This window comes from Loxodonta africana, chromosome 7, assembly GCF_030014295.1.
Source record: "Loxodonta africana isolate mLoxAfr1 chromosome 7, mLoxAfr1.hap2, whole genome shotgun sequence".
Taxonomy (NCBI): Eukaryota; Metazoa; Chordata; class Mammalia; order Proboscidea; family Elephantidae; genus Loxodonta; species Loxodonta africana.
The window spans coordinates 60,074,451-60,218,629 of record NC_087348.1 but is presented as its reverse complement, the minus strand read 5'-3'; positions in this window follow the sequence as shown (position 1 = coordinate 60,218,629).

Genomic DNA, 144,179 nt, shown 5'->3' with positions numbered 1-144,179 from the left:
TCCTATAGTGTCGCTATGAGTTGGAATCAACTCGACAGCACTGGGTTTTTCTGGGATGTGACCCACTAGGAAACCCTGTTGGCATAGCGGTGAAGTGCTATGGTTGTTAACCAAAAGGTCAGCAGTTCAGTTCCACCAGGTGTTCCTTGGAAACTCTATGGGGCAGTTCTACTCTGTCCTATTGGGTCGCTATGAGTCAGCATCTTCTGTAAATGAAATGTACTGTCTCCTCTTTTGTGTGCATGTGTGTGCACGTATGATTCTAACTTCACTAATTTCAATTCAAATCTGACTAAAACATAGGTCAGTGCTCCACTATGTGACTGTAACATGTGGCCTTGAGCAGGTCACTTTCCTTCTCCGGGTCTTTGTTCCTCTAAAAGCACAACAGGGTACTAGAGAAGTTGATGACCTAGGCCATTTTCTTCTGGTTGTGACACTCCTGTGAGTGTGCAGGCAGCAGGCCCTGTATGTGTAAACCCTGCTGCAGCTCCACCTGCCAAGCCCCTGGTATTCCTTGGTCTCTTTGGTCATTGATGCTGGTGTGGTCTTTATTTTCATCACATCTTTCATTTACTCTTGGGAAGTGTGTGTTTTGCTCTCACTCCTACTTCTACCACCTGCTTTGCTCAAGGGTTTAAATAAGAGGTTAACTTCATTTTTTTTTCTTTTTCTATATCTTATGTCAATAATTCCATTTGTTATCATTTTTACAATGTTGTTGTTATTATTGTGTGCCATCAAGTCAATTCTGACACACAGCGGCCACATAGGACAGAGTAGAACTGCCCCAAAGGGTTTCCTAGGCTGAAATCTTTATGGGAGCAGATTGCCAAGTCTTTTCTCCCATGGTGCGGCTGGTGGGTTCAAACCACTGACCTTTCTGTTAGCAGCCAAACACTTAATCATTGCTACTAGATTTTTACAACAACCTTCTTTAAAGACCTGTGCATGTCTCCATCCTTCTGTGAGCCTCCTTCCATCACTCCCCTTTGCTTTCATTCTCCAGCACTTCTTTTGAGTCCCTTACCTTCTCTCTGTAATGGATTCAGCCTTCCTCACTTCTTCCTGCTCACTGTCTGCCTTCTCCTCTTTTCATCCTCCAAGTTCTCTCACAAAGTGAAATGCCCAATTTATGTTTATGGACTTATGGGATCAAAGTCCATAAGGTATTAAGAAACAGTAGTCATATCTGACTGCTGAATGCCTCTTTCCAAAAACTAATGTTTTGGGCCTTCCCAAGCAAGTAGATGCTCTCTTTAAAAACAGACAGAAAGCAAAATCAGAACAAACAAATTCATCTATAAGTTGTTTGTTGTTGTTGTTTAGTAGCCTAAGAGAGGAAGGACTTTTATCATAGGACTGAAGATAAAAATGATTTTCTAGGTATGCTGCTCACAAGTTTATTCATGATAAAAGGAATAGTTAATTTTAGAAACAGGGAGTCCTTGGTTCAAGTCTCAGCTTTACTACTTGCCATCTGATCCTTGCGCAAGTTATTGGATCTTTCCAAGCCTTTTATATTCTTTCCTCTCACATGTTCATATCTAACCCACAGATTTTAAAAGAGATCAAGAAATGTAGATCCAGGACTTCCAACCTCTACCAAGTGTCTGAGAAAGGGAACATAGTATTTATTGGTGGATTTTTAAGCATTTTCCCTTCTTCCTACAAATCCCAGCTCTCTGGTAGTGTTGTTTTTAACAGAATCCATAAGCCCACTCTAAATATATGCCTTCTCTGAGACATTCATCCTAGTCTTAAACTAAGTTTCACTTCACAGTTACATTCCATTGAAGTGAGAATAGGTTGGAACTCTTTCACCTATCTGTCTAAGACTTCTTCCATTTATTGGGCCACAAATCATTTAGCAACCCATTATTTTAGAAGAATTTAATGGCATGGTGATGAATGAATGGAAATCAGATAGCCAGGCACCTGTTTAATTAAAATCAGGGTAAAAAAAAAAAAAAAAAAATTTTTTTTTTTTTTTTTTTAGATGCAGTTTTTTACTTCATTTACTCTCTGGAATGCTTGCTGTATGCCGGGCAGTAACAGGTTCTGGGGATGCAGTGGGGAATAATGCAAATTTCCAGCTCCCAGGCACCCTATATTCAAGCTCCATACTTGTTTAAGAATCAAACCAGGCAGGTATAGGTCATAGTGCTGACAGCACAGTGCTTATATACAGAGGTGGAATTACCACGAAGGAAATGAAGCATCAACTTCAGGGACCCACAGTTGCACAGTCTTTTCCAAGGTCATTAAAAGAATTTACAACAGATTACAAATTATAAAAATTATAACACAAAAGTCACAAGAAAACAGAAAGAAACAACATAACACTTTTATCAATTAAGTGCCTGGCACACTGTTATATATATATATACATATTTTGTTGGTTGCATACTTTTTGATTGCCACCAATACAATTTGATTTTGTATTCATAATTTTCTATTCTCTTTCTAAAAGTAGCTCCCAAATGATATGAACTTCAGGCCCCACAAAACCTTATTCATCCCTACTTATACTATCTTCTTTGTTAGCGATCAACAAATATCAAGATTTGACAACACAACCAAATTAAATAGACACACTAATTGTTCTACGTTCACTTAGAGACCTTGATATCCTAACACTTTTCCCAGAGAGTAAACACACCCATTCTACAAAATCTAGAATTGGATTTTCTAAAGAGAGTTGTTAAATTTACAGTAAGCACTATTATTACTAGCATCGCTATTATAAAATACTTCTGATAGTGTTTATATTATTTTTAACTTAAAAGATTTCCTCATATGTTTGATTTTATTTACTCATTCAAAAAACTCTTTAAGGTTGTGGTAACAGGAATGATTATAATGAAATTTTCATTTTACACACAGGGAAAGGAAGATTCAGGATAATTGAATGACTTACTTTTGGTTATGGAATTAATGTGGAATAGAAAGAATGATATAAAGTCTGTTGGCACCAAAGCCCATGCTTCATCCATTATTTCTTATTGAGCCCGAATAGGAGAAGAAAAGTTCACTGCCAATATCATGACAGATAACAAATTATAAGGTGAATATCTTTGATTAAAAAATGTTAAAATGATCTTCCAGAATGAATGTCAAAGTTGAACCTATTACAAGACTGGATTTGTTCTTAACGATATCATGTTAAATGAAGCTAATAAAATATGGTGTTAATTACAGCCTAAAGTGGTGCAAAAAAAATACACTGGAGATGACTCATTCATGGGGTTTCATTAAGATGTCAGACAACTTTAAGTTGAAGTAATAAGATAAAGGAAACTCACAGGGGCCATAAAATCTGTTTTCCATACTTGTTTTTCCATTTTCATATACACAATTCTGAATTGTGACCAATCTCTCCCATCTTTATTTTCTATTTGCATTATTTGCACGATTATACTATTTATCATTGTTGTTAGGTGCCGTCGAGTCACTTCTGACTCATAGAGACCCTAGGCACAACAGAACAAAACACTGCCTGGTCCTGCGCCATCCTCACAATTGCTGCTATGCTTGAGCCCATAGTTGCAGCCACTGTGTCAATTCATCTTGATGAGGGTCTTTCTCTTTTTCGCTGATCCTCTATCAAGCATGATGTCTTTCTCCAGAGGCTGGTTCCCCATGACAGCACGTCCAAAGTATATGAGAGGTAATCTCGCCATCCTTGCTTCTAAGGACCATTCTGGTTGTACTTCTTCCAAGACAGATTTGTTCATTCTTTTGACAGTCCATGGTATATTCAATATTATTCACCAACATCACAATTCAAAGACATCAATTCTACTTTGATCTTCCTTATTCATCGTCCAGCTTTTACAAGCATATGAGGTGACTGAAAACACCATGGTTTGGGTCAGACCTACTGTCTTAGTCACCTAGTGCTGCTATAACAGAAATACCACAAGTGTATGGCTTTAACAAAGAGCAGTTTGTTCTTTCACAGTCCAGTAGGCTAAATGCCTGAATTCTGGGCGCTGGCTCCAGAGGAAGGCTTTCTCTTTCTGTTGGCTCTGAAGGAAGGTCCTTGTGATACGTCAATCTTTCCTTGGTATGGGAGCATCTCAGCGCAGGAACCTCAGGTCCTAAGGATGTGTTCCGCTCCTGCACTGCTTTCTTGGTGGTATGAGGTCCCCAATTCTCTGCTTGTTTCCCTTTCCTTTTATCTCTTGTAAGATAAAAGGTGGTGCAGTCCACACCCCAGGGAAACTCCCTTTACATTGGATCAGGGACATAACCTGAGTAAGGGTGGTGTTACAATCCCACCCCAATCCTTGTTAACATAAAAGTACAATCACAAAATGGAGGACAACCACACAATACTGGGAATCATGGCCTAACCAAGTTGACACATATTTTTGGGGGGACAGAATTCAATCCATGACATTCACCTTAGTCTTCAAGGTGACATCTTAGATTTTTTTTTTTTCCTAACACTTTAAAGAGGTTTTTTGCAGCAGGTTTGCCCCAATGCAATGTGTCATTTGATTTCTTGACTGCTGCTTCCATAGGTATTGATTGTGGATCTAAGTAAAATGAAATCCTTTACAACTTCCGCCTTTTCTCCATTTATCACGTTGTCTACTGGTCCAGCTGTGAGGATTTTTGCTTTCTTTATGTTGAGGTGTAATCCGTACTGAAGGCTGTGGTTTTTGATCTTTATCAGTAAGTGCTTCAAGTCCTCTTCACTTTCAGCAAGCAAGCTTGTGCTATTTGCATAACACAAGTTGTTCTTGAGCCTTTTTCCAATCCTGATGCCTGTTCTTCTTCATATAGTCCAGCTTCTTGGATTATTTGCTCAGCAAACAGATTGAATAGGTATGGTGAAAAGATACAACCCTGACACACACCTTTCCTGACTTTAGACCACACAGTATCCCCTTGTTCTGTTGGAACAACTGCCTTTTGATCTATGTGCAGGTTCCTCATGACCACATGGAATTCCCATTCTTCACAATGTTATCCATAATTTTATGATCCACACAGTCAAACACCCTTGCATAGTCAATAAAACACAGGGTAAACATATTTCTGGTATTCTCTACTTTCAGCCAGGATCCACCTGACATCAGCAATGATACATCCCTTGCTCCAGGTGCTCTTCTGAATCTGGTTTGAATTTCTGGCAGTTCTCTGTCGATACACTGCTTTTTTTTTTTTTTTTTCTATATCCTAGTCTATTTTTATAAATGAGCCCTGATAACTCAAATGATTAAGTGCTGGGCTGCTAACCAAAAGTTTGGTGGTTCATGCCCACCCAGCTTCTCCATTGGAGAAAGATCTGGCAATTTACTCTCAAAAAGATCACCGTGAAGAAAACCAAATGAGGTAGTTCTACTGTGTCACATGGGATCACTATGAGTAGAAATCATTACAACAATCCATGTTATAATACTGTGCATCTATTCTTTGGTTCAGCAAAGATTTATTTAGAATCTACTACATCCCAGACACTGTTTTATGTGCTGTGATAGAATTGTGAACTAAGCAAATTAAAAAATTGGTGTTTGTTTATCTTTCTTCATTGTGTAAACAAGAGACCCTTGAGGTCTGGGGCCGTACCATCCTCCACTTTGTATCAAATATCTCCTAATGCTGTCTGGTCCCTAATCTGTGCTGAATTGAATCTCTCAGTAAGAAAATCTGTCTTGGATAGCCCAAGAAAATTAAAAAAAAAATTGCTGAGTTGAAACTTGTAAGTTGAAAACAAGGTTAAACAAAAATGGAGAAAGATTTTAAGGGAGAAAAAACTATCATGCCAATCACTATTTTGAGGTTATTTCATACATTGGCATAATACCCACAACAACACTCTGCAGAAAATAGTATTATTATCTCTATTTTTTAGGTGAAGAAGAAAAGGTATATAGAAGTTAAGTGACTTGATCATGGTGACACAAGAAGTAGTGGATTGTTGCACAGATAGTAGTTGGGCCTATAAGTCCATGTTTTTAGCCATATGTTATCAAACCCATAGATGACAGAGTGAGGACAAAGCTTTTAAATTGTTGGTGATGAAAGGTTGGGCATCAGTTGACATGTATGATTTAATTTACCAGTCAAGATTTTCAGAAGCTGAATTTGGCAGTAAGTGCAGGCTGGAGAGCCTCAGGGTAGCCTCTAAAAGTAAAAGATAATCATAAAGTGTTGACACCTGCATGTAATCCATTAAATGTACTAGACATTCCTTTGATTACTCAATTTGTAAACCAAACCTGCTTACTATATTTCCTTTTCCCCTTATATTCCAAGAGCTTTTATAAGAATTTATTGTGGAACTCTCAAATACATATCTAGAAATACGTTACTTTTGACAAATGGCGGAGGTTAGTTTGGCTGGGGCCTACATGTTTTAAGCTGTAGAAAAAATCTGTAGAACGTTGTCCAAGCAGAGACTTCAAGGTGGTTCCTGCTGCCAATTTGCCAGGAACAGTAGGTTGTCCAAAGTTCAATTTTAATTCTAAATCTTTGTCAAAACTTGTGAGATTTATCCCTTGTACATTTGGTCTCTCCCTTTTCTAGAGCCTCATAGTGTTATTATTGCTGTGGCAACTCTGTGTAGTTGTGAAAGTGTATAAACACAACATTTGCTGCTTTAACATTTTTCACATACACAATTTAGTGACATCAATGACATTAATCATGTTGTGCAACTATTACAATATCTGTACTATGACAAATCTTCTGAGGGTATTTTCAATCATGCATGTTTATACAAGTGATGCCCTTCATTGTATAGAAAATTCTTGAAGCCAAGAAACATTGTTCTATTACTCTCCATATTCTTAGCTCTCAGAACGGAAGGGGTGCTCAATAAGTATTTGCTCAACTGAATTGCTGAAACAGTCATCAAACTTAGCAATCATATCATCAGTAACAAAGAAAGGATGGAGTGGTGATCAATAAAAGCACAAGTTTGGTGCTGTAATTTTGAAGAGAGAGTTTTCCCCATGACTGCTGTTAAAGGAATTGGGATTAACGTTGTATATTGCTCGCATTATAATTGAAAATTACTGCTTTTTGTTTACTCCCCCATTGCTGTTATAAAAAGCCTCTGCTACTTCATAGTTTAGAGCAATTAGGCACAATCAAAGGTTTCACCCTTTTGGTATAATGAGCTATTTTCAATCTTTCTATACTTTAAACTTTCTACCAATAGAGTTAGGTGGCAAGGTAATCCCCTGAGTCTGAGCTTTACATTAAAGCTGGAACATTTTGTGAACTATAAATTCTTACCAAGCCTCTGTCGCTCAATGTCTTTTGATCCTTGTTTTATATTATTTGGGGTCCGGAATGACTGTACTTGTCTGAGTCTGTACAATCATTGAACTCTGTTTTCCCTCAGTTCTCTTTAATTTCTGCTTGTAAATTTACCAGTTCTTACAGAGTTCTTTTCTTGCTAAAGTTGATCGAGATAACCAGCATATACACAACTCTGACTTTTTCTAAAATTTACCTAGAACTATGACTCTGAGGGCCCATTCCAAGTAAGCAAAAGTGTCTGTTTGACCAGCTATCTCCCAAGGCGTAATCAAGTTCTATGTTGCTAAAACTGTTTCCTCACCACATGCAAAACATAACATTAAAAAAAACAAAATTCACACATTTTGTTATGTTGGAATCCCACTTCACAGTACCAAATTTTGTACTTCATGGGGTAACGCTAGCTCACATAACAGGCAAACTTCAAAACAACAGATAACCCAGTACATGTTTATTTCTTGTTCTTGTAAAGTCCAAAATGGATGCTCCTGACTAGCAGTTAGTTCTCCTCCTAATGGTTCATGGAACCAGGTTCTTATTCTCTGTGTCTCTGCCATTTTTAACACATGGATTTCAAGGTTAGAGTTTTTACCTTTATCAAGACAGAAGTGAGCAGTATGTGGAGGTTCGAACAGTGGGAAGTCCATATGGCCAGGCTTGGGAATAGCTCTATCATTTTCCATTCATATGCCATTGTCCTGAGGAGGGGGTCGCTATCGACTACTCCAAACGATTTGTGTCTTTCCACAATGTCTTTATTAAGTGCACAGGTTCTTGGCTACCCAGGATGCCAGAGGTCTCAGTCACCAAAAGGGTAAGAGAGAGAAAGAGAGCAAGCAAGTTTACGGCAAACAAACTCCAAAGTCCAAAGTCTAAGGTCCAAAGTCCAAAGTCCAGACACCTCTGTCACTCTTGACCACGTTGTCTCCTTGGGCTCAGGAGCACTGTATCAGGCCTTTCCCTCGGCAGGACTTTTGTCAAGCTAGGGTCACGGAGAGATCGACTTCCCTTCAGACTGAGTGGAGACCTGGGTGGGTCAAAGGCCGATTGCCCTTTCTTCCAAACTCAGCTGCCTTTGGGACCTCGGTCGATCAACCTCTCGCACAGGGAGTCCTCTGGCAGGTGAGGGGTCTCACACTGGCTCTCCACTGCCCGAAAGAGGGTGGCTCTGATATGCTCCAAGCAAAGTTGAGTCTTAGTGTCTCTTCTTTTACACACATTGGGGCTTTCTGAGCCCTTTTGGTTGGTGTTGATAAGTGCTTGTTTACGACTGAGCTGGAGCTCTTTGAGCCCGTTTGGTTGGTATTGATAAGCCCTTGTTTGTGACTTAGCTGGTTCTTCTGTTGATAAAGTTGTTTTTCTCCTCTAGGTTACATCATCTGCTTTATCTCCTTTCTTCATATGTTGTTTACTTCTTCATTTGCTGTCAGCTAGCCTGCTCTCCACAGCCATTGGCCAGAACTAACTCAGTTACATAGCTCCGCTTAACCATAATAATAGAGGCTGGTAAATTTCATTTGATTATGTGCCCAGGAAGAAGAGAAAATGGTATTTGGGGCATGCACAGCCGTCTATGTGGGATGATACACAACTGAAATACTTTTGTGCTATGAAATAAAGACAGCGTTGCTTATAGTATTAGAAACGTGATTAATAGCTGAATTAATCACAGCAGATATTCATTGGAGGACCTGGTATTTGAGCTAAAACTGGAAGACTAGCTATGGTGTGGAATGGAGGTAATGGGGAAGGTACAGCTATATCAAAGGTATGTGATAGGTTTGAGGTAAGCTAATTTTTCCTACTGAGAGTAATATTAACTACTTCACGAAGTTATAAATGTGAGATCTGTGATGTATTGCCTTGATAACACATCATTACAGAGGAGGATGATATTATTCGGGGTATGATGGTTGAGCCTGTGTTTTCAGAGAGAAAAGAGCAGTATCTCAGCTCTTGTTAGTGACCCACTCTTCAGTTAGACCACAGTGTAAGGCACAAAAAGCCATTCTAACATTTGAGCTAGAAGGTTGGGACTGTTATGTCTTTCAATGGACTGAGTTAAAGAGCCTCAAGGAGAGAATTGTAAAGAATTATTGAATCAAAGTGGGCAATCTTTAATATTGACCCTTTGCTTGTGTATTAAAAGGAAGGTTTTGCCAACACATTTATTTTTTTGAAAGACAGATGATATAATTTGAACAGTGGTTCTTTCAAATAGAAATCACCCAGTAACTTTCACTGCAAAACAAGACTTCTGGATCTTCCTTAATTTCTGTAATGGGCCAATGACAAGGATCTTTTTATTAGAACCATCTACTTCTGATAGCTTCACTTTGACATTAGGAGCCTGTCCTTGTCATTTTTTATTTACCATTCTGAAATTGGTCAGAATTTTTTAGTCTCTAAGAGCGTCGAGCGTCGGAGAATGTCTATTCCAATCCCTTTACCTTGCACAAGGATAATTAAGACCAAAGGCATTCAGTGATTTACCTAAGGACATCCAGATAATTATTGGAACAGTTTGCAATTTTAGAGTTCTTTCCAATAAGTGCTACTAAAGAAAAATAAAAACACATCTTTGGCCTTTTTTTTTTTTTCTTATGCCTAATTTTCTGCCCATTTCCAAACGTTTCTGGTTAAAAAGTGAACTACTTTTGTTAGTGTTGGAACATCTTTTTTCCTGAAGTTGCAAAGAGAACATTTTTAGTACCAAGTACTTGCACAACTTGAAAAACTAATTACTACTGACTTTCTCCCAAATTTTCATGTGGGAAAAGCTGCCATTATTAGACATTTTATGGAAAAAGTCACTTTTGAGTTTAATTTTGATGGCATACGGGTATTCAACATTCTTTTGCTGATAAATTTGCAAACTATTTGTGTAACACCAAAACCCAAAATCTCAGTTACTTAAAAATCTGTAATATATTCTCACTCATGTATCTGCAGGCCACTTGGGATTCTGTCGATTTAGGCTTGACTTAGTTCACGCACAAAGTTATATGTCAGGTCTGTGGCTGCTCTGAATGTCTTCTCTTAAAATAAAAGTACCTTTGTAATGGCCCAGTGTAGGAGCTTGACATTCTATAAATGCCAATGTTCTCCTTACCACATACTCACAATAGTTCACATACTAGGAAGACTATAGATACATACACATGCATGCATGTACAGACACATGCACACAAATACATATACTTATGCATATATTTTAGAAGTTTATTTCCTTGTTATTGTTGTTATGGTTAATAGCTTTCCAAAGCATTCTCAGGTATCTTGAATTCCAAAGAATAAAACAGAGAAGATGGTGAGTTCACTGGAAATATATTCAGTTGAACCATATTAAACTGCCACTTTTTTAAAATAATTTTTATTGTACTTTAAGTTTTAAGTAAAAGTTTACAAATCAAGTCAGTCTTTCACATATAAACTTACATACACCTTACTACATACGCCTCGCCCGTTTACTCTCCCCCTAATGAGTCAGCCCACTCCCTCCTTCCAGTCTCTCCTTTCGTGACCATTTTGCCAGTTTCTAACCCCCTCTACCATCCCATCTCCCCACCAGACAGGAGATGCCAACAGTCTCAAGTGTCCACCTGATGCAAGTAGCTCACTCCTCATGAGCAACCCATTGTTCAGTCCAGCCCATGTCTGATGAGTTGGCTTCAGGAATTGTTCCTGTCCTGGGCCAACAGAAGGTTTGGGGACCATGACTGCTGGGGTCCTTCTAGTCTCAGTCAGACCGTTAAGTCTGGTCTTTTCATGAGAATTTGGGGTCTGCATCCCACTGTTCTCCTGCTCCCTCAGGGGTTCTCTGTTGTGCTCCCTGTCAGGGCACTCATCGATTGTGGCTGGGCATGATCGAGTTCTTCTGGTTTCAGGATGATGTAGTCTCTAGTTCATGCAGCCCTTTCTGTCTCTTGGGCTCATAATTACCTTGTGAGCTTGGTGTTCTTCATTGTCCTTTGATCCAGATGCATTGAGACTCACTGATGCATCTTAGATGGCCGTTTGCTAGCATTTAAAACCTGAGACACCACACTTCAAAGTGGGATGAAGAATGTTTTCTTAATAGATTTTATTTTGCCAATTGACTTAGATGTCCCCTGAAGCCATAGTCCCCAAACCCCCGCCCTTGTGCCACTGATCTTCGAAGTATTCAGTTTGTTCAGGAAACTTCTTTGTTTTTGGTCCAGTTGTGCTGATCTCCCCTGTGTTGAGTGTTGTCCTTCCCTTCACCTAAAGTAGTTCTTATCTACTATCTAATCAGTAAATAACCCTTTCCCACCCTCCCTCTCTCCCCCCTCTCATAACCACAAAAGAATGTGCTCTTCTCAGTTTAAACTATTGCTCAAGATCTTATAATAGTGGTTTTATACAATATTTGTCCTTTTGCAACTAATTACACTGAACATAATGCCTTCCAGATTCCTCCATGTTATGAAATGTTTCACAGATTCATCGCTGTTCTTTATGGATACATAGTATTCCATTGTGTGAATATACCATAATTTATTTATCCATTCATTTGTTGATGGACACCTTGGTTGCTTCCAGCTTTTTGCTATTGTAAACAGTGCTGCAATAAACACTGATGTGCATATATCTGTTTGTGTAAAGGGTCTTATTTTTCTAGGATATATTCCGAGGAGTGGAATTGCTGGGTTGTATGGTAGTTCTATTTCTAGCTTTTTAAGGAAATGCCAAATTGATTTCCAAAGTGGTTGTGCCATTTTACATTCCCACCAGCAATGTATAAGCATTCCAATCTCTCCACAGCCTCTCCAACATTTATTATTTTGTGTTTTTTGGATTAATGCCAGCCTTTTTGTTGGAGTGAGATGGAATCTCATTGTAGTTTTAATTTGCCTTTCTGTAATGGCTAATGATCGAGAGCATTTTCTCATGTATCTGTTAGCCACCTGAATGTCTTCTTTAGTGAAGTGCGTGTTCATATCCTTTGCCCACTTCTTGATTGGGTTGTTTGTCTTTTTGTGGTTGAGTTTTAGAAGAATCATGTAGATTTTAGACAGCAGGCATTGGTCGGAGGTTTCGTACCTGAAAATTTATTCCTGGTCTGTAGGTGGTCTTTTTAGTCTTTTGGTGAAGTCTTTAAATGAGCATAGGTGTTTGATTTTTAGGAGCTCCCAGTTATCGATTTCTTTTCGTCATTTTTGGTAATGTTTGTATTCTGTTTATGCCTTGTATTAGGGCTCCTAACGTTGTCCCTGTTTTTTCTTCCATGATCTTTATTGTTTTGGACTTTATGTTTAGGTCTTTGATCCATTTGGAGTTAGCTTTTGTGCATGGTGTGAGGTATGGGTCCTGTTTCATTTTTTTGCAGATGGATATCCAGTTGTGCCAGCACCATTTGTTAAAAAGACTATTTTTTCCCCAATTAACTGACACTGGGCCTTTGTCAAATATCAGCTGCTCATATGTGGATGGATTTATATCTGGATTCTCAATTCTGTTCCATTGGTCTATGTGTCTGTTGTCGTACCTGTCCCAGGCTGTTTTGACTACTGTGGCTGTATAATATATTCTAAAATCAGGTGGAGTGAGGCTTCCCACTTTGTTCTACTTTTTCAGTAATGCTTTACATATCTGGGGCTTCTTTCCCTTCCATTTGAAGTTGGTGATTTGTTTCTCCATCACATTAAAAAATGTCATTGGAATTTGGATTGGAAGTGTGTTGTATATATAGACGGCTTTTGGTAGAATAGACATTTTTACAACGTTAAGTCTTCCTATCCATTAGCAAGGTATGCTTTTCCACTTATATAGGTCCCTTTTAGTTTCTTGCATTAGTACCTTGTCGTTTTCTTTGTATAGGTCTTTTACGTCTTTGGTAAGATTTATTCCTAAGTATTTTATCTTCTTGGGAGCTACTGCGAACGGTATTGATTTGGTGATTTCCTCTTTGTTGGTGATGTTCTTCCTGTTGGTGTAGAGGAATCCAACTGATTTTTGTATGTTTATCTTGTAACCTGAAGCTCTGCTGAACTCTTCTATTAGTTTCAGTAGTTTTCTTGAGGATTCATTAGGGTTTTCTGTGTATAAGATCATGCCATCTGCAAATAGAGGTACTTTTACTTCTTCCTTGCCAGTCCTGATGTCCTTTGTTTCTTTGTCTAGCCTAATTGCTCTGGCTAGGACTTCCTGCACAATGTTGAATAAGAGCGGTGATAAAGGGCACCCTTGTCTGGTTCCCGTTCTTAAGGGAAATGCTTTCAGGCTCTCTCCATTCAGGACGAAGTTGGCTGTGGCTTTGTATAAATGCCCTTTATTATGTTGAGGAATTTTCCTTCTATTCCTATTTTACTGAGAGTTTTCATCATGAATGGGGTTTGGACTTTGTCAAATGCCTTTTCTGCATCAATTGATAAGATCATGTGGTTTTTGTCTTTTGTTTTATTTATATGGTGGATTACATTAATTATTTTTCTAATATTGAACAAGCCTTGCATACCTGGTATAAATCCCACTTGGTCGTGGTGGATTATTTTTTTGATATGTTGTTGAATTCTATTGGCTAGAATTTTGTTGAGGATTTTTGCATCTATGTTCATGAGGGATACAGGTCTGTAATTTTCTTTTTCTGTGGTGTCTGTACCTGGCTTTGGTATCAGGGATATGCTGGCTTCATAGAATGAGTTAGGTAGCGTTCCATCCTTTTCTATGCTTTGAAATGCCTTTAGTAGTAGTGGTGTTAACTCTTTTCTGAAAGTTTGGTAGAACTCTGCAGTGAAGCCGTCCAGGCCAGGGCCTTTTTTTAGGAGGAGTTTTTTGGTTACCTTTTCAATCTCTTTTTTTGTTATGGGTCTATTTAGTTGTTCTACTTCTGTTTGTGTTAGTTTAGGTAGGTAGTGTGTTTCTAGGAATTCATCCATTTCTTCTAGGTTTTCAAATTTGTTAGAGTACAATTTTTCATAGTAATCTGATATGATTCTTTTAATTTCAGTTGGGTCTATTGTGATATGGCCCATCTCACTTCTTATTTGGGTTGTTTGTTTCCTTTCCTGTATGTCTTTAGTCAGTCTGGGCAATGGTTTATCAATTTTGTTAATTTTTTCAAAGAACCAGCTTTTGGCTTTGTTAATTTTTTTAATTGTTTTTCTGTGCTCTAATTCATTTAATTCTGCTCTAATTTGTATTATTTGTTTTCTTCTGGTGCCTGACGGATTCTTTTGTTGCTCGGTTTCTATTTGTTCAAGTAGTAGGGACAGTTCTCTGCTTTTGGCTCTTCTTTATGTATGTGTGCATTTATCTATATAAATTGACCTCTGAGGACTGATTTTGCTGTGTCCCAGAGGTTTTGATAGGAAGTGTTTTCATTCTCGTTGCATTCTATGAATTTCTTTAGCCCTTCCTTAATGTCTTCTATAACCCAGTCTTTTTTGAGCAGGGTATTGTTCAGTTTCCAAGTATTTGATTTCTTTTCCCTGATTTTTCTGTTATGGATTTCTACTTTTATGGCCTTATGGTCTGAGAAGATGCTTTGTAATATTTCAATGTTTTGGGTTCTGCAAAGGTTTGTTTATGACCTAATATATGATCTGTTCTTGAGAATGTTCCATGTGCACTAGAAAAAAACGTATACTTTGCAGCAGTTGGATGGAGTGTTCTGTATAAGTCTATGAGGTCAGGTAGGTTGATTTTAGCAATTAGATCTTCCGTGTCTCCGTTGAGCTTCTTACTGGAACTCCTATCCTTCTCCAAATGTGGTGCATTGAAATCTCCTACTATAATTTTGGAGGTGTCTATCTCACTTTTCAATTCTGTTAAAGTTTGTTTTCTGTATCTTGCAGCCCTGTCACTGGGTGCGTAAATATTTAATATGGTTATATCTTCCTGGTCAATTGTCCCTTTAATCATCATGTAGTGTCCTTCTTTATCCTTTGTGGTAGATTTAACTTTAAAGACTATTTTGTCAGAAATTAACATTGCCGCTCCTGCCCTTTTTTGATTGTTGTTTGCTGGATATATTTTTTTCCATCCTTTGAGTTTTAGTTTGTTTGTGTCTCTAAGTCTAAGGTGTGTCTCTTGTAGGCAGCATATAGACGGATCGTGTTTCTTTATCCGGTCTGAGACTCTTTGTCTCTTTATTGGTGCATTTAGTCCATTTACGTTCAGTGCAAATATAGATAAGTATGAGTTTAGTGCTGTCATTTTGATACATTTTTGTGTGTGTTGTTGACAATTTCATTTTTCCACTTCCTTTTTTGTGCTGAGAAGTTTTTCTTTGTAAATAGTGTGTTCCTCATTTTCATAGTAGAGTTTATTTTTGAAGAGTCGTTATGTTTATCTTGGTTTTTATTTTGAAGTATGGAATTGTTAGACCTCTTTGTACTTACCTTAATATTGACCCCTATTTTTCTAAGTAAAAACCTAACTTGTATCATCTTATATCACTTTGTTTTCCTTTCCATATGGAAGATCTATGCCTCCTGTATTTAGTCCCTCTTTTTGATTATTGTAATCTTTTACATAATGACTTCAATGATTCCCTGTTTTGAGCTTTTTTTTTTTTTCTTTTTAAATTAATCTTATTTTGTTTTTGTGATTTTTCTATTTGAGCCTGTTAAAGGGGCCTGAGGATAGTTACACCTACTAATCTTTAGAGGTACAAGCATTGGGTGCCTAAGGTACAGCTGCAGAGCCCACCCACCAAAGTGCTCTAGGAATAGAGACAATCCTACCTCACTGGCACGTGGGAGAAGGCTGTCAGCATCCTGCCTTCCTTGGAGTGTGACCCCCTGCCACTATTAGAATCTGGTGCATACAACGATCACCACTACTCCTCTCAGCTAATGGGTGACAGCCTACCCCAAACACTAGGTGACCATGAATCAGGACAACAAAGCTGATTCTATTCAAGAATAATGAATGGACTCAGGCTCATATATCTGGTAACACCTCAAACCAGCTGGTAATAGGACATAAGTGATTCAAAGGCTACAGCAATCAAGACAGTGCAATCTAGTAGCCCATCTGGGTATACTGAAACAAAGCAAAACAAGAAGATAAGAGTCAGTGAGCAAATATAAAATAAATCATTAAAATATCTTATAGATGGCTCAGAGACAGAAGTCGATATCAAACCACATAACGAAGCAGACCATGATTGCTTCTACAAATCACCAAATTAAAGAATCAAAATCTTTCCCAAATGAAGATACAATCCTGGAATTTCCAGATGCAGAATATAAAAAACTAAAATACAGAATGGTTCAAGACATCAGGGATGACCTCAGAAATGAAATAAGGCAATCTACAGGATAAGCCAAGGAATACACTGATAAAGCAGTTGAAGAAATCAAAAAGATTATTCAAGAACATAGTGAAAAAATTGATAAGCTTCAAGAATCCATACATAGACAGCATTCAAAAATCTAAAAGATAAAGAATAAAATTACAGAATTAGACAACTCAAAAGGAAGTCAATTTCATATAATTCAACATTGTGTTTCAGGAGAGCAATGAAGTGAAGAAGGAATGTGTGCACTGGTTCTTAAATAATGGACAATATCTGGAGAAACTGCTGGTGGAAAAGCCCTTGTAGGGACCAAAACAATGTCCTGGTTACAGAAAGACTATTCACAGCAGAATAAGTCAATTGCACTTGTCGAGTGTTCCCAGTGAAAGAAGCAAAAATCACCCATCTTTAATAAGCAAATGTTTCCAGGTTCTGAGTGTGAAAATAACTTGATACTTATCGGTTGACTTTAACTGCTTTTATTCATTCTGGTCCACTTGTGATAAGGTCTATGGGTACTTGGTAGAACAGTATAAAATCACTGAGCTCCTGTTCTTCACAAACAATATTTCTGTTCTCTTGACAGTTTATAAAGGGAGATTCATTATACTCTAGTGTTTCATTTCAATCAAGTTATCTACCTCAATTCCAAGGTATAAGTGTGCTCAAGCATCAATATAGTGCTATTCACCAAGCCATCTATATTAACTACAGAATCACAGAGAATTATTTAGCATATTGCATTAACTCCATGGCATATTGTGTATAAATGATGACAAACCTTAGATATCAAGCCTGCCATTTATAGGTAACAAGGAAATCTGTCAAAAGTGGGGAAAATACTGTTGTTACATGTTGCCATATAGAATGGAAATAACACTTGCTTTGAGGTCAATTCCCTAGTATCTATATGACTTTGGACAATATCTGTATTTCATATATTAATTCCATCATGTAAAAAATAGAGATAATAACTGTTCTTCATAGGGAATAAGTTTATTGTAACAAGTGGGGTTTTGTGTGTGTGTGTGTGCGCATGTTTGTGGCTATAAATGGTAAGGTGAAGTCAACACATTAGGATAGTACATCAGTCACATAGTAAGTTGTTACTATGTAACAGACACATACACAAACATGGAGATACAAGTTTCTTGCTGCCCAAATGCTTACAATCTACCGTGGAAGACAATACAAGATAATTTCATTTCATTAAAATATCACAAAACAAAGACAACAACAAAAAAGCAAATTTGTTGCTGTTGAGTCAGTTCCAACTCATAGTGACCCTGTGTGTTGGACTGAGCTCCATAGGTTTTCTTGACTATAATCTTCACAGAGGCAGATCATCAGGTCTCTGTTCCCTGGTGCTGCTGAGTAGGTTTGAACTGCCAACTTTTTGATTAGTAGGCAAGTGCAAACAATTTGTGCCATCCAGGGACCTTAAACCAGATCCTGTTGAGTCAGTTCTGACTCATAGTGACCGCATACATGTCAGAGTAGAACTGCGCTCTATACAGTTTTCAATAGCTGAGTTTTTCTGAAACAGATTGCCAGGTCTTTCTTACAAGATATCTTTGGGTGGACTCGAACCTCCCACTTTTTGGTTAGAAGCCAAGCAGGTCAACTGTTTGTACCACCCAGAAAAAAACTCCTTAAAACATTATTATTGATATACAATAAACTATACATATTAAAATGTATAATTTTGAAAAATGGATATGTCCAAAAAATTATCACCATAATTAAAATAATGAATATATTCATCAACCCCCAAAAGTTCCTTTTGCCTCTTTTTATTTCATTCCTCCACACCCTGCCCCTAAGGCAACATTGATTTTCTTTTTTTCACTAAACATTAGTTTTCATTTGTATACACTCTTTTTGTGTTTGGGTTTTTTCATTCATCATAATTATTTTGAGATATTTTTATATTAATTTGTGTTGTTGCATATATCAAGGCTTCATTTCTTGGTATTTCTGAATATTTCAAATGTTTGTTTATCCTTTCACCTATTGATGAACATTTGGGTTATTTTCCATTTGGGGCTATTACAAATAAAATGGACTAAAACGTTGACTTAAAAGTTTTGGTATGGATATATACTTTAATCTCATTTGGGATAAAAGCTAGGAGAGGCATGGCTATCACACGAAAGGTACGTTTAACTTTTTAAGAAATTACCATGTTTTCCAAAGTGAGTACCATTTTGCCTTCCTACAAGCAATGCATGAAACTTCCAAGTCTCCCATATCTTTGTCAAAATTTGGTATTATGGGTCTTTTTAATTTTATCCATTATAATAGCTGTTTTTAATTTTATCCATTATAGTAGTTTATCCATTATAATTGTTTCTTACAGAAGGTGATCAGGGGGAAAATTCTGGATATAGAATAACACACGTGGAAACAAATCTCCTGTAATTCCTCTGAAGACCATATTTTACGCCAAAGGAAAAATCTTGGAGACTGTGTGTCTGTGTGATACGTGTGATTAAGCTTGTATGTGATGAGTCTGCATGCTTAGTGCATAGACACATGTGCACAGATGCCTGCCTGTGGTTGGAAGTAAATTAGTCTGTGCACATTATAAAAGTGTTAGGTCATTGTGTTTCAGTGTTTGCATTTCCCAAATGACTAATGATGTTGGGCACTTTCTATCTTCATACTTGCCACCTACATATCTTGCATTCATGCCTGGTAAATTAAACTGTATTTACCACATTTCTTCCTCTTTCTACTGTGCCATGTAATTTTCTGGATTCACTCAAAATAAGTGCTACCTGATTCATTTGAAAAAGAAAATTATTGTTCTTGGTTTATTTGCTTGACTCATTGTCATATATGATATTTGTAATTTTTATGTTCACGTTTTGAATGATTTCAGAAAAGCAATTTTTGAAAATGACAGTTGGCCATAAATTTTTCAAAGCATAGTCTCTTCACCAAACTATTCTGAAAACTCTCAATCTGAAGCATACTTACTTCTTACTATTGCTCATCTAGTCACCCATTACATAAAATCGAAATATATCACTCTAATCTTTATAGTGCAAAACAAAAGCTTCCGATTACAGAAAAAGTAGTACTGAGTGAAAACTTCATAGATCTGTAATATACGGAAGAATTTTAAAGAGATTAGGGGCTGTTTTCATGCTTTTTTAGCTAGCTAAATGAGATGTAGAAATTGAAGCTTTATGTTAAATAGAGGTTCATTTCTTTCATTCATTGATTCACTTAAAATAATTTGTGAATGCCAACTGTGTATATCTCATTGTGACAAAATGATGCTTGAGTCTATGACTTACTTGGGTGCAGGGTCTCTGCCCAACACATCTTTGATGTATCCAGTCCCTAGATTAATTTAAGGAAAAAGAAAAATGAAACAGGGGAATAGAGGTAGAAAGTGAATAAAAGAGGAGGGAGGCAGCTAGGAAAAGGATAAAGAAGGAAAGGAGGGAGGGGAAAAATGCCCCAGGTGATTAGAATCATGGCTCATGGCAGAAGACACACCTAACCTCCAAGACCCCTTTCATACTACCTTTGTAGTCTGCAGCCTCTTTTGCCTCATCTGAATAATAAAAATAATAATATCCACTATGGCTCTCATGAGGATTAAATGAGATTATCACTACGAAGGGTCTGGCACGAGGCCAACATTTAATACATGAGTTGTTAATATCTAGAAGAATGTATCATAGGAGTCATCTCAGTTAAGATACTTTCTATAAAAAATCCTTGATGATAACATGGATGGAGAATCTAAACCCATGAGAAGCAAATCTGAGGAAGTGAGGAAATTAACCAAACTCACTACTACAAAATAAAAATAAAATTTTATTTTATAATACAAAAAAATTACACCTTACAGAGATAAAATAATAAACTCCAAAAGAATAAACGATGTAAATACAGAATAAGGAAGATTGGACTAAAAGAATTCAAGAGAAAAAAAAATAGGGCCATAGCTGATAAACTAAATGGGGTGAGAAAGGGCTAGAATATACAAAAATTTGGAAGTTGACTTTTCTTTGTATTCTGTTTTGGCCCAACCCTCACTGAACCTTGGTGCCCACATTGGCCACCTTTGTTTAAAATGATGGAGTGAAACTGGAAAAGCTTATGGGATGAACAACAGTGATGGTAATTATAAGGAAATAATAGAACTAATTCATTTGACTTAACAAATTGCACTCTATGAAGTGACATAATTAGTACCCAAGATCATTTAGCTATCTCTTTTCTGCTATTTATTTCTATGACCATAGATAACAGAAATTTTAAACAATGAAGGAACTAAAAGAAAGAAAAGGTATCTCAAATTAAGACAAAGGATATTTAAGTTAGAAATTAAAAAGAAAACTTTGAATAATAAAACATGAGAGGAAGTGGCCTGACGATGTTATTTGGAATTTATCCCTTTTGAATCCTTCATCCTTCAGCATTTTTATAATGAAACAATTTGTCTTAGATTGTTTACACATAATACAGTTGAGAGGTGGGGAGCTGGAATAATGAATCTCTCTTTTGTGCTAAATAATTCAATAAAATACCCAGTCGTCTTTAAGTCACTAATCCTAAAGTGACAAAGTAATTGTGTGCTGGGTGCAAAGAGTAATGGTGTATAACAGCTAAAAGACTAGAGGAGAAATTGAATTCCTAATTAATATGCTAATATGCAACTGCCAGGTAACGATAATACATGCCTGTTTTTAATTTACTCCCCACAGAAACTTTGAATCAGCCTCTATTAATATTGCCCTTTTACAAATTTTATAATAGAGCTTTAAAGGACACACAGATAGTAAATTCCAGAGCTAAAATGTAGTCACAAGCTAAGCGTTTAAGCTTCAGCCATGTTGCCTTTTGGGATAAATTAGACACTGTTTCATCCATTTAATCCCTGGTGCTGCAGTGGTTAAGTGCTCAGCTACTGACCAAAAGGCAGCTGTTCTGTGGGAGAAAGATGTGGCAGTCTGCGTCTGTGAGGATTCCAGCCTATTGTACTCTGTTCTATAAAAAAAAAAAAAATAGGATTGCCATAAATCAGAATCCACCCAATAGCAATGGGTAAGAAGAGTGTAAGGGAAAAATGGTCATTTTCAGTATGTGCCAGAGACTCAAATACTTTTTTCGTTGTTGTAACAGCAGTGATTTTTCTTTCGGGAATGTTCTGCTCTGAAATGGCACACTTGGGATAACTGGAGATCTTATTTATTTATTTCAGTTTTGCCCACCTGTCTTGGCATGGTACTATTTCCTATTTACAAATTAATTGGAATACAACCCAAAATATAACAGTTTCTTTGGCCTAAAGAAAAAAAAAAAAAAGCCTGTTGCCAGAGAATTAATTCCACCTAAGTACTCATCAAAAAAAAAAAGTTTGCTATCTAGGGTTGAACAATCTCAAATTCAGTAGTCTTCATGTGATTAAAATGGTATTTTTTAAGAAAAAAAAAGAAAGAACTTTCTCTTACACTTAGAGACAGAGAGAGAGAAAGAAAAATCCTTTTATACATTACCAAGTTTGAGAAAGACTGCGTGTTTGTTTTGTTTTAATAAAGGAAATTAGTTTTTTAACTGAATCTTTGGATCTCTCTCAGAGCCACTAAATCTTAAATATGAACTGACAGATACCCAGGATATTCTCATCTGAGATGCCTGGCCTGGGCCAGATACCCAGATTCCTCATAGTTTCATGCTGCTTGCTTTAATCTCATTTTCAGCTTTCCCATGGCAACATCTTCACATTCAGAGCAAGCTTTCATATGTGACGATGAACAGTGAAGAGAACATAGGCTTTTCTTAGTTTGTACATTGTCAAGTTTAGGATCAGAATTTTCCCTTCCCATGCTACACTAAGCAGTTCCATGTTTGCTTTAAAATAAAGAATTTCACAGTCAGAAAAGACAAAGCAAGGCTACCACAAATCTCCCAAATTAGATCCAATACGTTTTCACAAAAGAAAAAAATACACTGAATTATATCTGATTAGCATTCTATTGCTATATATTTGATAATATATTAAAAGAGGCAAGCAGATGGTAAGGTTTGAATTTATGAATGCAACCAATAGTGTGTTTTAAAATATATTTAAAAAATAAGGCTGTTATAATAATGATCTGAAACATTGCTTCAATTTATTACATTCTAATTTCTTTTGGGGAGTAAAAATTGCCAGATGCTCTATCAATCAGGGAGATGAAAATGAACCAATGTTGTCAGGACATTGCTTATTGCTTTTCTCTCTTGCTCCTTCAGGGTTAGTAGTCGTTCTCACATGTTTCATCCCACGGCCACTTTATGTCCCTTAGATATATATATTTCTTCTGTCCAAACAGTGCAAATTCACACATACTGTCCCATTTACTACTCCAATCTTTTCCCCCAAAATAAATGCCGTGGATTAAATCGAGACAGTCTTCCTGGGAAATGGCCTCTTAAAGGTAATTTAGAAGAAAACAGACATACATCATTCTTGCAAGGACCCTGGAGTTTCTACAAACCAAACCAAACCCATTGCCGTCGAGTCGATTCTGACTTATAGCGACTCTATAGGACAGAGTAGAACTGCCCAAAAGAGTTTTCAAGGAGCGCTTGGTGGATCTGAACTGCCAACCTCTTGGTTAGCAGTGGTAGCACTTAACCACTACGCCACCAGGGTTTCCGGAGTTTCTATAGATAATTGAATTCAGTCTTCAGGACCTATCAAAATCTGTAGAAGCCACAAAGAGGTTCAACCATTGCTGTGTTATCATGAGGGTTTTTTAATTTTAATTTTTATAAGAAAGAATGTAATGTAGATAAACACTGAATGTTTGACTATAAGAACCATCATGATAGAAACGTAACAGCTAGAAATCTCTCTCCATGTATCAAAGTCTTTTGAAGTCTCTGAAAATTTTAACAATTAGCACTACAGGGTCAGAGCACATGCTTTATTGTTATCCCATGCCATTAACTGAACTCAGACACTGTCTGTATTTCCTATTCTATAGTTCAGTAATTAAAATGCAGGGGTGGGTTGTTGCTTAAATTAGTTTTCCCATTCTAATGCCCTACACTTCTAGATGTAGTAATACTGAGTCATTTGCACGCAAAGCCTTCATGGTCTGACCAGTGTTGAGTAATGCAATAGATAGAGGACAGATGTCTTAGGTTGGATTCTCCAGAGGGCCAGAACCAGTGAAGTATAATGTAAATACATAGAAATTTGTTTCAAGAGAATGGCCCAGTTGTGGAGGCTGGCAAATCCCAAATCTATGGGTCCGGTGTCAGGCTGGGGGCTTCTCCTGACTCATGAGGTTGCAGGGGCTGACGACCCCCAAAATGGCAGGTCAGGCAGAAAGTAGCTGGCTCACATCCCAAGAACCAGGGGTCAGAGAATGATGAGTTGGATGGAAGATCCAGATAGGGAGTTTTGCCAAAATATCCACACATATTGGATACAGGCCATACACCAAAAAAACTAATTGGCTTTCAACTGATTGGGTGCTCACATCAGCTCACAAAACAGAGAACGCTCACATATCTGCCAAATCACTGAGAATCATGGTTTGCCAAGTTGACACATAACATTAACCGTCAAAATAGACATCAATCTATTGAAATGACAATATTAATGTTAGTGCATTTTAGGAATTTGTGAGTGTGTACATGGTGGGAGATCATTTTGAAACTCTGAGGGAAAATGACCTAAATACCTTATTTGAGAGTGGAATAATACTCTTCTCATGATTTTTGCTGTCAGCAAACATGAAATTAAGCTACTAATATGTTATTATACTTAAAATATACTTATTTTGATATCATATGCTTATATATATATATTTTTAAATACTTGCTGCCAAGTGGATTCCTACTCATAGCGACCCTATAGGATAGAGTAGAAATATCCCATAGAGTTTCCAAGGAGCACCTGGTGAATTCGAACTGCCTATCTTTTAATTAGCAACTGAGCTCTTGGTTAGCAGCTGAGCTCTTAACCACTGCACCACCAGGGCTTCAATGCATATAAATTTTGCTAATATTTTCAAGAGGAATGCAGGTAATCAAAGGTTTTGATTAAGCTCAACATGTTTTTTAGCATAAATGTTCAATTTTTATGATGTGGGAAGGAATGTAAAATTAAAATAAAATGAATATATTAATAATAATATTTATTATTATCATCAAACATTCCAGAATATACATGTTTTCTGCTTCATCTAAATTTAACTTGGATGCTCTATCAATTCACTTCCTAATTCAATTATCATATTGCTATTTAAAATTTATTTTTATTGGGATATAGGGAAGTGAATTATGTGAATAAAGGTAACACTTTCTATTAAAATACTGGTAAACCTATTGTAGGATACCTAGTGTTAGTACCTACCACTAAGAGATTGCAGTTCTATGTTTCTATTTCTATTATGTACAAGGTCTCACTGAGTTAAAAAACTCAACGACTATCAGCTCAAGAAAGTTTGAGAGAATGGCACACATAAACACATGTGATGCTATAAATATTGCTAAATGACAGATTGACCCCTAACAAAGTTAGCAAAAGAGCCAAACTCCTGCACCTAACAAAATTATCAAAAGAACCAAACTATACATAACTGGGAAGGTACTACACAGAAGCACCTTCCCAGTTATGTGTAGTTTAATGAACAGTTATTTAAATAAATAATTTGGCAATTTTATGTATGCAATTAATCAAAAGATTCATTCATGACAGAGATGCCTAAGCATTTGTCTTAGTTATCTAGTGTTGCTATATTAGAAATACCACAAGCGGATGGCTTTAACAAACAGAAGTTTATTCTCTCACGGTCTAGGAGGCTAGAAGTCCACATTCAGGGTGCCACATCCAGGGGAAGGCTTTCTCTCTCTGCTGGCTTTGGAGGAAGGTCCTTGTCATCAATTTTACCTTAGTCTAGAAGCTACTCTGAGCAGGTACCCTGGGTCCAAAGGATGCATTCTACTCCTGGCACTAATTTCTTTGTGGTATGAGGTCCCCATGTCTCTCTGCTTGCTTCTGTCTTTTACGTCTCAAAAGAGATTGGCTTAAAACACAACCTGATCTTGCAGATTGAGTCCTGCCTCATCAACATAACTCCCTCTAATCCTGCCTCAGTAACATCATAGAAGTAGAATTTATAACACATACGAAAATCACATCAGATGACAAAGTGGTGGACAATCACACAATACTGGAAATCATGGCCTTGCCAAGTTGACAGATATTTTGGTGGGAGGGGACACAATTCAACCCATGACAGCATTTATACCATAGATAATAGTAACAGATCCTAAGATATTACAGTCAGTCAACAAATTTGTTGGAGTCCTATTATGTGTAGGGTGCTTTTTATAGCTGAGGACACAGCGGTAATTGAGACTGATATCTCTGTCCCCAAATTTAATACATAAAATAAATCCAGTGCTAATGAATGCTACAAAAAAAGATCAAATAGAATAATGTGGAAAGAGAGACTGGTTGGTTTTCTCTGAGTTAGGCAGCTTGTTTTGAGAACTGAACAATGAGAGGGAGAAAGCCATGCAATGATCTGGAAGAGGAGCACTCTTTAGTGCAAGGAACATCAAGTGCAGAGGTTTTTATTGGAAATGAACTTGGTGTGTTCAAGGGAGTGAGGCATGGCTGGTATGGCTGAGCAGAGTGAAACAAAAGACGAGTGGAGGGAGAAGCAATTAGAGAGAAGAAGGAGCCAGGTAATGTGGGAATGAGGAGACTAGTAGCTCTTTCATGGCCCAATTATTTCCTGCTTTGAAATTTTTGTTGATACCTTGTGCTTTCTTTAATAGAAGGCACGTGAATCAAGGAGCATTTCTAAAATTTTGTTATGAAATATGGACAAGTTCCCGTAAGTTCCTCTGGACTCTGGGGTAGTATTATGCAGGACACACTTGTCACTCTGGACTCTGGGAGTTTAGGGTTAGGTGGGAGACATATATTCCTCTGGACTCCCCATCACCTTCTCGATCGCATGACAGGTGAATACAACGTATGGTGCCTGAAAGCTCAGTATTTGCACGATCATGGAATCATCACAAGAAACACAACTTCCGTGTAATACAAAGGAAACCAAAAATATACTTACAAGGCTTATTTCACTGAACAAAAGCCAAAAGAAACAAAGTTTTGCACAGCCACACCTCCAGGATGCAACACCTCATACCATAAACTGTAAAAACAGTAGTTTGCGGAACGCACCTGTTTCTTCAGTTTCATGAAGTTAAACAGGTCCTAGCCTTGCAGCACCACACATTATAAGTGGAAAAGCAGCTTCCCAGGAAACCTCACAGGTTGAAAATGTAGGTGGGCCATATATGCCCCACAGGTCACAGAAGAGCTAGCAGGAAGTTGTATTTGTTCCTGTGGTAATGAAAAGCCATAGGAGGGCTTGAGCAAAGTAGTGCATATTTTCATTTACATTCATTTCTGGGTGGATGACAGATTGTAGAGGCACAAGAGAGGATGTAGGGAAACTACTCAGGAGATCATTTCCAAAGTAGAGACGAAAGATAATAGTGGGCTGGTCTAGAGTTTTAGCAGTGGAGATGGAGATAAATGTTCAAACTCAGGAAATATATTTTGGAATTAAAGCTGATGAGACTTATAGATGGATTGAAGAGGAGATGAAAAGAGTAAAAGCCAGGATGAGTTCTAAGTTTTAGTTAGAATAACTAGGTAAATTGTGATTTGAATAAGATAAATGGTTCTGTGGTGGCTGTGATAATAAGATAACAGATTACACACATTTAGTTGGAGATATCAAGGAGGCATATGTCTGAGGCTCAAGGGAGAGACCAGGGCTAGAATTATACATTAGAGAGTCATTATTAGAGAGTCATTAGTACATATAGCATTTAGCGTATCTATACATACATACATACAAGGGAGCCCTGGTGGCACAGTTGTTAAAGCATTTGGTTGCCAACCAAAAGGTCGGTGGTCTTAAACCATCAGCCACTTCATGGAAGAAAGATGTGTCAGTTTGCTTCTGTAAAGATCACAGGAAAGTGTGGCAGTTTTACTCCATCCTATAGAGTCCCTATGAGTAGGAATTGACTCGACAGCAGTGGGTTTGGTTTTGGTTTTTCTACATACATACATATATATATATATACACACATACATATATATACAACTAAACTCCATTGCTGTCGAGCCAATTTCAACTCATAGTGACCCTATAGGACAGGGTAGAACTGCCCCATAGGCTTTCCAAAGGGCAGCTGGTGGATTCGAACTGCCAACACTTTAGTTAGCAGCCGAGCTCTTAACCACTGCACCACCAGGGCTCCTATATATACTCTAAAATATATATACATATATGTATATAAATGCTATATAATACATCATGTATACTAAAAAATACATAGTATGGAGTGGTAGTATATACTATATAGTGCATAGATGTTGTGTCTGCTGTCCTAGAAGTCAGCATACGCAGAGAGAGTTCTCTTTGGCCAGTCGTCTGTGTCAGGGACAGAGGATGAGTGTATTTGACTTTCTCCGTGCTTCAGCTGCCCACCACATTGATAACCATACCAGTTGTATGGTAGGGGATGGATTTAGCTGATACAGAACCAGCCTAAGTCTTCCCACCACATGCTTTCAAAGGATATTGAAATAGTTTTAAAAGTAAGTACAGTAACGGTCTTTTCTATTTCCCCATGACTGCCTCGGTGTTAACACTTGAATCTCCAAACTCAATGACATAGTAGGATTTTTGCCAAGTTTCCTGAAGAAAGGAATATGTTTCTTTTTGGATCACTGAACCTATGTTCTCTAGAATATAAACATTTGCAGTTCTACAAGAAACTAGTAGAAATACTCATTCATAATAATCAAAAAAAAAAAAAGAACTTTCATCACTCATTTTTAGAGAATATTATTAGCTAAAAAAAAAAAAAGAGACTAATTTAAAAAAAAAAAAATGTGAGGAATTTTCTTTCTGCAGGGTACAAATGAAACCACGGGGAGTCCCTGGACTAACAACGTCCAGTTTACGGACAGCTTGTACTTGCCCTTTTATGTTTTGTAAATTTGCCCTCACTTTGAAACTATTGAACCAACCCCTACTTGCAACAAATTCTTCATCACAATCACCTCTCTTGCTACACATGCAGCTTTTAAGCCACTGGAAAGGCTTCGAGCCTTTTCTTGTACCATAATGAAGCTGAACAAGAACCATAGCGCCTGTTCCGACTTACCTAAAAATTCGACTTAACGACTTAAAGACACAGTTAGGAATGGATCTAGTTGGTAACCCTGGGAACTGCCTTACCGATCTACTTTTTATCAAAAAGCAAAATCCTGATTGAGATGCTGAACCTGCTGCAGCTTCCATGAAAATGAGACTCAACCAGTCGCGGATAATCGCTCCCTGTGTGCTCAGTCTTCTGGCTCCGAGCCTCCACAGGAGCTGCTCTTTATGAAGGCTTCCTGTTGGAGAAGTCAGATTAGGAAGGTAAATTAACTTTCTCTGTCAAGATTATTTCACATTCCTTTATACTTCAATAGAATGCTATTGTTTTTTGTGGTAGTCACTTAGTATTTTTTTTTTTTTTTAATTAAGACCTAACTTCAGTGGCAGCGCAAACAAAGGCTTCCTTGTGGAGTGATGCTAACATCTTAAACTTAGCTAACATCTTTAAACAGTGTGCCTGGTTGTCAGATGCCACTGGTTTTTCTTTGAGGGGAGAATGTGGAAAACTTTCAAAAAGTGGACATTTGCTCATAAAAGCCTGAATTCTGTACTGGAGGAGTTTACCTCTGGCGCCCCCAGCATGTTTTTATTTTAATGAACATATGTGAGACAGAAAGTTATATGATAAAACAATGTCATGACACACATGTTTAAATCTTGAAGCAAAGCCTAAAGAGAAGGAGATCATTAAATTCAAAGGTGAAGTAACTGATTGTTTTTCCAGATCCTATAATTAATTAGCTCTGTGAGCTTGAGTCTTCTCTAGGTTTTCTTCATCTTCTTTTTTGGTTTATTTTTAGTAAACAAAATTAGGGATGATTTTAGTATCCCATATTGTACTTGGCTTCCAAAATGCTTCTAATTTTAACATAGTTACAGATATGAATACAGATACGTTGTTGTGTGCCCTCAAGTAGATGTGACTCATGGAGACCCTATAAGACAGAGTAGAACTACTTCACAGGGCTTCCCAGACTGAAATCTTTATAGGAAGAGATTTTCAGGTCTTTTCTGTCATGGAGCTGCTGGTGGATTTGAACTGTCGATCTTTTGATTAGCAACTGAGTGCTTAATCATTATGCCACCAGGGATCCTTATGGATATAAATATATAGACATGTGTATGTTCATGAGTAATAGAAATGCATAATAAATATTTAATACAATAAAAGTATAAAACAAAGTCTATCTAGCTTTAAAATTTTCCTAGTCTCTATTGTGTATACCAGATGGATTATAGACAGTTGTTGCCCTTAGGTGCCACTGAGTTGGTTCCAACTCATAAAGACCCTATGTACAACAGAACAAAACATTGGCCAGTTCTGTACCATCCTCACAATCATTGTTATGCTTGAGCCCATTGTTGCAGCCACTGTATCAATCCATTTCATCAAGGGTCTCCTTTTTCACTGATCCTCCACTTTACCAAGCATGATATCCTTCTCTACAGACTGGTCCCTCCTGATAACATGTCCAAAGTATGTGAGATGAAGTCTCCTCATCCTTGCTTCTAAGGAGCATTCTGGTTGCACTTCTTCCAAAGCAGATTTGTTCATTTTTTTTTGACAGTCCATGGCATATTCAACGTTCTTCACCAACACCACAACTCAAAGGCGTCAATTCTTCTTCAGTCTTCCGTATTCATCGTCCAGCCCTCACATGCACATGAGGTGACTGAAAACACCATGGCTTGTGTCAGGGGCTACCTTAGTCCTCAAAGTGACATCTTTGCTTTTTAACAGTTTAAAGAGGTCTTTTGCACCAGATTTGCCCAAATGCAATGTGTCTTTTCTTTTCTTGACTGCTGCTTCCATGGGTGTTGATTGTGGATCCAAGTAGAATGAAAATCCTTGACTACTTCAATCTTTTCTCCATTTATCATGATGTTGTTTATTAGTCCAGTTGTCAGGATTTTTGCTTTCATTATTTTGAGGTATAATCCATGCTGAAGGCTAGAGTCTTTGATCTTCATCAGTAAGCGCTTCAAGTTTTCACTTTCAGCAAGCAAGGTTGTGTCTTCTGCCTAACACAAGTTGTTAATGGGTCTTCCCCAGTCCTGATGCTGTGTTCTTCTTCATATAGTTGAGCTCCTCAGATTATTGCTCAGCATACAGATTGAATAAATATGGTGAAAGGCTACAACCCTGATGCACACCTTTCCTGATTTTAAACCACTCAGTATCCCCTTGTTCTGTTTGAAGGATTGCCTCCTGATCTATGTACAGATTCCTCACAGCAGAATTTAGTGTTCTACAATGTTATCCATAATTTGTTATGATACACACAGTTGAATGCCTTTGAATAATCGATAAAACACAGGTAAACATCTTTCTGATATTTTCTGCTTTCAGGCAGGATCCATCTGACATCAGCAATGATATCCCTTGTTTCATGTCCTCTTCGGAATCTGGTTTTAATTTTTGGCAGTTCCCTGTTGATGTACTGTTGCAATCATTTGTGAATGATCTTCAGCAAATTTTACTTGCATGTGACATTAATGATATTGTTCAATAATTTCCGTATGCTGCTGGATCCCTTTCTTTGGATGGGCGCATATATGGGTCTCTTCCAGTTGGTTGGCAAGGTAGCTCTCTTCCAAATTTCTTGTCATAGACTAGTGAGCTCTTCAGGTGCTGCATCCATTTGTTGAAACATCCCAATTGATATTCCATCAATTCCTGGAGTCTTGTTTTATTTCAATGCTTTCAGTGCAGCTTGTACCTCTTCCTTCAATATCATAGGTTCTTGGTTATATGCTACCTCCTGAAATAGTTGAATGCAAACCAATTCTTTTTGGTACTGGACTCTGTGAAATTCTTCCTTCTTCTTTTGACATTTCCTGTGCCTTTTAATATTTCCCCCCAAGAATCCAGTAATATTGCAACTTGAGGCTTGAATTTTTTCTTCAGTTCTTGCTGCTTGAGAAATGCTGAGTGTGTTCTTCCCTGACTAGACATACCTGACTACACATAAGCTGACTAGACATGTCTAAACTAGGTATACACAGTGAAGTCCTACCCTTGAACCAACAATTAGAGTGTGGCAAATTTCTTTGGAACCACATTATCCAACAGATAATAGCTTCTTTCAGCAACTATAAATGAGTTGCCTATCAGGCCTCAATCTTGCCAAAGAGTGTTCTTTGAGGATTATTTCTGAGGATTACTAATATTATGAAGATAAAATAGTGATTTATGTAAGCAGTCAACTAAAAATCCTGTCAGTAGTATGTATTCCAATATTGTAAATTTTGGTAATGAAAACAAATTTCCAAGTCTTCCAAATACTGCACGCAATTTATTTAAACACAGTTTTACAAACTATTTATATTAAAAAGTGATTAATTGCCTAATTTTCTATAGTAGGCTAATTTCACTAAAAATGCTTTGTTTAATAGGAACTAATATTACCCAGTAAGAAATAATAGTAAATTATCAGCCGATAAACATTGGAATTTATATATAATTCAGTATAATTTTGTTAGCCTTTTGCCTATTCATTCCTGATACTTAACAAGCTAATATTAACCTTGGTTTGAAATGGGAATGCTGATTCCTGAAAATATTCTGTGTCTATAAGTTGGGTGTATATTTATGCTAACATATTGCTGTTCTCAGAATAAAAGTGCTTGGTAAACCATTACTTGCACACTTATTCAGGGGTCAGAACAATAATATATCCTTTCAAAAGGACTGTTATTGGCAGTCATTGAATAGTTTTATGCTTTTCTTTTTTCAGACACTAATACATGAGTTTCATGCTAAATATTCGACTTCAGCAACACAATCTCATGGACTTTGATCATCTAGGTGAAGACAATCCATTCTTTCATGCACTCACTCAACAACTATTTCCTAAATTGCTACCTGTGCTAGTTACTGTGCTAGGCCCTGTGTATAAAGAGATGCTAAAAGCAGACATGGTGCCTGCTTTCATGGAGCTTAACGTTCATGGGGAAGTGGCAGTCAATTAAATCAACAGTCAGGGATTAGACCACCAGGTTTCAGTGCCGAACATTGCTTAGCCTTGTGTTTGAGGGAGAACAAAGAGATAGGGGAATTATTTGATCACTTGGCTTCCGTCTATTGGGATCTGAAACCTCCATCTTCATGTAATTAAAAAAGATTGAAGCAAATCCCAATGACACATAAAATAAAAATGAAGATAATTATAAGCTTCTAAACATCAATGTGGCTAGCTATTATGGTCAATAGCTAGCCACATTGAGAGAATCTGACTGAAAATGCATTAAGCATGAACTGTTTATCAAGTGGGCCATAGATGAAAGAGGAAAAGGTAGCTCTGTGGTCACAGTTCAGGAATATCAGAATGATCAGGGGAAGGATGTAGCTGATATTTCTTTAATTGGCTTTTAGTTTTACAAGTTTACTTTAAAAACAATATCCAATACACAAAGGCAATAATCCTCCCTCTGTTTTATTCATAGGTAATGTTTTTTTTCTAGATTAAGAGCCTGATTTATGTAAATATGACCATTGTATTCAGTCAATCACTTTATTCAGGTTTCAGTTAAGAATGCTTTGTCAGTATCAGAGGGCATCCCGAGTTATATGACTGATTAACTGTGCTAATTGGTTTATTAGCTTTGGAGCCCTGCAGGAAATAGAGCCCTTCAGAGCTGAATAATTGCTTTAGGAGGCGTGAGGAGAAACAGATGAACATATGAACAGTGACAAGTGTTTCACTTAGAAAAATGTTCATCCTCTGATTAAAAAGAATTGTTTGAAGTGAAAAATATTGGACTGCAACCTTAGCATTTTGAAATATCCATGTTACTTTGGTTATGGTGCTTCATTAAAAAAGGTGCAGAAAAAGGGGCAGGCATTTATAGATTATCACAAAAGCAAACCTATGAAGTAAAATAAGGCTGACCCTGAGTGTTAGATCCTACATAACTCACATTTTTACTTCATGGATACTCAACTAAGTTATGTCACAAAAGCAAATACAGAATTTTCAAAAGGTCAGAAGGATAATCCTGAGGGGAAAAAGGATTGAGATATTGGAAGCAGAAAATTTCTAAAGGAGAGAAAAGTCGGAAAACCAAAACTAAAACATAAACAGCACATCCTATCACTCGCTTATGTATTACCTCTCCCCGGCTTACACTAGCATTAAGCTAATTCAGATTTCCCTGCACTCTGACCTCAGTGGATGTCAGACTTACGACTGTGGCTCTTGATGCTAAAATCAAAATGACTCCATTCTTTTGTACAAAACTCTCTCTGGACTTCAGCCCTAATAAAATCCCTGTATATATAGGGTCGCTATGAGTCGGAATCGACTCAACAGCACTGGGTTTGGTTTTTGGTATGTACGTGAAGATTAAAGATCCTGGGTTGTACAGTGGTTAAGCGCTTGGCTGCTAACAGAAAGGTCAGCAGTTCGAACCTATCAGCTAGTCAGAGGAAGAAAGATGTGGCAGTCTGCTTTGGTAAAGACTGCAGCCTTGGAAACCTGATGGGGCAGTGTCCTATGGGGTCACTATGACTGGTAAGGGACTCAATGGCAACAGATTTGATTTTATGTGAAGACCATAGCAGCCTAATTTTTATATAAAGAAGTATAAAATAATCACACCTTATACCCTCACTGAAGAGAACAAGGTAATTGTTTCTTCTCTGGAGAAAGAACGTAATATTTTGTCCTAAACTGTCCAAATATCTTCCCCATTTTGCCTTATAGGCATTATTTAAAGAAAAAAAAGGTGGAAAAATACTTGACAAAGATGAGTGCTGGGGAAGGAGGGGAAGAAGTGTGGGGGGAAAAAATTCTACCTAACAAATTCTTGAATAGCATGATTCTAGAAGTCCACATCTGTGTGGTCATAGTTTGTCCTTCTCTTGAGGCATCTGTCATTATTGGGCTGTTTTGGTTTCTGAAATGGATCCAGGTTGTACCCAGTGCTGATCAGATCATTTAAACTGGTAATTTTGTTTGATGAATAATATTAATAGTTGTGTAAAATCTAATATAAAAATGGAATAAAAAAGAATCTTTTATCAGTCTCTTCGAATCTCCACCTCAACTTTTAAAGCTATTTGTTTAATATCTAATATGAGTGCATAAATGTCTAAAATTTTAGATTTTATGTACCATAATGAGAATACTTTCTTTGTCTTGTGCACATATAGCCTTCTTTATAAGGTGCAAAGTTTAGAGAAATGCTTCTCTAACATAAAATATTCTACTTCAATAGGCTGTGTATGAATAGAAAAAAAAGGATTTGTTTTTAAAACAAAACTGCAATCACAAAATGGAGGACAAACACACAATACTGGGAATCATGGCCTAACCAAGTTGATACACATATTTTTGGGGGGGACATAATTCAATCCATGACATTCCATCCTTTAGCCCCCCAAAACTCACATCCTTGCAACATGCAAAACGTATTCACCCCATCATGTCATAGCAAAACTCTTAACTGCAAGTCCAAAGTCCAAAAACTCTTCTTCATCTGTGAAATCTACAATACAAGTTATCTGCTTCCAAGGGAACAATGGCAGAACAGGCACAAGCTAGGCATTTCCATTACAAATGGGAGAAACTGAAGGGAAAGAAGGCATAACAGGCACCAAACAAGTCAGCAGAACACATTACATTAGCCCTCAAAGCTTTGAAAATAATCCTCTGTTCTCTGAGACAATTTACACAATGGCCATGCCCTCTAGACTCTAGGTATTGGCCACATTTTCCAGATTCTGAGTGGAGGCTCCTCAGTCCTGGGCTTCAGCTCCACCTTCCAGGCCCCCTGGGGATAGCAACTCTGCTCCCTTGGCTTTAGATGCACCATTCTCCTCATCCATCCGAGTAGCAACTCCACCCTTAGAAACACCAGGGGCCATGCCTCTTACCCTTTGAAACCCCTGAAGTCATGGCCATACCTTTTGAGACTGAGGCAGCTAAGCTTGTTGTGTTCTTTGTCTCTTCAGCTTCTGCTCCCTGGTTTCTTGGCGTCTCTGCTCCTCAGGCTTCACACCCGCATCTATCCTGCTGGGGCAAGTGTTTCAAAGCTCTGTAGCTCCACCAGTAAGTGCCTGGAGGCACCCCACTCCGCCAGGAAGCCTCCTGCTCACAGGCACTCAGCTCTCTGGGTCCGTGGGTCAGCAAGCCTAGCTCCACCAATAAGTGCCCTGAGGAACCCCACTCTACCAGGAAGCACCCTGCACGCAGGCACTCAGCTCTCTTGCTCTGTGGGTTGGCAGGCTTAGCTCCACCTGTAAATGCCCTGAGGCACCCTACTCTGCCAGGAAACCTCCAGCTCATAGGTACTCAGTTCTCTTGCTCTGTGGGTCAGCTCCAGGGACATGTTGTGCTGGTCTCCTAGTTCTGCTGCTGCTGCTTCTCTGCTGCTGCTGCTTCTCTGCTGCTGCAGGTTCTCTGTTGCACTGGTCCTCTGCCGCTGTCATAACTCTATCCTTTCACAGTTTCAAAACCGGTTCCACATTTTAAGTATCTGTTCGAGCAGCACCCTACTTTCTCAGCACCAAATTCTATCTTAGTCAACATATGAATGAGTTGAATGAAAATACCACAGTTTGAGTCAGGCACACCTTAGTTCTCAAAATATCTTTGCCTTTGAACAATTTAAAGAGTTCTTTTCAGCTGATTTGCCCAATGAAGTACTATGTTTGATTTCTTGACTGCTGCTTCCATGAGCATTGATTGTGGATCCAAGTAAAATGAAATCCTTGACCATTTCAATCTTTTCTCCATTTATCGTAATGTTGCTTCTTAATCTGGTTGTCAGGATTTTTGTTTTCTTTTTGTTGAGGTGTAATCCAGACTGAAGGCTATAACCTTTGATCTTCATCAGTAAGTGCTTCAAGTCCTCTTCATTGTCAGCAAGCAAGGCTGTGTCAACCGCATATCACCAGTAGTTAATTAGTTTCCTCAAATCCTGATGCTCAATTTTCTTCATATAGTCCAGCTTCTTGGATTATTTGCTCAGCATAAAGATTGAATAAGTATGGTGAAAGTGTACAACCCTGATGCACACCTTTCCTGATTTTAAACCACACAGTATTCTCTTGTTATGTTCGAATGACTGCCTCTTGGTCTATGTACAGGTTATGCATGAACATAATTAAGTGTTTTGAAATTCCCATTCTTTGCAGTATCATTCATAATTTGCTTTTATCCGTACAGTCAAATGGCTTTACATAGTATATAAAACACAGGTAAACATCTTCCTGGTGTTCTCTGCTTTCAGCCAAGATGCATCTGACATCAGCAATGATATCCCTTGTTCCACATCATTTTCTGAGTCCAGCTTGAATTTCTGGCAGTTGTCTGTTGATGTACTGCTGCAATGGTTTTTGAATTATCTTGAGCAAAATTTTTCTTGTGTGTGATATTGATATTGTTCAATAACTTCTACATTCTGTTGGATCACCTTCTTTGGAATGGGCACAAATATGGATTTCTTCCAGTTGGTTGGCCAGGTAGCTGTCTTCCAAATTTCTTGGCTTAGATGAGAGAGCACCTCTAGCATTGCATCCTTTTGTCGAATCATCTCGTTTGGCATTCTGTCAGTTTCTGGAGTCTTGTCCTTCACCAATGCCTTCAGCGCAGCCTGGACTTCTTCCTTCAATACCATTGGTTCTTGATCATATGGTGCCTTCTGATATGGTTGAATATCAACATATTCTTTTTGATGTAGTGACTCAGTATTCCATCTATCTTCTTTCCTTGCTTCCCTTGTCATCCAATATTTTGCCCACAGAATCTTTCAATATTGCAGCTCCAGGCTTGAATTTTTCTTCATTTCTTTCAGTTTGAGAAATCCCAAGTGTATTCTTCCTTTTGATTTTCTAAATCCAGGTCTTTGCACATTTCATTATAATACTTTACTTTGTCTTCTCGAGCCACCCTTTGAAATCTTCTGTTCAGTGACTTTACTTGATCATTGTCTCCTCTCACTTTAGCTATTCAGTGTTCAAGGGCAACTTTCTGTCTCTTTTGACAACCATTTTGGTCTTTTCTTTCTTTCTGGTCTTTTTAATGACATTTTGCTTCCTTCATGTATGATGTCCTGCATGTCATCCCACAAATCCTCTGGTCCTTGGTCATAATGTTCAATGTGTCAAATCTATTCTTGAGATGGTCTGTAAATTCAGGTGGAGTATGCTCAAGGTTGTACTTTGGCTCTTGTGGACTTGTTCTAATGTTCTTCAGTTTCAACTTGAACTTGCATATGAGCAATTGGTGGTCTGTTTCACAGTCAGCCCCTGGTCTTGGTCTGACTGAGATATTGAGCTTCTCCATCATCCCTTTACACAGATGTAGTCAGTTTGATTCCTGCGTATTCGATCTGGTGAGGTCCATGTGTGTATTTGGTCTTTTATGTTTTTGAAAAAATGTATTTCCAGTTAATAGGTTGTTGGTCTTGCAAAATTTTATCATGTGATCTCCTGTGTCACTTCTATCAGCAAGGCTATATTTTCCAACTACTGATCCTTCTTCTTTGTTTCCACCTTTTCGTTCCAACCACCAGTAATTATCAGTGCATCTTGATTGCATAGTTGATCAATTTTAGACCACAGAAGTTGGTAAAAATCCTCAGTTTCTTTATCTTTGATTAGAGTTTGGTGGCTAAATTTCAATAACAGATTTATTAACTCACCTTTCTTGTAGGTATATGAATATTATCCTATCACTGACAGCATTTTATTTCAGGATAGATCTCGAAATGTTCTTTTTGACAATGAACACGATACCGTTCCTCTTCAATTTGTTATTCCTGGAATAGTAGACCATATGATTTCCAATTAAAAATAGCCAATACTAGTCCATTTAAGCTCATTAATACCTAGGTTTTCGATCTTCAATTGTTCCATTTCATTTTTGGCACATTCCAATTTTCCTAGATCTTCTCACATTCCATGTTCTGATTACTAACGGATATTGCAGCTGTTTCTTCTCATTTTGAGTTTTGCCACATCAGCAAGTGAAGATCCGGAAAGCTTTACTCCATTCATGTCACCAAGGTTCACTCTAATTTGAGGAAGCAGCTCTTTCCCAGTCATATTTTCAGTGACTTCCAACACGAAGGGCTCATTTCCTGGCAAGACATCAGACAATGTTCTGCTGCTATCCATAAAGTTTTCATTCGCCAATTTTTCAGAAGTAGATTGCCAGGTCCCTCTTCAAAATCTGTCTTATTCTGGAAGCTCCACTGAATCCTGTCCACCAGGGGTGACCCTTCTGGTATTTGAAATACTGGTAGCATAGCTTTCAGCATCAGAGCTACACGCAAACCACCACAGTATGCAAACTGACAAACAAATTGATTGCCCTATGATAGCTCCTAAGATTCTTTGAATCATTATCACTCTTAAATTATTCTAGCACAGTCCTCTTGGAGACATGGTGACAAGAAAATTTAAATGGTGAATAATTTCCAGCAATATTGAAAGTTAGCACTATGAGGGCAATGGTTTTAGCTTATTGTTCACCGCTGATTGTCCAGTGCCTAGAAGAGCCTGGTGCATATCAGGCACTCAAGAAATATTTATTAAATAAAAGAATGGTCATTGTAGGGACTTGTGTATGTAACCTACAACTCACTGCTCTAAGACTTACCAAAATTCAGTTAAGAACTGGGAGTTTCATGTCCTAGTTTTGCGATTTTTCTGTAAGTATGAAATTATAGCAAAACAAAAAGATACCAAAAAATTAAGTTAATAAAATATTTACAGAAAAATGTCTAAAGGCTATGCTTTTCATTCTTTCTTATTATTGATTGTATTAATTTATATTGCTGAATAACAAATACCACAGATTTAGCAGCTTAAAGCAGCACCCATTTATCACCTCACAATTTTGCCGGTCAGAAGTATTCATGGCCTCAACTGGGTTCTATGCTCGGGGACTTATAAGGCTGAAATGAAAGTGTTGGCTCATCTGTGTTTCTTTCTGGAGGCTCTGGAGAAGAATCTGCTTTCAGGATGTTAACCTAATTAAGTTTCTCATTCAGGATGTTAACCTAATTAAGTTTCTTGCTGTTGTATGAATGAGATCTTTGCTTCCTTGCTGGGTATTAACTGGGAATCACTTCCAGCTCCTAGAGATTCCTATATTCTTCACCACATGGCTCCTTCCATTTTTTAAACCAGCAGTGGTGTGCACCTCTTCTGCTGCTACACAGAGAAAACTTTCTTCTTGTAAAGAACTCACTTGATTAGATTAGACCTAACTGAATAATCCCCATTGTGGTATAGCAATACAATGCAATATTGTTGTTACGTGCCACTGAGTCGACTCCTATTCATAGAGACCCTATGTACAACAGAATGAAACACTGCCCGGTCCTGCACCATCCTCACAATTTTTGTTATGCTTGAGCCCATTGTTGCACCCACTGTGTCAATCCTTCTCATTGAGGGTCTTCCTCTTTTTTGCTGACCATCTACTTTACCAAGCATGATGTCCTTCTCCAGGGACTGGTACCTCCTGATAACAGGTCCAAAGTACTTGGGATGAAGTCTTGCCATCCTCCCTTCTCAGGAGCATTTTGGCTATACTTCTTCCAAGACAGATTTCTTCTTTCTTCTGGAATTTCATGGTATCTTCAATAGTCTTTGCCAACAGCATAATTCAAAGGCATCAGTTCTTCTTTGGTCTTCCTTATTCACTGCCCAGCATTCACATGCAAATGTGTGAATTGAACATACCCTGGCTTGGGTCAGGCACACCTTAGTCCTGATAGTGACATCTTTGCTTTTTAACATTTTAAAGTGGTCTTTCACAGCAGATTTGCCCAATGCAATATGTCATTTGATTTCTTGACTGCTGCTTCCATGGGCATTGATTATTAACACAAGTAAAATGAAATCCTTGACAACTTCAATCTTTTCTCCATTTGTCATGATGTTGCTTATCAATCCAGTTGTGAAGATTTTTGTTTTCTTTATGTTGAAGTTCAATCCATACTGTAGGCTGTAGTCTTTGACCTAAATTAGTAAGTGCTTCAAGTCCTCTTCAGTTTTGGCAAGTAAGGTTGTTTCATCCACATATCACAGATTGTTAATGAGTCTTCCTTCAGTCCTGATGCTGTATTCTTCTTCATGTAGCCCAGCTTCTCAAATTATTTGCTTAGCATACAGATTGAATAAGTATGGTGAAAAGACACAACCGTAACACACACTTTTCCTGACTTTAAACCACACAGCATGCCCTTGTTCTGCTTTGTACCAGTTCCTCATGAGCACAAATAAGTGCTCTGGAATTCCCATTTGTAATGTTATCCCTAATTTGTTATGATCCACACAGTTGAATGTCTCTGCATAGTCAATAAAACGCAGGTAAACATCTTTCTTGTATTTTCTCCTTTCAGCCATGATCCATCTGACATCAGCAATGATGTCCCTCCTACTACCTCGTCTTCTGAATCTGGTTTGAATTGCTGTCAGTTCCCTCTTCACGTATTGCTGCAACAAATATTGAATGATCTTCAGCAAAATTTTACTTGTGTGTGATATTAGTGGTGTTGTTTGATACTTTCTGCTTTCTGTTGAATCACCTTTTTTTGGAATGAGCACAAATATGGAGCTCTTCCAGTTGGTTGGCCAGGTAGCTGTCTTCCAAGTTTCTTGGCATATACGGATGTGCATCTCCAGGGCTGCATCCATTTGTTGAAACATCTTAATTGATATTTTGTCAATTCCTGTTTTTCGCCAATCCCTTCAGTGCAGTTTGGACTTCTTCCTTCAATACCATTGGTTCTTGACCATATGCTACCTCCTGAAATGGTTGAATGTTGACCTATTATTTTTGGTACAGTGCATCTGTGTAATTCCTTCCATCTTCTTTTGATGCTTCCTGCGTTGTTGAATATTTTCCCCATAGAATTCATCAATATTGCAACTTGAGGCTTGATTTTTTTTTTTTTTTTCATTTCTTTCAGCTTCAGAAATTGCCAATGTGTTCTTCTCTTTGGGTTTTCTAACTCTAGGTCTTTGCATATTTCATTTATAATACTTTGTCTTCTCAAGCTACTCTTTGAAATCTTCTGTTTAGCTCTTTTACTTCATTTCTTCAGTTTGCTTTAGCTACTATACATTCAAGGGTAAATTTCAGAGTCTCTTCTAACCTCTGTTTTGGTCTTTTCTTTCTTTCCTATCTTTTTAATGACCTTTTGCTTTCTTCATATATAATGTCCTTGATGTCATTCCACAAGTCCTCTGGTCTTTGATCATTAGTGTTCAATGCATCAAATCTATTCTTGAGATGGTCTATAAATTCAGGCAGCTTATACTCAAGGTCTTACTTTGGCTCTCAGGAACTTGCTCAAATTTTCTTCAACTTCAACTTGAACTTGCATATGAGCAATAGAAGGCCTGTTCTGCAGTTGGCCCCTGGCCTTATCCTGATTGGTGATGTTGAGCTTCTCCATTGTTTCTTTCCACAGATGTAGTTGATTGGGTTACTATGTATGCATCTGGCAATGTCCATGTGTATAGCCACTATCTATGTTGTTGAAAAAAGGTATTTGCAATGTATAGGTTGTTGTTCCTACAAAATTCTATCATGGGATCTCTAGCGTTGTTTCTATCACCAACACCATATTTTCCAACTACTCATCCTTCTTGTTTCCAACTTTCATATTCTAATCGCTGGTAATTATCAATGCATCTTGATTACATGTTTGGTCAATTGATCAATTGCAGGCTGTAGAAATTGGCAAAAATCTTTGATTTCTTCATCTTTGGCATAAGCAGTTGGTGTGTAAATTTGAATAGTAGTTGTGTTAATTGGTCTTCCTTGTAGGCGTATGGATATTATCCCATCGCTGACAATGTTGTACTTCAGGATAGATCTTGAAATGTTATTTTTGAGGATGAAATGCGATGCCATTCCTCTTCAATTTGTTGTTCCCAGTGTAGTAGACCGTATGATTGTCCAATTCAAAATGGCTAGTGTCAGTCCATTTCAGTTTACTGATGCCTAGGATATTGATCGTTATAAGATCCATTTAGTTTTTGATGACTTCCAATATTCCTAGATTCTTTTTGACATTTCATGTTCTGATTATGAATGTATATTTCCAGCTGTTTCTTCTCATTTTGAGTCCTGCCACCTCAACAAATGACAGTCCCGAAAGCTTTACTCCATCCATGTCATTAAGGCCCACTCTACTTTGAGGAGGTAGCTTCTTTCCCTGTCGTATTTTGAGTCCCTTCCAACCTGAGGGTCTCATCTTCTGGCAGTATAAGATTTTCAGTGGCCAAATTTTCAGAAGTAGACAGTTAGATCATTCTTCCTAGTCTGTCTTAGTCTGGAAGCTCCACTGAAACCTGTCCACCTATGGGTGACCCTGCTGGTATTTGAAATACTGGTGGAATAGCTTCCAGTAACACAGCAACATGCAAGCCACCATAGTAGGACAAACTGACAGACAAGCAGTGGAATGTACTATTACTCCATGATAAAAAGAAATGATTTACGAAGTAACATGGTTAGATCTAAAAACACAGTGTTAAGGAAATATGCCATATATATAAGTCTACATTTTGTATGATTCAATTTACATGAAATTGTAGGCAGGCAAAATGAATGTATGTTGATGGAGAATAGAAGTTTTTTGTTTTGTTTTATGTTTTGGATTTTGTTTGTTTTTGGAGAGGAAGCCTTTAACTGAAGAGGAGAACTGTGGAACTTTTTGGAAGACATGTAAATTTTCTCAGTTGATGTTTACACCAATGTATTCACTTGTTAAAGCTCAACTGACAGTACACTTAAAATTGAGCATTATTTTTTTAAATAGATAGCATAGTCCTCAAAAGCATTCTATCTATATCCAGTTAGAAAAATAAATGTTTTAACTGTTTTTGCTTCTGGGCAACCGCGAGAACACTCTTAAAGTGTTCATACTTTAAATTGTCATGTGTGCTATTTAATTACCCCAGCTCAGAAGACACTCAAACCTAAATGCATACTTTTTCTCACCAAAAGGAGACCTTAAAACAGCCATTACAGGTTCCAAGGACTTTTTATGTAGATTCGCCATCCTCAGATCAGTCAGCTTTATCTGGTTTTATGTATCCTAAAATTGGGCACTCATAGAGTATCCAGTCGCTATGAGTTGGAATGACTCCAAGGCAATACTGTATGGGTAGGGTAGGAGTTACTGTGACAATGAGGCTTCTTTATTGTGAGGACAATTCCCCCCTTGTTTTTCTGTTTGTTTTTCTTTATTTTGGTCTCTCTGTTATCTTGTCATTCTGATAGGGCTGGAGGGCAACACTAATTTGAAAGGGAAAGTGCTTTACCTCTCCTTGGAAGCCGTACCGACATTTTGTACAAAAGGCTGAGACAGACAAAAGTTGTTATTCCTTAATTTGGGGCCCGAGATGCAAGCAGATGAACTGCTTGTTCTTGGCCCCCACTGGTGACCTGCCATAGGACCAACCTCACGTGGCAGTGCCCCTTGCTCATGTCACTTACACTCCTGGATTGTCGTTTCTCGGTGCCCCGGTCTGTCCCCTGCGTTCAGTTAGCCTTCTCCAGCCGCGGACAGATGAAGACCCATAAAAGGAAGGACAGACGCCTCGCAAAAGCAGGCACTGGGAGCAAGGAGTGAGCTCCAAAGGGATGGCCCAGGCGAGGCGAGCCCTGCCCGTGATGTTTGCCGCCGCAGCTCTCCAGCATGAGAGCGCCTTGTCACTTGAGCTGGAGGCCGCAGCGAGAGAGAGACTGGGTGCCTGACGGCTGCCCCGCATGCTCTGGTCACCTGGCTACACACCAGCCCGGGCTGGTCATTTATTCCCGCTTCTCCTGAGGATGGCAAGCGGCAGGGCGGGGGTGAGGGGAAACCTAATCTGCCAGTAATTGAACAGGCGGACACAGCAAGAGATGAGACCCAATTCACTGGGAAAGACTATCAGACGCTCAGAGTCCCAGGCAGGTGTCCCTCGCCTGACTAAACAGTGTTTGGAAGAAAGGCGCTCTGGAGAGGGAGTTTAAAATACTATTCTAATTAGAAACGCACAATGATAGGCCTGATGCCAGTGGAAAGATAGCAGAAGTGAGCAGCGTCCAGAAATGTACCCTGAGCCCATAATGCCATTGCAAGCTTCTTAACCCGCAAATGTGAACTATAAGGAAGTCGGTTAAGAGTCTGCCACTTCTGAGTTTTGAAGATTTCTCATTTTCCTCCGGCTTTAACCTCTCTGCTACCACCAGCCCCTGACAGAACTTTGGAGCTGGAGACCAGGGTTCACTCACCTTCAGGAGCCCTTTTCTTCAGGTAATATTAATCAGGGAAACATGGTTGGAGAAATTATTCAAAATTACAACACTAACTAGGAGTGGGAGAATTGGAAGGTGGTGTTATTTGCCCTTTTCCAAATTTTCCAAATTTTTTATAATGAGAATGGAGACCTCAATGACACATACTTTGAAAAAAAGTTTATGAAATAGAATGACAAATCTCTTCTACACAATAATGTTTTGTATAAGCAATCCTCCAAAACAGGACCAGTTTCGCCTACCAGAATGTATAACCCTAGAACCGTTGTAATATGGTGTATTTTTGAGATACTGGCAGAATATCTTGTTTAAATTAATGTTTATAAAACACTCTTTGCACTTTGCTTGGTTTGCTCCTAATAACAACCAGCCTAGTGAATTAGGAATTAATATTATTACCTGTTGTTGAGATGAGGAATCTGAATCTCACCAATATTTAAGGTTGATGGAAAAAAAACAACAAGTTTCTGGGTCCCCTGAATCAAAAACAAGCTCCACTGCTACAAACCTTCATCTAGCCCAGTGCTTGGCACAAAGTGGTGGTTCAGCAAAACCTGAGGTGAATAGAAGAATCCAAAGGTCAAAGGTAGTCCAGTCCCCGGATATTTCTGTGCAAAGTTCAGCGCATATTCTTTATGGTAGAGGCAAGACATTTACAAAGCAATTTTAAATGTCCCTTTAAGCCTAATTTTTAAAAAGATAATATTTGTAGGAAAAATACATATTTTGTAAGCTTTATTAACAAAAGCATACAAGTTCAAATACTAATTCTTTAAATTCCTGTTTTTAATTGAATTAAAGCGTTCACACCAAAAGCAAAACAAAACCCGTTGCTGTGGAGTCAATTCTGATTCACAGTGACCCTTTAGGACAGAGTAGAACTGCCCCATAGGGTTTCCAAGGAGCGACTGGTGGATTCTAACTGCCAGCCTTTTGGTTAGCAGCCTGAGCTCTTAACCACTGCTTTACCAGGACTCCATAACAACATACAGGACTAACATACTGCATTAAAGCTCCATGCTACTTAACTAGATAAGTAGAAACTTGTGAAAACTGGGTACCAGCCCCTTGGGCAATTGTAAAGTTCAAATAGATATAATAGGCATATACAAATCAATTCACTTGGGAAGTGCACGTCCCTTGGGAAGAAAAATGACACCAGGCTTTGCTAAAACAACTCTCACTCTAAGAGGGGTGGGATGTATTTCAACGTGCTCTTGCCAGAGCTTTCTAACAATAGCTTTCCTGCTCAGTTTAGAAAGTGATGAATGAAGTTGCATATCCAACAAGGACATATGGCTACTCGTTTATAAGAAAAAGAGTATACTAGAGAATTACACTCACATTTGTAGAACACATTTTTATTTACATAGCAAGTTTGCATACATTATCTCATATCCCCATTAAGAGGCCATGTGTGCTGTTGTGTTATTGTAAGGTGTCATTGAGTCAATTCCAACTCATAGTGAACCTACATGACAGAGTGCAACTGCCCATAGGGTTTCCTAGGCTGTAATCTTTATGCGTAGCATGATGATTAAGTGCTACGGCTGCTAGCCAAAATGTCGGCAGTTCAGATCCACCAGGAGCTCCTTGGAAACTCTGTGGGGCAGTTCTATTTTGTGCTATAGGGTCGCTATGAGTTGGAATCAACTCAACAGGAACAGGTTTGGGTTTTTTTTTTTTTTTTTTTCGGTTTTAATCTTTAGGGGAGCAAATCACCAGGTCTTTTGTCCTGCAGAGCTACTAATGGGTTCAAACTGTGGACGTTTTGTGAGCAGATGAGCACTCAACCATAGTGTCATGTGTGCTAGTCACTTCTATTACTCTCCTCTTTAAAAGTTGAGGAGACATTCCAGAGAGGTCTGTAACTTGCTCAGTAACCAATATAGTGGTGATAACATTCAAATTCAGCCTGCATCACTCTCAAACATGTGCTTTCTTGAAAACACACTTTTTGATACCTGTGTAAGGAAAGATCTTTCCCAACTCAAATTTTATTACTTCTACTAGAAATTCCAGTATAAAACAACATACAGACTACTATAGTTTTTCAACCAAAGAAAGAACTTATCAGAACTTTCTCTAGGTTGTGTCTAGCAATTCTGTTTTGCAAGAGTATTGAGTTCCCATAAATAACCCCACAGCTCATTAGCCTTTTGCTTTTCCAGCAGACAGAAAAAGAAGGGCATGAGTGCGTCAAAGGAGCACATCTTGGAAGGAGAGCCTAAGTGAAGGTTTGGAAACTCCTGGAGATTTAGAAGATTGAAGTATTATATCCTGAATTATAATACAGATCTACCTCTCACCAGAGATTTTTTCTGTTGAGAAATTACATGAATGCAAGTCTTCATTGCCCATGGCATTCTGTGTTCATGGCCACAAAGAAACTCTAATGCTGAATTAATTTTATACCTTCAAAGAGTTGTTACATAAATTGTAAAGACCTAGCAGAGAGGCAGAGCCAAGATGGCGGAGTAGTCAGATGTTTCAGGCAATCCCTCTTACAAAAAAGACCCCCTCAAAAGACAACTGAAGCGATTATATATATGACAAGGTAGGAGCCCTGAACATCAAAGGCAAAGTTAGGAAATTGGACTGAGCAGCAGGGGGAGGCAGAGATGGTTCAGAAGAGGCAAGGAGTTGCTGGACCTGACTCGGCAGGAACTGGAGCCCCTCAGTCATGATTCCCTGGTGCGACTGTGGTGGGGCTGGTGGTGTTTGGGATGCGAGTTCTTCAGGGAGAGACAGTGAGCTGCACAGTGTACTCACGCCTCTGGAATCAGAGAACAGCACTCTTGGCAAAAGCCAAGTACTTGTGTCTAATTTACCGTGCCCCCCAGCACCCAAGCTGGTTTCAGTGGTGGTCAGTTTCCCTGGGCCTGAGCTAGGTCCTGCTGTGTATCCTGAGTCATTCTCCTGACCTTGGAGGAGGAATAAATTAACAACTAGGGGGAAAGATAATCCACCAACTCCACTAAGCTAGGAATTCAGGGCAGAAGCAGCTCCTGTCCAGGCATAAAACGTTCATGGACTTTGAATGCTTTTCATCCCTGCATGGACCAATGTGGGCCCATTTCAGGGGCTTAGGCCCTTGTTAGCAGACTGCAATGGTGTTTGTGCTTGAGATCTAACTTTAACTGTTTCAGCTGTGTGATGAAGAGGTGGGATTTTGACATTTGATGCTACTCTGCCTATTAAACAGGTTCCTCACCTACCCAAATCAGGGGCCTGAGGACTGGTGGATCCACACACATCACCTAGCCATCCATGACAAGGGTCCAAGGATAAGTGGTGCCTCCCAGTCCTTACAACCAAACGCATTGGGTTCCCATGGTCTGGCTGCAGAACCTACCCACCTGTGTGCTCTAGGGAACAGGGACTCACTTTCCTCAGACACTCAGGGGATGGCTGTGAGCCCCCTGCCTTGCTCAGAGTATGACCCCTGCTGCAACCAGATACCTGTGCATACACCAATCACCCCACCTCTCTAAGGCTGTAGGACAGAGCCTGCACCAGACACTTGGTGACTGACTATCTGGACACCTGAGCTGAATCCATACAAGAAAAATGAATGGACTCCTAGGCTTGTATACATGGTAACGGCTCTAGCTATCTGATGACAGGATGTAAGAGCTTCAAAAGTGCAAATAATCAAGCTAGCTCTCTCAAGCAGCCTATTCAGGCATATCAAAACAGAGCAAAGCAAGAAGCTAGGATACAGTAAGCAAACATAAAATAAATTAATACAATAACTTATAGATGGCTTGGAGACAATAACCCAAAACCATACCCATTGCTATTGAGTTGATTCAGGCTCATAGCAACCCTAAAGGACAGAGTAGAACTGCCCCATAAAGTTTCTAAGGAGCACTTTGGTTAGCAGCTGTAGCACTTAACCAGGGTTTTCTTGGAGACAATAGTCAATATCAAATCACATAAAGAAGCAGACCATGATTGCTTCAACATGTTATCAAAACAAAGAATCAAGGAATTTTCCAGATGAAGAAGTATTCCTGGAATTACCAGAGACAGAATACAAAAGACTAATTTAAAAACTCTTCAAGAGATCAAGAAGGAGATCAGACAAAATGCAGAACAAGCCAAGGAACATACAGATAAAACAGTGGAGGAAATTAAGAAGGTTATTCAAGGACATAACGAAAAAATTAATAGGCTGCAAGAATCCATAGGTAGACAGCAATCAGAAATTCAGAAGATTAACAGTAAAATTTCAGAATTAGACAACTCAATAGAAAGAGGAGCAGAATTGAGGGACCGGAAGGTAGAATTAGTGAGACTGCAGATAAAACACTCGGCACCAATATAGTCAAAGAAAAATCAGATAAAAGAATTTAAAAGAAGAAACCCTAAGAATCATGAGGGACTCTATCAAGGGAAATAACCTATGAGAGATTGAAGCACCAGAACAGGAAAGAACAGGAAATACAGAGAGAATTGTTAAACATTTTTTGGCAGAAAACCTCCCTGATACTGTGAAAGATGAGAAGATATCTATCCAAGATGCTCATCAAACCCCACATAAGATAGAGCCGAAAAGAAAGTCACCAAGACACATTGTAATCAAACTTTCCAAAACCAAAGATGAAGAGAGAATTTTAAGAGTGGCTAGGGATAAACGAAAAGTCATGTACGAAGGAGAGGTCAAGAAGAATAAGCTCGGACTACTTGGTAGAACCATGCAGGCAAGAAGGCAATGAGATAACTTATATAAAGTATTGAAGGAAAAAAATTGCCAGCCAAGATTCATATATCCAGCAAAACTATCTCTCAAATATGAAGATGAAATTAGGACATTTCTAGATAAACAGAAGTTTAGGGAATTTGCACAAACCAAATCAAAACTGCAAGAAATAGTAAAAGGAGTTTTCTGGTAAGAAAATCAGTAATATCAGATATCAATGAAAGACTAGAACACAGGATAGGGCAACCAGATATCAACCCAGATACGGAAATCATGAAAATAAATCAAGATAAAAAAATGCTCAAAACAGGAAAACAGCAATGTCATAATATAAAAGACGGAAAACATTAAATTAATAAAGAGGGACTAAGAAATGTAGCCATAGATCTTTCAAATGGAGAGGAAGTCAAGGTGACATAAAGAAATAAAAGTTTGGTTTAAACTTTGAAAAATAGGCGTAAATATTGGGGTAACCACAAAGGAGACTAACCATCCTACACATCAAAATAAAATACAAAAAAAAAATAAGACTCAGCAAAAACCAAATGAAAATGAAAATGAGGAAAAGAAAATGTATAAAGGAAAACTACTCAGCACAAAAAAGTAGAAAAAAGAAATTGTCAACAACACACAAAAAAAGGCATAAAAAAAAAGGCCTAGCAGAGGTGTGCAGGAGGGGCACAGGAGGACACTTGTCCCAGGGCGTAAATCTGAGTAGGCTCTGGACTAGATGCAGAATGACATTCCAAATAGCCACAAGTATGAAAGGTGCCTGAATGTGGCAGCTGTACAAGAAGGGGGAAGGTGTTTCTGCTGCCATCACTGCTATCAAAGCCTATTCGTCTTGACGTTGGTGGGGGGCTCAATTTGAAGATTGCCGTTGGGTACTTATCACCACTGCAATGCACCTGAGACTCAGCAGTGTAGACAGCAGATTCAGAAGAGGATGAGGAACCAGGGATATCATTGCTGATGTCAGATGGATCCTGGCTGAAAGCAGAGAATATCAGAAAGATGTTTATCTGTGTTTTATTGACTATGCAAAGGCATTGACTGTGTGGATCATAACAAATTATGGATAACGTTGCAAAAAATGGGAGTTCCAGAACACTGAATTGAGCTCTTGAGTAACCTGTATGTAGATCAAGAGGCATTCGTTCAAACAGAACAAGGGGATATTGCATAGTTTAAAATCAGGAACAGTGTGTGTCAGGGTTGTGTCCTTTCACCATACTTATTCAATCTGTATGCTAAGCAAATAATCCAAGAAGCTGGAATACATGAAGAAGAACAGGGCATCAGGATTGGGGGAAGACTCATTAACAACCTATATTATGGAGATGACACAACCTTGCTTGCTGAGAGTGAAGAGGCCCTGAAGCACTTGCTGATGAAGATCAAAGACTACAGCCTTCAGTAAGGATTACGCTTCAACATAAAGAAAGCAAAAATCCTCAAAATTGGACCAATAAGCAACATCATGATAAAGAGAGAAAGGATTGAAGTTGTCAAGGATTTCATTTTACTTGGATCCGTAGCCAGCACCCGTGGAAGCAGCAGTCAAGAAATCAAAAGATGCATTGCATTGGGCAAATCTGCTGCAAAATACCTACTTAAAGTGTTAAAAAGCAAAGATGTCACCTTGAAGACTAAGGTGCACGTCACCCAAGCCATGGTGTTTTCAGTTGCCTCATATGCATGTGAAAGCTGGATGACGAATAAGGAAGACCAAAGAAGAGTTGACACCTTTGAATTGCGGTGTTGGAGAAGAATATTGGATATACCATGGACTACCAAAAGAATGAACAAATCTGTCTTGGAAGAAGTACAACCAGAATGTTCCTTAGAAGCAAGGATAGCAAGGCTGTATCTCACGTACTTTGTATATGTTATCAGGAGGGAGCAGTCTCTGGAGAAGGACATCATGCTGGGTAAAGTAGGGGGTCAGCAAAAAAAAGGAAGACACTAATGAGATGGATTGACACGGTGGCTGCAACAGTGGGCTCAAAGATAGCAACAATTGTGAGGATGACACAGGACCAGGCAGTGTTTCATTCTGCTGTGCATAGAGTCCCTATGAGAGCACCTAACAACAACAGTGTGATAAAGACTCAGAGATTATATGACCTACAGTCAAAAGTATTTACTATTTGACCCTTTATGGGAAAAATCTGCAATTCCTGCACTAGACAAAAAAGGTAAAAACCTACACGATTTATCTGATTTTATAAAACTTTGGTTAAGGTAGCAGTCATGTAGTATTCCAGTTTCATAGACAAATAATTGATGCACAAAAAGGTGGTTAATGTTTGCCCAAGGGTGTACTTGGTGGAAAGTGAAGTGAGTAAGTTAAAAAGACTCAGCAACTGTTAAGTCTTTCATACCTAACTAAAACCTATTGCCCTTGAGTCAATTCTGACTCATAGCAACCCAATAGGACAGGAAAGAACTGCACCATAGGGTTCCGTTATGGACGCAAACTGCTACATTTTTCTCCTGGGGAGCCACTGGTGGGTTAGAACCAATGACCTTTCAGTTAGCAAGCCAAGAGCTTAACCACTGTACCACCAAGGCTCCTAAGTCTTCCATAAGCTTCTCATATTTAAATGGAGAAAACGTTTCAACGTTGAAACATTCTAGTGGTTTGCAGAACAAAGATCTTCATTTAGGAGTTTTTCGACTTCATTTAAGATGAAATACTCATATTTATCATAAACTTTTTGCATTTCAATGGCAGTATGTTTAGCACTTTGAGAGGGTGGAATTAAGGTCATTCAGCTTCAAAGAACAACAACAAATTTTCCATTCTGGTTAACACCTGCATAAGATGCCATGTAACATCTAGGTTAAGAATTTCAGCTCCAACATGGAAAATCATATAAGCACAGTTAGTGTTAATAAATTGTTCTAATTTTTTTTAATTAACTTTTATTAAGCTTCAAGTGAACATTTACAATTCCAATCAGTCTGTCACATGTAAGTTTACATGCATCTTACTCCCTTCTCCCACTTGCTCTCCCCCTATTGAGTCAGCCCTTTCAGTCTCTCGTTTCGTGCCAATTTTGCCGTCTTCCCTCTCTCTCTATCTTCCCATCCCCCCTCCAGTCAAGAGTTGCCAACACACTCTCCAGTGTCCACCTGATTTAATTAGCTCACTCTTCATCAGCATCTCTTTCCCCCCAGCTGACCAGTCCCTTTCATGTCCTATGAGTTGTCTTCGGGTATGGTTCCCATCCTGCGCCAACAGAAGGTCTGGGGAGCATTGCCGCCGGGATTCCTCTAGTCACAGTCAGACCATTAAGTATGGTCTTTTTATGAGAATTTGGGGTCTGCATCCCACTGATCTCCTGCTCCCTCAGGAGTTCTCTGTTGTGCTTCCTGACAGGGCAGTCATCAATTGTGGCCGGGCACCAACTAGTTCTTCTGGTCTCAGGATGATGTAGGTCTCTGGTTCATGTGGCCCTTTCTGTCTCTTGGGCTCTTAGTTGTCGTGTGACCTTGGTGTTCTTCATTTTCCTTTGCTCCAGGTGGGTTGAGACCAACTGATGCATCTTAGATGGCCGCTTGTTAGCATTTAGGACCCCAGGCGCCACAATTCAAAGTGGGATGCAGAATGTTTTCATAATAGAGTTATTTTGCCAATTGACTTAGAAGTCCTCTCAAACCATGTTCCCCAGACCCCCGCGCTTGCTCCGCTGACCTTTGAAGCATTCATTTTATCCCGGAAACCTCTCTGCTTTTAGTCCAGTCCAATTGGGCTGACCTTCCTTGTATTGAGTGTTGTCTTTCCCTTCACCAAAGCAGTTCTTATCTACTGATTGATCAATAAAAAAACCTCTCCCTCCCTCCCTCCCTCCCCACCTCGTAACCACAAAAGTATGTGTTCTTCTCAGTTTTTTCTATTTCTCAAGATCTTATAGTAGTGGTCTTATACAATATTTGTCCTTTTGCCTCTAATTTCGCTCAGCATAATGCCTTCCAGATTCCTCCATGTTATGAAATGTTTCAGAGATTCATCACTGTTCTTTATCGATGCGTAGTATTCCATTGTGTGAATATATCACAATTTATTTACCCATTCATCCGTTGACAGACACCTTGGTTGCTTCCAGCTTTTTGCTATTGTAAACAGAGCTGCAATAAACATGGGTGTGCATATATATGTTTGTGTGAAGGCTCTTGTATCTCTAGGGTATATTCCAAGGAGTGGGATTTCTGGGTTGTATGGTAGTTCTATTTCTAACTGTTTAAGATAACGCCAGATAGATTTCCAAAGTGGTTGTACCATTTTACATTCCCACCAGCAGTGTATGAGAGTTCCAATCTCTCCGCAGCCTCTCCAACATTTTTTATTTTGTGTTTTTTGAATTAATGCCAGTCTAGTTGGTGTGAGATGGAATCTCATCGTAGTTTTAATTTGCATTTCTCTAATGGCTAATGATCGGGAGCATTTTTTCATGTATCTGTTGGCTTCCTGAATATCTTCTTTAGTGAAATGTGTGTTCATCTCCTTTGCCCACTTCTTGATTGGGTTGTTTGTCTTTTTGTGGTTGAGTTTTGACAGAATCATATAGATTTTACAGATCAGGCGCTGGTCGGAGATGTCATAGCTGAATATTCTTTCCCAGTCTGTAGGTGGTCTTTTTACTCTTTTGGTGAAGTCTTTAGATGAGCATAGGTGTTTGATTTTTAGGAGCTCCCAGTTATCTGGTTTCTCTTCATCATTTTTGGTAATGTTTTGTATTCTGTTTATGCCCTGTATTAGGGCTCCTAGGGTTGTCCCTATTTTTTCTTCCATGATCTTTATCGTTTTAGTCTTTATGTTTAGGTCTTTGATCCACTTGGAGTTAGTTTTTGTGCATGGTGTGAGGTATGGGTCCTGTTTCATTCTTTTGCAAATGGATATCCAGTTATGCCAGCACATTTGTTAAAAAGACTATCTTTTCCCCAATTAACTGACACTGGTCCTTTGTCAAATATCAGCTGCTCATACATGGATGGATTTATATCTGGGTTCTCAATTCTGTTCCATTGGTCTATGTGCCTGTTGTTGTACCAGTACCAGGCTGTTTTGACTACTGTAGCTGTATAATAGGTTCTGAAATCAGGTAGAGTGACACCTCCCACTTTCTCCTTCTTTTTCAGTAATGCTTTGCTTATCTGAGGGTTCTTTCCTTTCCATATGAAATTTGTGATTTGTTTCTCTATTCCCTTAAAGTATGACATTGGTATTTGGATTGGAAGTGCGTTGTATGTATAAATGGCTTTTGGTAGAATAGACATTTTTACTATGTTAAGTCTTCCTATCCATGAGCAGGGTATGTTTTTCCACTTAAGTATGTCCTTTTGAACTTCTTGTAGTAGAGCTTTGTAGTTTTCTTTGTATAGGTCTTTTACATCCTTGGTAAGATTTATTCTTAAGTATTTTATCTTCTTGGGGGCTACTGTGAATGGTATTGATTTGGTTATTTCCTCTTCGGTGTTCTTTTTGTTGATGTAGAGGAATCTAAGTGATTTTTGTATGTTTATTTTATAACCTGAGACTCTGCCAAACTCTTCAATTAGTTTCAGTAGTTTTCTGGAGAATTCCTTAGGGTTTTCCGTGTATGCGATCATGTCATCTGCAAATAGTGATAGCTTTACTTCCTCCTTGCCAATCCGGATACCCTTTATTTCTTTGTCTAGCCCAATTGCCCTGGCTAGGACTTCAAGTACGATGTTGAATAAGAGCGGTGATAAAGGGCATCCTTGTCTGGTACCCGTTCTCAAGGGAAATGCTTTCAGGTTCTCTCCATTTAGAGTGATATTGGCTGTTGGCTTTGCATAGATGCCCTTTATTATGTTGAGGAATTTTCCTTCAATTCCTATTTTGGTAAGAGTTTTTATCATAAATGGGTGTTGAACTTTGTCAAATGCCTTTTCTGCATCTATTGATAAGATCATGTGGTTTTTATCTTTTGTTTTATTTATGTGATGGATTACATTAATGGTTTTTCTGATATTAAACCAGCCTTGCATACCTGGTATAAATCCCACTTGATCAGGGTGAATTATTTTTTTGATGTGTTGTTGGATTCTATTGGCTAGAATTTTGTTGAGGATTTTTCCATCAATGTTCATGAGGGATATAGGTCTATAATTTTCTTTTTTTGTAATGTCTTTACCTGGTTTTGGTATCAGGGAGATGGTAGCTTCATAGAATGAGTTGGGTAGTATTCCGTCTTTTTCTATGCTTTGAAATACCTTCCGTAGTAGTGGTGTTAAGTCTTCTCTGAAGGTTTGGTAGAACTCTGCAGTGAAGCCGTCTGGGCCAGGACTTTTTTTTGTTGGAAGTTTTTTGATTACCGTTTCAATCTCTTTTTTTGTTATGGGTCTATTTAGTTGTTCTACTTCTGAATGTGTTAGTTTAGGTAGGTAGTGTTTTTCCAAGAATTTATCCATTTCTTCTAGGTTTTCAAATTTGTTAGAGTACAATTTTTCATAATAATCTGAAATGATTCTTTTAATTTCATGTGGCTCTGTTGTGATGTGGTCCTTCTCATTTCTTATTCGGGTTATTTGTTTCCTTTCCTGTTTTTCTTTAGTCAGTCTAGCCAATGGTTTATCAATTTTGTTAATTTTTTCAAAGAACCAGCTTTTGGCTTTGTTAATTCTTTCAATTGTTTTTCTGTTCTCTAATTCATTTAGTTGAGCTCTAATTTTTATTATTTGTTTTCTTCTGGTGCCTGATGGGTTCTTTTGTTGCTCACTTTCTATTTGTTCAAGTTGTCGGGACAGTTCTCTGATTTTGGCTCTTTCTTCTTTTTGTATGTGTGCATTTATCAGTATAAATTGGCCTCTGAGCACTGCTTTTGCTGTGTCCCAGAGGTTTTGATAGGAAGTATTTTCATTCTCGTTGCTTTCTAAGAATTTCCTTATTCCCTCCTTGATGTCTTCTATAACCCAGTCTTTTTTCAGGAGGGTATTGTTCATTTTCCGAGTATTTGATTTCTTTTCCCTAGTTTTTCTGTTATTGATTTCTAGTTTCATTGCCTTGTGGTCTGAGAAGATGCTTTGTAATATTTCGATGTTTTGGACTCTGCAAAGGTTTGTTTTATGACCTAATATGTGGTCTATTCTAGAGAATGTTCCATGTGCACTAGAAAAAAAAGTATATTTTGCTGCAGTTGGGTGGAGAGTTCTGTATAAGTCAATGAGGTCAAGTTGGTTGATTGTTGTAAGTAGGTCTTCCGTGTCTCTATTGAGCTTCTTACTGGATGTCCTGTCCTTCTCCGAAAGTGGTGTGTTGAAGTCTACTACTATAAATGTGGAGGTGTCTATCTGACTTTTCAATTCTGTTAAAATTTGATTTATGTATCTTGCAGCCCTGTCATTGGGTGCATAAATATTTAATATGGTTATGTCTTCCTGATCAATTGTCCCTTTTATCATTATATAGTGTCCTTCTTTATCCTTTGTGGTGGATTTAAGTCTAAAGTCTATTTTGTCAGAAATTAATATTGCTACTCCTCTTCTTTTTTGCTTATTGTTTGCTTGATATATATTTTTTCCATCCTTTGAGTTTTAGTTTGTTTGTGTCTCTAAGTCTAAGGTGTGTCTCTTGTAGGCAGCATATAGATGGATCGTGTTTCTTTATCCAGTCTGTGACTTTCTGTCTCTTTATTGGTGCATTTAGTCCATTTACATTCAGCGTAATTATAGATAAATAAGTTTTTAGTGCTGTCATTTTGATGCCTTTTCATGTGTGTTGTTGGCCATTTCATTTTTCCACATACTTTTTTGTGCTGAGACGTTTTTCTTAGTAGATTGTGAGATCCTCATTTTCGTAATGTTTAACGTTATGTTAGTTGAGTCGTTACGTTTTTCTTGGCTTTTTTCTTGAGTTATGGAGTTGATATTCCTTTTTGTGGTTACTTTACTATTTACTCCTATTTTTCTAAGTAAAAACCTAACTTGTATTGTTCTATATTGCCTTGTATCACTCTCCATCTGGCAGTTCAGTGCCTCCTATATTTATTCCCTCTTTTTGATTATTGTGATCTTTTATCTATTGCTTTCCATGATTCCCTGTTATGTGTATTATTTTGTTTATTTATTTATTTTTTAGAATTAATCTTTGTTTGTTTTTGTGCTTTCCCTATTTGAGTTGATATCAGGACGTTCTGTTTTGTGACCTTGTATTGTGCTGGTACCTGATATTATTGGTCATCTGACCAAACAATCTCCTTTAGCATTTCTTGTAGCCTTGGTTTGGTTTTTGCAAATTCTCTAAACTTGTGTTTATCTGTAAATATCTTAATTTCTCCTTCATATTTCAGAGAGAGTTTTGCTTGATATATGATCCTTGGTTGGCAGTTTTTCTCCTTCAGTGCTCTGTATAGGTTGTCCCATTCCCTTCTTGCCTGCATGGTTTCTGCTGAGTAGTCTGAACTTATTCTTATTGATTCTCCCTTGAAGGAAACATTTCTTTTCTCCCTGGCTGCTTTTAAAATTTTCCGTTTATCTTTGGTTTTGGCAAGTTTGATGATAATATGTCTTGGTGTTTTTCTTTTTGGATCAATCTTAAATGGGGTTCGATGAGCATCTTGGATAGATATCCTTTCGTCTTTCATGATGTCAGGGAAGTTTTGTGTCAGTTCTTCAACTATTTTCTCTGTGTTTTCTGTCCCCCCTCCCTGTTCTGGGACTCCAATCACTCTCAAGTTATCCTTCTTGATAGAGTCCCACATGATTTTTAGGGTTTCTTCATTTTTTTTTAATTCTTTTATCCGATTTTTTTTCAGCTATGTTGGTGTTGATTCCCTGGTCCTCCAGAAGTCCCAGTCTACATTCTAATTGCTCAAGTCTGCTCCTCTGACTTCCTATTGCGTTGTCTAATTCTGTAATTTTATTGTTAACCTTTTGGATTTCTACATGCTGTCTCTCTATGGATTCTTGCAACTTATTAATTTTTCCAGTATGTTCTTGAATAATCTTTTTGAGTTCTTCAACAGTTTTATCAGTGTGTTCCTTGGCTTTTTCTGCAGTTAGCCTAATTTCATTTGTGATGTCTTTAAGCATTCTGTAAATTAGTTTTTTATATTCTGTACCTGATAATTCCAGGATTGTATCTTCATTTGGGAAAGATTTTGATTCTTTTGTTTGGGGGGTTGGAGAAGCTGTCATGGTCTGCTTCTTTGTGTGGTTTGATATGGACTGCTGTCTCCGAGCCATCACTGGGAAACTAGTTTTTCCAGAAAATCCGCTAAAAAAAATGCCTTCAGATCCCTATCAGAGTTCTCCCTCTGGCTCAGGCTATTCGGATGTTAATGGAGCCGCCTGGAGAGGGTGGGGGAGGGATCAGAGAGCTAGGAGTGTAGCACCTCAGAAAATAGCCAGAGTTGTTTGTCTTACTTGGAATGACTCTTATATCTGAGATTTCCGTGGGGCGCATCGCCTATATGTACTGGCTGTGTGGAGATTGCCCCCCGGGGGGTCTGGCCTGCTGGCGTCATGGTCAGATACTCTGCTGTCAGCCCCACCCCCAAGGTTAAGGCTCCCCTACTGGGACGGTGCACTCCCGTCTCCAAAATCCGTTGCTGCCTCCCGGGGACTCTCCATCCTGCCAGCCGAGTCGCGCGCCGCTCCCGCGAACCGGGTGGTCTCCCCCCCCGGGGTCAGCTCAGGAGGGCAGAGCAGGTCCCCGCGCCTGAGTCGCTATTGCGCGTTCCGGCTGGGACGCCGCTCTCCCTGCTCCAAGACCAGCCACTGCCTCCTGGGGACTTCTCCCTCAGGCGTGCCACGCCGCTCGCGCGAACTGGGTGGGCGCCGCCCGCACGAACGGCTGGGGCCCCCCCCAGGGTCAATTCAGGGGAATATAGCTGGTCCCCGCACTCACTCCCCGCCCGCGCCCGCCAAAATCCCGGCGGGACGGCTCCCCGGCTGGGACGCTGCTCTCCCCGCTCCAAGACCTGTCACTTCCTCCTGGGGACTTCTCCCTCCAGTGCGCCGCACCGCTCGCACAAACTGGGTGAGCTCCGCCCGCACGAATGACTGGACGCCCCTCAGGGTCAATTCAGGAAAATGTAGCTGGTCCCCGTGCTCACGCCCCGCCTGTGCCTGCCAAAATCCCGGCAGCACGGCTCCCCGGCTGCTCTCCCCGCTCCAAGACCTGTCACTGCCTCCCAGGGACTTCTCCCACCGGTTGCGCCGCCACTCCGCCCACACCAACTGGCTGGGCTTGCTCCGGGGATGAGTTCAGGGGCTAGGGCTGGGCCCCTTGTGTGTGCTGTCTGCCCCCCTGGGCTCTGCCCCAAATCGGGCTCCGAAGGTAACCTGCCTGGTACGCTGGCTCGTGGCTCTGAAAACAATCGCTGTTTCCCCGTATTTGTTCATTCTCCGTCTCTAAATCTGTGTTTGTTATTCAGAGTTCGTAGATTGTTACGTATGTGATCAATTCACTTGTTTTTCCGAGTCTTAGTTGAAAGAGGGATCCGCGGTAGCGTCCACCTAGTCCGCCATCTTGGCCCCGCCCAAATTGTTCTAATTTTAATGAGACTGAAATTGAGGCTAGATTCATTGGAGCCCAAGTGTTCTTTTGTGCTCTTTCCTTTTTATTTTAACATATTTTATTTAAAAACCTTTTTGTTTTCACTTTTGAACAGCAAATGCAGTCAAGTGTACCACAAATAACCCTCCTTAAAGAGTTAAATGAATTGAACCTCTTATTTAGAAGAACACACTGGCCCCTTTGTATTGACTTGTAAATGAAACAGACGTTCTTCGGTCTTTGGTACAGGAGTGGATCAATCACAGAAATCTTTCAACTGCTTGGCTTATGTTGTTAAAAAAAATGAACATGTTCTAAATGTTCAGTTAGAATTGATCTCTCCAACTCTGTACCTGTATTATACTGCTGACTCATATTCAAGTTTTTATGTAAAAGTGTAGCTTCTAAATCAGTCTGAATTCCTTAAGGAAAAGTGCTTTTTTTTATCACTTTTCAAATTGTCCACAGATTCATATAGCTCTACAGAACAGTAGAAAATTAAGAGTTCAAATATATATGTGTATATATATATATATAATTTTTAATGTCCAAAAGAAGTTTGGAGTGTATACCGTATTCTTACACAAATAACATGCGTAGTCTATGTTTGTTTGTCAACTGTGCCCTCCCCCCATGAGGTATTTTCATGAGTGCTGCTATGGTAATTTTCTTTAATATATTGCTGTAGAAAAATTAGCATAGCAAGCTTACAAAAATACCTCAAGGGAGAGGGTGCAGTTGGCAAACAAATGTTGCATAAAAATACGGAAGATTTCTCACAGCCATTTCATCTTATTTCTGATTGTATAGCGAAAGCCTTCTCTAGTACTTATTTATCTACTTTATTAAAGCAAAGCTACCCTATTTGAGCATCCAGAGGTCTCTTGGTGGTGCAAATTGTTTGTGCTTTACTACTAATCTAAAAGTTGCTGGTTCAAACCCACCCAGTTGTACCACAGAAAAAAAAACGCCTGGTGATCTACTTCCAAAAAAGCCTATGGAGCACATTTCTGCTCTGACATGCATGAGGTCACCGTGAGTTGGAATCAACTTCAGAGCAATGTGTTTGATTTTTTTATAATGTTCTGGGGCCTTCACTGAGAGATTTATGTACGTTATATTATTTAATCTTTAAAATAACTCCATGAGGTAGCTCTTCAGTTTGTAGCAAAACAAAAACAAAACAAATCCATTGCTGTTGAGTCAATTCTGACAGATAGTGACCCTATAGGACAGGGTAGAACTGCCCCATAGAGTTTCCAAGGAGCTCCTGGTGTATTTGAACTGCTGACTTTTTGTTAGGAGCCGTAGCACTTAGGAAGCAAAATATCAGGGAAGTAAATTATATTGCTTAAATTCATATGGTTAATAACAGTTACTGCTGGAATTCAAACCTACTCTTTATGATTCAAAGATTTAACCAAAGTGTCTAAAAAAAGAGGCCTGTGCAACGTAATTATGCTTGCTTTATCTTATATCTGCCATTCTGAAGTACTTTTTTTTATTAAAGTATATATGTAATAAAACATTTGCCATTTCAACAATTTTCACTTGTACAGTTTAGTGACATTAATTATGTTCATTATGTTGTTCAACTATCATGGTTGTCCATTCCTAAATTTTTCCATTACCCTTAGCAGAAGCTAAGTGTCCCCTGAGCACTAAGTCTTCTTTTTCTTCTCCCTCCTACCTGCCTCTGGTAGCCACTAATTAACTTTAGTCTCTATACGTTTGCATACTCTAGATATTTCACATAATTATCTGTCCTTTTGTGACTGACTTATTTCACTTCATTATGTTTTCTAGTTTCATCCATGTCATAGCATATATCAGGACTTCGTTTCTCTTTATGGCTGGGTAATATTCCATTGTATGTATGTACCACATTCAATTTATTCATCCGTCTGTAGATGGACATTGGGCTCTTTTAAAGTACTTTTAATTATGATAAGGCAAGTGATATAAGGTATTGTATATTTGCCATTTAACTATAGTAAGTCTAATAAGTAGCCAAGTCAAACTTTCAAAGCATGTTTTCTTATATACATAGGTTTCTGTATCAATCTAAAACATCTTAGGTAAAGGGTAAAAACCTTTCTATGTACTCAAGGTAATCAAGCTTGCTAACTCTAGAACTTGCTGTTCTCATTAAGTTCATTGGCAGAGTCATTAGTAATCAGAGTTGCTGTGAAATTAAAGATGGATGTCTAATTATAAAAAATGGAAGTGACAATTTTATATTCAATGTAGGAGAATGTATCATTAACAGGTGTCAGTGTTAGAGAACTGAAATATTTAACGGAAAATTATATATATTTAACAAGACTGTTGTGTAAGTATATGGAAGTCAGTCCTCTCTCATGTCTTCTTAATTGCTAATTTTAATGGCCACCACTCCTCTGTCAGTTTGTCATACTGTGATGGCTTGCATGATGCTGTGATGCTGGAAGCTCTGCCACCAGTATTTCAAATACCAGCAGAGTCACCTAGGGTGGACAGGTTTCAGTGGGGCACACAGAGTTGCTAAAGCAAATAGAAGAAATGATGAAGTAAAAGAGATGAACAGAAGATTTCAAAGAGTGGCATGAAAAGACAAAGCAAAATATTATAATGAAATGTTCAAAGACCTGGAGTCAGAAAACTGAAAGGGAAGAACAAACTTGGTATTTCTCAAGTCGAAAGAACTGAAAAAAACAATTCAAGCCTTGAGTTGAAATATTGAAGGATTCTATGGGGGAAGTATTAAATGATGCAGATGCATCAAAAGAAGATGGAAGGAATACACATAGTTACTGTACTAAAAATAATAGGTTGACGTTCAACCATTCCAGGAGGTAGCGTATGATCGAGATCTGAGGGTACCGAAGAAAGAAGTCCAGGCTGCACTGAAGACCTTGGTGAAAAAACAAGGCTCCAGGATTCGATGGAATACCAATTGAGATGTTTCAGCAAAAAAATGCAGTGCTGGAAGTGTCCACTCATCTATGCTAAGAATTTGGAAGACAGCTACCCAGCCAACTGACTGGAAGAGATCCATATCTGTGCCCATTCTAAAGAAAGGTAATCCAACAGATTTCTGACATTATCAAACAATATCATTAATATCACACCCACGTAAAATTTTGCTGAAGATAATTCAAAAGCAGTTGCTGCTGCTTTACATTGACTAGAAACTGCCAGAAATTCAAGTCAGATTCAGAAGAGGACATGGAACAAGGTATATCATTGCTACTGTCATATGGATCTTGTCTGAAAGCAGAGAACACCAGAAAGATGTTTTCCTGTGTTTCCTCAACTGCACAAAGGCATTTGAATGTGTCTATTCTAACAAATTACCAATAACATTGAGAAGAATGGGAATTCCAGAACACTTAATTTTGCTCATGTGAAACGTGTATTTAGACCATGAGGCAGTCATTGGAACAGAACAAGTGGACATCTGCATGTTTTAAAATCAGAAAAGGTGTATGTCAGGGTTATATCATTTCACCATACTTATTCAATCTGTATGCTGAGCAAATAAACTGAGAAGGTAGACTATATGAGGAAGAAAATGGCATCAGGATTGGTGGATGACCTATTAACGACCTGTGATATGTGATGACACAACCTTGCTTGCTGAAAGCGAAGAAGATTTGAAGCAGTTACTGATGAAAATAAAAGACTACAGCCTTCAGTATGGATTATAGCTCAACATAAAACAAAAATCCTTACAACTGGACCAATAAGCAAATTCATGATAAACAGAGAAAAGATTGAAGTTGTCAAGGATTTCATTTTACTTGGAACTACAGTCAACACCCATAGTATTAGCAGTCAAGACATTAAAAGACACATTGCATTGAGCAAATCTGCTGCAAAAGATCTCTTTGAAGTGCAAAAAAGCAAAGATGTCACTTTGAGGACTAATGTGTACCTGAGCTAAGCCATGGTATTTTCAATTGCCTCATATGCATGTGGAAGCTAGACAATGCATAAGGAAGACCAAAGAAGATCTGATGCCTTTGAATTATGGTGCTGGCCAAGAATATTGGATATACCATGGACTACCAGAAGAATGAACAAATCTGTCTTTGAAGTACAGCCAGAATGCTCCTTAGAATCCAGGATGGCGAGACTTTGTCTCACATACTTTGGACATGTTATCAGGAGGGACCAGTCCCTGAAGAAGACATCAGTGAGGAAGAGGACCCTCAATAAGATGGAGATACAGTGGCTGCAATAATGGGCTCAAACATAGCAAAGATTGCAATGATGGTGCAGGAGTGGGCAGTGTTTCTTCTGTTTTATGAAGAGTCACTGTGAATGAGAAATGACTCAATGGCACCTAACAATAACAACACTATTAATGGTAATTGATCTACCTCTGAAACAACTTTTTGTTTCTGAGCCTTTTTTTGTTTTGAATTTTCCAAATTTTGATCAATACCTGGAAATGGGAATTCCAAGTATAAGCCACAGAGTTAAGAGAGCTATACAAGAACACTTTCAAAAAATACTGTGACAATAATATGCATGTTTTTCAAAGTTATTTTATGATGTAAACAACCTTTTAATCTCTATGTGCTTTTCCAGAATTACCCATTTCTGACCGAAACAAGCAAACAATCCCACCACCTCCTCCCCCACCCGCAAAAAAAACAACACTTTAATGCTTTCCAACAAGAAACTATTTCTTAGAATGTTTATGCACCCAGCACTTAGGAAGAAAATGTTCTTCCAAATCTAATTTATGTTCTATTTTATTGCACCAGCATCCAGTTGTTCAGGTTTTAAAATTCCCTCACTAAATATGAGATTACTTGCTATGGGAAAGCTCCAGTTTTAATAACATCAAGAGATACAGTATACTGAAAATAATTTTACAAAGTGGTATCTCCATACTTTTAAATAGCATGCTTTTATGAGCAATATATTTTCTGCTGATTATGACCTTTGGGATATATTATGTCTTTCAATACTCACAGCAATGCTGCAAGGAAGGCCATATTTTCACTTTAGAGATGAAGAAATAGAAGCTGAGTAGTTGAAGTGTTTGCCTACACCGCTTCTAAGGGGCAAAACTGGAACTGTCTTCAATTTAATTGATCCATTTATACACTCATTAAAAATTTTATCCAGAACCTACTGTATGTGTTTACAGTACCTGATAAACAACTGCTTAATCATCTGTTGTTTGCTGTCCAGTGAATTCCACTAATGGGTGCCCTATAGGACAGAGTGGAACTGCCGCACCTGGTTTCCCAGGCTGTAATCTTTGTGGGAGCAGATCTTTTCTCCTGAGCAGCCTCTGGTGAGGTTGAACTGTTGACCTTCGGGTTCACAGCCAAGTGCTTAACCATTGTACCATCAGGACTACTTGGCTAATCATCTATTTTATTTTGTAGCCAACGTAATAGTTGATGGGAACGATTTTACTTATATACCCAGGAATTAGGCCCTGGTGGGCCTATCCATTGTGTGTGGCAATCATCAGTCACAATGACTGGCTCCAGAGTGGCTACCTAAATGAAGCAATCACAGTGAAGCCAGGATTTTCTGTTCAATGGATATAAAAAGGAACCTCACAGTAAAACATGTTGCTCCAGAAGCGGGCTGCAGCCGTCATAGACCCAAAAGAAGAGCAAGCCTTAGCATAACAACACTGATGAAGGCAGAGCAAAGAGAAAGAAACAAACTGGTGATATAATTGAGGTGTAAAAAATAATGGATTCTGAAGTCCTCCTTACCTGTGGATTCCTTTCATTGTGTAAGCCAGTTTCTATTGGGAATTCTGTTACTTCCAGCTGATAATATTGTTATTATCTTGGTTTAGAAAAATAACAGTTATTCTTGTTTATACAGGAATCTTAAAACATTGTCTAATTCACAATCACAGTTTTCATTATATAAACATCAGGTGATTGATGTTGTTTAACTGACTTTAACAGTGTATGTTTAGTTGATTTTTTTTTTTTTGACTCTTTGCAGTGTAAGATATGCTAAGCAACACCTCATTTTTCTTTTTTAAATTAGGTTGCTGCAGATGGTGATGAAATTCCCAAATACACCTCCTGCCCTGATTAAGTAGCAGAAATATTCAGGAACTCACATTTCTGCTAATTACTCTCACCAGTCTCAGCTGAAGCATCTTTATGTAAAGACAACTGTCTTCCTGAAAACTCCTTATGCTGGTTTTTTGGATTAGTGACAAAATGATTGATTGATTGAGGCTGGTCAAAGGTACTTGTTCTTATTTAGAAGAAAAGCCAGAAATGAGCCATGCCAGACTGGACAAAATGATCAAGTAGACAGTCGAGATTATAATTCACCTTACAAGCAGGTTAAAGGGAGCAAAGATAAAAGCAGAGAATGACTGTGGGCTGTTTCCTAGAGTCAACAACACCAACGCGAGGGGTAATGGTGGTCCGGGGGACATGGCAACCTCAATATATCACATTCATCATATCAGGTTCAAATTATCAGGAGAAATTTGGATTGTGAAAATTCAACTGCATCAGGTTTTCAAGAATCAAGGTAAAAAAGAGATGTCAAGGCTAAGTAGTGATGAACAGATATGTGAAGCAAAGGGCATCTGAGTTTAGGAATTAGGGAAAGCAGGGGGAAGCTGAAAAACTAATGCTTGAGAAACGAGTATGATTAAATAGAAATAGAAAGTATTCACATTCTCAGATGAATTTTCCCATTATGTGGTACTAATAGGTCCTTTTTTGGGGTAGGTCACTTTTGAGGGACCTCAGTTCCACACCCGCCATCATGTTTCTTTGAGTTAACCTTTAATGTACTGTATTGTATACCCAGTAACTGATTCCCATACCACACTTCACCTCTAACTTTGTGTTTTTTTTTTTTTTTTTTTTGACCCAAGGTTCCTATCTAAAGCAGCCCTCTACCCCTGGGGTCACTGGATCAGATGGGAGCTGAAGTGATTGAATGAACGGAGGGGGTTAATAGTATATCCAGAAGAGTCCGCATTTTTTAAAAAAGGTTTTCTATCCAAAAAAAAAACGCTTACTGCTTACGTTGTGAACATTCATGGGGAAGTGCTTGTTTGTCTCACAAAGAATCTTTGACTAAAGACTTTGATACCTCTTGAAATGCAAATGCACCTAGAAAATGTAAATCTCAAGGAGTCAAGCTTATTTACACCTTGGTGTGAAGAAAATTCTGAGAGAAATTCCCACAGAACCACTGCTGTCCCAAAGTTATCTCCAAAGAACGTAAGCACATAGTTTTAAAATTTGAAGGGAGAAAAAATTCAGCAGCTGCAAAATGGACCCAGGAGTGGTAGTACTAGTAGCACTGTCAGAACCCCTCTAACTTCATGGGGGATAATGAGAAATACCATCAGCACAAAGCTGATTCCAATGAAGGGGAGGTCAGACATACCTCCACTCTCCAAACTTTTTACCAGATTTGACACTAGTCATCCCTCCCACGGCACTCTCTGCTTCTTTTTTAGGTTTGATAATCCATTGGAATGGCCACATAGAACTCACGGATCATCCTTTCTTATGGTTATTGTGGTTTATTAAGGAATAGAGTACAACTGGAGATTAGGATCAACAGGCTACTACTCAGGAATCAGGATCAGGAAGCATGTAGGCAGTCTCTCTTCTTCAGTGCAGGACGACATTCTCAGCAACTCTCTCCTCTTGGTCCTGCCATCTGTCATTGCTGGCTTTGCTGCTGGGCCCCTTCCAGGCCTCTCGCTGTCTTTAGTGTTAACAACACTTGTCCAGTTTTACAACTATTTTAGGAAGTTCCTTGCTTCTTTTCTGTCTCTCTCTTTTCTGCTATCTTCCTTTTGCTTTTTCCTGCTGTTTTTCTTCTTCCTTCTTTCTGTCTGCCTGCTTATTTTTGTCTGAAAACCTCTATGGGGCTGGCTACTTAAAAATACAAACCGCTTGTCAATGTGAAGTCATGGCCCTCCCACCAAGGCCACAGACTGTAACTGACCGATCCTTCTCAGTAGGCCACAGAGACTTTATTTGCATAGTAGGTTTGGCTGGGCTACAACTTACCTCATTTGCATAGTCAAATGACCAATCCCTGCAAGGGGTATACCAATTAGGCTGCAACCTAGGACCAGACAGAATGTATCAAACCAAGTTATTTACAACTTACCCAGGAAATGTCAATCAACCTGGACAAAAGTAATGAATCCTCTGGGGTAGCAAACTAGGGCAAAGGTAATTCCTCAGGGCTTAGAGAAAAAAAAGAAATCTCTCAAGCTGTTTTTCCAAAAAGAACCAAGGTAAGAGGGCACATAAAGAAACTAATTTCACCACAGAAGTCCACATTTGTTTTGTTTCTCTTCTACTCATGAAGGTTCAGTGAGTTCAGGTAATATACAGGATAGAGTCATGTTCCTCTGCCCACCCCATGCAGTGTCTAAGAGTGTTCCCTCCAGGCACTATGAAAGCAACTCTGCGACGTTAGTCTGTGGTGTGGATATCAAAACAGGGTTTTGTGTTGTTTCATAACTACATTCCCCTTCTATACAGAAAGAAATTCAAAATCAGTATTACTTTTTCTTCAAAGTTGTAGAAAAATAATAAGAGATTTTGTTATCACGCTTCTTGATATTTTTATGGATTTACTAAAATTTTATGGAAACACCGGTGGCATAGTGGTTAAGTGCTACAGCTGCTAACCAAAAGGTCAGGAGTTGGAATCCACCAGGCACTTCTTGGAAATTCTATGGGGCAGTTCTACTCTGGCCTATAGGTTGGAATGAGTTGGAATCAACTCAACGGTAACAGGTTTTTTTTTTTTTTTTAATAATTATATGGCTTGGATTTTTTATTATGCTTCCACCTTGAATATCCTCTTTGGTCCCACTCATTCTGAAAGAATTCCATATATTCCATAATTTGAGCTTTCAAAACAGCTCTCTCAAGCTTCCTCTTATACTAAAAAGCAGATATGACTATTTTATTAGCTTATATTCTAGTTTGGAGATAGAAATGGAGAGATTTCAGGGTAAGTTGCTTTATGCTGTTTGTTTCTGAAATGGTTTCATAGTGTCTTAAATTCAATAAAGTCTAGTTTGTTTTAAAATAAAGAGTTCAAATGCATTGCATCTTCCAGAACTTTGTTTTCATCTCATGCCATATTTGATTCATACTCAGGCTGATTCTACTTGATCATAATCATTTGGCTTTTATAGTGTTAATAAACACATCAACACTTGTACCAGAGGTTCAAACATTTGTCATTTTAGAAATGGACCAATTCCTGCTCTTAAGGTTGGCATTCCTTTTCTTCAGCCGTGGTAGCTAATTCACTGTTGGGTTGAAGGGCCTTGAGCTAAATGCTACAAGTCAGGCTATGTGACACAAGTTTAGGCATGTTTTTTAGGAAAAAAAAAATCTAACAGGATCAGGAAAACAGAAAAACAGCTTTCATACAGACATGTATTTGAGCAGAAATCACAAGATAACCAGTGAGAAGCATAGCAATAGCTTGGCAACCACCTTGCAGGTCTTGGATATCTAGCAGCCCCCTGCCAGGTAGAAAAAAAGTCACCTAATCCTGAAAGATGCTCTCAGATCAATGAACTCCAGATGACGTTCAACAACAAAGTCCACAGCTGCATACACTGGTTGCTGTATGTTTTTTTCCCATGTGGAGTATATGTCACTCATACAAATATCATATTGAAATAAAGACCAGAATTCTAACTCTGATATTTTCTAATTGGGTGACTGTGGGGAAAAAAATCACTTGACCTATTTTTTATTAAAACCAAACCAAACCTGTTGCCTTTGAGTCTATTCTGACTCAAAGTGACCCTGTAGGACAGAGTAGAATTGCGCCATACGGTTTCCACAGATCTACGGGTGGATTCAAATTGCAGACATTTTGGTTAGCAGCTGAGCTCTAAACCACTGCACCACCAGGGCTTCTGTTTTTTTATTAGATGTTATGATTTGTTTAGATAAATTTTAAGTTTACAGAAAAAAATTGCGGAAAGGAGAGTTCCCACTTACCCTCTCTCCCCCTTGCATATAGTTTTTCCTATTGTTGACATCTTTTTCTGTGGTGCATTTTTTTACAATCAAACCAATTATGATACATTATTACTAACTAAAGCATATTCTTTACATTGGGGTTTACTCTTTATGTTGTATAGTCCTGTGGATTTTGACAAACACATAATCTTTTGTATTCATCATTACAGTACTTTACAGAATAGTTTCACTGCCCTAAAAATGCCTGTGCTCTGCCTGTTCATCCCGGTCCCCCTGAACCCCTGGAAACCACTGATCTTACAGTTGCTGTAGTTTTGCTTTTTCCAGAATCATACAAATATGTCATTTTTTCAGACTGGCTTCTTTCACTTAGCAATATACATTTAAGATTCTTCCATGTCTTTTTGGATCTTGATAGCTCATTTTTTTTTTTTTTTTAATCACTGAATAATAATACTCCGTTCTGTGGCTGTATCACAGTTTGTGTATCCATTTCTCTACTGAAAGACAACTTGGTTGCTTCCAAATTTTGGCAATTTTGAATAAAGCTGCTACTGATGTAGTGGTTAAGTGCTCAGCTGCTAACCGAAAGGTCAGTGGTTCCAACCCACCAGCTGCTCCATGGGAGAAAAATGTGGCAGTCTGCTTCCTTAAAGGTTTACAGCCTCGGAAACCTTATGGGCAGTTCTATTCTGTCCTACAGGGTTGCTATGAGTTGGGATAGACTTGATGGCAATGTTTTTTATTTTTTAATTGTGTGCAGGTTTTTATGTGTACGTGTTTGTAACTCATTTGAGTAAATACCCAGGAGAGTGATTGCGGCCTCCTATTGTAAGCCTCTGTTTAACTTAGTAATAAACTGCCAGAGTATCTTTCAAAGTGGCTGTACCATTCTGCATTTCCACTAGCACTGAATGAGAATTCCAGTTGCTCCACATTCTTGCCAGCATTTGGTATTCTCTCGACTTTTAACCCTCAGTTTCTCTGTATACAAAATGCAGAGCAGGAGGAATTGGGTAGGTTAGGGAACAAAAATATTACAACTTTATAGGGTTGTTGTAAGGGCCAGATGAGATGATACATGCAAAGTACTTAAGACCATTCTTGCCACACAATAAGGTCTTAATAAATGATACCAATCAGTTAGGTGCCAGCGAGTTGGTTAAGACTTATAGTGAACCTATGTACAACAAAATGAAACACTGCCTAGTCCTACACCATCCTCACAATTATTGCTATGCTTGAGCCCATCATTGCAGCCACTATGTCACTCCGTCTCGTTGAAAGTCTTCCTCTCTTTCGTTGACCCTCTACTTTATCAAGCATGATGTCCTTCTCCAGGGACTGGTCCTTCCTGATAACATGTCCAAAGTATGTGCAACAAAGTCTCCCCATCATTGCTTCTAGAGCATTCTGGCTGTACTTCTTCCAAGACAGATTTGCTCATCCTTCTGGCAGCCTATGGTATATTCAATATTCTTTGTCAACACCATAATTCAAAGGCAATAATTGAATGCAATAAAAATTTCACCATAGTCATTAACTCATGACACCTGAACTCATTCACTCATTTGTTTTACGGAGAACCTATCATATGCCAGCCATTGGTACCAGGGTGCAAGGATGAAAAACATGTTTTCTACCTGTTATAAGCTCACTTTCTATCTTGTGAGAAATACTTGAAAACTAGTAGCTATAATCAGTATGATGGAAATTAATAGCCCATGTATAAAATGCTATGGGACGGAAGACAGAAGGCTTCGATTAAAGTTCTAGAGAGTAGTGATATCTTAGTACAATATTTAGTACAATATTTGGTTAAAGACCTGGAAAAGCAGAAGAAAAGGCACACAGTTCTACCACCTCTCTACTCCTTCTCTTCTAGTGATTTCTTGTGCTTTGCCAGTGGCTGCCCAGGACACCTAAGAAAGAGCGGAAGGAATTAGGAAACTAATATTGGTTCAGCATTCAGTTTGCCAGTTGCTTTATACATACAGTTTAATTTATAGGGTAGACAGAATTACATGACTTCAAATTTATTAAGGAAAAAAAGGCTATAATAGCTGTTGTGTTTTGGGTACTTGGCTGGAACTATTCCCACTGTTTTGTGATAGATTTCTCTTCTCTGAAAATAGGTTAAACCCGCTTGCTTACAGAAATTGATTGATTAGATGAGAAAGAATGGGATATTTGGAGCCATTTCATAGAATTTTCTAGAGATATCAGGGAAGAATCCCATTTTTTCTAAGAATGAACCCTCAGAATTACTGGCTGAACTGCCCATGCCACATGATGAGGTAGACAGAAAGGTGGGGAAGGAATGAAAAGGGGAGAGAAAGGAGTGTCTAGTGGTAGTGAACCCCTTGTTCTATTCCCTGAGGTCCCTTATTCAGTTTTGTTTTGTTTTTTTTAAATCTCTTTATTTCTGTGAAGCATCAGTATCTTTCCAATCAATCACCTATATTAACAATTTGAGTTTATAACTGTTACCACTGCAATAGTCCTGACTAATACAAGTTACAAAGCTACTGAGAGTGGGCATCAAATATGAACCTAGATTTATCTAAATCCACAGTGCATGCCTGGCTCTGTATATTGTAATGTTCTACACATACGTGGGCCCTGAAATTTGTACCATGGTTTGCTACTGGACACTTATTTTCCATCTTTTCATTTGTAGGCCATATCCTTGTCTAGATAATACTGAAATAAATGAAATAATTATTTACTCACAACACTGGGGAGAAAAAAGATATTTGGGATCAGTTGAAGGAAAGCAGTATAGAGCATTGCCTCAGTTGTGAGTTCTGAATCTTATCTGCACAAATTCAATACCTGGCTTACCAGCTTTGCTGCCTTCATCAAGTTTTCCTCATTAGTATCACGGGGAAAATAGCACCCACTGCATAGGGTTGTTGTGAAGATTACATGAGTCACTTGTTCTGGGTGATATTCCTTTCTTTGTACTTGACGTCCTTCTGCTGTAGCAAGCAACATCAATGGATATTACCTTCTCAGGCAGATCTTGGCTGTGATGCTACTTTAGACATTAACGTTTTCTTTTGCTCTTCTCATTAAAATGCATGTATTCCATGTTATTTCCTTCATGGTTCTTCCTGTCGACCATAGCTCATTTGATTAATTTATGCTAAGGTACTAATAGACAGACATTGTGCTTCCCAGCAAATATTTTCATTATAATATTTGTTTTCATGGCCCATCCTCAAAAAGTGGTTGATATAGTTATTTAATACTTTGTGTCTAGGTGGTGGCTGAAAATGTTTTGGGCTTCAGGTCCCCTGTTTATAGAGAAAGGGATCAAACTAACTGACCTGTAAAGCCATCCCAGTGTCATGATTCTAATAAATAAAATGTACATTATCAATCACATCATTCCCCCTCCCTACAGTGATAAAATCCCCAATTGTTAAATATGTAGTGTTAACGAATAATTATAAATGATTGAGGAAAGGGATAACTATGCTCCATGTCCCATAATGCAGCTGGAAAATATTGTGGACTCAACAGCTATATTCACCTGCTAGGAATAAACAGACACACGGGGAAAAGAATTATCCTCTATGATTTGAAGAACATTTTTTTCTTAGATTTTGTTTTCTAGTTGCACACGTCACTGTATTATTCAGTGAGAATATGTTTTTACCACAGAAAGAATATGTTGCAACACGTATTCTAAGTCTCATACCATCTATACCCATAGTTTGTTACCAAAATTTTAAGGATATGCTGCCATTTTGGCTTTGTCTACTAAAATCTCAGATATTGCAGAAGATTTATTCATTGGCATTCTGCTCACAAATGCCTCATGTAATTGAACTCTTAATTAGTAGTCTTATTCTTTTAATCTAATTGATTTTATTGTATTCATATCTTTTGATTTTTTATGCAAAGGAGGATAAAAATGGAAAAAGGGAAGGGAGAGAGGGAGACGGACGTAATTAAGACACAGTCAGTTCTATCTACTCAAAGCATATTTGTACCCATTCCAAAGAAAGGTGATCCAACAGAATGCAGAAATTATAGAACAATATCATTAATATCACATGCAAGTAAAATTTTACTGAAGGTAATTAAAAAATAGTTGCAGCAGTACATAGAGAGGCAATGACCACAAATTAAAGCTGGATAAAGAAGAGGACATGGAAACAAGAGGTATCATTCTTGATAACAGGATGATCTTTGCTGAAAGCAGAGAATGCCAGAAAGATGCTTATCTGTGTTTTATTGACTATGCAAATACATTAGATCATAACAAATTGTGGATAACTTTGTAAAGAAGGTGAATTCCAGAATACTAAATTGGGCCCATGTGGAGCCTCTACATAGACCAAGAGGCGGTCACTGAAACAGAAAAAAGGAATACTGCGTGATTTAAAATCAGGAAAGGTGTGCATCAGGGTTTTATCTGTTTACCATACTTATTCAATGTGCATACTGAGCAAATAATCCAAGAAGCTGGACTATACGAAAAAGAACAGGGCATCAGGAAGTATGTACCAATGAAGACCAAAGACTACAGCCTTCGGTATGGATTCACCTCAATATAAAGAAAACAAAAATTCTCACAACTGGACCAATAAACAGCATCATGATAAACAGAGAAAAGATTGAAGTTGTTAAGGATTTCATTTTACTTGTATTCACAATCAACACTCATAGAAGCAGCAGTCAAGATATCAAATGATGTATTGCCTTGGGCAAATCTGCGAAAAGACCTCTTTAAAGTGTTAAAAAACAAAGATGTCACTTTAAGGACTGAGGTACACTTAACCAAACCATGGTATTTTCAATCACTTCATATGTATGCAAAAGCTGGGCAATGAATAAGGAAAACTGAAGAAGAAATGACTTGTTTAAGTTATGGTGTTGGTGACGAATATACCATGAAATGCCAGAAGAATGGAAACCCTGGTGGCGTAGTGGTTAAGTACTATGGCTGCTAACCAAGAGGTCAGCAGTTTGAATCCGCCAGGCATTCCTTGGAAACTCTATGGGGCAGTTCTACTCTGTCCTATAGGGTCGCTATGAGTCGGAATTGACTCACCGGCAGTGGGCTTGGTTTGGGTTTTGGCCAGAAGAATGAACGAATCTGTCTTGGAAAAAGTAAAGCAGAGTGCTCCTTAGAAGCAGGATAGTGAGAATTTGTCTTATGTACTTTTGACATGTAATCAGAAGGGACCAGTCCCTGGAGAAGGACATCATGCTTGGTAAAGCAGAGGGTCAGCGAAAAAGAGGGAGACCGTAGATGAAATGGATTGACACAGTGGCTACAACAATGGGTTCAAACACAGCAAATTGTGAGGATGCCATAGGACTAGGCAGTGTTTCATTTTGTTGTACATAATTTTTTTTTTTTTTTTTTTAGGGTCTCTGTGAGTCAAACTCAACTGGAAGGCACCTAACAACATCATCGAAGCATGTGTAAACTTGGGCAAGTTAAGTAAATGAGCTCAAGTGTCTGTCTGTGAAACAGAAGGGCTCCAGTGAATGATCAGTAGTTACTTTCATTCCCTCACTTGTGATGGGATGAAATCTAAGTCAAATGGAACATACGGAGAACAATATTTATCTTCTTTCATCTTCAGTTTTCTCCTCTTAAGAAGACTTTAGGCTAGGTGATGTAGACTATGGATGTGCTTCTCTTTCTGTCCTAATTTCTTTTAAAGCTCCAGAATTTCTTGGCTTCTATGTCTACTACAGCCTCAGGGAACACAGATGATTAAGACATGCTCAGCAGAACCATGGTAATGACCTGTTTCTTTAGCAACTGCAGAAATGGCAAGGTGAAGACTATAATTATGTATTAACTAGACATTCAGAAAACATTTTGCAATATTATTGAGTTTTTGGAGGAGCCGTGATGGCGTAGTGGTTAAACACTCAGTTGCTAACCAAAAGGTTGGGGGTCCAAACTCACCAGCCATTCGTGGGAGAAAGATGTGGCAGTCTGCTTCCATATATTTACAGCCTTTGAAACCCTATGGGGCAGTTCTACCCTGTTCCATAGGGTCGTTATGAGTCGGTATAGAATTGACGGCAAACGGGTTTGATTTTTTTTGTTTTTATTGAGTTGTCAGGTGCATTCTTCATGCAGTTTTACAAATGTTTAATTGTATTTTCTCCTTCTTCGAATTTCACAAAGCTTGGCTAATTTTGTGAACATCACATCTGCAGATATAAGAGCTCCTTTGTATGGCTCTGTGAGAGGATATAATTTTTCTTTCTGTAGAATGCCGGGACAGAGCTTGGACAAAAGTAGCTATAACTGCTTTTTCACATCTCTATAGTTAGCTAAGATTTCAAGGCCTACTTTTGTTTTGGTGTCAGATATGCTATAGTCCGCATGATGCTATGAGCAAATGGTTCTTTAAGTCACATTTGTGTAAATATTATCATTTTAATCTGTTTTATTTTATCAGCAAGACTATCGTTTGTATGCTTATCTCTTCTTAGGGCAATCCTGAAGATTCTTTTCAACGTAAACTGTTACCAAGATGATAATTACACCAATAATAGATACAGCCTCTAGTGTGCAATTTTGTGAATAGCATATATATGCAATTTATTCATACATGTTTTATACCCGTGTTTTTATCTGTGTGTGTGTGTACATGTACTTTGAACTGACATTCTTATTTTTAATGTTTGTTCAGTGACACATTTTCTTTTATTATTGGGAATACAGTACAGAGCATTAGAGAAACATTTAGACACAAAAAGTAAAGTTATTCATAAATTACAGTTATGTTCTGAATAGTTGCTCATGGCCATACAAGGAACATTTCGTAATAGTAAATAATTTACACACACATATACACAACCCACGGTCATCCAGTCAATTCTCACTCATAGACACCCCATAGGGTTTCCAAGGCTGTAAATCTCCACAGAAGCAAACTGACAAATCTTTTTCCAGCAGAGCTTCTGGTGATTTCCAACTGCTGATCTTTTGTTAGCAGCCAGTTGCTTTCACCACTGTGGCACCAGGGCTTTAGAATTCACATGATTCTTAAATTTGTATACTTGTGGCTCTAGATGTAATTTGCATGAAGCAAAATACTAATTCTTTGTGTCGGCAACAAGATGATCATTGAATTCTAGAACAGTTTTATTTTATAAAGGTATTTAATAAGATTTAATTAATTAATAAAAAATTCTGCTTTATTTAAATAAATTTGATTTGAAATTTGATAGCAATTAATAGAACATGTAGTTTAACTTTTAATTTGAATACAGAATTTACATTATTAAAGTTTCTTTGAAAAACAACCGGACAAAAAAGTTGCAGTCTTTTCTCATGCCCTGCAATTGTTAGCTCTGGTGGCACAGTGATTAAGAGCTTGGCTGCTAACCAAAAGGTCTGCAGTTCGAATCCACCAGCTGATCCATGGAAACCTAATGGGGCAGCCCTACTCTGTCCTATACAGTCACTATGAGTTGGAATGGACTCAATGGCAATAGGCTTTTTTTTTTTTTTTTTTTGCAATTGTTAGGGAGAGAACTCCCTGTTATAAAATTAAATCTATAATACTTTATTATGAAATAATAACAAGAAAATTATTATAGGAAGTTTTGTTTTTTGTTTTTGAAAAGCCCAATAATTTAGAAAGAGGGTATAATGGAAGGGGAAACTTAAATATTAGTAAAGCCTTTGCTTTGAAATTATTAGATAATTTATCATTCATGCATATTAAGTTGTAATTGTATTGTGTAATTGTAATCATGTTCCAGTGGAGCTATTATTAGAAAAGCAATGCAATTGGTTGTAAATAAGTAAGAGTGATTTAAGATCTCCTTTATCAGGTTTAGAATGAAATAATATTAAATTAGAGGAAATATATGAAACAACAAGTTTCACATAACAGTATTTTATATTATCATCATGTTGAGTATATTTTTATATTATTTACAGGGAATGCTAAAGTATCTACACTATGAAAATTACATATTAAATTTTTTTTTAATTTTTATTGTGCTTTAAGTGAAAGTTTACAAATCAAGTCAGTCTCTCATATAAAAATTTATAAACACCTTGCTGTGTACTCCTAATTTCTCTCCCGCTAATGAGACAGCCCATTCCTTCCCTGCACTCTCTCTTTTTGTGTCCTTTCGGCCAGTTTCCGACCCGCTCTACTCTCTCACCTCCCCTTCAGACAAGAGATGCCAACATAGTCTCATGTGTCTACTTGGTCCAAGAAGCTGTTTCTTCACCAGTATCATTGTCTATCCCATAGTCCAGTCCAATCCCTGTCTGAAGAGTTGGCTTTGGGAATGGTTCCTGTCTTGGGCTAACAGAAGGTCTGGGGACCATGACCTCCAGGGTCCTTCTAGCCTCGGTCAGACCATTAAGTCTGGTCTTTTTACAAGAATTTGGGGTCTGCATCCCACTGTTCTTCTGCTCCCTAAGGGGTTCTCTGTTGTGTTCCCTGTCAGGATAGTCATTGATTGTAGCCAGGCACCATCTAGTTCTTCTGGTCTCAGGCTAATGTAGTCTCTGCTTTATGTGGTCCTTTCTGTCTTTTGGGCTCATAATTACCTTGTATCCTTGGTGGTCTTCATTCTCTGTTTGTTCAGGTGGGTTGAGACCAATTGATGCATCTGAGATGGCCACTTGCTAGAGTTTAATACCCCAGACACCACTCTCCAAAGTGGGATGCAGAATGTTTTCTTAATAGATTTTATTATGCCAATTGACTTAGATGTCCCCTGAAACCATGGTCCCCAAACCCCCGCCCCTACTACGCTGGACTTCAAAGCATTCAGTTTATTCACAAAATTTCTTTGCTTTTGGTTTAGTCCAGTTATGCTGACCTTTCCTGTATTGTGTGTTGACTTTCCCTTCACCTAAGGTAATTCTTATCTACTGTCTAATTAGTGAAAACCCTTTTCCCTCTCTCTCTCCCCTTCCCCATAACCATCAAAGAATATTCCCTCCTCTGTTTAAACTATTTCTTGAGATCTTATAATAGTGGTCTTATACAACATTTGTCCTTTTGCAACTGACTAATTTCACTCAACATAATGTCTTCCAGATTCCTCCATGTTATGAAATGTTTCACGGATTCATCATTGTTCTTTATCAATGTGTAGTATTCCATTGTGTGAATATACCATAATTTATTTATCCATTCATCTGTTTATGGGCATCTTGGTTGCGTCTATCTTTCTGCTATTGTAAACAGTGCTGCAATGAACATGGGTGTGCATATATCTGTTCGTGTAAAGGCTCTTATTTCTCTAGGATACATACTGAAAATTTTGTATTTCCTTGTAAATGACCCCTTCAATCTTACTCTGACATTATGCTTGGAGGTCTACCACAACAAATCTCTGTTATCTCTTTATTTAGTATTTCTTTTTTAAAATTCATTATCTATGCCAAGTAATCTTCTAAAAGAGACAGTCTCCGTAGTATTTTCTAATCACTAAAGACCAAATATACATGTCAACATGTACTGGAATTTTGGAAAATAATTACATTTTCTGTTATACTTTCTAAGAGGAAATTATTTTAACACTATAGGTACAAATATAAGGAGGTTGGTGCAGTGGTTAAACACTGGGCTACCAACCACAAGGTCAGTGGTTTGAACCCACCAGCCTCTCTGAGGAAGTAAGATAAAGCAGTTTCTTTCTATAAAGATTACAACCTTGGAAACCCTATGGGGCAGGTCTACTCTGTTCAATAGGGTCGATATGAGTTAAACTGATTCAATGGCAATAGGTTCAATGTGTTAAGGTACAAATATGGCCCATTTCATTCACAGGGATATCACACTTCCTTAACTCATCCACTTCGAGAGCCTGGTTTTGTCTTAGGATGATATGCCTACTTCAATTAAGGTTATTACCGTCTTTACTTGAACAACTTTTAAGATCTCCAACAGGTCTGTCACTTTGTCCTACTGTGGAGCTTGAGTGTTGTTGTGTTGCTGGAAGCTATGCCACCAGTATTCACATATTGGCAGGGTCGTCCATGGTTTCAGATGAGCTTCCAGACTAAGCAGACTAGGAAGAAGGACCCAGCAGTCTACACATGCAAAGAATTAGACAGTGAAACTTATGGATAGCAGCAGAATGTTGTCTGATACAGTGCCAGAAATGAGCTTCTCAGATTGGAAGGCATTCAAAAGAGAACTGTGGAAGAGGTGCCTCCTCAAAGTAGAGTTGACCTTAATGACATGGATAGAGTCAAGCTTTTGAGACCTTCATTTGCTGTTGTGGCATGATTCAAAGTGAGAAGAAATAGCTGTAAACATCCATTAATAATCGGAACGTGGAATGTAGGAAGTATGAATCTAGGAAAATTGGAAATTGTCAAAAATGAAATGGAATGCGTAAGCATAGATATTCTAGGCATTAGTGAGCTGAAATGGATTGGTATTGGCAGTTATGAATCAGACAAACATATGGTCTACTATGCCAGAAATGATAACTTGAAGAGGAATGGCTTTGCATTCATTGTCAAAAAGACCATTTCAAGATCTTTCCTGAAGTACAATGCCTTCAGTGATAGGATAATATCCACATGCCTGCAAGTAAGACCAGTTAATATGACTATTATTCAAATTTATGTACCAACCACTAAGGCCAAAGATGAAGAAATTGAAGATTTTTACCAACTTCTGCTGTCTGAAATTGATTGAAAATGCAAACAGGATTCACTCATAATTATTCGTGGTTGGAATGTGAAAGTTGGAAACAAAGAAGAATAATTGGTAGTTGGAAAATATGACCTTGGTGATAGAAACAATGCCTAAGAAAACATGATAGAATTTTGAAAAACCAATGACTTCTTCATTGCAAAAACCTTTTTTCAACAACATAAATGGCAACTATACACTATACAGATAGAATACACAGGAATTAAATCAACTACATCTAGTGGAAAAGACTATGGAAAAGCTCAATATCATCAGTCAGAACAAGGCCAGGGGCCAAGTATGGAATGGACCATCAATTGCTCACATGCAAGTTCAAGTTGAAACTGAAGAAAAATAGAACAAGTCCATGGGAGCCAAAGTATGACCTTGAATATATCTTGAATTTAGAGACCATTTCAAGAATACATTTAACACATTGAACACTAATGACTGAAGACCAGATAAGTTGTGGAATGACATCAAGGACATCATACATGAAGAAAGCAAGAGGTCGTCCAAAAGGCATGAAAGAAAGAAAAGGCCAAAATTGATGTCAGAAGAAACCCTGAAAACTGCTCTTAAAAGTCAAGTAACTAAACTGAAAGGAAGAAATGATGAATTAAAAGAGTTGAGCAGAAGATTTCAAAGGGTGGCTGGAGAAGACAAAGTAAAGTATTGTAGTTACATGTGCAAAGACCCCGAGATAGAAAACCAAGAGGGAAGAACGTATCAGGCATTTTTCAAGCTGAAAGAACTGAAGAAAAAATTCAAGCCTCCAGCTGCAATATTGAAGGTTTCTATGGGGAAAATATTAAACAACAAAGGAAGCATTAAAAGCAGATGGAGGAAATAAACAGAGTAATTATACCCAAAAAGAACTGGTGGATATTCAACCATTTCAGGAGGTAGCAAATGATCAGGAACCAATGGTACTGAAGTCCAAGATGCACTGAAGGCATTGGCATTGGCAAAAATTGATGGAATACCAATTGAGATGTTTCAACAAATAGATGCAGCGCTGGAAGTGCTCACTCATCTATGCCAAGAAATGTGAATGACAGCTACCTGGCCAACCAACTTAAAGAGATCCATATTTACACCTATTTCCAAGAAAGGTGATCCAACCAAATGCAAAAATTAACAAACAATATCATCAATATCTAATTTTGCTGAAGATCATTCGGAAGCGACTGCAGCAGTATATGGACAGGGAACTGCCAGGAGTTCAAGACAGATTCAGAAAAGGACGTGGAACCATGGATATCATTGCTGATGGCAGATGGATCCTGGCTGAAAGCAGAGAATACCAGAAAGATACCTGTGTTTGACTATGAAAAGACATTTGAGCATGTGGATCATAACAATTTATGGGTAACATTGCAAAGGATGGGAATTCCAGAGCACTTAATGAGGAACATGCCCATAGATCAAAAGACAGTCATTTTAACAAGGTGATAGTGCATGTTTTAAAGTCAGAAAAGGTGTGCATCAGAGTTGTATCCTTTCAACATACTTATTCAATCTGTATACTGAGCAAACAATCCAAGAAGATGGACTATATGAAGAAGAACAGGATATCAGGATTGCAGGAAGACTCATTAACAACATTTATATGCAGATGACACAACCTTGCTTGCTGAGAGTGAAGATGACTTGAAGCACTTATGAAGATCAAAGACCACAGCCTTCAGAATGGATTACGCCTCAACATAAACAAAACAAAAATCCTCAGAACTGGACCAATAAGCAACATCATGATAAACAGAGAAAAGATTGAACATGTCAAGGATTTCATTTAACTTTTTTTTTCCATAGTCAAGGCCCATGGAAGCAGCAGTCAAGAAATCAAAAGATGCATTGCATTGGGCACATCTGCTGCAAAGGACCTCTTTAAAGTGTTGAAAAGCAAAGCTGTCACCTTGAGGACTAAGGTGCACCTGGCCCAAGCCATGGCATTTTCAATTGCCTCATATGCATGGGGAAGCTGGATAATGAATAAGGGAGAATTGATACCTTTGAATTATGGTGTTGGTGAAGAATATTGAATATATCACGGACTGCCAAAAGAAAGAACAAATCTCCCTTGGAAGAAGTACAACCAGAATGCTCCTTACAAGCAAGGATGGTGAGACTATGTCTCACATACTTTGGACATATTATCAGGAGGGATCAGTCCCTGGAGAAGGACATCATGGTAAAGTAGAGGATGAGCCAAGAAGAGGAAGAAACACAGTGAGACGGATTGACACAGTGGCTGCAACAATGGGCTCAAGCATAATGACTGTGAGGAAGGCATAGGACTTGGGAGTGTTTTGTTCTGTTGTACATGGGGTTACTATGAGTGGTAACTGACCCGACAGCACCTACCAACAAGAACAACAGCTTTTAAGACATAGTTTCCAATGATGAAGATAGGGACAATGATAGGAGGAATATGTTGGTGGACTGAAAATTAATAGTTTAGGTTTTACACATATTAAGATTAAGATATATATTAGGCATTTGATTTACACACCTCCAAAGTTCCATCTGACTTTCACTTGGCCTTCCTTCTTCTCCAGCCATTGTTAGGACAATCAGCTTCATTCAGGTGTAACTGGAAGAATCTTACCTCAGATACATCATGTATTCCTTACTTCTGGGTTTGTGATGGTTAAGATTGTGTGTTAACTTGGGTGGGCCATGATTCTCAGTATTTTGGCAGTTGTATAATGTTGTGATCACTTCCCTGTTGAAATATGATATGTGGTCACCCCCATGGTGGAATCTTTTGAATGGTACCAGTGGTGGTGGGGCCTGTGGCAGCTCATCTACCCCTCTGCCTTCATGTCTCCACCTTTTGCTGCCAACTTCCTGCTTGCCTTGCAAATGTTGTTGACTCGTTCTGGATTCAGCAGCTATCTCTTGTCTGTCCTCTGGTTCTTGGGACTTGAGCTAGCAGCTTCCATGTCCATCTGGGGATTCATCAATCTTCACAGCCTATGAGCAAGAGTTCTTCTCCACAACCTGCCTCTCTTGGGTTTGCCTGCCCCTACAGCTATGTGAATCAGGAGAAACCTTGTGCTCTTGCCTGCCGACCTTGGGGATTCCTCAACCTTCACAGCCTGTGAGTGGGAGCCCTGCTCTCTGACCTGTTCATCTTGGGTTCACCATCTTCTGTGACTCTGTGAATTGGGAAAGGCCTCTATCCTGATCCAAGGACTTGGGATGTTCCAACCCCTACAATCGCATGAGCTGTTTCCTTGGTACAGATCTCTGTCTATATATTTATACGCTTTACTGGTTTTCTTCTCTAGAGAACCCAGCCTAAGACAGGGTTTCTCTGATGCTGGGTATGGGACACCTACTGGATCCAACTCAACCTTGAGCAACTTGAAAGCAAGACAAAGTTAACATCCCATGTGGTGCAACTTAGTAATTAGAAATTGAACCAGTAGATATGTGAACTCCACAGTGTTCAGATGGGTAATTTTGAGGCACATCTATAAGACTCCATAGAAAGTCCTGGTGGAATTAAACCCCAAATGAGTTCAATTAAACCTCTTTGGTGGCCAAAACATCTTAAAATGATACATAGCTCTATATAATCCTTGTTTATCCACTTAATATATTTATTCATACATTTCAGGATTGTGTTTTGTAGATTTTATTTGAGCTGAAAGCAATTTTCCCCAATGGACAGAAATATTGATACTATGATTCTTCACATTAACTTGTTAATTATTTTTATGGTTATAATATTGCTGCTAACTCACTGTTAGTTTTATGTGAATTCTAATTACATTGTATACCTTGTCCCATCCTTTTACATTTAGCCTATCTGATTCTTTGTATTTAAAATGGATTTCTTGTAGATAGCATAGAGGTGAGTCTTGATTTTTTACATCTATTCTGTCATTCTCTGCTTTTAACTAGAGTGTTTAGACACTTACATCAATGTGATTATTGATATGTTTGGGTAGGAATGCAAACTTTCTCAAAAGGGCTTATGATCAAAATTTATCTACCGCTGGTTTTGAATTGTTGTGATAATAGTAGTTGTAAAATCTATTGATTCAATAAAAAAAAGTTAGTTAAAATGTTTTAGACTATCAAACAAAGTAATCTTCCTTTTTGTTGCCTCTGAAATATGGTATTAGCGAAGAGTATTGAATATACCATGGGCTGCAGGAAGGACGGACAAACCTGTCTTGGAAGAAGTACAGCCAGAGTGCTCCTTAGAAGTGAGGGTGGCTAGGCTTCGTTTCACATACTTTGGACATGTTATCAGGAGGGACCAGTCCCTGGACAAGGACATCGTGCATGGTAAGGTAGAGGGTCAGTGAAACTCTATGGGGCAGTTATACTCTGTCCTATAGGGTCGCTATGAGTCGGAATTGACTCGACGGCAGTGGGTGGGTGCTTGAGGAGATGGATTGACACAGTGGCTACCACAATAGGTTCAAACATAGCAATGATTGTGAGGATGGTGCAGGACTGCTCAGTGTTTCGTTCTGTTGTGCATAAGGTTGCTATGAATTGGAATTGACTGGATGGTAAGACTTTTTTTTTTTTTTTTTGGTTTTCAGGGTCGCTGTGAGTTTTTTTTTTTTTTTGTGAGTCAGAACTGACTTGATGGCACCTAACAACAACAATCTTTCTTTAAATTTTTTTCACTTTAAAAACAATTCTGGTATTGTGTAATCACAAAGTCAAGCATTCTACAAAAAGAATAGTTGTTTTAGAAACTATGCTAAAATTTCACCACTGGTTTCCTAAATGTTTATTGAGTAGCAGAATGGAGTTTTTTTGTGGTATACACCTGTAGTTTTCTTCTGGTCTTAATCAATATTTACATAATATCTGCCTGAAAAATGCATACCTTCTAATGTTTATCTAAACATTGTGATTCTGGCGACTGCATGATAAGCCATCCAGATGATGGGGTGCACTTTCCCTTTCTCCCCAACCATTTTTTTTTTAATTGCATGGGCAACTTTGTTGATTATTTTCTTCTTTTCTTCAACGCTAAATGGCAAGAGTCTCCATTGTCAGTTATTCTTGAACAAATTGAGTGTTGTTTAGAAGACCCTGGCCCCCTCAAAAAAAAAAAAATTGCCATTGACTCAATTCTGACTCATAGCTACTCTATAGAACAGAGCAGAACTGCCCCTCGGGTTTCCAAGTCTGTAAATCTTTATGGAAACAGACTCCCACATCTTCCTCCTGCAGAGCAGCTGGTGTGTTCAAAACGTGACCTTCCGGTTAGGGGTCACCTACCATCAATGAAGTACCTTCTGACTTACCACAGAAGGATGTCGTGAAAAGACGGAAACTTAGGAAGATGCATATCCTTCCAACCCATGCAGACGTCTCTTGCTAGACAATTCAACCATACATGCAATATTGGCAGATTTATAAAGTAGGCATCAAGAGCAGAAAAGGCTGAAATCTGATTAAGTATTCCAGTTGACCTCTTCCTGTATAGAAATGAGAATGTTTTTAAAAAGAACTAGATATGACCAGTGTCTTAGTCATCTAGTGCTGCTATAACAGAAATACCACAAGTGGATGGCTTTAACAAAAAGAAATTTATTCTCTCACAGCCTAAAAGAAAAATTTATTCTCTCACAGCCTAGTAGGTTACAAATCCAAACTCGGGGTGTTGGCTCCAGGGGAAGGCTTTCTCTGTCAGCTCTGGAGGAAGGTCCTTGCCCTCAATCTTCCCCTAGTTGAAGAGCTTCTCAGATGCAGGAATCCCCAAGGATGTTCTCTACTCCTGGTGCTGCTTTCTTGGTACTATGAGGTCCCCAACTCTCTGCTTGCTTCCCTTTCCTTTTGTCTCTTGAAAGATAAAAGGTGGTGCAGGCCACACCCCAGAGAAACTCCCTTTACATTGGATCAGGGAGGTGGCCTGAGCAAGAGTGTTACATTCTGCCCTAATCCTTTTAACCACAGGCAGAGATTATGATTTATAACACATAGGAAAATCACAAAATGGAGGACAACCATGCACAGCCCAACCAAGGTGACACATATTTTTGGGGACACAATTCAATCCATTACAACAAGCATTTCCATCTCATTTTCATAAAATAATGATCTTTTCCTAGAAAAACTATTAAAAAGGATCAAATTGAAAACTTTTTAAATGAGATATAAAAAGTTTATAAATATTTTCTTTATTAGATATTCTTTCCCCAAGAATTATGATATTCATCTACTGATTTGACCATACTCATCATTTTTAGTCACGTGTAACTTCAAAGTACCTTTTTCAAAACAGATATTCATTGACATTTATGAAATGTTTTTCTGGATATTCTTGGCATGATTGTCTCTTATTCCTCATATGTTTCTCTTACCCTCAAAGCTAATTTAATATTGATTTTTTTCTGAACTTATGCATTGTTGGAAAATTGGAAACTTTTTCAGATCAAATGTTATATTGATATTTAACTGTGAGACACAGAATGAGGTGAGTTGTTAATGCGATGGCCTATCGAGGAAAACTTAAGATCCATTCCATTCCATTATAGTAACAAAATATGTGCAGAAAAGATAACTCGTTTGTCAAAAATTTCACAATCCACGTTTTGAAAATAGGGAGGTAACTTGAAATTCTGTGCCCATCGTGTTTCAAGAAGTTTTTTACTTTTAACAAAGGGTTAAACAAATTGGCAATAACAGAAGAGTGGCTGGGAATGCTGAAGTGGATTCCTAGTGTATTATTTTTAGCTGCGCTGTCAGTTAATTGATATCATTGTTGCCTAATTTCCTTTATATTTTGGGGCTTCATTCTTAACTTATCATCAATCTTATAAATATCCATTGTGCACTAAGAATTTAGAAAGATACGCCAAGTAAAAGACAAATAATGAGGCTGAGGAGGGATTTTTTTTTTTCTTCCACCCTAGGAATACCAGAGTCCTGTGTTCTTCTATATTGATCTAAATCTTTTCTACCTGCTTCAAAAAAGGAAAAAAAATTAAAAGTAGCTTAGCTTGAGAATTAGGAATGTGCTCTTTTTTTTGGAATTAGATACATAGGTTTATCTCTGACATTTATAGGGTCAAGAGCAAGCATACAAATGGAGGTAGAAATAACATATATCTAAACATTCGAAAGCTATAAATTATAGTTTATCACTTAGGGTTACATCACTTCCACTGTGCGCATGGTTGAGGGGGAGTTGAGATGAGTTCCTATGTGTACTCAACCCTTGTCCCCATAGGGCAATACAGGAGGAAGACCAGAGTTTCTCTGAAATGCATGCCTCAAGTCAAAGGTGCACTTATCTGGTCCTCAGGGTGATATTGCAGATAGACATATGTTTAAACATTTTTCCATCAATTATTAGTTGTGTGTCCTTTAGTTTAGAGCCACAGTACCTGGATTTGAATGCCACATTAACCACTTAATATCTGTATAATTTTAGAATCCTTCCTCAGTTTACTCATCTACAAATGGTGATGAAAATGATCTCTATCTAAAGGGCTGCTTTGAGGATTGAGTTCATATTAGTACTTAGAACAGTGCTTGGCACATAGAAAATACTGGAGAGGTGTTCGTTAAACAAGTACAGTTTCCTTATTTATAAAAATGAGTATTTAAATAATGTCTTCATCATGAGGTGATTGCAAAGAATAAATAACAACTTAAATGCACTATCCCAGTGCCTGGTACAAAGTAAGTATGCTGCATTGCTAAATAATACTTGAGTGGAATGGAGTAAAGAATATATAACTTTAGACTCATACGTCCAAAAAACCCATTGCCATCAAGTTAATCCTGACCCATAGTGGCCCCTTAGGACAGAATAGAACTGCCCCATAAGGTTTCCAAGGCTGAAGCCTTTATAGAAGCAGACTGACACATCTTTCTACCAGGGAGCGGCTGGGGAGTTCTAATAGCCAACCTTTCAGTTAGCAGCCCATTGCTTTATGATTAAAAATTATAGACTTTTAGCATTTTTACTGTTCTTTAGTACATTCTATTTTTTTTCTTGACAGTCGATGATACTTTAGGCAAATTTGTCTTAGTTTTGACTGTAGGTTTGAAGATATGCATAGTCTTAACAAATTTACATTGTTTTTCATGACCATTAATCTGAGAAACTAGAAAGCTCCATCTCATTCTTGCTGTTGGAAACAAATCCATATCTTTAGGTGATAAACATATCCTGCATAACCAAATGGTGCAAAGGTACAGGGCATTTAACTTCATGGTGAATGTAGGGTTTAGAAAGATATCATCTGTCAATTTCATGAGCCCATTTTCTTTCTCTCTGAAGCATTTCTAACCAGAATGACAAATAGATGAAGAATAATTTTATCCTCACAATAAAGGTGTATGACATGTTAAAATGGTATGTTAAAATACACATCTACTATGTTCTTTTGGAATTTGCTTTAGGCATGAACTTGAGAGCTAACAATTTTCTTTTCTCCAATATTTCTATATTTCTTAAAAATAAAGAAAAAGAACAGTTTTGATATTATTCCATGCCAAGAAATGGTAGATGTTTCTCATATTTGGATAATAGAAGATGATGCTCTGTCTCCTTAAAGTTTTTACCATTGCCCATCTACACTAAAATGAGTAAAAAAAAAAAAAATGAGTAGGCATATTTATAAAATAATAAATCGCCTTAGTCATCTAGTGCTGCTATAACAGAAACATCACAAATAAATGGCTTTAACAAAGAGAAAATTTATTTTACCGCAGGCTGGTAGGCTAGAAGTCCAAATTTAGGGTATCAATTCCAGGGGAAGGCTTTCTTTGTCGGTTCTGGAAGAAGGTCCTTGTTGTCAATCTTCCCCTGGACTAGGAGCTTCTCCGAGCAGGAACCCTGGATCCAAAGGTTGAACTCTGCTCCCAGTGCTGCTTTCTTGGTGGTATGAGGTTCCCCACTCTGCTTGCCTCCCTTTCCTCTTATCTCTTGTAAGATAAAAGGCCACAGCCCAGGGAAACTTTCATTACATTGGATCAGGAATGTGACCTGAGCAAGGGTGTTACATCCCACCCTAATCCTCTTCAATATAATCCAATCTTGCCTCATTAACCATAGGCAGAGATTAGGATTTACAACATGTAGGAAAATTGTATCAATCACAAAATGGAGGACAACCACAAAACACTGGGAATCATGGCCTAACCAACTTGACACATATTTTGGGGGGACACAATTCAATCCATGACACAAATATATAAATTTATTTAGCTTTACACTCTTAAAATACTGTATTCATATTATTGACAAGCCTAGATTAAAATTTGTTCATAATTCATCAGATATAGATAGCAAAGCAATGCTGCCATTTAAAAGATATTTTTTGGGAAAAGCCTAATTTTGGAATTGAATTACTCAGAAGTGCAATGGTTGTTGACATGTTTAATGATTTAACACTGTATTAGTAAAACTGCTTTAAATTATTCATTGCACATTTATATAGATATGAGCATGCCTTTAAACATAAAGTGCTTTCTAACTATTCATAGTTTAATGGCTTTGCTAATAACTTGTTCTCGAACCAGAAAATATATACAGATTTCCTACTATAACTTCATTTGAGAGTCATCAAGGGTGCATACATATTTAAAGCTAGTTTTAAGGTTTCTAATTTCAGAAATCTCCTTACCATGGGTGGAGTCTTGAGGCTTTATTTTACGATTTCTAACAAAATTGCTTTCCTTCTAACTACTGTATCTGTGCTGTTAGAAAAAATGTTTAAACTGCAATATGTTCATTTACAAAACACATATGGGTCTATATATTGCTTGAAGCTGGTTGCCTTCTTCCAATGAAGTTCTCATTTGGATCATAGGGATATCCATATTTAATGTGTACAGATTTACGTCAGCTGTTTCATTTCCTGAACAATGACTGCATATCTATTACCTGAGAAGCCGATATAACCTAGTGGATAAGTACACTTGCTATGAAGTCAAATTGCCTGAGTTCAAATGCCAACTTTGTTATTTACCAGCAATATAACCATTCAAAAACATTTTCCACTTTAAATATCAATCTCCTCATCTGTAAACAGAAATTATATAATAGCTACCATGTAAGATCTTTAAGGACTAAATACAGTATTGTCTTACAGAATTTAGTCCAAAGGTTGGCAAATAATAAATCAATGGTTGGCAAATAGCAAATGTTCTATTAATATTAGTGTGTCTTGTTTTTATTTTCATTCTAGCTTCTTATCATGTGCCCAGCATTGTGCTAACCCACTGCCATCAAGCCGGTTCTGACTCATAGGGACCCTGTTGGGCAGAGTAGAACTGCCCTGTAGGATTTCCAAGGCTGAAATCTTTATGGAAGCAGACAGCCACATCTTTCTCCAGAGAAGACGTAGGTTAGAGCTGCCAGCCTTTTGGTGAGCGGTCAAGTGCTCAACCACTGAGCCACCAGGGCTCCATAGCATTGTGCTCAGTGCTAGAGAAATAAACCAACATCACAGTATAATGTGGCAAGTGTTGGTGTGGAGTGAAAATATATGCAAGTGTGCTATAGGAGTATGATGATTACACCCACATATCACACCTAAGCTGGTTATGAAAAAAGAACTAAATCAAAGATTCACCTTAGCATTCTCACCTTTCTTGAGACATAGCCCCTTCATCCTCCATCTGTCATTGCAATTCTAACATTTCTACTTCACTTAATGTGGGTAACTGGGGACAAAGTCTTTACTTCTATGAGCTGTCCTAGCAGCATGTTAGCAACCTCTCACTGGTCCCTGCCAGGATTGGAAGTTATGTATGCTAGGAGAGTGCTCCCAAATTGAGAGGCTTTCCATTAGCCAACGTTATAGCCTGCTCCCCTTAAGCAAACACCCTCAGAATAAAGTCCCATGGCTACATGCTCTCCCTGCTCCAGCTGGTGCTTGCCAGAAAGGCCTTGCAGCTCCTTTGGAGTATAGTCCCCTTACTCTCTTATCAGGCCCAGCATGTCATTGCCTAGGTATGTTGTGACTTACCCCAAGTAGTTTGTCCAGTGGTCAGCAGTAAAATTGGGACTTAATCTTTCATGGAGGGGAGAGGCTTCCACATCACCTTCAAGTGAAGGAGAATAGTAGCCTATTAAGGAGTAGGCCGCTTTTGGAAGCTCAGAAATAGAAGAAGAATGAGAATAACCTGTCCTAATTGCTATTTTTTTCACGGAAACTATTGCTTTGGAGGAGTTTTTCCATAGCACCTTTTTTCTTTTATGTATTTACCTATGTGCAAGAGTCAGGGAGGATTTTAAAAAGCATAAATTTGATATTTACCATGTAAGGCCTACTTTCAAACTTTCAGAACAATATCCAAGTATGTCAGGAGGCTGATCATTTATATTTAGTATGGATTTCCTTTATCCATTAAGGAAAGAAAAAGAACTGAAAATGAGAAAAGAGACGAATGGCATTTGCTTCTGGTAAGGGGAAAAAAACATGAAAAAAAAATTTTTTTTATGGAGGTTAAAAAAATCAGTAATTTAAAAAGATTTTATGGCAATAAAAATAATAATCATCTCCACTTTGAAATGAAAATTGAAAACGTATAATGAAGTGTGTGATGACCCCTTGAGAAGCTTTCTTGTAAGTAGTGACAACATAAACTTTTGTCATTTTCAGACAGATGAGTATTTGCCAGCCCAACCTTGTTTTTTGGCGTCCAAGTTAAAGCAGAAAAGCCACTGTAAAAACAAAACAAAACAAACCAACTGCAGATTATTATTAGAGGTTTTTCTTTTTTTTTGTTGTTGTTGCTTGTTCTTTAAACAGTTTAAAATTACAAAGAATATTTTAAAGTTATTATAACTCAATGTAACACACGACAAAAATCCGAGTTGTGAATGTAGCACACAGAATGAAAACGTGGTCCTGAGTGGTGGTTGGATGCTGAATAGGGACAAAGTTCAGAAATATCTGGGGATCATTCTTAGCTTACTTTTATGAACTGGGCATGCCCCCCAAGCTTAATGGTCTCAGAACAAAAGAAGAATGCCTAATGGATTTTAAATTGTTGGTATGTTCTAAAATAATACACAACATTCTCAGATGCGGTGAATTTTTGAAGTAGAGCACTTGTTCCATAACAACCACTAATAACACTAAATAAAACAGATATAGAGGCAATATAAATTAAATTTATTCAGTGTCTCAGGCAAGTACAGGCAAATGGAAACTAATTAGAAAAATGAACATGACGTTTGTAGAAACTTCTTTTATTAGTTTTAAATTGCCAGAATATCTTTATTCGTATGTCCTCTTTCAAAATTCTATTGTCATCTGAAGAGTATAATTGCTTACATTAATAAATGGACAAAAATATACTTTTCACTAGCGTGATATTTTCCTTGTAGTAGTCTGGAGAATATTATTTGTATTTTACAGTTGTAGCCAAATACACTCATTTTGAAAATGGACAATAAAACATTTGTCTACTGAGTACTTACTACATGAGATAACACTGTATCACTGTTATTGTGTTGAATGTAGACAAGAAATGGACACAGATACTAGCCTCAAAAAGTATATAATAAATATTATAAGCATATTATAGTACATAATGAAACAGAATAAATAATATATTAGATGCCCTGTTTCATTTAAAAAATGATTTGAAATAGTTTATGGAGTGTCTTAATCATCTACTGCTACTATAACAGAAATACCACAATGGATGGCTTTAACAAAGGGAAAATTATTTCCTCACATGTTAGTGGGCTACAAGTCCAAATTTAGGGCGTCAACTCTAGGGGAAGGCTTTCTCTCTCTGTCAGATCTGTCTTTGTCATCAATCTTCCCCTGAACTAGGACATGCTTTGCTTCCAGTGCTGCTTTCTTGGAGGTATGAAATCCCCACTCTCTGCTTTCTTCCCTTTCTTTTTATCTCTTGTAAGATAAAAGGTGGTGCAGGCCACACTCCATGGAAACTCCCTTTACATAGGATCAGGGATGTGACCTTAGGAAGAGTGTTATAGTTCCACCCTAATCCTCTTTAATATAAAATTATAATCACAAAATCAGGACAACCACACAATACTGAGAATCATGGCGTAGCCAAATTGATAAACATATTTTGGGGGGACACAATTCAATCCATGACATTCCACCCTTTGGCCCACCAAAATTTGTGTCCTCGCTATATGTAAGACACACCACACCTTCCAGATTTTGAGTGGAGGCCCCTCAGCTCTGGACTTTAGCTCCACCTTCCAGGCCCACTGGGATGGCAACTCTGCTCCCTTGGCTTTAGGCACACCACTCTCCTAGTCCATTTGAATGGCAACTCCACTCTTAGAAACACCAGAGGCCATGGCTACACCCTTTGAAACCCCAGAGGTCGAAGCCATACCATTTGAGACTGAGGCACCTCAGCTTCCTGTGTTCCTTGTCTCTTCAGGTTCTCCTTACTAATTCCTTGGTTTCTCTGCCCCTTGGTCCTCAGGACTGCATCTGCCCTGCTGGATCAAGTGTTCCAAAGCTCTGTAGCTCCACCAATAAGCGCCTGGAAGCACCCCACTTTGCCAGTAAAATTTGATCAGGAGGCACTCAGCTCTCTCCCTCCATGGGTCAGCTCCAATGCTGTCTGGCACTGGTCTTCTGGTTCCACTGCAGCCAATTCACTGCTGCTACCGGTCCTCTTCACATAGTCCAGCTTCTTGGATTATTTGCTGGGCTATACGCAGAAGTATGAGGCATCAAGATTGGAGGAAAACTCATTAATAATCTGCGTTATACAGATGACACAATCTTGACTGCTGAAAGTGAAGACGACTTGAAGCACTTACTGATGAAGATCAAAGACCATAGCCTTCAGTATGGATTACACCTCAACATAAAGAAAACAAAGATCCTCACAACTGGGCCAATAAGCAACATCATGACAAACAGAGAAAAGATTAAAGTTGTCAAGGATTTCATTTTACTTGGATCCACAATCAACAGCCATGGAAGTAGCAGTCAAGAAACCAAAAGATGCATTGCATTGGGCAAATCTGTTGCAAAGGACCTCTTTAAAGCATTGAAAAGCAAAGATGTTACCTTGAAGACTAAGGTGCGCCTGACCCAAGCCATGGTATTTTTAGTTGCATCATATGCATGTGAAGGCTGGACAATGAATAAGGAAGACCGAAGAAGAATTGATGCCTTTGGATTGTGGTGTTGGTGAAGAATATTGAATATACCATGGACTGCCGAAAGAATGAACAAATCTGTCCCAGAAGAAGTACAACAAGAATGCTCTTCAGAAGCAAGGATGGCGAGACGGTATCTTACATATTTTGCACATGTTGTCAGGAGGGATCAATCCCCGGAGAAGGACATCATGCTTGGTAAAGTACAGGGTCAGCAGAAAAGAGGCAGACCCTCAACAAGATGGATTGACACAGTGGCTGCAACAATGGGCTCATGCATAACAATGATTGTAAGGATGGTGCAGGACTGGGCAGTGTTTCATTCTGTTGTGCATAGGGTCGCTATGAGTTGGAACTGACTCAATGGCACCTAACAACAACAACCCATCCTCTGCTGCTGTTTCTCACAGTCTGCGCCTTCTCAAGTGTTAACAGTTCTCCTTACTTCCTTCTGAGTCTTCTATCATTCTCAGTTTCAAAGCAATTTTCACATTTTAGGTATTTGTTAGAGCAGAACCCCACTCTCAGTATCAAATTCCATCTTAGTCATCTAGCTCTGCTATAACAGAAATACCACAAGCGAATGGCTTTAAGAAAGAGAAATTTATTCTCTCACGGTCTAGTTGGCTAGAAATCCAAATTAAGGGTGTCAGCTCTAGGGGAAGATTCCCTCTCTCTGTTGGCTCTGAAGGAAGGTCCTTCTCATCAGTCTTTCCCTGGAATGGTTTATGGAGATATACACAATATGATATGAAGTAAAACAGTAAAGAATATTGTATATAAAAAATGACTCAGAGTCAGGATAAGACTTATATATCAAACACATACCAGGTGTGTGTCTTTCCACAAAAGAAAAGGGTAAATATTGTCAATCATCTTGTTGTTAGGTGCGGTCCAGTCCTTTACAACTCATGGCAACCCAATGTACCCAGAACAAAACACTGGCCAGTCCTTTGCCATCCTCACAATCCTTGTTATACTCGAGCCCATTATTGTAGCCACTGTGTCAATCCATCTGATTGAGGGTCTTCCTCTTTTGTGTTGACCCTTCACTTTACCAAGCATGATGTCCTTCTCCAGGGACTGGTCCCTCCTGGTAACAAGTCCAAAGTATGTGAGATAAGATCTCACCATTCTTGCTTCTAAGGAGCATTCTGGCTATGCTTTTCCCAAGACAGATTTGTTTGTTCTTTTGTCAGTCCATGGTATACTCAATATTCTTCCCAAACACCATAATTCAAAGGCATCAACTCTTCTTTGATCTTCCTTATTCATTGTCCAGCTTTCACATGCGTGCGAGTCAATTGAAAACACCATGGCTTGGGTCAGGCACACCTTAGTCCTTAAAGTGACGTCTTCACTTTCAACACTTTAAAGGGGTCTTTTGCGGCAGATTTGCCCAATGCAATGTGTCCTTTGATTTCTTGACTGCTGCTTCCATGGGCATTGATTGTGGATCCAAGTAAAATGAAATCCTTGACAACTTCAATCTTTTCTCTGTTTATCATGTTGTTGTTTATTGGTCCAGTTGTGAGGATTTTTGTTTTCTTTATGTTGAGGTGTAATCCATACTGAAGGCTGAGGTTTTTGATCTTCATCAGTAAGTGCTTCAAGTCTTCTTCACTTTCAGCAAGCAACGTTGTGTCATCTATATATTGCAGGTTGTTAATGAGCCTTCCTCCAATCCGGATGCTGCATTCTTCTTCATATAGTCTAACTTCTCAGGTTATTTGCTCAGCATACAGGTTATATAAGTATGGCAAAAAGATACAGCCCTCACACGTACCTTTCCTGACTTTAAATCACGTAGTATCCACTTGTTCTGTTCAAATGACTGCATCTTGCTCTAAGCATAGTTTCCTTATGAGCACAATTAAGTGCTCTGGGATTCCCATTCTTCACAACGTTATCCATGATTTGTATTATTTACACAGTCGAATGTCTTTGCATAGTCAATAAAACACAGGTAAACATATTTCTGATATTCTTTACTTTCAGCCATGATCCGTCTGACATCAGCAATGACATTCCTTGTTCCTCTTCTGAATTCAGCTTGAATATCTGACAGTTCCCTGTTGATGCACTGCTGCAACTGCTTGTGAATGATCTTCAGCAAAATTTTACTTGCGTGTGATATTAGTGATATTGTTTGATAACGTCCGCATTCTCTTGTATCACCTTTCTTTGGAATGGGTACAAATATGGATCTCTTCCAGTTTGTTGGCCAGGTAGCTGTATTACAAATTTGTTAATAAGACAAGAAAGCACTTTCAGTACTGCATCATTCGTTGAAACGTCTAAATTGGTATTTCATCAATTCCTGAAGCCTTGTTTTTTGTCAGTGACTTCAGTGTAGCTTGTACCTCTTCCTTCAGTACCACTGGTTCTTGATCATATGCTACCTCCTGAAATGGTTGAAAATCAACCAATTCTTTCTGGTACAGTGACTTGCTGTATTCCTTCCATCTTCTTTTGATGCTTCCTTTTTTTTAATGTTTTCTCCATAGAATCCTTCAATATTGCAACTCGAGCATTGGATTTTTTCTTTAGTTCTTTCAGAGAAATGCCGAGTGTGTTCTTCCCTTTTGGTCTTTGCACATTTCATTATAATACTTCACTTTATCTTCTTGAATGGCCCTTGCTATCTTCTGTTCAACTCTTTTACTTCAACATTTCTTCATTTCACTTTAGCTGCTCTACTTTCAAGAGCAAATTTCAGAGTATCTTCCGACATCCATTTGGTATTTTCTTTCTTTCTTGTCTTTATAATGATCTCCTGCTTTTTTCATATATGATGCCCTTGATGATATTATCCTACCACTGACAGCATTGTACTTCAGGATAATTCTTGAAATATTCTTTTGGACAATGAACGTGATGCCATTCCTCTTCAATTTGTCATTCTCAGCAAGGAGACCATGTGATTATCTGATTCAAAATGGCCAATACCAGCCCATTTCAGCTTGCTAAAGCCTAGAATATTGATGTCTATCTGTTCCATTTCATTTTTAACCACTTCCAGTTTTCCCAGATTCATATTTCACACATTCTATGTTCCGATTTATTAACAGATATTTCCATGTTCCAGTTTATTAATGGATGTTTGCAGCTGTTTCCTGTCATTTTGAGTCCTGCCACATTAGACATCGAAGGTCCCAAAAGCTTGACTCCATCCATGTCATTAATGTTGACTCTGCTTTGAGGAAGAAGTTCTTCCCTAGTCGTATTTTGAGTGCTTTCCAAACTGAAGGGCTCATCTTCTAGTATTTTATCAGACAATATTCCACTGTTATTCATAAGAAGACCAATTTTTTCAGAAGTAGACCCTCAGGTCTTTCTTCCTAGTCTGTCTTAGCCTGGAAGCTCAGCTGAAACTTGTCTACCAAGGGTGACCCTGCTGGTATTTGAAACAGTGGTGGTAAAGTTTCCAGTATCACAACAACATGTAAGCCACCACAGTATGGCACCCTGACAGACATGTATATGCACATAGGGAAATGAGAATGAGATTAAAATGGTTCACTACAAAATATCAACTAAATACAAGAGAGGAATGGAGGAAATGGGGAACACACAAGTATATGACATACAAAAAGCAAATGGAATATCGGCAAAAGTAAGTCCTTCCACTCCTTAGGATGACTACTAAAAAATAAAAACAAAAGCCTGGAAAATAACAAGAGTTGGTGAGGATTTGGAGAATTTGAGGCTGAGGTGACACTCTCAGACTGACACTTATTAGCTTTGTGACCTTGATCAAGTTACTTATATGTGACATGAAGGAAGCGTATTGAGGAGAGACCACAGCCAGCCCTAGAAGCAGACCTAGGATCATTTATTTGGACATGAATTAAATGAACCCAGGGATCCTGAAAATGAGCTAGAAGGGTGCCAAGTAGACACCTTCCCTTGGCCACACAATCTCTTGTCTTTATCTTCTGGAGGAAGATAAGCCATATGAGAGCTGGTATGGGACCAACTAAAGTGCAAGGCTGAAAGCACTATATGCTAGTCATAAAAGGTTGGACATTTTCATGTAGAATATAAAGAGCCATTGTTCCTCATCTATCCTCTAAGAATTCAGACTGGGACTATGTTGTAATTCTCCAATAATTCTTTTCTGAAAAACTATTTACATATATGTGACCCACACATTAAATAAATATAAGAATTAAGGTGAATGAAGGAATAATTTCGGTCTAATAAAGAAAATTTTAAGCGTATTGACCTTGTTATCTCTGTTCCTAGGGATGGGGGGAAAAGGTCTCGTTTTAAAGAACACATATGGCAGGTTAATGCTTTCAACTTTTCCTTGGCATTTACCTTCCAGCAAGGCTTGGTGAAACCCTGAATAGGTTCCTGACACAAAGGTGAAAAAGAAGAAAACAAAAAAAAGATATCATCAGTGCTAACTCTGCTGATACCAGTGTTTTTTCTGTCATGTCATTATTCCTGGGAATGTAGTTGGGAGGTGAGTTGGGTCTGTATAGTGAAAAGAGTTCCGGAGATGGCTGGTCCCAGGTTCTGGGATCCTCATTTATACAAGGAATCTGGGAAATACCACACTTTGCAACACCATAGGTGGTGATTTGAACCTCCTTCCCCTATGTGAATCCTGTGCTTTAATGGACTCCTTGGGGAACGTGTGGACAGAAAACTCCCCTGGCTTAGGCTGGAAGTCCTAAGTGATCTAAGTCCCAAAGTAGACTTCCTGGGTCCATTTCCTCCAAGACAGTGGTGATTTACCATTTTGGTCATCATTGATTCTTTGAAAATATAAAGAAAGTTATGAACCTTCAACTCAGAAAAGCACATATGTCCACACACACTCAAAGTTTTGCAAGTAATTTCAAGTTTATGCTCTCCTCAGAACTTACTTATGGGACTTTTTAGGTGTCTTGGGTCTTTTTTCTCCAGCAACAATGGGATCCATACTTTACTAATACCAAAAATAAAATGATCTGCAAAAAAAAAAAAAAAAAAAACCTCTTGCACTTTTGTTTGTTTGTTTGTTTTGTTCCCTATTGTCAAATTATGTTTTGGGAAGAAAAATCAAATTATATATTTGAAACCCATTGTAGCCTATGATTCCCAGTATTGTGTGACAGTCCACCATTTTGTCATCTGACGTGATTTTTCTATGATGTTAACAAATTGCGATTAATAGTAGTTATGTTAATGAAAAAAAAATTTTCTGTGTTAATGAAGCTGGATTTAATTACAAGATTAGGTTGTGTCTTAAGTCAATCTCTTGAGATACAAAAAAGAGAAGCTAGCAGAGAGACAGGGGGAGCTCCTACCACCAAGAAAGCAGAACTGAGAGCAGAGCATGTCCTTTGGACCCAGAGTTCCTGTGCAGAGAAGCTTCTAGATCAAGGGAAGATTGATGACAAGGACCTTCTTCCAGAGCTAATAGAGAGAGAAAGCCTTCCCCTGGAGTCCGCACCCTGAATTTGGACTTCTAGCTTCCTGGACCGTGAGAGAATAAATTTCTCTTTGTTGAAGCCATCCACTTGTGCTATTTCTGTTGTAGCAACACTAGATGACTAAGACAATACTCAAGGGTACAGGTAAAATTTTCTCAATGAGGCCATCAGCTCTTCCAAGACTGATGTGATGTCTTATGTTTTTTGCATTGGCCACAGGAACTAGTAATCCGTCACCTAAACTGAAACACTCTAGTAGTTAGTGACACTTTATCTTCAAACTCACTATCTAAAAAACTGCAAGTGTCAGATATAAGTGATACAGAAATGCGTTAGACATAATCGTGGCCGTCAACAGCTCACAGCAAGCAAGGTAAATGGACGCTTAAAGAAGAAAAAGCTGTTACTAAAAAATAAAAGGAAAATGAAAAGTTGTTACCAAAAGTAAAGGAAGATAACTCATGTGAAGAATTTTTATCATTATGTGATGCATGTCTTGTAACCTCCATGTATCACAAACCACTTAAGTTGTAACTGTAAGAACAACAAAGTAATACTACTTAAAAAAGAGAAAAAAAAAAAATCCCATTATAAACAAGTAATGTTTTGCTCCATATAAGTTCTTCTAGACGGTCTCCTCTTCACATACAACTTTATTTTTCACTTTTTTTTTTTTTTTTTTTTATATATATCTAAACTTTCTAGCAAGAGATTTAATGTATTTAGCTGTTCTCTTAATTTTGGACTTTTAGTTGTTCCTAATTTTCCTCTTTTAGAGCTAATCCAGGAACAGATTATCAAGGCACATATTTTTCTCCTTCTGTGTATAAATACCTAACTCTAGTCTGTCCTATAAAATTAATGTTATCGTGATTATTTCTCCAATATTAGTGACAGGCTTCTATAAACCTGAAGTCTTTATACTAATGAGGTGTCTCAATAATTAAAATGGAGCCACAGGTTTATTTTAAAGACTGGTGGGAATCACAAAATAGGAAATGATATTATTTTCTTGACTCTTCCCGTGAGACATCACAGAAGATAATTTTTTTTTTTTCTGTTCTGGAATTGATAACCATGTCTCTTCTTCCTAGTCTTTTTAGTTTTTTAACTTCTGGTCACAGTTGTCAGAGTGCATTATTTATCTTTCTTAGCTTTTGTGTCTTTTTCATTCTTTTTAAGACCGTCTTTTTTTATACTATACCATTTTTTTTTATACTACACGATTGGAAACCCTGGTGGCATAGTGTTTAGGAGCTCGACTGTTAACCAAACAGTCGACAGTTGGAACTCACCATGCCCTCCTTGGACACCCTTTGGGGCAGTTCTACTCTGTCCAATAGGGTCGCTATAAGTCGGGATAGGCTCGATGGCAGGGGGTTTTTGTATACTATACCATTTTTTTTTTTATACCATTAGCTAATTAATAAGCACTTTCCCTTTTAAAATATTCTTGTGCTCAGGAGAGGATGGTTGGCTTATTTAAAAGCTCTTCAGATATGCCAAACAATTAGGTCAGAATTTTGAACCTTTAATTTTACTCTTTCTCTTTTTTTTTTTTTTTTTTTAGCTTCCTAACAACTACCTCCTAGCCGTGGTCTACTCAGTACTTCAAGATTATTCTACTCTCCAAGTATTTTGCCAGGAGAATCATACTTTTCGGATTTTTGACCTGCAATTTTTTTAAGCTACTCGGGTGCTTTTTCTCAGCTATTAAAATTAGAAAAGTCAAATTTTAATTTATTTTACCTAAAGTTATCTGGATGGATTATTTCAGGATGGAGAATAGCTATAGCATGGTCAGAAATTAACTTGCTTTTGCAGCACTTTTCCCAACCTAGGTCAACAGTGCCATATTTTTTAAATACTTTGGAGTTTGGCTCTGACCTCTGTTTTCCACAAGGTGATTATTTTACTTTAAAAGAATACTTTTTCTTCTGCACCAGGAAAAGAACTAGCAGTTTCTCACAAACAACACACATTGCAGTATAATTTATGGCAGGAATTTTCCCTTTTTTAAAACTTCCTCTGTTTCTATCCTAGCCTGGGCACTGTTTATATCCATTTCAGGTTATTGAATCAGTTTTTTAACTAGACTCATTGCATTCAATCTCTCTCAGTTTCACTGAATCATGCATACTCTTGCTAAATTAAATATCTCAAATACATTTACCATATTATTCTCTTACTCAAAACTCTTACCTGGCTCTCATTTCTATTAGGATAAAATTAAAATACTTCAGACAATATGTAATGGCAGAACAAACTGTAGAGACCTGGACTGGAATTCCAGCTCTGCCACTTAATAGAATTTTGGGATCTTTGGCAAATTGTTTCAAAACTGTGGAAGCCAATTCCATTGTCTCCAAAATTGTTTATTTTTATAGATGTATTGGTTAATCTATTTGAGGTAATGCATGTACACTGCCTGGAATATGGCAAGGTAAAATACGTTTCTTACAATTTTTACCCTTGAGAGATGGGGCCAAGATGGCAGAAGAGACAGATACTTCTGATTCGTCCTCTTAAAACAAAGACCCCCAAAAAACAAGTAAAATGAGTATATTTATGACAAGCTAGGAGCCCTGAACATAAAAGGCAAGGTTAGAAAATGAACTGAGGGCCTGGGGGAGGAAGAGACATTTCAGAAGTGGAGAGGAGTTACTGGACATGAGTCTCCAGAAGCCCTCAGGCAGCATTCCTGGGAGCTGCTGTGGCAGGCTGGTAATAGTGTTCAGACGCAGTGTTCTCAGGGAGAAGCAGCCAGCCACAGAGCCTTCTCACACCTCTGAAACCAGAGAAGAATGGAGCTCTTGGCAAAAACTAAGTATTTGCGTATATTTTACTAAACCTCCACCCCCAAGCTGGCTTCTAAACCAAAAACCCAATGCCATCAAGTTGATTCCAACTCATAGTGACCCTATAGGACAGAGTAGAACTGCACCACAGAGTTTCCAAGGAGTGCCTGGCAGACTCAAACTGCTGACCTCTTGGTTAGCAGCTGTAGCACTTAACCACTATACCACCAGGGTTTCTATAAGCTGGCTTCAGCAGCTGCTAATTTCTCTGGGCCTGAGACAGGCCCTGTTGAGTGCCTAGACCCAACCCCCAGGCCCTGGAGGAGGAATAAATTCACATTTTGGGGAAAAGATAATTTTCCAGCTCCACTAACTGCGGGAGCAACTCCTCTCCAGGCATAAATGGCCCATGGACTTTGAGTACCTTTCCCCTCTGCATGGACCTGTGAGGGCCTATTTTAGAAGAAAAAGACCTTGTTGGCAGACTCCAACCATTTCAGCTGTGTGGTGGAGAGGTGGATGCTTGATGTTTGACACTGCTTTGCCTATTAAACAGGGTCCTCACCTACCCACATCCAAGGCCTAAGGACTGGTGGCTTCACTCAGGTCACCCAGCCACCCACAACAAGGGCCCAAGGATAACTGGTAACTCCCAGTCCTTACAACCAAATACATTGGGTGCCCATGGTCTGCCTGCAGAACCCACCCACCTGTACACTCTGGGGAACAGAGACACACTTTCCTCAGAGAAAGTTGGGGGATGATTCTCAGCACCCTGCCTTGTTCAGAGCGTGACACCCTGCTGCAACCAGATAAAAAAAAAAAAAAAACAACCAGATACCAGTACCTATACCAATCACCCCTGCTCCCCTAAGACTGTAGGACAGAGTCTGTACCACACACTTGATGATCAGCTACCTGGACGCCTGAGCTGAATTCTTACAAGAAAAGTGAATGGCCTACTAGACTGATATTCATGATAACAGCTCTAGCCATCTGGGGACAAGACATCAGAGATCCAAAGGCAAAAATAATCAAGCTGCCTCACTTAAGCAAGAAGCTGCCATACAGTAAGCAAACATAAAATAAACTAATACGATAACTTATAGATGGCTCAGAGGCAACAGTCAATATCAAGTCATATAGAAAAAGAAACCATGATCGCTTCAACAAGCTCTCAAAGCAAAGAATCAAGGGATCTTCTAGATGAAAGAATCTTCCTGGAATTACCAGAGGCAGAATACAAAAGATTAATACACAGAACACTTCAAGACATCAGGAAGGAAATGAGGCAATACGCAGAACAAGCCAAGGAACACACAGATAAAGCAACTGAAGAAATTAGAAAGATTATTCAGGAACATAATGAAAAGTTTAATAAGCTGGAAAAATCCATAGACAGACAACAATCAGAAATTCAGAAGATTAGCAATAAAATTACAGAATTAGACAACTAAATAGAAAGAGGAGCAGAATTGAGCAAGTGGGAGGCAGAATTTCTGAACTTGAAGATGGAGCACTTGGCACCAATATATTTGAAGAAAAATCAGGTAAAAGAATTTAAAAAATGAAGAAAACTTTAGAATCATGTCAGACTCTATCAAGAGAAATAACCTATGAGTGATTGGAGTTCCAGAACAGGGAAGGATAACAGAAAATACAGAAAGAACAGTTGAAGATTTATTGGCAGAAAACTTCCCTGATATTGTGAAAAATGAGAAGATATCTATCCAAGACACTCATCGAACTCCACATAAGGAAGGCAATGGGATGACTTATGTAAAAAATTAAAGGAAAAAACTGCCAGCCAAGAATCCTATATCCAGCAAAATTGTCTCTCAAACATGAATGTGAAATTAGGACATTTCCAGGTAAACAGAACTTTAGGGAATTTGTAAAAACCAAACCAAAACTACAAGAAATACTAAAGAGAGTTCTTTGGTTAGAAAATCAATAATATCAGGTAACAACCTAAGAGTAGAACACTGGGCAGAGCAATCAGATGTCAACCCAGACAGGGAAATCACAAAAATAAATTAAGATTAAAAAAAAAAAAAACACTCAAAATAGGGAAACAGAAATGTTATTATGTAATAGAAGACAACATTAAAACAATAAAGAGGGACTAAGAAATGTAGTCATAGATCTTTCATATGGAGAGGAAGATAAGATGATACAAAGAAATAAAAGTTAGGTTTAAATTTAGAAAAATAGAGGTAAAAAATAAGGTAACCACAAAGGAGACAAACTATCCTACACATCAAAAATAAAATAAAAAATAGAGACTCAGCAGAAACAAAATCAGCAACAATGAATATGAAGAAAACAAAAGACAAGAATCACATGATTTTATCAATTGATGCAGAAAAATTTTTTGACAAAATTCAACACCCATTCATGATAAAAACTCTCAGCAAAATAGGAATAGAATGGAAATTCCTCAACCTAAAGCCAATAGCCAACATTGTCCTAAGTGGAGAGAGACTGAAAGCATTCCCCTTGAGATTGGAACTAGCAAGGATGCCCTTTATCACCACTCATATTCAACATTGTGCTGGAGGTCCTAGCCAGAACAGTTAGGCTAGATAAAGAAATAAAGGGCATCCAGATTGGCAAGGAAGAAATAAAATATCTCTATTTGCAGATGACATGATCTTTTACACAGAAAACCCTAAGGAATCCTCAGGAAAACTACTGAAAGTAATAGAAGAGTTCATCAGAGCATCAGGATACAAGATAAACATACAAAAATTGGTTGGATTCCTCTACACCAACAAAAAGAACATCAAGGAAGAAATTACCATTTATAGTAGACCCCAAGAAGATAAAATATTTAGGAATAAATCTTACCAGAGATGTAAAAGACTTATATAAAGAAAACTACAAAACACTTCTGCAAGAAACCAAAAGAGACCTTCATAAGTGGAAAAACATACCTTGCTCATGGATAGGAAGGCTTAACATTTTAAAAATGTCTACTCTACCAAAAGCTATCTATAGATTTAATGCAGTTTTGGTCCAAATTCCAATGACATTTTTTAATAAGATGGAGAAACAAATCACCAACTTCATATGGAAGGGAAAGAGGCCCCAGATAAGTAAAGAACAACAACTGAAAAAGAACAACAAAGTGGGGGGCCTCACTCTACCTGATTTTTGAACCTATTATACCGCCACAGTAGTCAAAACAGCCTGGTACTGGTACAACAACAGATACATAGACCAATGGAACAGAATTGAGAATCCAGACATAAATCCATCCACATATGAGCAGCTGATATTTGACAAAGGCCCAAACTCCATTAAATGGGGAAGAGACAGCCTCTTTAACAAATGGTGCTGGCATAACTGGATATCCATCTGCAAATAATTGAAACAAGACCCATATCTCACACCGTGTACAAAAAAGAGCTCAAAATGGATCCAAGACTTAAATATAAAATCTAAAACAGTAAAGGTCATGGAAGAAAAAATAGGGGCAACATTAGGAGCCCTAATACATGGCATAAACAGTATACAAAACATTACTAAGAATGCAGAAGAAAAGCTAGATACCTGGGAGCTTCTAAAAATCAAACACCTACGCTCATCCAAAGACTTCACCAAAAGAGTAAAAAGATTACCTACAGACTGGGAAAAAGTTTTTAGCTATGACATTTCCGATCAGCACCTGATCTCTAAAATCTACATGATACTGCAAAAACTCAACTGCAAAAAGTCAAATCACCCAATTAAAAATGGGCAAAAGATATGAACAGATGCTTCACTAAAGAAGACATTCAGGTAGCTAACAGATACATGAGGAAATGCTCATGATCATTAGCCATTAGAGAAATGCAAATCAAAACTACATTGAGATTCTGTCTCACTCCAAGAAGGCTGGCATTAATCCAAAAAACACAAAATAATAAAGTTGGAGAGGTTGTGGAGAGACTGGAACACTTATACACTGCTGGTGGGAATGTAAAATGGTACAACCACTTTGGAAATTGATTTGGCATTCTCTAAAAAAAATAGAAATAGAAGTACCAGATCCAGCAATCCCACCCCTTGGAATATATCCTAGAGAAATAAAAGCCTTTACATGAACAGATATATGCACACCCATGTTCACTGCAGCACCGTTTACAATAGCAAAAAGATGGAAGCAACCAAGGTGCCCATCAACGGATGAATGGATAAATAAATTATGGTATATTCACACAATGGAATACTATGCATCGGTAAAGAGTAGTAATGAATCTGTGATACATTTCATAACATGGAGGAATCTGGAAGGCATTATGCTGAGTGAAATTAGTCAGCTGCAAAAGGACAAATATTGTATAAGACCACTATTATAAGAACTCGAGAAATAGTTTAAACAGCGAAGAAAATATTCTTTGATGGTTATGAAAGGAGGAGGGAGGAAGGGAGAAGGGTATTCACTAATTAGATTTCAGATAACAACTATTTTAGGTGAAGGGAAAGACAACACATAATATAGGCGAGGTCAGCAGAACTGGACTAATCCAAAAGCAAAGAAGTTTCCTGAATAAACTGGATGCTTTGAAGGTCAGTGGAGCAAGGGCAGGGGCTTGGGGACTATGGCTTCAGGGGACATCTAAGTCAATTGGCAAAATAAATTCTATTAAGAAAACATTCTCCATCCCACTTTGAAGTATGGCATCTGGGGTCTTAAATGCTAACAAGCGGCCATCTAAGATGCATCAATTGGTCTCAACCCACCTGGATCAAAGGACAATGAAGAACACCAAGGTCACAAGATAATTATGAGCCCAAGAGACAGAAAGGGTCACATAAACCAGAGACTACATCAGCCCGAGACCAGAAGAACTAGATGGTACCCGGCTACAACCAATGACTGCCCTGACAGGGAACACAACAGGGAACCCCTGAGGGAGCAGGAGAGCAATGGGATGCAGACCCCAAATTCTCATAAAAAACCAGACTTAATGGACCGACTCAGACTAGAAGGACCCTGGTGGTTATGTCCTCCAGGCCTTCTGTTAGCCCAGGACAGGAACCACCCCCAAAGCCAACTCTTCAGACAGGGACTGGGCTGGACAATGAGATAGAAAAAGATACTGATGAAGAATGAGCTTCTTGGATCAAATAGACACTTGAGACTATGTTGACATCTCCTATCTAGAGGGGCGATGAGAAGGCAGAGGGGGTTAGAAGCTGGCTGAATGGACACAAAAAGAGAGAATGGAGGGAAGGAGTGGGCTGTCTCATTGGGGGAGAGCAATTAGGAGTATATAGCAAGGTATATATAAATTTTTGTATGAGAGACTGCCTTGATTTGTAAACTTTCACTTAAAGCACAATAAAAATAAAAAAGAATAGGAAAAGCAGTATATTTTACGCTTTCAGAGATCAGAAAAAAGGTTAGGGGCCAGAAGGCGACCCAAGATTTAATTCACACCTAATTTATTGGGTCATCTCATTGACTCCACAGTTTACATCTGTTGACGTTTACCCTCATGCTCCACCGTGGCAGTGACTCAGTTCTGTGTATAGCTCCTTCTGTTGCCAAGAATCACCTAACCCCTGTTCTGGACCCCTTAGGAAAAAAGTCATCTTCGAATCAACTCCGACTCACCATGAGTGTCAGAGTATAACCCTACTCCACAGGGTTCCCAATGGCTGACTTTTCAGAAGTAGATTGCCAAGCTGCTTCTGAGTGGACTTGAGCACCCAAACTTTCAGTTAGCAACTGGGCACTTTGATCCTTTGCAGCATTCTGGGTCCCTTAACCCATTGCTGTTGAGTCAATTCTGACTCATAGCAATTGTACAGGACAGAGTAGAGCTGGTCCATAGAGTTTCCAAGAAGAAGCCGGTGGATTTGAACTGCGGACCTTTTGGTTAGCAGCTGAACTCTTTAACCACTGTACCACCAGGGCTCCCTTAGCCCTTTCTTTTTTCAGGCTTTTGCTTGCACATGGTTTTAGTTACCTCATGGCCTCTGCCGCCTGCCTTCTTCTAAGTGTTTTTTAGTTTTACGTCCGCTGCCAACTCTTTCCACAATCCCAAAGCAGATTCCTGGCAAAGAGAACCCTACTAATTCGCTTGGTCACTGCTGACTTTTTTGAGCAAGGTCTTCACATGAGGACATTTCCTCAGGATCTAGGCCAGTCTATAAATTGGCTGCCCTGGGTGAAAGAACGTGTGACCGAGGACATGGTCATCTATGTATCTGATGGCTCCCCACAGCAGGGAGCTATAAGAGACAACCACTTTGAAAGGAGTGATGGGAATGAGAAGCAGGAATTCCTTAGCCATCAATACTTCTATGGTAAACACAAAGAAATATTACTCATGCATGAAGAGGAATGAAGTCCTGATGAATGCCATAACGTGGGTGAACCTAGAAAACATAATGCTGAGTAAAATAAGTCAATCATGATATGACAAATACTATATGAATCTGACTTATATGAAATAAACATATAGAAACCAAGAATTATTAGTGGTTACCAGCAGTAGGAAGGAGGAAAGAGGTAGTTTTTGTTTAGGGTGCATTGAATGTATGTTAATGGTGGTAGGATAATTCGAAAAAAGGTAGCGAGAATGGATGCACAACTTAAAGAATGTAATCAATGTCACTGTAGAAATCAATGTACTTGTAGAAATTGTAGACTTGCTGTATGTTTTGTTGTGTATATATTCACCACAATAAAAAGAAAAAGCAAACAAAAAATTTCTATCCTTTATTTCCAAGTCCTTCCATTACCTTGTTCAAGAAATATTTTCAAATTTTAGTAAACATTTCTCAAACATTCACTATGCAGTAGATATAACTTCAATTTCTGTTATGAAATGTAAGAAAGGAAGTGACAAGTTTCTTGCCCTCAAAAATCTACACATAGAAGTTACAAAGGCAGGGTAATTGACTCTCTGGAAATAAAGGCAAGAGTTGCACAGGATGAGGGAGTCTAGGGCTAGATGGCAGAGGAATTTTAACATTTTTCTAAGAAAAATGCAAGGTTAGCAAAGAGATTGTAGTAAAGATCAACATGATCAAATGGGATTTTTGAGAGTATCGCTTAGTGTGAAAATGAATTGAAGGGGCCAGCCGCAGAGCAGGAAAAGATCCTGATACAAGTCACTGGCACTTGACGATGGTAATTTGACTAAGGTTGGTGATGGTAGATCTGGAGAAAGGAGATGGAATGAAAAATATCTGGCAGATAAAGTCAACAAGATTTGGTGATAGACTGGATGAATCTAGGGATTAGATAAAGTTTATAGGCTAAGCCCCTTGTTAGTTGCTGGTTTTTATTTTAGGATTCCACACTATTATTTTTTCTATGTGTAGGTGCCTTTTCCCCCAAAATGGACTAGAAGTTGCTTGTGAGGACAGAACATAGTAAAAATTTATGCACGTTCCCGGAATGCTCTTAAAACAGGTACTCAGTAAATTCTTGACCAGTGAATAAGTGCTTGAAAAGAAAATAAAAAACTGATTTAGAGGCTGATTGGCCATTCAGGAACCAGGTGCTCTCTGTTCTACTACCTAATTATTTCAATCTTATTAAAAAGTACCAAGTTATAATTGCTCACAACCATCGCAAAGAGAATCACTTTAACAGTGCTCTAAATAATCACACATCCACGTTACACTCTATTTTAATTCCTTCTTCTGCAGTTGTTAACAAGCTAAAAATTGAGTATGTAGAGGTTTTTTTTTTTTTTTCTTAATAGTGACATTACTGAAAAAATTGTGGGCAGTTACTAGGAGAAATTAGAGAAAACAAGAAATATGGTTTCTAATTAATGGACAGTTATCTGAATTCTAAAATTAGATGATAAATATATTGAAAATAGTTTTTTGATCTTACATGTTTTCTTTACTGTTTAAAATGTGTGTTTGTGTGTGTATTTCAAAACTACTTATTCAATCTAAAAGTTCTTGATACCCTGAAGCTTGGAAGAGGCTCTTGAAAAAGAAAGAGGGGGAGAAACAAAGACGGACAAGTACTTATAGGAAGACGGTAAACATGAAGAGTCAAAGGATTGGAAATACAGATATAATACAAATTTGGTTAGAAATTTGCAAAAGGTCATTTCGGAGAAAAACGAGACTTGAGTAAAGGATCAAAATAGCTCCTGGTCCCTTTGAAGCAGAAGGATAGATTGAGTTGAATAGCAGAGAGATTTTGAGTTGTAGTTTAGTCATCACATGTGGAGACACATGTTTTTATCTTGGGAAAGAACAGAAATCTACCCAGAATATCACCTGATTCCTTGCCTCCAGTCACCCTAAAAGTTATTAAGTAATTACTGAGGGTTTGGCAATGTATTGTCTATTTATGATACATAGGTAAATAAAATTCTATCCCTTTCCTGAAATAGCTTATAGTCATGGGTGTACCAGTCACATAAACAGGTAATTATAATAAAATGCAGTAATATAGGTCCCAGGGAAGGACTGGCATAAATCTAGCCCTTTCCATTGCCTACAGCAAATATTACCAACCTTGTAGGGCACTCTGATTAATATGTAGTGTTATTCATAACACTATTCTGTAAGAAGCTGCTGCTAGTTATTTGACATTGACCTATGAGTCGAAGTCCATTTACCATCCATGACAAGTTCTTATTGTAGGTGTTTTGCAAGAGTGTTGGGGAAGTACAGAATTCTGTTTAATTTTACTGAAGCAATCAATTTTGTGAAATTTTTTTTTTTTTTTTTTTTTACTCTTGATTCTCCTGTTTTTCAAGTCATTTGCTAGTGGAGTAAATAATAGTTGGAACTCAGGGAGATACAGCAGCAGAAATGCCAACCAGGGTGAGACCAGACCTTTGTAAATGGAATAAATACACTTGTCAATGCAGGATTTATATTAAGCAAGTTGGGATGCAGATGGCTGAACGATAAATTGTGTATTCTGTTTATTGAGTTACCTGTTTTGTTTAACTGGGCTTCATTCTCTGATGCTGAAATTGTTCCCAGTCAGAAGCTATATCAAGCCACTGACAATGCTCTCTATTCCATTTAGCATCTCTGTGTGTTTGGCATAGTTCTGAATTTTTATCATGAATGCCTTTAACTATAAAATGCGTAGGAATTATTTTACAGATACAGTAAAGTGAGGTAGAAGCAGTACTGAGCTGGGGCTGAAAGTGTTGCAGGCACCTCTAAGCCTTTAATTGAAGGAGGTTCTTGCCTTTCACTTGTCAAGAATGAATAGGTGAGGCATGAAGAATTTTCCACATGAGCAGGGATTTATTGAAGAGGCTTGCAAGCAGAGATGAGGAGGGCCTAGGCTACGCTCACCGCTGTCTCCCCAAACAAAGAACTTGCATGGGTTTTTAAACGTTTTTGAGTGGGGGATGGGGGGAGGATTTATGTTTCTTCATGGGCATAGGTGGGGTTTTCCAGGAAGTGGCCCATCTAGGCGGGGATTTGTTAACTACTGTGTGCACGCAGCAGCTTTCTAAGATGGCTTTAAGATGGTGCCTGTCCTGGAGGGTTCTGGGATTAGTTGCAGGACTTTTTATGGAGTGTCATGCCTGTGCAGTCCCTTCTGTGGTGCCAGTTAGATTCCTGTCTCAGGTGCTTCCATCAGACAGAAGTCACCATTGGTCACCTTATGGATGTGTGCGCATACTCCAGGGCCTAGGTCAGGCAGGTCCTTCTGAAAAACATCTTACAAAGGAGTACATTGTTTGTTCTTTCCTTATTACACATTCAAGAATAGGGGTTTTGCAATAGCCAAACACACAGTATTTTAAGTAGCAAGTTGCAGGTGTTGCAGGGCTCCTCGCCTAGGAGCTCAGTCCCTGTTTCTTCCCTATCTCAAAAGTGGCTTCTTCTCTGTATTGCCCTCTGCTATTCAGTGATCCATGTGGGCCCAGGTTACATGTCACACTCTGAAATGTCCCCAAAGAGGCAGGGCCCTTGACTGCATGCAGCTTGTCCATTTTGATCACATTTGTTATATTCTGGAAAATAGAATTTGGGAACATATGGGTCATTTGAAATAATCTACCTTTTCACGGGCTGAGTGACAAGGAAAGAGAAGAGAAGAATATAGGAGATTCTAGGAGAGGGAGACAGATTTTGAAGATCAATGACTCTAGGGTATCAGGGAGTCAAATAAAAAAGTGCCTGGGGAATAATAGGCACTTAATAAATTTTTACTGACTGTATGAATAAAAATGTAATTGCAGACTGCACTTAAAAAGCAACTTGTTTTCCCTGTAGGCTAAAATCCAAATCTCCTTACCAGTCAATAGGAAGTCAGGTGAGAACAAAAAAATTAATTTTCTGTATTAATTCTAGCATAACAGGATTATGAAAAATTATTGATGCATACCTTTCCTGACTTTAAACCAATCAGTATCCCCTTGTTCTGTCTGAACAACCACCTCTTAATCTATGTAAAGTTTCCTCATGAGCACAATTAAGTGTTCTGGAATTCCCATCCTTCGAAATGTTATCCATAGTTTGTTAGGATCCACAGTCGAATGCCTTTGCATGGTCAATAAAACACAGGTAAATATCCATCTGGTATTCTCTGCTTTCAGCCAGGATCCATCTGATATCAGCAATGATATCCCTGGTTCCACATCCTCTTCTGAAACCAGCCTGAATTTTTGGCAGTTCCCTGTCGATATACTGCTGCAGCCGCTTTTGAATGATCTTCAGCAAAATTTTGCTTGTGTGTGATATTAATGATATTGTTCTATAATTTCCACATTCGGTTGGATCACCTTTCTTGGGAATAGGCATAAATATGGATCTCTTCCAAACAGTTGTCCAGGAAGCTGTCTTCCATATTTCTTGGCATAGACGAGTGAGCACCTCCAGTGCTGCATCCCTTTGTTGAAACATCTCAATTGATATTCCATCAATTCCTGGAGTCTTGTTTTTCGCCAGTGCCTTCAGAGCAGCTTGGACTTCTTCCTTCAGTACCGTTGGTTCCTGATCATATGCCACCTCTTGAAATTGTTGAACATTGACTAATTCTTTTTGGTATAATGACTCTGTGTATTCCTTCCATCTTCTTTTGATGCTTCCTGCATCGTTTAATATTTTCCCCATGGAATCTTTCACTATTACAACTCGAGGCTTGAATTTTTTCTTCAGTTCTTTCAGCTTGAGAAACGCCGAGTGTGTTCTTCCTTTTTGGTTTTCCATCTCCAGCTCTTTGCACGTCATCATAATACTTTGTCTTCTTGAGATGCCCTTTGAAATCTTCTGTTCGGTTCTTTTACTTCATCAATTCTTCCTTTTGCTTTAGCTGCTCGATGCTCAAGAGCAAGTTTCAGAGTCTCCTCTGACATCCGTCTTGGTCTTTTCTTTCTTTCCTGTCTTTTCAGTGACCCCTTGCTTTCTTCATGTATGATCAGTCCCTGGAGAAGGACATCATGCTCGGCAGAGTACAGGGTTAACGGAAGACAGGAAGACCCTCAACGAGGTGGATTAACACAGTGGCTGCAACAATGAGCTCAAGCATAACAATGATTCTAAGGATGGCACAGGACCAGGCAGTGTTTTGTTCCATTGTGCATACAGTCGCTGTGAGTCGGAACCAACTCAACCGCACTTAACAACAACGACAACAACAACAACAGCAATGAACAGGATTATGTAACTAAACAAAACCTATCTAGCCCAAATGCAAAAAACCCACTGTTGTCGAGTCAATTCCAACATAATGACCCTATAGGACAGAGTGGAACTGCTCCATAAGAGTTTTGAAGGCAGTAATCTTTACGGAAGCAGATTGCCACATCTTTCTCCCTCGTAGTGGCAGACGGGTTCAAACCACCAGCCTTTCAGTTAGCAATCGAGCCCTTAACCACTGCACCACCAGAGATCCTCTATCTAGCCCAGTTGTCTTCAAATATTGTTTACACTTCAGACAGATCAGAATTACCTAGGGGAATTTTTAACAATTTACATTCCTAGATCACACACCCTACACATTGGGATTTATTGAGTTTAAGTTGGGCCAATTTATCTGAATTTCTTAAAGCTTACTAGCCAATTCTAGTTTGTTGCCAGATTGGAAAGCATCAGTATAGCTCATTCTGCCAGCCCATTCATCACTGCAGTCCCTCGGCAAGGCCATTGGCAACTGTTTGCTTTACTAACTTTTGTCTTGACAACTTTCCAAAACAACATGTTAAAAACGAAGAAACAGATGAAACATTTAATTAAGAGTTTGCCATAGTCCCTTTGAAGGCAAGCTTGCAGAGAGTAAGAATGTGTTTGTGTTAAATCCAGCATGTTATAAAAAGTAAACGTATTTGGAACATTACTTTAAATAGATGAGGGTGAACAAAGACCCAGCTGTGCAACAGAGGCTCCTGTAATTTATTTCCATCTTCTTTTTATTGCCTACTAACATGTGCCAGTCCCTGGGCTGAGACCTTCACATCCATTATCTCCTTTATATGGTAGGTTTTATTATCCCTTAGCTGAGGTTCATAGAAACTAAATAACTTTTCCAATATCACACAGTTAAGTAAACGGAGGAACAAGGATTTGAAACCAGGCTTGTGTGACGAAATAGTTCTTTTACTTAACCATTCTGTTTAAAAATAATAAAAGATAATGTAGAGAAACTAACACTATGTATTAGTGGAGAAATGTATTACGGCTCAAGTTAGAGCTACAGACGCATCATCAAATCCATACCTGCTTAAGTACAAAAAATGTTAATTCAGGAATTTGATAATTATGAATTATTTTTAAAGTTTTTGAATTTAAAAAGGAAGGATATTTAGTCTAGGTTTGTAAGAAACCAGTAATTTTCACAGAGCAAGTGCTTTCTTTTTACGTTACCATTACTATGAATCAAGCCTTATTTAAGTAAATTTGGAACTTATAGTTAGGCAGATAATTTTCTCTTTGGGAGTTTATTAGGTGCATTGAATAACAGCAGCCCATCATAAAAATGTAGTCCCTGGGTGGCACCAATGGTTAAGCCCTTTGGTGGTTGGGATCCACTCAGAGTCACTTCAGAAACAAGGCTTGGGGATCTGTTTCCGTAAAGATCAGAGCCATGAAAACCCTGTGGGGTGCAGCTCTACCCTGAAACACACGGGGTCACCCTGAGTCAGAGGCAATTCAAAAGCAACTGATTTGGTTTATTTACAAAAATACTAAGAAATCGAAGAAGCAAAAGGCTACATTTCCTAAACTTTTATTTTCAGATTGGCCTCAAGAAAATAATTTTCATTTTTCTCCTTTGAATAGGAAATGAGCATCTTATATTGTGAAAATAATTCTAATACATATTTCCTAGAATTAATCCCGTTCTCTTCTCTGATATTATCAAACCTCAACCTTTATGGACATGATAAACACACAGGGTAAGAGAAAAAAATTTTGATTCAATTCATGCTTTCTTGACAAAGTTGACAACTCAAAGTATGAGTTCAGCTTTAGTATACATTTCCTGTCATTCAAAAAAGTATATAATCCAAATACAGAGATTTCCAGAAGATAATATACTTAGTATAAAAATAAAATTTTAAACCAGACAAATACACTGTTTTCAGTCTCCTGAAGTGTCACTCCTTATACAAATAAACGTATGCTGGGTACCTAACTACTAAAAACCAAAAACTACAGTGGTATATAAAGGGAACTGAAGTAAATTATGCATTGGTTTTTATTTTTAATATTTGCTTAGAGCAAAACACTTTTTTAAGGGCCCAGGGAAATAATGTTTTTAAAGTTGCTGTTTCTTAATATGAAGCTAGAGTAATTTTAGGATCTATACCTCCATGGCACCAATAACTTTGTGTCATTTCCCTCATCTGAGCATTCTTAAATTAGGTCCATTAACCGTCAGAGCTTATTTGAATCCAGAGAAAAACTTTTCATTAAAATCCTTCAGAGAATAATGGCTCCTTTCTTTGAAGTTTTAGGGGTGATTAGATTTTAATTTTTTGTAATTCCAGTCCTTTTTATAAGAAGGTGAAGGGAAAGTAGAACAAAGCTCCACATTATTAAATCAGAATCTAAATAAATTATTTATAAAACAGAACATAACCTACTGAATTAGACTTTTAGAAATCATGAAATGAAGTATATTACACTATAAAATTTTTTTTGAGCTTAAAAAAAAATGAGGCATGGCAATCTCTGTAACTATTGGTTAGTAACACCTATAGCCATTGCCATGAAGTTGATTCTGACTCATAGCAACCCTATAGGATAGACTAGAATTGCCCCACAGGGTTTCCAAGGCTGCTGCACCTTTTTTACCCAGAGCAGCTGGTGGTTTCAAATCACCAACCGTTCAGCTAGTGATTAATCACTGACCCACCAGGGATCCTTTTAATAACACTAGTATATTACAATAATAATAATCATTATTGTTGGGTGCCTGCAAGTCCATTCAAACTCACTGGGACCCCATGTGACAGAGTACAACTGCCCACAGGGCTTTCTTGGCTGTTATCTATCCAGAAGTAAATTGCCAGGTCTTTATCTGGCAGAGCTGCGGGATGGACTCAAACCTTCCACCCTTTGGTTGGCAGCTAAGCACTTAAGTTTGCAACACTGGGGCTCCTTGTAATAGTAGTAGCCCAAAGTAGTAGTAACAATATCAAGAACAACAAAGACCTTCCCTTTCAAATAATGCTTGAAATCTGTGCACTACCTGTTAGTACAAAGGTCTATTTTTATTTAAAAAAAAAAAAGGGAAGAAACGATTTACTTCAAAAAACTACCTAGATCACATCATAGTAAATAAAATTGTCTTGCTTGAACACCAGGGACAAAAATGTGGTCCTTTTTTTTCCTTTTTAAATACTACATTAGTTTTGGCATGATTGTCTTTCATGGAAGCAAGTTGAAAGATCATTTGCTAAGTTTTTGGTTATTTTAATATGGCATGAACTAAGCTGAGATTTTCACCTTGATATTTAGTGGATCTTTGCCCTCCCCTCTAAACACATGCTTTATCGTATTAGCTGGGTAAATGTTGAGAATTAATTAATGTTGGGAATAACATGGGATTGGAGACTGGTTAGGAAAAAAAAAGAATGATGATATAAAAAACACGAGTGTATATGTTTTCAAGGCAGCCTGCAGACAGGTGAAGTGAGTTTAAGCAAAGTATATTTGACACACTACAGGCAAAAAGCCAAATGCTGTATTTAAAAAAGCTGATGAATGGAGCCTAGAATGTACTTCAGGGTTAGAGGTGCTCTAGTGAAGTCATCACACTTAGAGCTAAATTTTTGTTTAATTCTCTCAAGTAGGAAGTGAAGTTGAGATCTACCTTTGGATGCTCCAGTGAAACCTTTCTCAGTGAAAATGCTCATTGAGTGTATGAAAACATGCATTTCTATCTTTTCAAATTGCTCCTAATTTCTGGATGCATAGTGACGAGGTGCTCTAAATGGAGGCTAACTAGGAAAAAGCATTGCATCTGCACTTCTCTTGTCTCCTGTGTCATTCAAGTTTTCAGTAAAAAGAAAGAAAAAAAAAAAAAGAAGGAAGGAAGGATCTCTCTAGAATGTTCAAGCAGGAAGGAAAACCACTGGAACGGAAAAAGTTAGAGAAGCACACCCTTAAATCCCAGTTTCTGCCATAGGCATGATGTTGTTTCTGACAACTAGTCAGTTAAGTGTGCTTCAGAGCAACCTGCAGCACTGAGGAAGGTGCGATTCATGGGAAAGACCCCGACATTAATGTCAAATGCCAAATCTGACAAAACCTCCAACTGCCTGCCTTTGCCACAGCAGGAAAACTGCTTCAGCTTTCTAATCCTGTGAAAGTGCCTATCATTGATGGACTCTAAACAGAAATTCTGCCTTCAAGGTATGCCGGGAAAATATAGTTCCTAGACTTCCAGCCTCTGTGATGCAGGGGAGAACAATGAAGGGAATAGAAATGATCCTGAGTGCAGAAAATCTGATATGGCTCTCTTCCCTTTCTGGACATTTCCTGCACATAGATCAAGAGGCAATTATTCAAACAGAACAAGGGAATACTGCGTGGTTGAAAGTCAGGAAAGGTGTATGTCAGGGTTGTAATATTTCACCATACTTATTCAGTCTGTATGCTGAGCAAATTATCCAAGAAGCTGGACTATATGAAGAAGGGTGGGGCATCAGGATTGAAGGAAGACTCATTAATAACCTGTGGTATGGAGATGACACAACCTTGCTTGCTGAAAGTAAAGAGGACTTGAAGGACGTACTGATGAAGATCAATGACTACAGCCTTCAGTATGGATTACCCTTAAACGTAAAGAAAACAAAAATCCTCACAAATGGACCAATAAGCAACATCATGATAAACAGAGAAAAGAGTGAAGTTGTCAAGGATTTCCTTTTACTTGGCTCCACAATCAACACCCTTGGAAGCAGCAGTCAAGAAATCAAAAGATGTATTGCATTGGGCAAATCTGCAAAAGATCTCTTTAAAGTGTGAAAAAGCAAAGATGTCACCTTGAAGGCTAAGGTGCACCTGACTTAAGCCATGGTGTTTTCAATTGCCTCATATGCGTGAGAAGGCTGGACAATGAATGAGGGAGATAGGAGAAGAATTGATGCCTTCGAATTGTGGTGTTAATGAAGAATATTGAATATAGGATGGACTGCCAAAAGAACGAACAAATCTGTCTTGGAAGAAATACAGCCAGAATGCTTCTTAGAAACGAGAATGGCGAAACTTCTTCTCACATGCCTTGGACATGTTATGGGGGGACCAGCCTCTGGAGAAGAACATTGTCTTAGTTATCTAGTACTGCTATAACAGAAATACCACAAGTGGGTGGCTTTAACAAAGAGAAGTTTATTCTTTCACAGTCTAGTAGATTAGAAGTCTGAATCCAGGGCATCAGCTCTATAGGAAGGCTTTCTCTGTGTTGGCTCTGGAAGAAGTTCCTTGTCATTAATCTTCCCCTGGTTGAGGAGCTTCTCAGCATAAGGACACCCCCCTCCCGCAGGTCCAAAAGACACACTATGCCCCCAGGGCTTCTTTCTTGGTGGTGTGGGGTCCCTGAAGTAGCGAAAAAGCATTTTCTTTAGTGTTTTCGTATTAGGGAGAATATGTTTTCTCATTTGTTTTAGTATAGCTGTATAAACTGTGATTAATCTCTAGTCCTTGGAAAATGGTGCAGGCTCTGTTCAAAATATAGCTGAACAGCCTGTTCTACTCTTAAACATAACAAGCACCCTAATACCTTACAACGTGTTTTCCCCTATTCAAAATAGGTGATTGAGAGCTTGACGTGAGTAACGCCATAATGATGCTCTAAGTAATCTCTAAACATTTTTTAATTGCACCAGCTGCACTGGTCTCTTCCAAAGGGGTGCAGAGCTATCTCAGCTCCTGTGGCGTTGGTCTCTCTTCCTCTTTGTTCTCTTGAGAAATGGCCTTCAGCCTGCAAACTGACAGGAAGGCTTTCTTGCTCCCTATCTCAGCCACAGTGGACTTGGCAAAACAGCTCCACTAGCTGAGAGATTCTTATGAGAATTTCTCAGCCTGTTATAAATATACCGATTAGAGTCCAGATGCCTGACATGATTATCTTTAGTTTAATAAAGAGGTTTTGAAGTTGTTTTGTGATGTATAAGACCATTTGTGGACTACTTGCTCAAAACATTAGGTAACCCTGATCTTTCCCATATAAAACTCTCCCATCAACCCTTTAGGGCAGACAGAATTTGGGAGAAATTTAACCCCCTCTGTTTCTTGAGTACCGGTATTCAATAAAGTCTTCTTACCGCTTACCTCCTCCTGTCTCAGTACTGGCTTTGAGGCAGGTGGCTCGAACCCACAATTTGCGGTAACATCCTCACGTCTCTCTGCTCACTTTTCTCTTTTATATCTCAAAAGATTGGCTCAAGACACAATCTAATCCTATAGATTGAGTCCTGCATCATTTGCATAACTGCTGCTAATCCCATCTCATAACATTGTAGAGATAGGTTTTACAACACATAGGAAAATCACATCAAACCACAAAACAGTGGATAATCACATAGCACTGGGAATCATGACCTAGCCAAGTTGGCATTTTGGAGGGATACAATTCGATCCATGACAGACATCATGCTTGGTACAGTAGCGGGTCAGTGAAAAAGAGGGAGACTCTCAAAGAAATGGATTGACACTGGCTGCAACAATGGGCTCAAGCATAACAATGATTGTGAGGATGGCTCAAGACCTGGCAGTCTTTCTGTGGTACACAGGGTTGCTATGAGTTGGAAGTGACTTGAGAGCACCTAACAGTGACAACATTGGCATTACGGCAAAGGATATCTTATATAGCTTTGGTACACATTCAACTCTTGTAGAATTCTTTCAAGAATAAGTATTTATTGACTCACTTTCTCTGGAACTAGATATGTTTAGGACACAATCATGCAATTGTACATTTCAGTACTATTCTGTGTAAATTTTTATCTACAGTACGAAACAGGTTTAAATAGAGAAGTGTTTTGAGAGCAAATAATTAGAAATGGGGAAACCAAGAACTTTACAGACTTGGGTTTAAATTCTAATTCCATTACCTCCCAATATGAATAAAACTTTTGACATTTTATAGCCTTAGTTTTTTTCACACATGAAAAATAACTTACAACCTATTTCAAAGAGTTGCATGAGGATAAATAAGAACAAAATTAGAATATGTTTTTCTTCACAATGCCTGACACAGAGTGTGTGCCAACTAAATATCATTTTGTTCATTTTTCCATTCTTACTGGAAATTGGCAATTGAGCTAGAGTGTGATGAGTAGGTACGATTTCAACAGGCAAATAAATTGAGGAGGAAGAAAAATAGGTTCACCAAGCCACACTCGGTTTATAATCTAAGTTTAAATTTATGAACAATTTAGTTTCTACTTTTTCAGCTCGCATATAGCAGCTTATGAAAGAAGCCATTGTTGCTAAGTTTGCTTGGAACCTCCTGTCCTATAGATTTTTTTTTTTTTTTTTAATAATTTCTCTTTGGACTAGCATACCAATTTTGCAGGTAACAAACTGAAAAGTGAATTTTAGTAAGTTCAATACTATTAAAAAGGTTTTCTTCTGTATAATAAAAAAAAATAGAACACATGAATTGGCTAGAAACTTTCAGAAGTCTCAGGACTGAAGCAAACGATAGTCAAATTTGTGAGAAGATGTAAAATGAAAAGTTGATCATCATAACAGTGGAGCAGGGATCCCTCTCTCTTAAAGGCTGCACCGCATTTCTGATGTTCCTTTCCTCTTACTTCTGTATTGTTTGTTCATTTTTATTGATTTATTTTGCTGCTCTAAGTGGGCAACAGGGGAAATCTCTCCTGGTCCTGACATAAGACAGGAGTCATTGATAAGTGGGCAACTCCTGACCTGCCACTCTGAGTTGGTTTCTTCAGTGCTGGACTTGATTTTCTTACAGGTGTCATTCCCTAATTTATGCAGTTGCTTTTCTGACTGGTTTCATTACGGTTGGAGGGCTATGTATTTCCCAAAGGAAGCCTTCGCCATAGGAGGGAAAAATGAATGTCTTTCTGACATTATATCAGGGCAAACAATGCTCCAGGAGCCAAAGTGGAAAGAGCCTCTTTAATGTGTTCTGCTTCGTTACTTTAAAGTACTACCAGGGGAAGCAAGCTTTAAAAGGTCTTCAACTAGGGAACTGCAGTATTTGAGTTTTTTTGTTTTTTTTTTTTTTAACTATTTAGGATATTTTAGTTTCACAAGTATTGCAGAACGTTAGGAATCAGAGGAAATGTGAGTAATATGTCTCAATATTTCAATTCAAGAGTAGTTAATTAATATTCACAGATTAGGAAAAAATGAGAAGGTAATTCCAATTTATATTCATCTTGAATATTTTGGTCAATTACGTGTTCTTTAACTTATCGGTAACACAAATAATTCAAAGATTCAAAACAGATTAAGAGTAGAAAAATAGTGCTTAAACGACCTGGATTTACTTATGTGGATGAAGAAAAAAGGTGAACAAATGGTATTCAAAACTGTCAAGCACACAGCCTGGGGACCACTTATTTTCCACTTCTAACTGTTTAAAATCATAAAAGACAGTGGAAACTTTGATATGAAGTAATTTATTCTTCCCAAGAGATGCTCTTAGGGAACAGAGGTGAATATGGCACAGAGCCTGCCATCAAAGATTTCAAATGTAGAAAAATTTACATAAAAAGTTATTTATAAAAAGATAAATTTTGGTCTGCAATATTTCTATTTTCATATGTTTGAACTAAGTTGTAGGTGCGATATTTTAAGTACATCTCCAGCTCTCTGGTTCTACGGAAAGATTACATATGCAGTGTTATTGCATACATAGTATTTAGCAGTCTGGCTAAAAAAAAGAACATCATTCTTGGTGAACTAAATATTCTCAGTGGTTTTACAGAATTCCCACAGCTGCAATCTGTATTCCTATAGTCATCTGAAAAAGCCTTAATTCTCTATCTTTATACTGTGTATTGGGAGAAAAAAGTTAAAAGAAAACACTAATATATTCTCCATATCACTGTTTTGTAAATTTGCAAGCATTACATTCTTTTTGTAATTTACAACAATCCCAACAGATAAGCTTTACAACCCCCAGTTTGTAGGTGAGGAAACTAGTTAAATGTGGCAAAGAGACATGTTCAAAGTCATACAGCTAATAAATTACAGCACTCCACTTTAGCTCTTCACCTTTCCACTGTCTCATGCAGACATCACTTCAGAATATTCACTGACAGTTTAGGGTATTGTGGGAAGTATCAGAAATGTGCAGAATTCTGAAATTGCTTGTTGTTGTTGTTGTTAGGTGCCCTCAAGTTGGCTTCTACTCATAGCTACCGTATGTACCACAGAACCAAACTCTGCCAGTCCTGCACCTCCTCACAATTGTCATTATGCTTAAACCTCTTAACTTTCAGAAAACAAGGTTATATCAGCTGCATATCACAGGATTCTTGCCATCTACAAGTAATAGTAGATCAGGCAGGGAAAGAAGAGATAATGGTTACATTTAGACTTAATTAAGTCCCCACATTTCACTTTAGTGAAATTTATTTCATATGCTATTGGGGATGAGGAAATCTAGAAGAGATATTGGCAAGTAGCTAAAGACAACCTATAATTGTTAATTGCATATTCCAAAAGGACAAGATATAGAGCATCTGACTGTGGCTCCCAGTGTGATGGCAGCATCAGTTATAAGGAAGGCGTGCTGCAAGGATAATGGAAGGAATATGGACAGACTCTCCTTATCTTTCAGCGTGTGAGATTGTAATTTGGCACCATTAGGAATAGGTCCAAACTTCCCTGTTCAAACTGAAGAAGACTTGAAGCACTTACTGATGAAAGTTCAAAGCCTTCAGAATGGATTACAACTCAACATAAAACAAAAATCCTAACAACTGGACCAATAAGCAAGATCATGGTAAATGGAGAAAAGATTGAAGTTGTCAGTAATTTCATTTTACTTGGATCCACCATCAATGTCCATGGAAGCACAGTCAAGAAATCAAAGGCACATTGCATTGGGCAAATCTGCTGCAAAAGACCTCCTTTAAAGTGTTAAAAAGCAAAGATGTCACTTTGAGGACTAAGCTGTGCCTGACCCAAGCCATGGAGTTTTCAATCATCTCCTATGCATGTGAAAGCTGGACAATGAATAAGGAAAACCTAAGAAGAACTGGTGCCTTTGAATTATGGTGTTGGCAAAGAATATTGAATATACTATGGACTGCTAAAAGAATGAACAAATTTGTCTTGAAAGAAGTACAGCAGAACGTTCCTTAGAAAAAAGGATGGCAAGACTTCATCTCACATACTTTGGACATATTATCAGGAGGCACCAGTCCCTGGAGAATGATGCCATGCTTGGTAAAGTAGAAGGTCAGCAAAATAGAGGAAGTCTCTCAATGAGATGGACTCACACAGTAGCTGCAACAATAGATTTAAACTCAGCAACAATTGTGAGGATGGCACAGGACCAGCCAGTGTTTTCTTCTGTTGTACATAAGGTCACTATGAGTCAGAACAAACTCAACAATACCTACCAACAACTGACAACAACACTTCTCTGGAGTCTGGCCTCCCAGAAAATGCACCGGCCTTCTGCAATGCTCTGTGGTAACAAACTACGGATCAGTGCCTAAGGATATCAATGATGGTCAGCCACAGTTCCTCGGGTCCCTGTCTCCTCCTCATGGGAATGGTGGGGCTGATGCTACTCTTAACTCTGAAGGCTGATCTAGCAGGCTGGGTCTAAGTCAATGTTCTGCCATGACTCACTGCTATTTTATCCTAGTGAATCACTAAACTATCTTTGGACACAGAGCATATACAGCTATTGGCGTGCATGTAGCCACTGTGGAAAATACTTAAAATTCTAATATGAAATTCTAATCCAATAACCACATGAACACAAGCTTGTTATTTAATACAGAGTCAGAATTAAATCAATATTCACAGTCCACCATTAATGTGAGTGTGGCTCCTGAAAGGAGTACAAAATATTTCTCTGGAACATTTTTTTCTGGTGTATTTTTCAATATTTTTCTGAAGCATTCAATCATTGGATGCGTGATTCTAGGTGAAATGCAACAGTAAGTGTTTATGAAAACCTAGTGCCGTGAAGAGGCAATAAATATTTGAAAGTGCATCCACTTTTATCAATACCTTTGTAGATTTTGTGGTTTAGAGGAGGTTCCCTTCCCTTCTTCCACTCTCTTTTGCCTTACCCACACTTACCTAACTCCATTTCTTCTTTGTTCCCCAAATGTAGGACTTTAAATACATATCTTATTTTTTTTTTCTAGCCCTTTACTCCACAAAATATTTCTTTGTTCTATTTGTACTCACCTATAGGGTCACTATGAGTTGAAATCAACTTAATAGCAAGTGGTTATTGATTTGAATATATATTTGCAGGATTCTTATGCCAAATGAGTGGAAGTTATACATTTAATGAATCTTTTCTTCCCCATTTTTTCTTTCTCAGGTAAAACCAAATGATGTATTATAAGCTGAGTCATTTAATTATCATCTGTCTATGCACACCATTTCATCTCTTATGATTATAATTGCATTTCAAATTCTAAGGGATTTTGATAATTTTCATATGGGACTAAAGCCTTTATGAAGAAAGTTACAGGCATTGACGGCATAAGGGCCTAATCACCAACAGGGGTTACTAAAAATACAGGCTTTTTAAATCAATTAACCCCAACTGACAGCTAAACACATGAAATTATTTGCTTGAAAGAGCCAAATAAATAAATACGAAATAGAGGTTGCACTTGTAAAGTAGAAATAGTTTAAAACCATAATCTAATGAAAAAAAAAAGTTTATGGTTTTGCTTTAAAATAAGTAAAGAAATAGGAAGATTATATCTCTCCAAAGAAGAAAAGACTTCTGAACTTCATTAGCAACTGAGCTTTCAATCAATATTACTACTTTGAGAATGGCTTGCACAGTAATCCAAGTTATATGGAAGAGTTAAGAGTTGCAGATCTCTGATTCACACTTTAAAATTTGTTCTGGCTTAGAAAAAAATCAATAACAGTTCTGAAACAAACTAGCAATTTTATGGAGGTTTTACTTGAAATGTATATTTTTTTAAATGATGAGATAATTGAGAACAGGTTAGAAATACATTGAAATCTACCAAGATATTTTCTTTAAGTTTCTCTTAAGCACTATCCTAGGCATGTTAATGAGGCAGGACTCAATCGACAAGATTGAGTGGTTAAAGTGTAAACAGCGCCTAATTATGACCATTACAGAATTTGGGGAGCACAAATTAGCAATTTACTTTTGAAAAATCCCAGGGGTTCTGACTTTCCCTTAGTCCTTGTTTTCTCATCTGTATAATGGGGGGTGGGGGGGGACACTGATATGTGATAATACATACAAAGCTGTGTGAATCCATCTAAAACATATCGTGTTGAGAATAACCAAGACATAAATTTATTACAATCTAAATAGTAATTAAAAAAATATGCAAGCAACAGTGGGTAAGGTAGCATATTTAATTGCTGACTAAAATGAGCGGACAATAAAAATCATGACTTCAGAGTGGAAGAAATTTTCAAATGAAATGTCAAGCAACATAATTTCTGTTAACTGTTAATTGTCTTTACTAAAGAACAAGGTCAAATTGTATTACTTCAGGAATCAAATTTTGTTTGAATAGTTCTTTGCCCCAGGAACAAAGTATATTAATTTGGTTATTTCAAGACAAAACATAAAAACAAAAACAAAAACAAACAGAATTCTTTAAATTAGACACGGTAACTGTAACACAATGAGGGTGAGTCTTGCCCAGTGCAACCCCTGGAGTCAGTTGAGAAGCACTAGGTCTTTAAGAAAGAAAAAGCAGACTTTATTGCAAGCCGCTTAAGCTAGGAGCTTGGAGACTAAGGATTCAAGGACAGTTATAGGGTTTGGGGTAGGAAACTTACGCATAATTCATGAAGTTTCTGGGAATAGGTGGGCAAATTGAGGAACTAATTAACATGTATGAGGTGCAGTGGGGGTGCAATATTGTGGTTGGCAGCATGTGTTTTTGGGGGGTATGACTCATGAAGTTTATCTAAGGACAGCTTTGAGGCTTACTGCTCATGTCAGAATGGAGGGGGTGAAGCAGCCTGGAGCAGAGGAGCAATAAGACAACCTTGTGCTGTTACACAGAAATGCCTTATCAGGAACTTCCATCAGGGGGTGATGGGAGGAGTGGGAATAATTTAACCCTGTCAGTTACAACAACTAAAGGAATCATATCAAGAAAGAGAGAAAAACACCAGAAAGATGGAAAAAAAGAAAAATGCCATTAGCTGTACCCTACCTGTCTTAGTTAGCTAGTGCTGCTATAACAGAAATGCCACAAATGGATGGCTTTAACAAAGAGAAACTTATTCTCTCACAGTTTAGGAAGTCTGAATTCAGTTCACCAGTTCCAGGGGAGGGCTTTCTCTCTTTGCTGGCTCTGTGGGGAACATCTTTGTCATCAGTCTTCCCTGGTCTAGGAGTTTCTCAATGCTGGGACCCTGGGTTCAAAGGCCATACTCTGCTCTCAGCTCTGCTTTCTTAGCGGTAAGAGGTCCCTTGTCTCTCTGCTCGCTTCTCTCTTTTATGGCTCAAACAAGATTGACTCAAAACACAACTTAATCTTGTAGATTGAGTCCTGCCTCATTAACATAACCACCTCTTATCCTGCCTCATTAACATCATAGAGGTAGAATTTACAACCAGTAGGAAAATCACATCAGATGACAAAATGTTGGTCAGTCACGCAATAGTGGGAATCATGGTTTAGCCAAGTTGGCACACACTTTTGGGGGATGCAGTTCAATCCATAATACTACCCAATCAAACTCTCCATTAAGAAGGTTGTTTGTGTTACAAGATGAAAATGATGGAATATGCAACACTCCACAAGTAGAAGAAAGAAGAAATTATAGGATAGCAAGCTTGAATTAGACATTTAACAAAATAAAACAAAACTGATCTTGTAGGGTATGTCTTGAGATCAGTACTCTTTGAGTCCTATATGCTGGTATTTACTTCAAAACTTCTGACTGGAGACAATAGATTAGAGGTTGTTAAGATAAAAAATGTAAAAGAATTCATGATGAGGCATATAGCTTACACTTATATTATGTAACTAAAATGACTAAAAGACTCATGTATGATAATTAATTCAATTTTGCCAACAGCCTTGTGAGAGAGGTAAGATCAGTGTCCCTCCCCCCACCCCCCATTATACAGATGAGAAAACAAGGACTAAGTGAAAGTCAGAAACCCTGGGATTTTTCAAGAGTAAATTGTTAATTTGTGCTCCCCAAATTCTGTAATGGTCATAATTAGGCCTTTTTTTTTTTTTTTTTTTTTTTTACATTTTAACCACGCATAGCCTTCGAGTCCATTCCAACTCACAGGGACCCTATCAGACAGAGAAAAACTGCCCTCAAGAGTTTCCATTGGGCACCTGGTGGCTACAGCTGCCAACCAAAAGGTCGGCAGTTCGAATCCAACAGGTGCTCCTTGGAAACCTTATGGGGCAGTTCTCCTCTGTCCTTTAGAGTCACTATGAGTCAGAATTTACTTGACAGTAACAGGTTTTTTTTTTTTTTTTTTGTATGTGTGTGTATAGTTTATATTTTATAATCTTTTTGTGACTTATGGAGATATGGGACAAACAATACTCTTTTGAAAGGAGCTTAGGATCTCACATCACTCTCCCTTAGAATCTTGTATGGTATGACAAAGCTATAAATTCCATTGCTTTTGCTGCCTTTAGTTTATCCCTTGATTGAAACACTATTATAGGTGCTTCTGTGAAGGGATTTTGCAGAAGTAATTAAGGTGTCAAATAAGTTGACTTCAATGTAGTAAGATTATTCCAGCAGTTCTGACTTAATCATATTGCCCTTTAAATCTGTGTATAAAAGTCAAAGGCGGGAAAGTCAGAGATTTGAAGCATGGGAAGGATTCAATGAGTCTTTGTTGGCTTAAAGATTGCTGAGGCTTGTGGCAAAGAATACAGATGACCTCTAGGAGATGAGAGACAATTCCAGTTGACAGTCAGCAAAGACACTGGGACCTCAATTCTACAACTGCAAGGAACTCAAATCTACCAACAAGAAAATGCTTGAAAGTGGAGTTTTCTCCAGAGCTCCTGGACCAGAACTCAGTCTGACAGACACTTTAATTTCAGTCTTGTGATATCCTGAGTATAGAACTCAGCCACCTTGTGCTGGACTTTTGACCTACATGCTGTCGCTGTTGTTGTGTGCAGTGGAATTGAATCTGATTCATAGTGACCTTATACGACAAAATGGAACTGCCCCGTAAAGATGAGCTAATTAGTAGGTTTTATTTCAAGCCACAAGATCTGTGGTAGTTTACAATACAAAGCAATGTACTTGAAGAGAAATAATGAGGATTTTGCAGCCAGATAGACTATTCAGAATCTGCATCATGGGAATCTAAATTAGAAATATTAAAATGTCATTGATTTTCAGGCACCTTATCTATAAAATGGGAATGTTGTGTTGTTGTTGTTAGGTGCAACTGAGTTGGTTCTGATTCATAGCGACCCTATGCACAACGGAATGAAACGCTGCCCGGTCCTGCACCATCCTCAAATTGCTATGCTTGAGTCTATTGTTACAGCCACTGTGTCAATCCATCTTGTTGGGGGTCTTCCTCTTTTTCACTGACCCTCTGTTTTACCAAGCATGATGTCCGTCTCCAGGGACTGATCCCTCCTGGTAACATGTCCAAAGTGTGTGAGACATAGCCTTGCCATCCTCGCTTCTAAGAAGCATTCTGGTTGTACTTCTGCCAAGACAGATTTGTTTGTTCTTTTGGCAGTCCATCCTATATTCAATATTCTTTGCCAACACCACGATTCAAATGCGGCAGTTCTTCTTCGGCCTTCCTTATTCATTGTCCAGCTTTCACATCCATATAAGGCAATTGAAAACACCATGGCTTGGGTCAGGTGCACCTTAGTCCTCAAGGTGACATCTTTGATTTTCAACACTTTAAAGAGGTCTGTTGCAAATTTGTCCAATACAATGTGTCTTTTGATTTCTTGACTACTGCTTCCATGGGGAATCTAAGTAAAATTAAATATCTGATAACCTCAATCTTCTCTGTTTATGACGATGTTGCTTATTCGTCCAGTTGTGAGGATTTTTGTTTTCTTTATGTTTAGGTGTAATCCATGCTGAAGGATGTGGTCTTTGATCTTCATCAGTAAGTGCTGCAAGTCCTCTTCACTTTCAGCAAGCAAGGTTGTGTCATCTGCATAATGCAGGTTGTTAACGAGTTTTCCTCCAATCCTGATGCCCTGTTCTTCTTCATATAGTCCAGCTTCTCGGATTATTTGCCCAGCATAGAGATTGAATAGGTATGGTGAAAAGATACAACCCTGAGGCACACCCTTCCTGACTTTAAACCATGTAGTATCCCCTTATTCTTTTCAAATGACTGCCTCTTTATCCATGTACAGATTCCTCATGAGCACAGTTAAGTGTTCCATAATTCCCATTCTCTGCAATGTTATCCATAATTTGTTATGATCCACAGAGTTCAATGCCTTTGCATAGTTAATAAAACACAGATGAATATCCTTCTGGTATTCTCTGCTTCCAGCTAGGATCCATCTGATATCAGCAATGGTATCCCTAGTTCCATATCCTCTTCTGAATGTGGCTTGAATTTCTGGCAGTTTCCTGTTGATGTACTACTACAGCAGCTTTTGAATGATCTTCAGCAAAATTTTGCTTACATGTGGTGTTAAAGATATTGTTCTGTAATTTCCGCATTTGGTTGGATCACCTTTCTTGGGAATAGGCATAAATATGGATCTCTTCCAGTTGGTTAGCCAGGTATCTGTCTTCCAAATTTCTTGGCATAGACGAGTGGGCACTTCCAGCGTTGCAACCGTTTGTTGAAACATCTCATCATTGGTATTGCATCAATTCCTGGAGCCTTGTTTTTTGCCATTGCCTGCAGTGCAGCTTGGACTTCTTCCTTCAGTACCATCGGTTCCTAATCATATGTTCCCCCTGAAGTGGTTGAATATCCACTAATTCTTTTTAGTATAGTGACTCTGTGTGTTCCTTCCATCTTCCTTTGATGCTTTCTGGATCATTTAATAATGCCCATTTAGGTCTTTTCTTTCTCTCCTATCTTTTTAAAGATCTCTTGATTTCTTCATGTATGATGTCCTTGATGTCATTCCACAACTCATCTGGTCTTCGATCATTAGTGTTCAATGTGTCAAATCTATTCTCGAGATGGTCTCTAACTGGGAATAATATACTTTATTTTGCACTGGGTTATAGTAAAGATTATTCAATATGTGTATAGAGATCTATGGGAGCAGTTTGTAATCAAACCACAGGTAAAATAACATGATACAAAGTTGCTTACTTAGTATTCAATAATGGCCGGTATGATTATAATTAACAAAGAATAGTCACTGTTGTTGAGGACCTGAGAACTTTGTAAAAGAGACGGATGTGAAGATAACTGATTCCAATAAACCTATGGATATAAGTGTATGGTGCTTAGGAGAAGGTCAGGCCAGCATGCCCAAATACTGAAGTTGCCTGTTTCTTGAATTTACAGTATTGCCCTATCTTTAAATCTATTGTTGTCATGTTACTGTTGTGGGAATCTGTGAGTCCTGTTACCTTTTCCTATAATTGGTTTAGAAATTGCTCCCAGATATCACTACAGACCACTTAAACATTTTTCTAAATTTTATTTACAAAACACATAGACTCCTTACTCAGAAAGAAATGCACAGTGAAGTAAGCAAAATACATTTAACTTCCTTTGTGCCTCTTTTTCTTTGTCCTTTGTTTGCCTCCTCATGGACTCCCCATATATCTGCCATAAGTAGACATTATAATTGATAGAGGAGCAAACAAGAGGAGGCAGTGATACAATCAATTTTGAGTCTATTCAGTGCAAATCCATGCTGGGAAGGGATTTGATGGCTTAACAGTTTTTTACACAGTTTTTCGCAAGGCTAAGTTAATTTTATGTTTGCCACTAACATGGGACTATTCAGCTTTCTGCTTTGAGTCCTAGCAGCAAATTCCTGGCTTGGTAAATTATTTCAGCTATTTAAAATTGCTTAAAACTCTCTATGCTTAGATGAAGCCATACATCATTGGAATGGCCAATTCTTGTTATTTTGCTAGCCACTGACCAATACGTTTCATTTTTTTTTTCCTTAATTTTAGCTCAGTATAATAGGTAACAGATTGCTATGCATTCTAGAATTGCATTTCTTTTTCAACATCTGCACTCAACACCTGTGAGATCTATAAATGCTGCTTGTTGGGTGTGTGGCTCTTGGAGAAAAAAATGTTAATATAGTGTTCTTACAGATATTTTAATTCCAGTGCTGGTTCTCATTTTATATGAATGCTTAAATAGCTGGTTACTCTTAACATTTTAAGAATTTATAAAGAATAGAAATGCAAATTGGATATTTCAAACACCATTAAACTAATTTCACTCTTTTAAAACTTTTTGTAGCAAAGTCAAAAGCAAATTGACTAAATCAAAAATTTAATTTCTTCAAAATCAAACTTGAATTTGTCTAATCTATTCATGGACTTGGGAGTTGAGGTTAAGATAAATGCCAGCTGTGGCTCTCCAGGAGAGTCTATGCTGGTTTTTCAGCCTTTAAGTACTGAAAAGAAATAATTTTCAGAAAAGAATCTTTTGGTGATTCAAAGACTGATGATATATTTAGTGAAATTGGTATATATTAAATACATAAGAATATAAAAATAAGGTAATATTAGAGTATGGTAATTAATATCAATTGTTTAGAAAAAATACATACACATTTGTTTTAAACATTCATGGTGTTTTCTCATACCTTGAAGGGCTAAAAGCACTTTATTTATTTGTGTTGATTAGTCAGTGGATAGATTGTCCTCCATTAATAGATACGGTAGGAAAATGTATGGCATACATTGGCATGTATGATGGGTAGCATTTAATTTCAAATATACACACTGAGTTTTTTTTTTTGTTGTTTCAAAAGCAGACATAACCTTAATATGTATACATTTTGGCTGATGTTTCTTAAGAATGTAAGAAGGTGGAAGATCACCTTTATAACCTAATCTGTCCTGTGTCACTACCCTGCCAGTGGCAGGAAGAAAAATTTTTGTGGGAACTGATCTGAAAATATAATTAAATTTATCGATTTTGTCAAAAATTTGTTATTTATTATTAAACATGTATGCATGGTGATAAATAATTTAACAATACTATCATCCCTACTCACTCACTTTCAAAGCCCGTGACCTAAAAGGAAATACTTTTAAACCCTTTTGTTATTTTCTTGTGGAAAATTTGATTACTCTGATAATATTTTTCTATTTCCTGATTTATCAAATCCAAGCAGAATCTATCGATGCACCATAGCCTCACCTTCACCAGTCCTGCTCTCAGATCCTGAATATCATATTATTTTTCTTTCTTCTGTTGGTTACATTCACTATTTTAATAAATATATTTAAAAGTCGAGCATAATGGTTTCTCTTCAGTATACCAAACCAAACCAAACCCGATGCCAGTGAGTCAATTCCGACTCATAGTGACCCTATAGGACAGGGTAGAACTGCCCCATAGAGTTTCCAAGAGGAGCCTGGCGGATTCAAACAGGCGACCCTTTGGTTAGCAGCTGTAGCACTTACCCACTATGCCACCAGGGTTTCCTCTCTTCAGTATACCCAATCAAAAATAAGAAAAGTGGTATCCTTACAATTTCTTTTATATCTCCTCCTTTTTCATTTCCTAAATTCTATCAGTTATAACTTTGCTTTCACATTCTTCAGACAAACCATTTACATTGTTTTGTGACCATAATTACATTTTCTTTTTTGCCTATACGTCAATTCTAAAAATTGAAAAATGTGATAAGTAATATTTATTCTACTGTAATTATTTAACAGTGATTTATTGCCAAACTAAGAATTGTTATTGGGTCTATGCAAAGAGGCTAATCTATATTACTAGCCTGAGCCATTCAAAGGATGAGATTTCAAGAGCAAAGAACAAGTATATTTTGTTTTCTTAAACTTAATCAATTATTCAGTATCACAGCAAATTTTAGTTTGTTTAATACTTGAATACTGATTTTCTTACACAGGTTTTCTACAGCTGCAATTACGAGATGTATCCTCACACACTTCTAGGTTGAGAACATTGTTACAGGGGACCAAGCCTTTCTATTTAGAATTTTTTTTTTCCCCAAAGAGGAATATATGAAAAGTAAACTCTGAGTTCTAGAATAGTGAAGTTATCTCTATTTTACCTGCACACTTGTTATGAACATTATGAAATAGAACAGAAGAGTGATAAGAAGTAAGAACTATGAAGCCAGAAGTCCTGTACTCTGATCCCAGCTCTGCCACTCTGTGTCTTTGGAAAAGATACATATTCTCTCTATGCTTTCACTTCCACCCGGGAGAGATGGGATTACAATGGTATCGAATTTACAGGATTGAAACAGTTTTTGTATATGTAGAACTCTTAGAACAGTCTTTGTGAGAATAAAATGAATATTGGCTATTAATAGCATATGGTTATTAAGTTCAAGTCACCACCCATCAAAATTTAAAAGCCATTTTTCCTTTGTTCTCTAGCATGAGGTATTGTTGGTGAGAAATCTGATCAATCTAGGTCTTATTCTATTGAGGCAATCTGCTTTGGTTTCCTGAAAATGTTTTAGAATCTTTACACATGAAAAACTGATGTATCATGTGACCATGTCTGTGTGTACAGCTTTATTTTTATTCATCATGTTCATCCCTTGTTGAGTCCTTTGAAAATTAGTTTATTTTTGCTTTGAGAAATTTTCTATTATTTTTCTTGAATATAATTCTTGGATTTTTTCACTCTTCCATTTTCTTTTTTTTCTCTTTCTGTTTATGATCACATGGCTGCAACAGGTAGACATTCTCAAGTGAACACGTTACTCAAAAGTATAGTGCCCTTGGATCCTTCCTGAATAATGTTCTACTGAGAAAATACCAGTTACTGGAAAGGCTTTGAAGAAAATAAAATGTGATATAAAGTGACTGGATATATCCTGCTTTTTCTATTTGATATGTTGAATGTTTACTGTACTATTGTTGCCGTCGAGTCGATTCTGACTCATAGAGACCGAGTAGAACTGTCCTTTGCACAGAGCAGCCTCTGCTCCCAGGCCCTGTAACATCATCTTCTACCTGTGCTCCTCCCTCCCTGGCCAGGGATGGATTAAGAAATGTGAGAGAACCTAAATACTAATAATCTATGGTGGCCTCTCCTCTGCTTAATAGGGGCACTTCACCGTCAAGTCCCTGATATGGTCTATTCCTTTTCTGACTGGCCACTCTGAATCCTACCTTGGATCCAGACTTTCAGAAGTCAACCCGACACAAATTCTCTCCTAGGCGTCATATCATGAGATGAGGTGAAGGAAGGGTAGAATTGGGAGAGACAAAAAGCATTATAATGTTAATAAAATAGATATTATTCATGGAAGAAAACATAAGAAATAGGAAAATAAAGCCCTATATGACCGAGTAGAACTGTCCCATAGGGCTACCCAGGCCATAGTCTTTACGGTATCAGATCACCATGTCCTTAGTCCCACTGAGCCACTGGTGGGTTTGGACTGCTGACCTTTCAGTTAGCAGCTCAGTGCTTAACCATTGTGCCCTAGAAAGTGTTTAAAATATTATTTTTGATGCCATTTTGTATTTCATCCTGTGGATATAGTAAAACTTTAAATTATGTTGGGATTTTATTTTAGTTTAGTTTGCTCTGGAGAAACGTTTATTTTCCTATTTCTTATGTTTTCTTCCATGAATAATATCTATTTTATTAACGTTATAATGCTTTTTGTCTCTCCCAATTCTACCCTTCCTTCACCTCATCTCATGATATGACGCCTAGGAGAGACCTCATATGACATAACATCATTTGGTTTCTTTCATATACAAAGCCCTATAAATATTTACAACAACCCCTTCACTATGGTTGTACTTGATGTCAGACTATTATGGCTGCACTTTGTACAGAGCAGTCTCTGCTCCCAGGCCCTGTAACATCATCTTCTACCTGTGCTCCTCCCTCCCTGTCCAGGGCTGGATTAAGGAACGTGAGTGAACCTAAATACTAATAACCTATGGTGACCTCTCCTCTGCTTACTCACACATTTGAATGGGATATGTGATTTATAAAAAAAAAAAATTAAAAAAATTATATATACATGTATATATGTGTGTGTGTCTTAGCTATCCATGATGTAACTTCTTTTTAAATGCAACTATATTATTTGTGATTGAAACAAAAGTGAAGTATGGATTTACTCATGTTCCCTCACTTTTGTGTGTTGTCTGGGACTGTATAGTTCCCGTTAGTTGTTTACCAGGATGTGTGCAAGAGCATAACTCTATGTTTGTATCATGGAAGAGAACATTCCTGGCCCTCTTGGCTGGAGCTGCTGAATCAGCAGACATGGAGGTGCAAGAAGGTTCTCTCAAAATGGGTCAGAGACCTGTTATCTATTAATATAATCTGCCCGTATTCAGTAACCACTCATGTTGGATCTAGTTGCATATTGGGTGAATGTAGCAAGAGTTAGACTTGACAGCACACCCCCACTTCTTGTTTATTAGAAAGAAATACTATACTCCCAAGAGGCCCACCAAGATAAGGAGTTTCAGTTACATGGGAGAAGACCACAGGAGACAGATGTCAACGAAGGTATTGAAGTGGTAGGGGCCTCATAGCTGAAATCTTGCCCGTGGGAGCCCTCATGACCCTGCATGAATTTTATTTCTGGCTGGCACATTCTCACTCACTGGAACTGGTGTCAGTTTAATTTAGTGCCCTGACAGTTTCCTTCCACTGTGGTGCTTGGGTTTTCCTTGTGTCCTGTCTGCTTGGTATCTATGGGTCCCTGCTTTGGACAACTGGTGTCCTTTTTGCTGATACCTTAAGCATGGGCATACCTTGCTTATTGGGTAATCCGTCCCTGTTCCTAGTGATAGCAACCACTACCACTCACCCATTGCCATCTGGTCAATTCTAACTCACAGCAATCTTGTAGGACAGGGTAGATCTGCTCCATAGAATTTCCTAGGCTGTAATCTTTATGGAAACAGACTGCCACATCTTTCTCCCACAAAGTGGCTGATGGATTCAAATTGCCAACCTTTCTTTTAGCAGCTAAGCTCTTAAGGACCACGCTTCCTGCGGTTGTCAGTTTTTGAGTTGCCACTCAGCTCTCTCAGCTTTTTCAGTATATTACAACTAGTACCTATTTATCTGGGGTAGTCTCTCTTTTCCTGATTTCCCTCTTTATTTAAATTTTTGGCAAGTGATTTAAAACTAAAAAAAAGAGCTAATAAAACTATTTTGAGTTTAAAATAACATAGAGAACATAGAAGGCATAAAAATCAATAAATATAATAATAGATGAAAAAGATTTCAGTTTTGTTATTTAGACATCTTGCCAAGTTACAAGAATTCCTTGGTGTGTACTCACTTACATTCATAAAAACAGATTTATCATAAAGTTTAGAAACGTATCTATTTTCCTATATAAAATTTAAGAGTTAAAATGGAAACTGCAGAGACAGACTATCCAGTTAAGGAGAAGATCTAATATTTTCTTAATCTCTAAAAATTTAATTAAAAGGAGTTTGAATTTAAAATATGAGTATCCAGTTCACAATCATGCCCAATCATTAAGTGTATTGTCTTTCAAATTCAATTCACTTCTCTTGAGCTCTAGTTTTTTTTTTTTTTTACTTATAAAATTTGCAGAACAATATCACTCTCCAACGGTTGTTATGCGAATGGATTGATATAAGGTCATGAAACTGCTATGTAAATTTGAAAGTAATACAGAAATATTAGTTAATAGTATTCCTTTCTTTCATAGTTAATTGTGTCCCCCCAAAATATCTGTCAACTTGGCTAGGCCATGATTCACTTGTATGAATGTCTACCATTTTATCTTCTGATGTGATTTCCCTATATGTTGTAAATCCTATCACTATGATGTAACAAAATAGATTAGTGGCAACTATACTGATGAGGTCTACAAGATTAGATAGTGTCTTAAGACAATCTCTTTTGAGATATAAAAGAGAGAAGTGAGCAGAGGATCTGAGGTTCCTGCACTGAGATGTTCCCAGATCAAGGGAAGACTGATGACAAGGACCTTCCTCCAGAGCTAACAGAGAGAGAAAGCCTTCCTCTGGAGCCAGCACCCTGAATTCAGACTTCTAGCCTACTAGACTGTGAGAGAAATAAACTTCTCTTTTTTAAAACCACCCACTTGTGGTACGTGGTACTTCTGTTATAGCAGCACTAGATGACTAAGACATCAACTATCACAATCCCTAGAATCTTCATCTAGTCGTATTAAAAGGCAAAGTATTTAGTCCATTGTTTTGGGGTCTCTTTTATATGTATATATATATATTTTTATAGAATTAGATTCATTCCTCTGATTGGTTTATTTAGCTTTCTGGGCACCATTTCCATTTCAACTGTATCTTTCTTTAATTGAAATGATAGAACTTCAGACAGTTTTCGGATGCAGAAGAACTAAGTTTTCATTGAAAGAGGTCATAGTCTCTGTTTCTTCCTTAATATGTATGTTTTATGCTCACTCGTTATATAATACATTTTGGAAGTGGTCTGAAAAATTCTAACTTAAGCATCATCTGCAAGAGACAAGAATCTGGAAGAGGAAGTAAAATATATGTAGATTTCAGAAACCAATATATAAATACATGAACATTAACATAATTTCAGAATTGCTTCTTCATTTTTATTTTGCATTCCAATTAGTTTATTTCTATTCATCTGAAAGTATGTTATTTTTAACATATTCTTGATTAGATTGGTTGATGGGTATACTACGTTTTTTTATTTAGACTTGGTGAATTTTGGCATAAATTTGTTCCTAAATGAAGCAGAGCTAACTGCAAAGGCTTTTTTAACCCTGTATTAGCATACTTTGTGAGTTACCGTATATCCTTTGGGGAAAAAATAAGAAAACAAAGTGAAAAATAGCAAAATATTTAAATTTTAGTGTTATATTTTAAAAGCAGTAAAATAAAAGGGATAAAATTGATAAAAAAAAAGTAAAATCCAAAATAACAGCACCCTCTTCTATCTCTGAGATCAGCTTATATTCTTAGAAAATATATTATCTTTTTTTTTTTCAGTTGTGCAAAACATATTAGTGGTCCTTAGAGCATTGTCTGCAAGGTGGAGGAATGAATAAAATAGTTAAAAAACAAAACAAACAAAAAACAAAACAACAACAGAAAAATGGGTAGAATACTGAATGGAGAGATGTGAAAGAGCCCAAGGAAAGCTGGGAGAAGCTGAAGCCTTACAATGGGTTAGAAAAAAAAAAAATTATAAGATCTCAGATGACTGATCTGCTAATAAAAAAAAAAAAAAAAAACTGCTAATAAAAAAAAAAATTTTACTAATAGCTACTTTTAATATTTTCTGGGTGTTACTGTAATGTAGCGCGTGCGATACCCTCACATTTTAGAAGAGGTTTCTGTTTTGGGCTGTGGCAGAGACAGGTTTTATGTTTCCAGCTTTTCTTGCAGTTGGGCCAGATGCTGGGATCCTGTCAAATAGCATGTGGACAAAAGAGCTGTAAGCCGCTTCCGGGTTTGGCCCCTCAACACGACCTACACACATATCTGGTTCTCTCTCCTCCTGCTGCACACAGCAGTCTTGGAACCACTGTCTTCTAGTTGGTATTCCTACAAGATAGAGGCGGGCTACCCATCCACATTGTACTATGTGTGAGTAAGAAAGAACCCTTACTATGTTCAACCACTAGGATTTCAGGATTAATTTGTTGATGCAAATTAATAGTTACAGTAATACATTTAGGATTGAAGGGATTAAAATGATGTACAGTGAAGGAAGGCAGTTGAAAAACGGAGCCTTGAGACGATATGATCCCAAAGTGAACCTATTCAGCAGAATCAGAAACTTAATTCTAGAGATGGAAAGGAGAAATACAAGCACTCCAAACATCTCCAAAATCATTTGAATAGATGCTGGATTTATTATGACAAGAACACGGATTTTTTTCCCATTTTTTATTTCAATCTTTAATTCGAATTTCTACATGTCAGGTGCTGCATTAAACATTTATTTATTTTTAAACTTCGTAAGAATATTCTGGAAAGATGATATTATGATTGTACTTTAACAAGATACTGTGGCTTAAAGAGGTGGAATAAATTACCCAGGGGAATGCAGCTACTAAATGGTGGTGTGGAGATTTAAACACAAGTTTCCTCAGCCAAGAGCAGGGTTTCCTACCTACCATACGTGCTTCCTTCCTGAAAGTGAAGCGAACCCAATAAATGAACCAGGATTTCTCTGAACTGTAGTCAGACACATTTTCCATGGCACTACTGGGTATTAATACAGATGTGTTTCTAGTGTCTATTTGTTTTTTATTCCTCAATATTCTTAAGCTGTAATTCTGACAAAATAGTTTCTTTACATAATATCTTAAATTTAACATTAGGGAAAATTGTATGCAATGCCCTTACTTTTGAAAACTTTACTCACTTCTTGACTTTTAATTCTCATCACCAAGCAAGGATATAATAAATGTTTTATTCCATTAAATTTTTCCCCCAAGTTTAAATTCCCCCAATGATTTGTCTATACTCGTGGAATAATTCAAGAGAAATTTACCCCTGCTCACTGGGTTTAACATAGTCTATTGCCTGCCTGTGTCTCCAACCTCATCTCACTACAATCTCCTCCATCTTCTACATTCTAACTACAGCCAACCTTCTTTGTGTTCCTTGAATATACTAAGTCTATTCTTTCTAAGGGTCTTTGCACCTGCTGTGTTCTCTGCCTGAAATCTCCTTCCTCTGGCTTTTCAAATGTTTGTCGTCTCATTATTTAGATGTCAACCAAATTGTCACCTCCTCAGAGAGAATTTTCACAGCTAACTAATATGAAGAGGTACATGTCCATATACATGACCCTGTTTTATCTCCTTTACGTTACCCATGTTGCTGTAAAATAATCTGGTTTATTTATTGGGTTACTTATTCATTCCTGCTTCCTCCAACTGGAACATGGGTTCGAAAAAGGCAGCGAAGTTTTTACTCTCTTTGGTTTGCTTCTATATCTACCACTTGGAACAGTGCCTGGTACAATTAAGGAGTCAATAAAATTTTTTTGTATGTGTGAATGATATAATATTTGATGTCTTTTAGAAAATAAACCTTGAAGAATGAGTAATATAATACTTAAGAGCTTGGGCTTTGGAGCTAGGACTTGTAAGTTTGAAATATGGTTCTGCCATTACCTATATATGTGACTGCACAAATTTCTGTTCCCCAGTTTCCTCATTTGTATAATGGAGTTAATAATAGTACCTTCTTCATAGGGTTGAAATTTGTATTTATAAATTTTAGAATAGTGCCTGAAACGGAGAAAGCACTAAATATGTATATGTTATATAAAGATGATTTAAATACCATTTTAAAACCTTCATGGTTCTTTTTGCTGCTGTTGTTTTGCAGCTATTTCAGATCAATAGCTTCATCCTTCACTCAAAAAGAAATGTAGAATTGGATCAAAACAATTAGTAAAACCATTTACCATCAAAATTTCTGGTTTTGAAGATATGTGCACAGCTGACATTATGCCATTATCCAGGCTATTCTGGAAAGTGTAGGGGGTGGGTGTGGACGGCAGCAAAGCATCCTTTCATCATTTCAGCAAAGAACTAGGCTCTGAATTATGAATATTAATGAATTTTACTAACAACACCTATTAATTTTGTTTGGAAAGCGCTTCACTTTTTTTTTTTTAACTGAGAGTGGAATTCTTTTTAGAATTGTATTGCACATTTTCATTCTCTGAAGGATTTTTAAATCATGACACTCTTCTAAGGCATGTAGAGCTGGAGAAATTTGCTTCACAGTATCACAAACATGCTTGTCCAAAACTTTTGCCATCACATTTCAAGACCATGGAAATATATGTTCAAAACAGATCAAACATCTGACAAGGATTGGGCATCTCTGAGTCAAAAGTAACTTCTTCTCAATTCTCCTTTATTTCTGTTGTTCTATTGAGTTTAAAAATAAGCCTGGGGCTGGCTCTGGGCAAAAATGTCAAGTTCAAATCCTCAACCTGTCAAAGTCCTTCATATTTTGTTCCGCCTTACCTTTCCATTATTATTCTGAATACACCCTTCTTTACACCTTGTTTTTCAGTCTTATTGACTTATAAAGAAGTGTGTGTAACTCCATTTTTTCCTTTCTTCCATCAGGCTCCCCACTCATGCTTCTTCACCTAGAATATTACATTGCCCTCATATAACCCTAATAAAAACGGGTTTTATAACTTCTCTTCAAATTCCTCCCTAAAACAGTAATGTTTGTTTTACTTAAATTCCCTTATTCTTTTATTCTTCTAGTCTTTCTTCTTATGTTAACTTTTCACATTTTGTTATTTTAAACATTACTTCAAAGATAGTTATAAGATGAAGAGAGATAGTAAAAAATATATATATATAAATTATATACTAGTGTCAGTGGAACAAAGCCCTAGGAAATGGGTACCAACAATGCAGTCCCTCCTTGCATATAACTACTGCTTTGCCCATCAAGACATGAAATCTGTTTTCCCTTCTTTTTTTTTTTTTTTTCAATCTGGACCGGCTTTATGACTTGCTTTGATGAATAGAATGTCATAGAAGTGAGTCCAGGCTGGAAGACGACTTACAGCTTTTGCTTTTTTCCTCTTAAAGTCTGACACCATACACAAAAATGAAATGATAAGATGACTATGCTGTGCAAAAACCAAGCCAATGCTGTGCAGAGGCCACATGGATGAGCACACACAGTGTATATATGTGTATTTAATATGGTGGAAAGCTGAATATTTGTAAATATTCACGGGAAGGACCGGGTGGAAGAGAAGGAATGATTGAAAAGTATTCAATAGTCTTCAAAATAAAACAATAATAAATTGGATTCCAGGCTTTTTAAAAATAATTTTCTTTAATGATTCAGGCTAGAAAATAAAAAATTAACTAAACATTGAATTTTACTATGTCCTTATACCAAAAAACTATTCCATTGTTCTGATTTAAATTTGTTTCATTTAAATGACACATTGATATAATACTGTTGACATTAATTTCAGTTTCAGACCTCTAGACAGATAAAGTGTACTTATTTTGGGAGGAATTTACTTTTCATAAAGTACAAGAAATGAAAATGATTGAGTTTTTAATTTAGTTTGGTTATTAATCTGTCCAATTATTTCTTTTGTAAACACTATGCAAATATGATCTCATATTTAAAGTATGTTTACATACATATGCAAATGAAGGCTTTCAGTTTACTTGATAATGTGAACTTG